At 50.4% G+C, this 141717-nt stretch overlaps 3 protein-coding genes across 10 annotated transcripts; 2 read left to right on the forward strand and 1 right to left on the reverse strand.

The window, feature by feature from the left end:
• Positions 1–21685: 21685 nt before the first annotated feature.
• Positions 21686–84450, reverse strand: DIDO1 (death inducer-obliterator 1). 7 transcript variants are annotated; one of them, XM_064276331.1, is made up of 18 exons: positions 70852–70869; positions 59867–59959; positions 58724–58922; positions 57434–57545; positions 55638–56472; positions 54567–54888; positions 51073–51285; positions 49494–49707; positions 39567–40056; positions 39313–39472; positions 38027–38143; positions 37780–37884; positions 37415–37550; positions 36670–37174; positions 36086–36239; positions 35435–35524; positions 34411–34606; positions 21686–26440 (listed from the first exon to the last, which is right to left on the reverse strand). In XM_064276331.1, exons 4-18 carry the CDS (start codon positions 57471–57473, stop codon positions 23265–23267), a joined length of 6753 nt encoding a protein of 2250 aa, XP_064132401.1. In that variant the 5' UTR covers positions 57474–57545; positions 58724–58922; positions 59867–59959; positions 70852–70869; the 3' UTR covers positions 21686–23264. The 7 variants fall into 7 exon arrangements, with proteins under 7 accessions (XP_064132401.1, XP_023396599.2, XP_064132402.1 ...); XM_023540831.2 differs by lacking the exons at positions 59867–59959; positions 70852–70869 and adding an exon at positions 84384–84450; XM_064276332.1 differs by lacking the exons at positions 59867–59959; positions 70852–70869 and adding an exon at positions 84304–84386.
• Positions 84451–84643: 193 nt separating this feature from the next.
• GID8 (GID complex subunit 8 homolog) lies at positions 84644–91648 on the forward strand. 2 transcript variants are annotated; one of them, XM_003421767.4, is made up of 5 exons: positions 84644–84771; positions 88465–88594; positions 89926–90122; positions 90390–90587; positions 90791–91648. In XM_003421767.4, exons 2-5 carry the CDS (start codon positions 88477–88479, stop codon positions 90962–90964), a joined length of 687 nt encoding a protein of 228 aa, XP_003421815.1. In that variant the 5' UTR covers positions 84644–84771; positions 88465–88476; the 3' UTR covers positions 90965–91648. The 2 variants fall into 2 exon arrangements, with proteins under 2 accessions (XP_003421815.1, XP_023396600.1); XM_023540832.2 differs by lacking the exon at positions 84644–84771 and adding an exon at positions 85108–85337.
• Positions 91649–99369: 7721 nt separating this feature from the next.
• SLC17A9 (solute carrier family 17 member 9) lies at positions 99370–118203 on the forward strand. The gene is made up of 13 exons (XM_064276336.1): positions 99370–99501; positions 105178–105375; positions 105774–105913; positions 109011–109110; positions 110008–110138; positions 111218–111314; positions 111677–111773; positions 112660–112747; positions 113712–113746; positions 115344–115459; positions 116063–116118; positions 116233–116262; positions 116895–118203. Exons 1-13 carry the CDS (start codon positions 99443–99445, stop codon positions 117056–117058), a joined length of 1311 nt encoding a protein of 436 aa, XP_064132406.1. The 5' UTR covers positions 99370–99442; the 3' UTR covers positions 117059–118203.
• Positions 118204–141717: the final 23514 nt, after the last annotated feature.

Below are 141717 nucleotides of genomic sequence, written 5' to 3' on the forward strand. Positions count from 1 at the left end.
GTGGGGAGGAGGCGGGGTGACTGCGCGAGACGGCCCTTCGCGGAGGGGCCTAGGACCCCGGCCACGCCCCGAGACGCCCCGGGTCCCCACCGCCGGGAAGGGCAGGCTTGTGCACGACGTCGGGGCTTTGCCATGTGAGGTGCACCCGCGTCGGAGACCAGCGGCCGTCGCCCGCACCGAGGAGACCAGCCCCGCGCTGAGGAGACCCGGGATGCCCACGGCGGCGTCGCCCGCGCTGAAGAGACCCGGGATGCCCACGGCGGCGCGCTGAGGAGACTCGGGATGCACACGGCGGTGTCGCCTGCACGGAGGAGACCCAGGATACACACGGCGACGTGCTGAGGAGACCCCGGATGCACACGCGGCGACCTGAGGAGACCCCGGAGGATGCACACGGCGGTGTCGCCCGTGTTGCCCGTGTCACCCGCGCGGAGGGGACCCGGGATCCACACCGCGGCGTCGCCCTCGCTGAGGAGACCCGGGATGCACACAGGCAAGTTGCCAGGAGTTGTGTATTTAAGTCTCTCTCGGGCCTCTCCGGCACCTTTTCTGGTGGCATTTTATAAATGGACGTTTCCAGCCCCTAGAGTTCCCAAAAAAAAAAGTACTGCAATAATAATAACGTCCCACTTACCAGAGCTTCTGGAGACAGGCTTTTCCCTCAATTCCATATGGACCTTAATAATATGCAAATAAAACAGCTACCCTTCCGTGTTTGTAACAAGGTAGGTTATACATAAGGTAAAAAATTCAAATAAAAAATATATATCGTGTAATTGTTGGCTCACCCCTGTACCCCCAGCACCTAGAACAGTGTCTGGCATATATAACTAAATGCACTCAAAATACTGGTGAATGAGTTAAAACATTTTTTAAAACAGTAATTCACATATCATACAACTTACCCGTTTAAACTGTACAATTCAGTAGTTGGTAGTGTATTCACAGAGTTGTGCAACTATCACCACAATCAATTTTAGAGCATTTTCGTGTCGCTATGAGTCGGAATCGACTCTACGGCACTGGCTTTGTTTTTTTGTTTTTTTTTTTTTTTTTGGCTAAATGAGATTTACACCCCAGAAAGTAACCCCATATTCATTAGGCAAAGTTAGTTTCAGGAAGTTAGTTAGTCAGGAAAAGTCATTTTCAGCAGCAGAATCTGTTAACTTGGAAAAAGTGAACTCCTGGCACTGCAATGACACATCTTCTTCACTTCTCTGGCTTCTAACAGTGCAGCATGGTTTTGCTCACCACTGACTCCCATGCACACTCCTAAAAGGAACCAGTACTCTGGGAAGGTGCCTGATTCCATGCCTTGGAGGAGGAAAAACCAGCATGAACCTGGAACATCCTGTTTGGCTGAAAGCAAAGTGGCTTTCAAGGATGCTGAGGGGGTGCTGAAGGGACAAAGAAGTCCCACTGGCCAGAAGTACAGCAATTTATTCATCAGAAAGGAAATAATTATGGTTAATTGGAGCAAGCTGTGCCTGTGAAGGAGTCTCTAGATGGTGCAAATGGTTAATGTGCTCAGCTGCTAAACTAAGGGTTAGAGACTCAGGTTCACCCAGAAGCACCGTGGAAGAAAGGCCTAGTGATCTACTTCTGAAAAACCAGCCATTGAAAACCCTATGGAGCACAGTTATACTCTGACATATATGGGGTCACCATGAGTCAGAGCTGATTTAATGGCAACTGGGACTGGACTGGTGCATATGAAAGACCAGGTGTCCATACTTATTTATAGGAGAGACAAATCATTATAAAGTAGTTGTAATATAAAGTAATAGTAAATATAATGGCATATTTAATTTTGTGTTAGTTTATTCTTTTAAGTGTATGTCTATAAAAACTTCAGAATCTCTATAAAGTGTAAATACAGATACTACCTTCTCACAGTGGGAACTGTAGCAACATGACCAAAAAAACAAAGGTAATGCATCGTAAGAGTACTGATGGTGAAAGAGAAGAACCAGTAAGAAGTCTAGCAGATGATCAGCACCCAGGGCCTGATGCACCAAGATCTGAAAAGAGGATCAACAGAGCACACAAAGAAGATGAATTAGCCAAATGACAGGAAAAGGAAACACAGTACCTCCAGGCTGATCCTTCATCTTTTAGGAGATAAACCTATTGTAAATTAGAATAAAATATCGATAAGTCACGTATGTTTCCAGTAGTACTACAACCAGGCCGGTATATCACAATGATTCAGCAATGGGTTATAAAATGTCAACCATGTGAAGTTAAAATATGTATACATTAAAATAATACATAATATGTTGGCAAAACATCAGGTTTTTAAAAGCCAATGAGGAAGGCATGGACTTAAAAGTGTCAGGGACATAGCAATAGAAGTTATCCAAGATGAAACACAGGAGAAGAAAGACTGAAATAGAATGAACAGGGAATCAGAAGGTGTGGGAAAACTTCAAGCAGTGTGATTAGGAGTTCCCCACAGGTGGTGGTGGTGGTGGTAATATTTTTAAGAAGGAATAATGAAAATATTTTACAATCTTGGTAAAAATTACAAACCCACAGACCCAAGAAGGTTAACAAACCTCAAGTGCAAGGAACATGAAGAAAATGATACCAAAGGTCATTACTATCAAATTGCATAAAATCAGTGATAAAGATAAATCTTAAAAGCAGTCAGAGAAAAAAGGCTCTATGTACAGAGGAACATAATGGTAAGAAGGACAGCAGGCATCTTATGAGGAACAACACAAGTCAGAAGACAGTGGAACAACCTCTATAAAGTGCTGAAAGAAAGCTGTCAACTTAGAATTCTATACCCAGCAAAAATATTTTTTAAAACAAAAGCAAAGTAGATTTTGTCAAATATACAAAAGCTAAAGCAGTTCATCACCAGCAGGCCTGCATTACAAGAAATGTTAACAAAGTCTTTCAGACAGAAGGAAAATGATACTAGGTGGAAATCTGGATTTACACAAAGGATTGAGGAGCAAAGGAAATGGTAATCACGTTGGTAAATATGAAAGATTCTGTGAAGTTAAAATAATAATGTATTGTACAATTTGTAATATAAATAGCAGTACAATGTATGACAAAAATAACAAGACTCTATAGGACACAGTCTGCACAAACCACGGCCTCATCTACCTGAGATCAGAAGAACTAGATGGTATCTGGCTGCCAATATTGACTATTCTAACAGGGCCACAATAGATGGACCCTGATAGAATGGTAGAAAAAACAAACAAACAAAAACCAGACCTACTGGACTGGTTGAGACTAGAGGACTCCCAGAAACTGTTGCCCTGTGATGCTCTTTAAACCTTGAACCAAAACTAACCCTGAGGTCACCTTGTAGCTAGATAACCAATTGACTTAAAAAATGATAAATATTACCTGTAAATACTGTGCTCCTTAAAAAAAAAACACCTATATGAGACTAAACAGTCAACAATTACTTTGAGAATGTCAGGGGGCAGGGAAACTAGATTCATGGAAACAGAAATACCAGAATGGAAATAATGAGAATGTTCATGCATTGTGAAGAATGTAACCAATGTCACTGAACAACTTGTGCAGAAATTGTTGAAAGGGAACCTAAACTTCTGTGTAAACTTCAGTGAAAACTCAATAAGATATTATTTAAAAAATAACAAAAAGCCCAAGAGAGGAGAAATGGAAGTATGCTATTTTAAGATTCTCATGCTATACATGAAGTAGTATAGTATCACTTGAATACAGACTGGAATAAGTTAATGTTGTGCAGTATAAGCCCTAAACCAACCACTAAAACAACACAACAAAGAGTAGTTGAAGGGGAAAATGGACTTTGAGAGGCCAAACATAGCTGCCCTCAATGTTTTCCATTTGTTCACTGATGTTTCTGTTAGTTCACTGCTGTTTTCCAAGCCTCTTTTGTCCGACCTTGCTGAGGCAGTCTTATGTAGCTCTGGCTTGGAGCCACCTTTGACCTTGACCACTATAAAACCCCTGTCCCCCACCTCCCCGCCCCCGCCGGCTGCTGGGTGTGGAGATCAGCTTTGGTTCTCTTGTCATTGGAGAGCACTGCCTCGGTGTATAAATCTCCCTAAACAAAGACTCCTTCATCGACACATTGGAGTTGCCCAACTCTTTCTTTGGTCTCTCGACACCCTCCAGTTTTGGAGGCAAATTTCAACTTACTGGGCCATGACTGGACAATTGTTAAGCCAGACAGGAGACTAAGGAAATGGTGAGTGGACATGAGGCATCCACAGGGGAGTCCCAGGTTGGCCAGCAACCTGCACATGGGGAGGTCTGGCCTGTAGGCTTGATGCATGCAGCCCAGTGCGTGAGTACAGGGGTACCTTGAAAATGCCAAGCAGCATATCACGAATGTGGGAAGATGCTCACCTTCATACGTGTGGAATGGAAGCTAGGAGAGCTGTAGCAGCCATGGGATGGCTACTACTCTGGGCTGTGTGGCTGGCCATTGAGGCCCAGCTAGCTGCTGGAGTGTACATAAGAGTCCTGGAGGAGGGGCTGCAGTTGGAAAGAGATGTTCACCAGTCTTGTGTGACAATGCCTGGTGTATTAATAGCTGTGTCCAAAAGCAGGATGAGCAATTAGAGCTGCTCGCCTTCAGGTTTTTGAAGCTGGGGGGAAGGAAAGTGCCAGAGGCAAGGATTAGGGTAGTGTTGATGAGAAGCAACTGGGATGCAAAAATGTGGAATCCATGGGAGAGTGGATGGAGTAGTGAATTGGATGTGGAAGTGATAGTGGAGGGGTCTGACAGTGCAGAGCCTCCCCCACCCCACAGCTCATTACTCATAAGATGAAAGTTACCTGGGAACCTAATGACCCCAGACATGAAATCCTGCCAGCCAGTTCGATGATAATGCAGGAGAGTACACCCCTACTGAGCTAATTTTGTGTGGAAAATCAGGGAGACGGTATCTCTTTAAATGGAGCCAAGGCTGAGAAAATGAGCGGTATAACCACCCACCCCGCCCTCTGGCAGCGTTTATTCATAGCTCAGAAAACAAAGGGCATCCATGCCCTCACAGATTGGATCATCTCATGTTGCAAAAGAGTGTGGCCAAATGAGGGGGATCTTTCCAGTGTGGTCAGAAAATGGTCCTCTGTAGAGAAGTTACAGCAGTTAATTCAGGAGTTAGGTATGTACTATGCCATTTATGCCAGGCACTTCCAGGGGACAGACAATGAGCTTTTTACTGCAGAAATGAAAGCAAGTATCCTGCAGGTGGCTCCTTCCCCCTGGTATGGCAGCTGGTGACTATTGTTAGTCCCTTAGTGGGCCAGACAGTGTATCAGGTGGGACAAGCTGCAGTTGATTTCAGTGAAGCCTAAAAGGATAGAGAGAAGGGGGTGCGAGCTATGGGAAAAGAGAAAAGAAAGACTGAAAAACCCGTGAATGACTGTTCAAGGGCCACTCAAAGTGACCCAAAGGCAGATGTGGGTGGACTTAGTAGCTGCTGGAATGGCAGTACACAAGACAGATAAGCAACCAAATTTGATTTTGGTTAGCCTTTGGAAGAATCTGAAGCTAGAGCAAAAGTATTGCCCTCTAGGTCCCACTGCCTTGTGTGAGGAAGTACCCTTTGCTGCCGGGTGAACCCCACCCACCCCTAGGGTCTAGGAGTGGGGCCCAGGTCACTTGCAGGTGAGGGCTCTGCAGGGGGAGTGGAGGCCCCATGTAGAGGTCACAATACATTGGTCAAGAACAAACAAGCAGTGGATGCTAGCTCTGGTTGATACCAGGGGCTGAGTGCACCTTTATCTTTGGAAACCCTAAGTGGTTTCAGGGACCCTCCTTGGCAACTGATGGATACCGTGGAAAGTCCATCTGAGTACACCAATGCATTCTTTAGCATCCTGCTAGCCCGGTCTGCCAAGGACTAGTTTGCCTTTACTTGGGAGGAACAACAATGGACATTCTAAGTGCTCCCCCCAAAATTTGTACAAAACAAAAACCAAAAACAAACCAGTTGCCATCGAGTCGATTCCAACTCATAGCGACCCTATATAGACAGAGTAGAATGGCCCCATAGAGTTTCCAAGGAGAGCCTGGTGAATTCAAACTGCTGACCTTTTGGTTAGTAACCATAGCACTTAACCACTATGCCACCAGGGTTTCCAGAATTTGTACATGGTCCCACTATTTGCCATGGTATGGTTGTTACAGATCTGACTGTTTTCCCCTTCCCCGCTGCTGTCCGTTGGTTTCATTAAACTGATGACATCGTGTTAACTGCTGAAGGTGTTTCTCTGTTACAGGAATGTCTAGACACCCTAATCATCCACCTACAGTGGAAAGGATGAGCCGTGAATCCCCACAGGGTGCAGGGACCGGGAATGTTAGTAAGGGCAAGACCCATGTGTTGCCTGAAGCTGTAGCTGATAAGATACAAACTTACCCCACCCCTAGGACCCCAAAGAAAGTGCAGGCCTTCGTGGGTCTTTTGGGGTATTGGAGAGTGTTTATTCCCCATTTGGCCCAGTATTTGAGATCACTCTATCAACCGGTTAAAAAAAAAGTGCCTCTTGGGAGCAAGCTTTTGAGAAAGCAAAGGTGTTGGTTGCACAAATGAGAGCCCTGGGCACAGTACAGGAAGGGTTACCCTTCTGGTTAGAAGTGAGCAGCACCAAGAACAGCTTTGGGTAGGCCTTGTGGTGAGACCAGGATGGAACTAAAGTCCCCCTAGAGTTTTGATCCCAACTGTGGAGAAAACCAGTACAGTCCCATGGACAAACAACTTTTAGCAGCCTACAATTCTCTCCACTAGGTAAAGCCATCATAAACAGGGGTGGGAGCTGTCACCCTTCCCACAGCTCTGCCTGTAAATAGGTGAGTCAACAGGCTATTTTCCAAGCTATCGTCAGCTGTTGCCCAGAATGCTGACCAAATGGCATGCATATCTGCAACAGCACAGTGCCCTCTCTGCCAGTCCGTTGTTCCAAGAGTCACAGGCCGTACTTGGTCCAGTGACATATCAAATGACCCCCCAGAACAGGCTAGCGCACCGCCGGAGCTGCCTTCCCTCTCCTCCAAGAGAGGGGAAGACCCACTACCAGCAGACGCCTGGTACACAGACGGCTGTAGCCAAGGTGCACCACCATGGTGGACAGTGGTGGCTGTGCAAGCCTCCACTGATAGCATTTGGTTTGAAACTGGCTCAGGGCAAAGCAGTCAACGGGCTGAATTGAGGGCCACGTGGATGGTCATCGCCTACGAACCCTGGCCCTTAACCCTGTGTACAGACAGGTGGGCAGTAGCCTGTGGGCTCACAAAGTGGATAGGCCAATAGCACAAAGAGTAATGGGTACAATCCTGTCAGGGAAAGCCTTGTGACAGGACATCTGGGATTGCCTCTAAACCCTAGGTGCTGACCTGTTTTTCATGTAGCAGTTCACTCATCCCTTTCCCTGCCACCTGGAAACCAAGAAGCAGAAGCTATAGCACAAGTTAGAATGGTGCATCCCGAGGGGGAAGCTGCCCATTGGATTCACCAGAAAAGCAGACCCTAAGGTGCCCGTGTTGGTTAGAAAATAGCCAAAGAAGCAGGCATAGCAGTAAAGTATAGTGATCTGCTGGCTGCTGTACAAAATTGCCTCGTGTGCTCACACCAATGCCCTAGGCGTCTGCCACACAATCCTGGGCAGATACATATGGGAAAACAGCCAGTGGGACTGGCAGGTAGGTTATATAGGGCCATTACCCCCCAGTGAAGGATCAAAGTGTGCTCTCGTTTGTGTGGACACTGTCACCCACTTGACACAGCTGTTCCCACGTAAACAAGCAAACCAGGCTGCTACAATAATGGGGTACATAAATTGAGTGTTAGGTATGGGATACCCCAAAGGAGTATCAGAGATGGTGACCAGAGGACACACTTTACAGGTCACAGTGTGTGCGAATGGGCAGCTGAGAACGAGGTACAATGGCATTACCGCTTGCCCTGAAAACCCCAGACCACGGGCCTGGTGGAAAGGAAGAGCCGTGTCCTTCAACAACAAATATGAACTCTTACAGGCAAAGCTTCCCTGGTAGGGTGGGTCAAGGTGCTACCTGAGGCTTTGAGGTTGATAAATTGAGCTCCCACTGGGGCATTAGCCCCGTGTGCAGATTAGGACTGGGTGACCCTCCAGCAATGATCCAAGTGATGTCACAAGCTCCAGAAACATATCCGCCAAGGTTGTTGCTGGAACAAAAGAGCATGGTTCTCCAGACACCTCAGGACCTGGTGCTGGGAAGTGGAGCTATCTATTGCCCTCTGTCTTGGGCCACTCCAGCGGGTAGATTGGTTACTTTGTCCCTCTGGAAGAACTGATCAACCTGAAGTGGGAGCCCACCATCCTACTGCACCAAGGGCCTCGATAGTCATGCTTCACTTGGAAAGGAACGACGGCTATACCATGAGGGGTGGAAGTGGGTCTCCTTTTCTGGCATACAGCAAAACCGGTAACTTTACTCCCAACCCCTCAGGTGACCTCCCAGGGGTAGCATGTATGGTGAACTCACCAGGGAAAATGCCTAAAGCAGCCGCTGTTCGCATCACCCGAGGGGAAGCCAGTAGTGGTGTGATTCTGATAGAAGCGGAAGATTTACCTGCCTTCCCAAGTATGGCCTAGTCTGCTTCCCTTTAGGGCTGTCAGTCTCTTTCAAGAGCGGGCTCACAGCTTTGCTGTAGTCCACAACAAAACCAGCTGCTGGGTCTATGCACAATTCTCCTTCTCAAGCACCGAAGGCATGCCTTGGAGCATGGAGCCCCTGACTGGAATCAATTGGGCAGTCCTGTAGTTGCCATGATGTTTCAATGAGTCTTGGTCTTTTCCTGAGTGTAGAAATTGTCTGCTGTGTTTGTCTGTGCCTCCAGCTATAGCAACGCTGTCTGTCCCTACAGTGACGTCTCCTATCGGGACCCTCAGGGACTTTGCAGAAGAGGGGGAATACATCAGATTGTAGGAGCTGGCCTCAGCGGGTGGACTGAAGGGAAAAACAGCCTTTGTAAGGCCAAACACGGATGCCCTCATGCTTTCTGATAGTTCACTGCTATTTTCCAAACCTCTGTTGTGTGACCTCGCTGAGGTAGTCTTATGTAACTCTCTGGCTGAGAGCCACTTTTGTCCTTGATGACTATAAAACCTCCACATCCCTGCTGCCGGGTACAGAGTTCTGCTTTGGTCTTCCTGCTGCCAGGGACTGCTGCCTTGGTATGAAATTCTCCCTAATAAAGACTCCTTCATATTATAAGAACTCACCAAAAGATTTAAACACAGAAGAAAACATTCTTTGATGGTTATGAGGGAAAGGAGGGAGGGACAGAGGGTATTCACTAACTAGATAGTAGACAAGAATTATCTTAGGTGAAGGGAAGGACAACCTACAATACAGGGGAAGTCAGTGGAACTGAACTAACTCAAAAGCTAAGAAGTTTCCTGAATACAACCAAACATTTTGAGAGACAGAGTAGCAGGGGTGGGGGCCTGGGGACCATGGTTTCAGGGGACATCTAGGTCGATTGGCATAACAAGGTTTATTAAGAAAATGTTCTGCATCCCACTTTGGTGAGTGGCGTCTGGGGTCTTAAAAGCTAGCAAGCGGCCATCTAAGATGTATCAACTGGTCCCAACCTACCTGGAGCAAAGGAGAATGAAGAACACCAAAGACTCAAGGAAAATATTAGCCCAAGAAACAAACAGGGTCACATAAACCAGAGACTCCATCAGCTTGAGACCAGAAGAACTAGATGGTGCCCAGCTACCACCAATGACTGCCCTGACAGGGAACAGAAAAGAGAGTCCCTGATGGAGCAGGAAAAATGTGGGGCGCAGAGCTCAAATTCTAGTAAAAAGACAAGACTTAATGGTCTGACTGAGACTGGAGAGACCGCAGAGGCTATGGCCCCCAGACTGTCTTTAGCCCAAAACCAAAACCATTGCCGAAGCCAGCTCTTCAGACAAAAGATTAGACTGCACTATAAGATACAAAATGATACTCACGAGGAGTGGGCTTCTTAGCTCAAGTAGACACATGAGACTAGATGGGCAACTCCTGTCTGGAGGCAAGATGAGAAGGCAGAAAAGGACAGGAGCTGGCTGAATGGACACAGGAAATCCGGGGTAGAAAGGATGAATGTGTTGTTACGTTGTAGGGAGAGCAACTAGGGTCACATAACAATGCGTGTGTAAATTTTTGTATGAGAAACTAAAGCTGTAAAGTTTCACTTAAAGCACAATTAAAACAAAAAAGACTCCTTCATCATGACACTGGACTTGCCTGGCTCTTTCTTTGGTCTCTCAGCACTCTCCAGTTTTGGAGGAAAATTTCAAGTTACTGGTCCATGCCTGACAGTAATATAAAAGCTAATAAGCCAAAACAAAGTAGGTAGACAGAATCATAATTCATCTAAAAGCAGAAAAACAGAACAAAGAATATATAGGAAAAGTAGAAAACAAACAGCAAGATGGTATATTTAAATCCAACAAAATCCAACAATGACATTAAATATAAATGGTCTCTTAAGAAAATGCAGAGATTACCAGAAAGGACAAAAAAAAGCAAGACCCTCGAATGCCTACAAGAAACTCACTTTAAAGAGACAAATAGGTTAAAAGTAAAAGAACAGAAAAAGACATACATTGCAAACGCTATCAAAAGAAAAGCTGGATGAAGGGAAAGACAACACACAATACAGGAGAGGTTAGCACAACTGGACTAAATCAAAAGCAAAGAAGTCTCCTGAATAAACTGAATGCTTCGAAGGCCAGTATAGCATGGTTTCAGGGGACATTTAAATCAACTGGCATAATAAAACCTATTAAGAAAATATTCTGCATCCCACTTTGGAGAGTGGCGTCTGGGTCTTAAATGCTAGCAAGCAGCCAAGAATGAAGAACACCAAAGACACAAGGTAATTTTGAGCCCAACAGACAGAAAAGGCCACATAAACCAGAGATTACATCAGCCTGAGATCAGAAGAACTAGATGGTGCCTGGCCACAACCAATGACTGCCCTGACAGGGAGTACAACAGAGAACCCCTGAGGGAGCAGGAGAGCAGTGGGATGCAGACCTCAAATTCTTGTAAAAAGATCAGACTTAATGGTCTGACTGAGACTAGAAGAACCCCAGAGGTCATGGTCCCCAGACCTTCTGTTAGCCCAAGACAGGAACCATTCCCAAAGCCAACTCTTCAGACAGGGATTGGACCGGACTATGGGATAGAAAATGATACTGGTGAAGAGTGAGCTTCTTGGATCAAGTAGACACATGAGACTACGTGGGCAGTTTCTGTCTGGAGAGGAGATGAGAGGGCAGAGGGGGTCAGAAGCTGGCTGAATGGACACAAAAATAGAGAGTGGAGGGAAGGAGTGTGCTGTCTCATTAGAGGGAGAGTAACAAAAAAAGAAAAAAAAAAACATTGCCGTCGAGTCAATTCCGACTCATAGCGACCCTGTAAGAGAGGGCGGAACTGCCCAGTAGAGTTTCCAAGGAATGCCTGGTGGATTCGAACTGCCGACCCTTTGGTTAGCAGTCGTAACTCTTAACCACTATGCCACCAGGGTTTCCAGGAGTATATAGCAAGGTGTATATAAGTTTTTGTATGATAGACTGACTTTGTTTGTAAACTTTCACTTAAAGCACAATTAAAAAAAAAAAAGAATTTCAACATTTTAGAATTAGTGATATTTTAAACAGCTATTATAATAATAATAAAAAAAAGAAAGTTGGAGTGGTAGTATCAGTATCAGACAAAGTAGATTTCAGAGCAAAGACTTTTACCAGAGATAAGGTCATTTTGTAATGAAACAGAGGTCAATTCATCAATAGGATGTAATATTCCTAATTAGAATGTTCCTAATTAGAGAGCTTCAAAATACATATAACAAAATCTGATAGGCTGCAATGAGGAATAGACAAATTCATAGTTACAGCTGGATATTTCAATATCCTCTGAATAATTGATAGAACAAGTAGAGAGAAAACTGGAAAGGATCAGAAGACCCAAGTAACACTATCAACCAGTTAACTTACCTGACATTTACAGAACCAACAACCTCAGAATACAGTCTTTTTCAGGTGCAAATGGAACAGTTACCAACATAAATTATAAAATTTGTTTATGCCATAAACATAAAACATAAAGCCATAAAATATGTTGTCTTAGTTATCCGTTGTTGTCAGGTAATGTTGAGTTGGTTCTGACTCATAGGGACCCTATAAACAACAGAACAAAACACTGCCTGGTCCTGCGCCATCCTCATGATTATTATTACACTTGAGCCCATTGTTGCACCCACTGTGTCAGTGCATGTTGTCAAGGGTCTTCCTCTTTTTTGCTGACCCTCTACCAAGCATGATGTCCTTCTCCAGGTACTGGTCCCTCCTGACAACATGTCCAAAGTACATCAGATGTAGTCTAGCCATTCTTGCTTCTAAGGAGCATTCTGGCTATACTTCTTCCAAGACAGATTTGTTTATTATCTAGTACTGCTAAAACAGAAATACCACAAATGGATGGCTTTAACAAACAGTAATTTATTTTCTCACAGTTTAGGAGGCCAGAAGTCTAAATTCAGGGTGCCACCTTTAGGGGAAGACCTTCTCTCTGTCGTCTCTGGAGGAAGGTCCTTGTCTTTTCTGAGCTTCTGCTCCTGAACGGTCTTCATGTGCCTTGGCATCTCTCTTCCCCATCTCTGCTTCTTTTCCTTGCCTGTTTAATCTCTTTTATATCTCAAAAGAAATTGATTTAAGATACAACCTACACTAGTCCTGTCTCATTAACATAACAAAGACAACCCATTCCCAAATGGGATTATAGCCACAGGTCTAGAGATTAGGATTTACGACACGTATTTTTGGGGGATGCAATTCAGTCCGTAACATATGTCTTAATAAATTTAATTCGTACAAAGTATATTCAGTGGCCACAGTAGAATTACGTTACAAATCATTAAAAATATTCGAAGACTCCCCAAACATCTGGAAACTAAATATGTAGTTCTAAATATCCCAGGGTTCAAAGAAGAAATTAAAAGAGAAATTAGAAAGTATGTTGAAATGAATAAGAATGAAAATACAACATATCGAAATTTGTAGAATGCAGCTAAAGAATTACTTAGAGGAAATGCATAACACTAAACACCTATATTACAAAATAAGAAAAGTCTCAAATCAATGACCTCATCTTCTTTAAGTAACTAGAAAAAGAAGAGCAAAGTAAGCAGAAGAAAGGTGGTAACTAATATCAGAGCAAGAATCAATGAAGTGGAAAACAGAAAACCAATAGAGAAAAATCGGTGAAACCACTAGGTGGGAAGATCGTTGAAATGACAAATGTGTTGTTATCTGTATGTTTACCACAAAAAAAGTGTCAATGAAATCAAAAGCTTGTTCTCTGAGAAGATCATAAAGTTGATAGACCTCTCTCCAGAATGAAAGAGAGAAGATACAAACTAACACCATCAGGGATGAGAGAGGTGACAGCACTAAAGATTCTATAGATATTAAGGTAATATTATAAACACCTTTATGCCAATAAATTTAACAGCATAGATGAACAGGACAAATTTTCTTAAAAGACACAACTTACCAAAGCTCACCCAAGAAGAAATAGATAACCTCTATTTAAAAAAAAAAAAAAAACAACTGTTGCCGTTGAGTCAATTCCGACTCATAGTGACCCTATAGGACAGAGGAGAACTGCCCCGTAGAGTTTCCAAGGAGCGCCTGGTGGATTCGAACTGCTAACCTTTTGGTTAGCAGCCACAGCACTTAACCACTACACCACCAGGGTTTCCATAACCTCGATTGCCCTGTATTTGTTAATAAAATTTAATTTGTAGTTAAGGACCTTCCCACAAAGAAAGCAGCTGGGCCGTATGTCTTCACTGGTGAACTCTACTGCACATTTAAGGAAGAAATAATGCCGAGTCTACATGAACCTAGGAAATCAAAGAGGAGGTAATACATCCAATGCATCTGTGAAACCAGAATGACTTTGATACCAAACCACACAGAGATATTATAGGAAGAGAAAATCGCAGACCAACATATGACATGAACAACGATGCAAAAAATTTTAGCAAAATCTTAGCAAATTGAATCCAAAAAGATTTTTAAAAAGAATAAACCTATCATGATCAAATGGAGTTTATTCTAGTAATGCAAGGTTTGTTTAACATTTGAAAATCAATGTAATTTACTATATTTAACAGATTAAAAAAAAGAAAAGCCATGTGATTTCTAAAAATACAGAAAAATGACTTTCACAAAATCTAGCATCCATTCCTTATAAATATTCTCCTCAAACCAGGAATGAAAGGGAACTTCCTCAATCTGATGGACGTGAAAACCCTACAGCGAACATCATCCTTAATGGGAAAAGACTGACCGTTGCCCCCTAAGATCAGGAACAAAGCAAGGATAGCCATTATCACTTCTATTCAGTGTTGTACTAGAGGTTTTACTCAGTGCAACAAGGCAAGAAAAACAAAAGGCGTTTGGATTAGGGAATAAAAGAAGTTCAACTGTCTTTACCTGCAGACAGCATGATCATCTGTAGAAAATTATATTGTTCTTGTTAGGTGCTGTCGAGTCTGTTCTGACTTATAGCAACCCCATGTACAACCGAACAAAACACTGCCCCGTCCTTCACCATCTTCACAATCGTTGCTATGCTTGAGCCCATCGTTCCAGTCACTGGGTCAATTCATCTCATTGAAGGCCTTCGTCTTTTTAGCTAAACCTCTACCAAGCGTGATGCCCTTTTTCAGGGACTAGTCCTTCCTGATAACATGTCCAAAGTATGTGAGACAAATTCTCGTCATCCTGGCTTCTAAGGAACATTCTGGCTGTACTTCTTTCAAGGCAATTTGTTTGTTCTTCTGGCAGTCCATGGTTTATTCAACACCATAATTCAAAGGCATCAATTCTTCTTCTGTCTTGCTTAGTCCTTGTCCAGCTTTCGCATGCGTATGAGGCAATTGAAAACACACACTTTAGTCCTCAAAGTGGCTTCTTTGCTTTATTAACACTTTAAATATCTTCTCTTTATCATGATGTTGCTTATTGGTCCAGTGTGAGGATTTTTGTTTTCTTTATATTGAGGTATAATCCACACTGAAAGCTGTAGTCTTTGACCTTCATCAGTAAGATGAAAATATTGAAGTTGTCAAGGATTTCATTTTACTTGGATCCACAATCAACACCCATGGAAGCAGCAGTCAAGAAATCAGATGACATATTGCAGTGGGAAAATCTGCTGCAAAAGACCTCTTTAAAGTGTCAAAAAGCAAAAATGTCACTTTGAGGACTCAGGTGGGCCTGACCCAAGCCATGGTATTTTCGATTGCCTCATATGTATGCGAAAGCTGGAGAATGAATAAGGAAGACTGAAGAACTGATGCCTTTGGATTATAGTGTTAGTGAAGAACATTGAATGAATCACGGACTGCCGCAGAATAAACAAATCTGCCTTGAAAGAAGTACAGCCAGAATGCTCCTTAGAAGAGAGGATGGAGAGACTTTGTCTTACATATTTTGGACATGTTATGAGGAGGGACCAGCCCCTGAAGAAGGACATCATGCTTGGTAGAGGTTCAGTGAAAAAGAGGAAGACTCTCAAAGAGATGGATTGACGGAGCGGCTACAACAATGGGCTGAAACACAGCAAGAATTGCGAGGATGGTAAAGGATTGGGCAGTGTCTCGTTCTGTTGTACATAGGGCTACTAGGAGTCGGAAGTGACTCAACACCTAACAGCAACAACAATAGCAGCTAACATTATTTCTCACTATATGTATATGTAATGGAAGTGTGAATTCGATAGGAGTTTATTCATCACCCAAAGTCAAAAAGGGACTTGTATCCTCATCGAGGGACAAATTCTATGTTTTTGGGGATAGTCATATCATGTCAGGAAGAAGCATGATCTTGTTACTATGTTTTTTAGAAAGCATGGCTGAAAGTGTGGTGTGTTCATTTGTTGCTTGGGTAATTACAAATATATGTGAGATTCTTATCTGAGGAGTCTGCCATTGCAGAATGAAAAGCTTCACCACACTCCACAACGGATGGTGACTCGCCACTCAGAGTGGAACTTACTTCCTTCTGCTCCTAATTCTTCATTTTTGTTTTTGGGAAGGACTAAACTCTGCTAGTTGCCAAGCCAATATTCAGTCTCCTTCTTTTTTTCAGTCTGGTTTGTTGGGGTATAATTTACATACAATAAAATTTACGTTTTTGGGGTGTAGTTCTATGAGTTTCAATGGGCACAGTCATGTAAACCAACACAAGAATCAAGATATAGAATAATCCCATTACCCCAAATAACTCCTCTTTCTCCCCTTGTAGCCCACCCTGCCCCCACCCTGGCCCCTGGTAACCTATGATCTGCTGTCTGTCTCTTGGGTTTCACCTTAGCCAGAATGCCATTAAATGGAATCATTCATTAGGCAGCGTTTCGTGTCTGGCTCCTTTCACTGCCTCTGAGATTCCTCCACGCTGTTGTATTGCAGCAGCCCATTCCTCACTGCCAGGTGGTCTCCCGTGGCATGGAGGGAGCAGTTTGTTTAGCCATTCGCCTGTTGAAGGATGTTCATGTTGCTTCCAGTTTGGGGTGTGTCTCAGTCACCTAGTGCCGCTATGACAGAAATACCACAAGTGGATAGCTTTAACAAGGGCAAATTTATTCTCTCATAGTCTAGTAGGCTAGAAGTCCGAATTCAGGGCGCTGGCACCAGGGGAAGGCTTTCTCTCTCTGTTGACTCTAGAGGAAGGTCCTTGTTATCAATTGTCCTTTGGTCTGGGAGCATCTCAGCACAGGAAACTCAGGTCCAAAGAGTGGACCCTGCTCCAGGCGCTGCTTTCTTGGTGGTATGAGGTCCCCATGTCTCTGCTCACTTCTCTCTTTTATATTTCAAAGAGATTGGGTTAAGACACTACCTAATCCTGTAGACCTCATCAATATAACTGCTGCTAATCCATTTTTTTTAATCCATTTTGTTACATCACAGTGATAGGATTTACAACACATAGGGAAATCACATCAGAGGACAAAATGGTAGACAATCATACAATACTAGGAATCATGACCTAGCCAAGTTGACAGGTATTTTTGGAGGGACACAATTCAATCCATGACAGGGTGATTACGATAAACTACTATAAACATGCACTCACAGGTTTCTGTATGAACCTAAGTTTTCGTTTCTCCAACCTTTCTCAAATTATTGCTTCCCTAAGAAGACCTTTTTTGGAAGCCCTGGTGGGGGAGTGGTTAAGAAGTCAGTTGCTAACCTAAAGGTCGGCAGTTTGAATCCATGGGCCACTCCTTAGAAATCCTATGGGGCAGTTCTACTCTGTCCTATAGGTTTGCTATGAATCATCTCTATGGCACTAGGTTTGGCTTTTGGTTTAAAGAAGACTTTTTAGACTTATTTTCCATGACATTTAACACCACAGATACACTGTGTATCTGTTTATGTACTGAGACCTTTAGAGGGCTACAAAGCATTTTTTTTACCTCCCCATCAGTAACCAATTTTCACCTGCATGGGGCGAAAATTATCCCCATTGATAATGCTTGCTCTAAGGCAGGTGTCTAGGAGTGGGATCACTGGGTTGCACTGTCATTTAACCTGTAAGTTAGTCACTAAGACACTGCCCGATGTTTCCTGACATGGCGCTCCCATCTGCCTCGCCACCAACAATGCATGAGCACCTGCTGCAGCAGCCTCGCCTTGCTCAGTGCTGTCAGTTTTTGGACGCACAGGGATGACACGCACTGTAGTGGTGTCTGTTGTCGTTTTAACTCCCTTCTTTTTTACTGACAGCCCTTGACCTGCATGAGGAGCAATGCACCCACGAGGGCTCCTCAGCCTCCAGCCTTTCTTGCAGCCAGGGGTGGCCTCAGAAGTTAAGAAGGGGACCAGAGGCAGTGGCACCCCCAGTCTTCTCTTGTGCTTGCTCTTGCCCAGAACAGGAAGTAATACCTGAGGCGCAAAAGCCAGCTTCAGCCATGAGAACAAAGGCCACCAGCTAAGGATGGCAGGGCAGGAAGTTATGTGGAGCCTAGGGTGCTTGGTGACATCAGGAGCCACACCACCAGTCCAGGGCTGCCCACCCCCACCCTTCTTATGTGAAGCCCACGTGTACAAATCCATCTTGTGCCTAAGTCCCTGTTTGTTGGTCTTTCCACTTCTAGTAGAGAAATGCATTTCTTCAGGGATATACCCCCAGACATTAGCAGCCTATGTGTAGAAGAAGGAGGTTAGACGATATTATTAGCAGTGGTTGTTTCTGGGTGGTAGCATTATGGGGGAATCTTGATTTTCTTTGTACTTTTCTGTCATTTCTCTTTTTCTCCACAGTGAATGCTTATTGTTGAGTTGCCAAGGAGTTAGTTCCAACTCATGGTGACCCCGTGTACAACAGATGGAAACGTTGCTCGGTTCTGCACCATCTTCATGATTGTTGGTATTCTTGAGTCCATTGCTATGGCTACTGTGTGTTTTGAGTGTCTTCCAGCCCAGGGGCCTCATCTTCCAGCACTATATCCAACAGTATTCTGTTGCGATTCATAGAGTTTTCATTGGCTAATTTCTGGAAATAAATCACCAGGCCTTTCTTCCTAGCCTGTCTTTGTTTGGAGGCTCCACTGAAACCTGTCCACCATGGGTGATCCTGCTGGTATTTGAAATACTGGTGGCCTAGCTTCCAGTGTCACAGCAACACACAAGCTCCTACAGCACCACAAACTTGGAGACGCTGTTGAAAGGCTCTGTGAGCTCGGAAGCTCACAAATCTCTACGGGGAGCATGTATCCCCTTTTTGTATATAATTTATTTTATTTTTGTTGTTGAGAATATACACAGCAGAACGTGCACCAATTTAACAGTTTCTGTATGTTTTGGGTATGTACAATTCAGTGACACTGATTACTTTCTTTGAGTTGTGCAACCGTTCTCATCCTCTTTCCAAGTTATTCCTCCCCTATTAACATAAACTCACTGCCCCCTGAATTTCCTATCTAATCTTTCAATTGCTCTTGTCAATTTAATCCCACATAGATCTTAAAGGAGCACAATGCTCAAGGCAGACATTCTTTACTAGGTAAACTAAACTATTGTTTGGTCTAAAGAAGACCTCAGGGGATATTTTTGGTTTAAGGTTTAAAGATTATCTCAGGGCAATAGTTTCAGGGGCTCAGGCAGCCTCCATGGCTCCGGAAAGTCTGAATTCCATGAGAATTTGAAATTCTGGTCTGCATCCTATCCCTTCTGATTGGGGTTCTTCTACAGAATCTTTCATCGAAATGTTCAGTAATGGTAGCAGGCCATCATCCAGCTCTTCCGGTCTCATGGCAATGGAGGCAGTTGTTCACTGAGGCAATTAGCCACACAACCCATATCCTCTTCCTATTCCTGACTCTCCTTTTTCTGTTGCTCCAGGCCCAAACCCACTGCCATTGAGTCAATTCTAACTTGTAGTGACCATAGAGGACAGAGTAGAACTACCCCATACGGTTTCCAAGGCTGTAATGTCTACAGGGAAACCCTGGTGGCGTAGTGGTTAAGTCCTACGGTTGCTAACCAAAGGGTTGGCAGTTCAGATCTGCTAGGTGCTTCTTGAAAACTCTATGGGGCAGTTCTACTCTGTCCTATAGGGTCTCTATGAGTCGAAATCAACTCGACGGCCGTAGGTTTGGTTTTTTTTTTTTTTTTTTTTAATGTTTACAGAAGCAGACTGCCACATCTTTCTCCTGTGGAGCAGCTTGTGGTTTTGATCCGCTGACATTTCAGTTAGCAGCTGAGCAATTAACAACTGCACCATCAGGGCTCCTTGATGCTCCAGGCAAGAGCATTTATTCTTTTAGAATAAAATACAAAACTTCCTGACAATGCAAAAATTGTAAATAATGCTTTCGATGAGCATTTGATGCCTTTGGGAATTACCAGGTTATGACAAGTGAAAAAAAGATACTAATGTGTATAAAACCCCACTTTTATTAAACAAAAAGTCAATAAAGGATGCACAGAGAAAAAAAAAAGACCGAAAAAGTTACATATACCAAAATGCTAACAGTACTTACTGCTGGGTATAAAATTATGAGTGGTTTTGGTTTTCCTCTTTATCTTTTCTTTTTTCCCTAAAGTTTCTACAGTATGCATGAACTACCGTCAGAAATATAACTATAGGAGCTGCATCTTTGTGCCCCTTGCCTCCCTGCCACTGAGCTGTCTGGGTTTGTTGTCTGAACTTGAAAACACTGGCACCTGCCTTTCCTTTCCTGGTCAGGCTCCCTTCAAGGGCACAACCACAGCCATGGTGCCCACTGCTGCTGCAGCATCGGCTGTCCCCACCCCTGGGGCACTGCCATGTCTGCTTGTCACTGGACTTGCCTATGCCATTGGGCTCAGCGTGGCGGAGGGCCCAGTGTTGTGTGAGGGACAGGGAGAGTGCCCCACCCCCCTTTGGGTCTTATCTTCCTCGTAGGCCCCAGCGTTTCCCAGTGAAACAGCCCCTTCCATTTTCCTTAGAGCTGCCTCTGCAGGACACAGATGAGAGACCGAGGTCCAGGAACTGGGAGACACATCTGCTGGCAGACACTGTGGCTCTCATGCCCCTGGGGCTTCTCTGACGTGGACACAGCTGCTGTGGGTCCTGGGCCATGAGCCCCAAGAGTAGGCTCAAGCTGGACTCTTGTTGCAGTCACGTTTCTGAACAGCCGAGTCCAGCACTTTGCACAATGGATTGTGGTAAGGAGTCGTGAGAGTTATTGGGGTGATGGGTCCACAGGCTTGTTGAAAAGCTAAATTATGACACAAGGTTACAAGGTTGGGATCAATCCCATGCAGCCTCATCAACTAGTCCAAGTTCAAGGGCAAGGACCACCCTTCCACTTGTGTCCTGTGCACTCTTTGCCTTGACCTGAGAGCCCCGAGTCTGCTGATCCTGCCCCACCACCGCATCCGGGCATCAACTCTGCCTTAATACCTACACCACTTCCTCACTAGCCCAGTCCCACCTCTACCCCTTTGGCTTAAGCTCCACTTGGGGGCCAACATGGTCCTCTCAGGGCCAGCCCTGCAAGAACCTCCAGGACCCGAGGTTTTGGATAACTCCAGACAAGGCCTTGGGTACCCTGTCCTCCCTCCTCACTGAGCTGGGGTCAGCCCTGACCACCCCTGCTGAGATGCAGGCCCTCCCCATGCCCTGACAGCTGGCTCTGAGTGCCACATTGCTCTCCCACAGACCAAGCTGTCCCTCTCCGCACTTGGTGGTCCTTGATGGCTAGGAATCCTGAGTGGGCTTTAGGCTTCCCATTCTGACAGCTCAACGACCTGCACGAGGCTGTAGGTATGGATCACCGCCTGGCCCAGGGTCAGTTGCCCGTGACCCCCTCTGTCTTGTTTACTGCCTCAAGGTGGGCTGTCAGGGCCAAGTGAGCGGGGGGATGCCCCAAGCTACCTCCACCGGCACTGTCCTCTATGCTGGGCGTGCCTGGCTGCCAGCCAACAAACAGGAACAAGGCTCATTCATGATTAGGGCTGGGCTGGTGGTCCAGGCCCTGAGGGCTCCCACAGGCACATGAGGTGACCAAGGAGGAGAAACGGCTGGGGAGGCGTCCAGGCCAAGCCCTGAACTTCCCAACATAAAAAAAAAAAAAAAAAAAAAAGGCTAAGTGATGACAGGCTGAGACAAAAACTTTCTGTAGATCTTTATTCTACTTCAAGTAACAAAATCTATCAAGTCCCATGTTTTAATGTACAGTGATATATGTTGCAATATAAAATACAATTACAGAAATTTCTACCAAGTAAACCTAAAGAAACACACTTGATTTTTACATTTGTGTATTTAAATTAGAAAATTTTAGTTTTATATGTAAAAAAAACCCTTCACATCATATTAGATGTTGGAACTTGACACCTATTTTAACGTAATTTAACCTACCAGCATTTGGTTTGTAATACGAATCATCCCGAATTTTAAATTCTCGATGTTTTCGTAACTTAAAAATTTGTGCTGTAAAGTGAAAAATCTGTAGTGATGTACAATGGAATAACAGACTCCAAAGAACAAGTAAAAGTCTCTAACTTTACATTTGCAAAAGTAAGTTTATGAAAATATAAAAAACTTATCAAAGTGTATTTGTACAGTCAAATAAATTAGCGAGGTTTTCCCTATTCACACTTCAGAAGAGCTTGAAAACCACACGGCAGAAGCAGAAGTTGTATTCCAGTTAAATAATTTCTACTTCGTTTGTAGTTCTTGAACTGGTATCACCAATTTCCATTTCAGAATTTATATAAAATACTGTTCCATTTTCAATGACAAACTTTACAATTTATCATCTGACAAATGTAACAGTGGAAAGATTAGTGCACTTTTCCTGGAATCGAGGAAGAACTGGTCAGACGGTAAAACTCTACAAACAAAACATTCCTGATTACTCAAAACAAAGAATCCTCCCAACCTTCTTTAAAAGCACACTTCATTGTTTATCTTCTTCCATTAGGGTGGTCACATTTCAACATCAATAAACTGCCATTAAAACACAATTTCTACTCAGATGTTGCTTTTAATGTTTTGGAAAAAACAAATTTGTAATACGATATTTAAAACCGAGCAAAACTAAGAAATGTGTTCTTGTTTCCTGGCCGAAAATTTTGAAAGTCAAACTTCTTTACGACAAAACAAAAATGCACTTGTAAGTTTTGTGTTTCTCAGCATTCCAGATACAAACTAGTAATACTGTTTTTCCACCGTCCTGCCACAAACACCTGTGGGCACCCCGTGACACCCGACTCCGACACCACCCCGCCCCTGTGGAAAGCACATTGAAGACGGATAAAAAGACAGAAATGCAGATGTTGGCAAAGTATGGCTTCAAGGTCTACCAAAATCCCCTTAAAATGGACAAGAATCAAGTTCTTAGAAAAGATAACTTTATAATCTGAAAAAGCAATGTGCTTCTGTAGACTTTCCCATTTCTGTCATTTTGAATGGAAACATTAAGGGTTCTTAGATGTTTTACAAAAGGATCAGAATTGAAAAGATGTGAAATTTTGTAAGAAACCATTATATACAAAATTACAGTAATTTTGAAGTCCAGAATATTCTGTTCTTCATTTAAGTTCATAGCCATTTCAAAAACTATTTGTTCAACACAGTTCATAACTTGGCTTTTAAAAGATTTCTGCCAGGCTGAGACTATCTACACAAGAATAATAGTACGGAGTGCCCCCTACGCAGCCAAGGCAGGTGCCGGCTGACTTAAACCTCTAGGATTGGGCAGAAGGGACTGGCCCTCCTGCCTCAGGGCCCCGAGGGGCCTCCGGCTTCGGCTCACGAGCCCGCTCTTTGCTCCGGCTCCGCTCTCTCCGCTCGCGGCCCTTCTCCCTGTCCTTGTCTCTGGCTTTGTCACGGTCACGGTCCCTGCTCCGAGACCTGTCCCGATCGCGCCTTCTGTCTCTGTCCCGGTTTCTGCTCCTCTCTCGGCTTCTGTCCCACTCCCTGCTCCGTTCCGCCTCTCTCTCCTTGTCCCTGTTGGCGCTCCTCTCTTTGCCCCTGTCCCACTCGCGGCTTGAGTCCTTATCCCTGTGTCTGTCCCAGTCCCGGTCCCGGGACCAGCTCTTGCCGCGGTCACGCTCCCAGGCCTTCCCATGCTCCCGCTCACGACGTCTGTCCTCCAATGCCCGGCCTTGCCGACCGTCCGGCAGCTGTGCCTCAGATCCGTCTAGGGCCTTCTCTTTGGGCCCAGCCTCAAACCGCTCCCTCGGCCGCCCCTCGAAGGCCTGGCTCCTGTACTCATGGCCTTTGCTATCTCGAAAGTCTGCTGGCGGCCACGGCACCTCAGGCTCGGGCCCTGGTGCGGGTGCGCTGGCAGCCAGGGTGGCAGCAGGGCCAGTGTCATCCCATCGGTCCTTCCTGAGCTGCGGGGGGTGGCTGGGGAGCTCCAGCAGGGGCCTGGGTGTTGGCTTCGTCCCCTGTGGGGTCGGGCCCTGGAAGTGAAAGCGTGACGGGGCGTGCTCGCTCTTCTCCGAGAAGGGCACAGAGCCCCTGGGCCCCCCAAACTGGAGGGGGCCCGGTGCCCTCTGATTGGCAAACCTTGGTGGCGAGTTCACCCTCTGCTCCTCAAATTGCTGTGGCGGAATCCCTCTGGGTCCTGGCATGAAGTTTGGGGCCTGGCTTCTTGGCCCTTCAAACTGATTGGGATGGGGTCCCCTTGGGCCCACAAAATGGCCAGGGGGTGGTCCTCGCTGGCCTCCAAACTGGGGGGGAGGGGGCCCTCCTCTGGGCCCTTTAAACTGTGACAGCAGCGGTCTCCTCTGGCCTCCAAACTGGAAAGGTGCGGCACCTCTAGGGCCCACAAACGGGGCTTGCTCCGGGCCTTCAAACTGGGCCGAGGGGCCGGCCATTTCAGCATATGGGGCGTCCTGGAACTCTCTCTTTTCCCCGTGCGGATCTCTGCGTTCCTCGAATTGGGGTGGCGCCACCCCTCTAGGCCCACTGAGATACGCGGGGGAGGAGCCTCTGGTGTCCCCGTGAGGAGGCGGTCCCTGTTGCCCAGAGAACAAGGAAGGGATAGGCCCCTTCTGGGCCCCGAACCGGGCAGGCAGAGGGCCCCGTGGTCCATCGTTACTGACACTCTCATCTGCAAATGGGGGGACTGGCCCCCTTGGTCCTGGAAAGCTGGGGCCATGGAGCCCTGACATCCCAAAGGTGCGTGGTGCAGGCTCTCCCTGTCCCTGGAACTGGGGTGGAGGGCCCCCTGCTTTCTGCACGGATGGCGGGAACGCAGTGGCCCCCTCAATGGGCTTGGGCTGTGGCTCTCTTTCTCCCTCCGATTCAGCTGTTGGGTTGTCATTTTTCTCACCAAACTGAGGGTTTCTTGGATCCTCACACTGGGACGAACTTAGAGATTTTTCCTGAGAAGCAAACACTGTGCTTGGGAGCGGGTCCCTTCCTCCAGGAGGGCTGAAGCTCTGCAGAGGAAAGCTGGGCTGGAAGGCTGTGCTGGGAGGCGTCGGCAGCAGGACTTTGCGTGCGGGCTTGGCTGTGGTGTCCGCAGCTCCTGGGGTCCTTGTGCCCTCCGGTTGGTGCCTGGCCGTGTTCTCGGGGGGTGCACTCTGTGGGCCATCTTGGCCGAGCATCACTGGGGCCTTTTCCTCAGAAGCGTCTCCTGGGGACAGGGTGCTGCAGACGGGGTTGGTTGGTGGCCTGAAGATTGCCTCGGTCTCCCCGCTCTCGGCAGCCAGCCTCCTCGCCTGCCGTGGGTCTCGGCTGGGCCTGGCCTCTGTGCTCTGGCCCGTGCCTTGGGCTACCTGGTTTGTGGCAGCAGGTAAAGCTGGCCTGTCTGGGGTCTGCTGCTCTGGCTGGAACAACTTGGCCTTGGTCAGCGCTGACTTGGGAGGCGGCGACATCAACGCGTCTGACACGGAGAAGTGGGCCATGGAGACCCCGACAGCAGCCCTCTGCTGCCGAAGAGCTTCTTCTTGCTCCTCTAGTTGTCTCTTCTGCTCCTCAATCTGCTTGTTCAGTTCTTCTAACATCTTCTGTTGTTCGACCAAAGATGGCGTGGGGGTACTGGCAGCATAATCGGCAGGCCTGTCTGTGGAGCTGCTTCTAACGTCGGTACACATCCTGTTGGGCAGGTCGTCGACAGTGACTTTGGCTTCTTCTAGGATCGTCTCATCCTCCGGGTCATATGCCACCTCCTCTCGCTCTGTGGGGTCAGCAGGCGTTTCTGCGTCATGACTTCTCCCTGGCTGGGGGAGCGGCGCCTGGAAGGCTCTCTCAGGATCATACTCTTCCTCAGGGTCATAGGGCCGATCATCCTCTTCCTCGTCCAGAGCTTTCTCTTTTGAGAACTGACCAAACTGCTGAACAATGGGGTCTAATAAGGGGGTTGCTGCCAGCCCATCGTCCACCTTGGTTTTGTGGTCCTGGAGGGATGCTGGCGTGGGCCCCACTGAATCCCTGGTGAGGGGATCGAATGATCTCTTCTTTCCAAAGAGAGTCTGGAGGATGTGCTCAAGGGGCGAGGCTGTCTGTGAAGTGGACGAGGTGGCCGTGGAAGCTGCGGCTGTAACGGCTGGGGACGCAGCTGACGTGGCAGCGTGTGAGGCTCCCGTTGGGAGGGACAGGATTTTTAACACAGAGGAGGAAACTGGAGCAACCGGTGGTTCTGGGGGCGGGGGCGGGGGCGGAGGTGGGGACCCAGGGGGCGGGGTGCTGGCGGCCGTGTCCGTGGGGTAGAGCTGATACTTGGAGGCCTTCTTGTCAGCCTGAGGAGCTGGAGTGATTTTGGGATAGACTGAGGCATCCGCATCGTCTTGTGTCTGAAGTCGGCTCCGCTTCTCCTCCATCTTGTCTAGCTCTCCAGTGTTGGAAGGACGCTTCATTTTTTGACAGATTACTAACCCAAGGATTATATTTGGACGTGGTGACTCCAGACCTGAAAAACAAAGTATTTGTGTGAATTATGGAATCTAAATCAGCGCTGATCCTTTAAAAGTAAGCTTAAGGGTTTCGGTGGGGGAATCCTTCCAGGCCCAGGAAAGAAACGGCAGCAAACACAGAACCACATGCTTAATGCAGAGCTCAGGGCAGCAGACTGAAGGCTCGGTGCCACCGGACACTCGCCTGCCTGGCCCTCACATCGGCCTCTGAGGGGCCACGAGCTGAGGCACAACCACGGAACCAAGGACCCAACTCGTGAGCAAAATGCATCCCAATTGTCAGAATTCATGCGATCCAGAACGCTGAAGTAGTAAGCGGTGGTGTGGGGATGCCAAGGACAGATGTTTGAAACTTCCCCTACAAGGGTTTGAAAGTATCTTTATGATGGATATTTGTAGAACAAAACCTTAGTGAGCAGTCAACAGTCCTTTTTGTCCTTAACATGAGTTGCAATACATAACAGATGAGTCTAAATATGCTAATGTCACATGTTCAGTTAGGGACCAATTCTTCAACTCAATTGTAATGATCAAGAAAGAACAAACCATCATGTAAATGCACTAGTCTGCTGTCAGAATTTTAACGGGGCTCCTAGGAGGGGGAATGATGCTTCTGACAGAAATGCTAAAGTGAGTGTTGTCTTGGTCTGCAGAGGCTGCTGAGCACTGAGCCTTCAGGAATCTCCCGCAGCTGCAGCCCGTGGGCGCAGGGCCTGCTGAGAGGAAGCCCCGAGGCTTGGGAGGGAGAGGCCACTGGGCAGAAACACACTGCTGTCTCCAGGCAGACAAGGCAGTTTTTAAAGTATTTCTTAAAAAGGATATTTCACAGTAGCCATGGAAACAGACACGTACACCAATGTTCACTGTAGCACTTTTCACAGCAGCCAGAAGGTGAAAACAACCCAAGTGCCCATCAACAGATGGATAAACAAAATGTGGGACACAGGTAAAATGGAACACAAGTCAGGCATAAACAGAAAAGTGAAATAAGCAAATATATACACCGAAAATGATTAGCAGTTACCAGGGGTGGGGGGTGGGGAAGCGGGTCTCTGCTAAGGAGGCTTTGAGCTTATGTTAGTGGCAATGGAATAATTTGGAAAAGGACAGCGAGAATGGTTGTACAACTTGAACGTAACCAATGCCGCTGAAGTATACGTGTGGAAACTGTTGATGTTTGCTGTGTATATTTTTACTGTACACACACACACACACACACACACAAGACTCCAAACGTTCCAGGTTGTGGTGGGTTATGTCAGGAATGGTCTGACTCCAGTACTGGCCCCCTCCTCCCGCCACAGAAAATCCAGAATGCCAAAGGGGGAAAAGCCAAGCCACAAACAGTAGTTTTGGAGCAATGGGGACAGCAAGGGCTGACACCGTCAGCAGCGCACATCACTTCAAATGAATCAAACTGTACAAAGTCGGTGCACGGACAACTGCAGAGCATACAAAGTACACATCGCCTAGCTTTTTACTTAAACTGAAGTCTGCATTAAGATCTTCTGTCTTTGCAGTTTAAAAATTTACAAGGGAAATTACTTGACAAAGTTGTTTTTGGACACACCTCGTAGTTCTAAGACAGGGTGCTAACCTTCCTGACTGTGCCCTGTGCCCACAACAGGAGAAAACCCTGGTGCACAGAGCTGGAAGACCCAGCGTCCCTCCTCAGTGGGGCTGACACATGTGGGGTCACCATGAGTGGAAACCACCTTGATGGCAACCGGTGCTGGTCCTGGTGTCCTAACAGTCTTTTTGCTTCACAAGCTGGTGTGTAAGAGCTGAGGTCCGAACGGAAGGGAGCAAGGCCCTAAGCTGTCGCTAATAGACCCCAGCATCCCACACACCTGTTCACAGGAAAGGGGCTTTCTAGCTGCCCTCGCTGCCCCTCTGGGACGGCAGTGTCACTGAGGAGAGCTGGGCAGGGAGGGGGAGCTGCGAAGTCAGGTAAACTACCCTGAGTGTCACATCCACTTTTTCTGCTCCACAAATGTGAAGGGCAATCTACCAAGTTCTTTCTAGCTAACAAGAATTAAAGAGACTTTAACTTAGAATAGTGCTTCTCTCAATGAAATACCTCTTTACTGAATACCTTGTGGCTTACTCAAGCCCAGAGTTTTGGGTATGGTCACCTACTCACCTGGCTGCCATGGCCTATCTGCAACTAATGTATTTGCTGACAGTGGTCCCCAAACTTGCAATATAGGTTTGCACACAGAGCCGCATGCTTGGGATCTACATGGGGCAGCTTCAGAAGAATCTGAGCAGAAATGAAAGGATGTGCTCGACCGTGGGTCGGGGAAGCAGCACCAGGCGGCCAGGGCTGGGAAGCTCTAAGCTAAGTCACCCTCGGCAGTCTGGGAATGACCTATCCTCACTGCAGAGGGCTCTGCCACCTCACAAGAGCAAAGCTCAACTTCTGAAGGGCTAACTGGAGAGCTCTGGGTTTGAATCAAGTTTCAGGCCACAAGCTGCTGAGGCAGGTAAACCGTGGTGTTAAGCCTGGGGAGACAGGTGTACCCACTGTTGCAAGTACAACTTTTAATGCTCTAATATGCTTATCAGAGAAAAAGAATCAGTACAGCCAGGCCCGGAAAACTCTTCAAAGGCTAGTCTTTGTTGTTGTGTGTCGGAGGCAGGGTCACTGTTTCGCACTGGTTTTTAAAACTGCGAGCTACCTAGAGGCCTACGTCCAAAGCAGCAGCCAGTGTTTTAAAGGGCTTTCCACTCCCAAGTACCTCATCTTACACACTGGCTAAGAGGTCTAATGGAACTCCAAAATCCGATCAGTGTCAGCTCTGAACTTCCCCACTAACCTTTCCCAAGATTTTAAACTGGGCTGTCCCAAAATGAACACATCTAGTCAAATCTCACCACCTGATTCGTTTATTTAAATGTTATGGTTGCATGAATATTTGAAATGTCACACGCACCTTGGTTGTTTTTATGACAAAGAATAAAATTCGCTAATCTGACTCGGATCTTAAAAGCGACCTCTATTGAACCAAAGGACACGTGCCAACTTAATCTCGTCCCACACCCGCCCCAGGTACTTGTCTAGCCACCGGACAAGTGAGGTCAAAGTCCTCTGAAACTCCCCTACCCGTGCTTCCATGTGGGGGCAGCGCGATGGGGCCAGGCTTCCTTCTGAATGCCCCATTCCCAGCCGGTCCAGGCTCGCCAGTTTTGGTGGCCGCCCTGCCACGCCAGGCACATTCGCCCTTGGAGAGTGATTGTGGGTTGAGGAGATGCCGAGGCCAGCCCAGGAGCAGCCTGGGACTGTGACCGGCCGGAGGCCCACGGCCAGGGCCAGACAGGCCAGGCTCAGCAAGGCAGCTCCGGTGTTGCAAAAACCTCCTCTCTTCGCCATCGAGGTGAGGACACCCATTTACCCACTGCCCCTTTGGGGTTGCTGTGAGGTTCACAGACCACAAAGATGAGGAAGAGAGCATTAGGCGGGCAGGACACTTAAGTGGCAGTGGCAGTTGAACGTGCCATCCCCGACTGCTAGACAAGGACGGCTTATCAGACAAGGGTTTTGTCCCCCCGCCCCGCTGAAACACAAACCAGTAACTGGTTTCCTTCAAAACGTGTCGTGTGTGGAGTGAGCCCTTTCAGCTCCGTGCACGTCACCCTTACATTTTCGTGGCCATAGGGTCCAGCCTCAGTCTCGGTGGTTACAGCAGACAGCTTGTACGGGAACAGAAAGAGAAACCCGAGGACAAGGGGCACAGAGAGATGTGTGCCAGTTAACCACTTGAGACGCCACCACCAGGGCCCGTGCTCAGACGTATCAGCGAGTGGGTGGAGGGGCAGGGGGTGACTGAGCAGGCAGACCACCCTGGTTCTGAGGACGCTGCCTTGTGGTCCCCTGTGAAGTCCCAGCACACGTATCAAACCTGATACATGGTGATGAGGCTGAGCTTTCCGAGGGAGCCCGTCTGAAAGCCAACTCTTCCTCTTTACCCCCAAAGCTATCAAGTGATGCTTTACCCCCAAGTCTACCCGGTGTGTTCCACCACTCGTGTTGTAAAATGAAAGCCCTCTGAGGCTCTGAATCCATCAAAACAGGATGTGCACACCTGCTGGCACAGAAACGGTGCGGGAATTAACAAGCAACAGTTAGGTTTGACTTGGAGAGAAAGAGAATTGGCAAATACAGTGGGAAACACTGGACCTCCCCACCGTACTGAGCACACACACACACACACACACACACACACACACACACACACACACACACAGACCCCTCCTGTGTCGGATCCCTGGACCCCCCACAAAGCCGCTGGCCTCCGTGCTCTCAGGCCAGGTAAGAGAGCTGTGCGTCTTCACCGACGCCCATGGGCAGTCTGCGGCTCCAGGGCTGGGTGCACAGCGGGGGTTGTGTCACAGTGGCTCCTGACACCAAAAGGTGGGTGGAGACCTATGGCAGGTTCACGTGTAAAGAAACATGACCAATGTCCACAATTCACTTTTATTGATTTTGAAGGAGAAAGCAGTACATGCCATTCAAAACTATTTTTGACTTTGATTACAATTTCTGTGCAAAGCTATCGGTACACACATGAAAACTGAAGAAATGCTGACCTGACTGACAGTATTTCAAGGCACGGATTTTTCAGCTAACTTAGGCTGCAGTTAAACACGGATGCAAAAACAAGACCCTATTTTATGGATCCAGGCCATCTAAGAAGTGCTTTCCAGTGTTCAAGATCCTCTCCATAAAGCACCTAACACAGGACAGTGGTGCCCCCTCACCTGGGAAAAAAGGTGTGTCCTGTACCCCTATGTCTTCTAACCCTAAAGTTACTCACCAGGCACTCCAAACAAAGACCCGAGCCCTAGCAGTACCTTCAGGAATGACCAGGGATCTGGTTGCTCAGGGAAAATTAGCGAGGCCCCCTTTACTTCAAGTCAACTCCTCTTACCCTCGCACACAGATCCCCGTGGGCCTGGCTTCAGCTGTGACTAGAATCTTCCTGCCACGGACAAGGCCACAGTCTCATGCACATGCAGGGTTATGGGCCAGCACGGGAAGAGGCTCCCAGCCACCCTCCAAAAAGACGCGGCCCCAGCACAGCACGAGGCTGCAGGACAGGAGAGGTGGCCTGGCACTTCCTGTCCCCAAGGAGCTGTGTATGGGAGCCGCTCCTCACGGTCACTGTCACCGAGTGCTGCTGTGGCGCTGAGGAAAGAACTCTGCCCAGGGGCTGGCAGCAGAGCTGCTCTGAGCTACAGTGTTGGGAAAAGCACGGCCTTGTCGCCCTCACTTGCTTCTTGAGTGCCTACAGTAAGGGGTCAGGGCAAGCACACCCGTCATTTTTTGTGGCTAAGGTAACTCTCTAAATGTCTGCAGTAACCTCTACCTGTGACAGCCTCCTCAATACCCCATGGGTGAGTGCAGGGCAGTGGGGGCTTCACTGGGTGTGAGCTCGTGCTAGAAGGTGGGGGCGCTCATGCTGTGGGGTGGGGCGTCCTGAAGAGACATGGCACTCTCCTCAGGCCCCCAATGATGCCCTCCCAAAGGGTTCTACACAGAAATAATTCAACAGACACACACACCCACCAGTGACTGCACACAGATGACTAAACCAGGACACACATGCACACATCTGTGTCTACAATACTCCAAGGCACGCACAACAAAGCTATGAACACGTGAAGCATGTTAAGAAAGTCACCTGGCCTGGGGTCAAGGTTGTTAGCTAATATGAAGTATATTAAATATTATACACATATTATTGTCAAATATGTTATCAGGAACATGAAACGAAAAACACTAGGCTAGGTTTAACAGGCTTAGATTTAGAAGAAATGCCTCTAAAGTATTTAAAAGCATACGGGCAAGACTTCGGTGATTACGGATTTTTTAAAATCTTTTTTTTTTTTTTCCTATTTTTAACAAGCCCAATCTGTTCTTTATTGTATAAGGAAACATGCAATCTTGGTGTGTCTCCCTCGCGTGTGTGACTGCACAGGGGAAGTGTGCTGAGGCAGGTGAGTGAGGTGCCCACGATGCCAGCAGGGCCCAGGGTACTGGGCAGGTGGGCGAGGGCGTCCCCTCCTGGTCCTTCCCCCTGCCAGTGACCCAGGCGGCTGCTCCTCCCCTGACCGCTGTCGTGGGGTCCCCTCACAGTGGATTCCCCACCTGCCTGGCCGGGCAGGGCTGTCACAGAGCCTTGCTGCATTGCATGCCAGCCTGGCAGACACACCAGGTGTCTTTCAGTACCCGCCTCCCAGTTCCCAGATTGACAGAGAGTGTGCTTTCACAGCTAAACCTGGGGTGGAGCAGGGAGGAGGTTACATTTCGCTTTGTTTTTAAAAAGGAAGGCTCTGTGTCTGCTAAGCAGCATCACTATAAACAAAAAGTGCTCTTTTCACTTTGAGGAGCATGCTTCAGGGTTTCACCATGTGTAGCTCCCAGGACGGCACACGCACACTCCCATCCTACACACAAGCTTTTACATGTGGGACTGACCAGAGGCTCTTGGCAGACGGCTAGGTCAGCTTCTTGCTCTTCACCTTCAGGAAAATGGGACGTTTCCTTCCAACAGTCATTGTAGAAACTGGCCAGCTCTCTTCATACGGCTGGCCACCAAGAGCCTTCTGTGAGGCTCTCTCTGGCCACGAGTGAGGTGGCGTTTCTTTACCCCGAGAGTGTGAGAGACGTTTTGAAGCACTTCGCTTTTCAAATGTATATGGCATTAAAGTAATGTATCATGCCGGCCAATATTTAGTCCTGGAATTGCTGATACCAACCAATACTTCTACGGGCACAATTCAGAAAAGCAAGGACCAGCCAACCCCACACCACCAGGTGCTAGAAGGAGCTCTAGTTGGGGTCTGGAGGCCAGGCTTGTGCATGGGGGACTCTGGCCCCGCACAGGGACCCTGATTATTTGTGTGCAGTGAGTGGCACCCTGGCCCCCCTTCACCCTCCTCCGCCCCCGTAGGTCCAAGCTCTGTGCGGCTGTGGGCTGAGCACTTGCCAAGGACTGTGACGGGACGAAGGACACTGAGAAGCCAGCGATCTATGCCAGCACCCGCCTTCAGTACTCAGAGTGTCAGCCACCGCTTCTAGAACAAAGCACTTTGAAGACACGTTTAAAATGCATTAAGAACGTCACCTTTGAGGTAGTATTCACCCTCTGTGGACCTTATGGCCAAGGAGACACTTGAATCTGGGCAGCTTTTCCCAGTTCCCTGACCTAAGTCACAGGAACATCTACTCAGGGCTTAGCAGAGTGGATGCCAACTCAGCCACTCACCTCTCTCAGACCACATCCCCAGAGAACCTCAGCTCCTTGACAGACCTTGTTATTTTTTAGATTAATTTATAACCAATTCTTTAAAAGCAGCACTTTCTAAGGAATGAGCAAATACAACGCAGTTTGCCAAATATAAAAGAACTTACTAAATTTAAGCAAAAGATGCTGAAAATAATTATTTTAATCTACTCCACGACTATTTTATATGTATTTCCTGGAAATCAATGCGCCTGTTGAAGAAGTGACCCCAGAGGGCAAAAATCTACTTCCTGATACGGGCTCTTTCCTGAGCTGGATATTGAGTCGATAAAGGTTCCAGTTAGAGTGAAGACCGGGACCCAGCGCCTTTATGAAGGGTGACCTTTCCTCATCAGCTCATCCCTGGCTGTCTGCATCTGAACGCCCCTCCACCTGGATGCCAGGACAGGCGGCTGGAGGCTGTGGATTCTCCTCTCCTCAGAAAGCTCCCTACACAGCTTAGGCTAAGAAGGGGTCCATCTTCTGCACGGTTCCTAGGCCCCACAAGTGGCGTTTATAGCTAACACTTCTTCACTTGTGCTCCCAACCCGTTCCTAGAAAGCCAGGCAGGGACAACAGCCTGGTCTGCCTTCTGACAAGCTGAGGCTTGGTGTCCGGGGTGAGGGACATCTGGTGACCAGTGGTGCCTAATTACTACTCAGAAAGTTGGCGCTTACCTGGTCCCTCAAAGGGCAAAAGCTTGGATGGGATAGGGTCCTTAGCGCTCAGCGGGATCAGGTAGAGGTCCTTGATGTGCCTGTTGTTATTAGCGACCACCCCGAAACGGCCACGGCTGCTAAAATATGAGTACAGAGAAATGTAGGCAACCTCCTCCTCCTCTGTGGCTGGATGAAAGCGGATCAGACACAGCTCCTACGATGCAAACACAGGACACGGGAAACACGCTGACTGCGCCTACTCCAGAGAAGCACCCCTCAAAATGGCTGCCTGACACTGAAAATTAGTCTGAAACGGAAAACATCAGCAATTCTTGGGCTTTGGTTTTCAAAGTCCTGCTGCTCAACACGTAAAAAGAGCCAGAGAGAAGGCTCTGCCGGCGCGGCCTCAGCCTCTATCTCCTCCCACCGACAGCACCTACCTTGTAGAGTCATCGCCTCTACGAGACAACCCAGGTGGCACGTGAGCTTGGCACAGCGACTGGTACAAGGCGTGCTTCCCAGAAAGTCACCCTGGCCGAATCACCATGAGTGGTCATGGGCACCAAACAGACTGCTAAACTACAAAGGCTGTGTGCACCTCTAAACTGGGAGGATTAAAGGAACTTGGAGGGTCCAAACCCTCATGCTAACTATGGGCCTTTCCAAAGAAAACTGCACTCAGATGCAGACACGGGGACGCACAGAAAGCAGATCCCACCCAAGGCCCCAGGTCTAGGTGGCTGCGCCAGCCCACGGCCGAGCTCTCACTCTCCATTTCTTCAATCCCAACAATAAAACACAGCTCATACGTTCTTAGTACAACCCAGCTGTGTAATAAAATGAAAAATATAATAGAACATCCATCACTTTATTACTTAATGCACTCTCAGATAAGCTATCATTTTCTTCCATTAAACACTCGAACATTTAAACATTCATCTGGAAATACCTACTAAGCTGTAGCTCGACACTATAACTGTTCAAAACAAAAGGTGTGTTTAAATAAAAACACTGTTCCACAAGTTATATTATAAACAAATACCTTAGAGACAGAAGATCTGAGTTTGCCAACATAATCCCAAACCGTCTTCGGTGAGATCCTCCCACCAATGTGAATCGTGTCTGGCAAATCCTAAACGAAAAGCACCTTGAGTAAGTAACTGGTGAAAGTAGAGCATTTACAAAGAAACAAACAGTAATCTCAAAGCACCAAATGACCTGAGAGTCAAGAAAGTCAGGGCTATTCCAAAGAAAACGGTCACAATGGTACTAACTGCTGGCTGGGGTACTGCTCACTGTCCATGATTAGCACTTCCCAGCTCAAGGCGGGTACGGTGACAAACTTCTGGCACAGTGTCTCACTCAGAAGCCGCTGCCTGGTGTGCGCTGCCTTTCATCAACACACACACGGCAAGCATTCAGACGCTAAGCAGACAGGACTGGCTGGCCACTCCTTGCTGAGGCCATAACTACTATCGCTGTTGTCGAGAATCCTGAAGGCCGGGCACCCCCTGAGCTGGACAGGATGGAGGGCAGGGAGTATCGGCCGCTTTCTCAGAATCATCAGGATGACCTGTGACCCGCACAGCAGCCTGCTCTGCCCTCTGAAGGCCTCAACACCTAGACTCTAGGTGCTTGACTCTGGTGTTATCAAACTCCTATGTGACAGACACACACACACAGAGGTTCTGACCTCACTGAGATAATCAAAACACCCAGATACAGGATACGCCTTCGTGACGAATTTTGCCACACTCTGCATGTTGATGAATCCTTTCCAGATGGTGCCAAGCCGAGACAAAAAAAGTGTCGTGTCTCCTTCTGGAGGGGACCGTGACTCTGAGGTGCTGTAAAACAACCACAGGCAGTGAGTCGACCTCCCGTGCTCTGCACAGTGGCAACTCTGAAAATGCCACGGCCCCAGAGGTTTCAGGCAACAAGAGCTCCTACAAGTTTTGGCAGAGGCTAGTTCCAATGAACTACTTCAATCTTAGTGACATAAACGGATATTTTTGCCACAGGAAAACCAACTGAGTAAGCAACCAAACCTGACAGACATCAACTGAGCTTTCTGCTTTCAAGGTCTATCCCTCTAAAATGGAGATCATGCATCCTAAGGCCAGGCCTTTTAAAATTAAAGAATAAATCTGCATTTACAGGTGAGCTGCAGAGTTATTTAATCACCAATTACTTTTCTCTCTGTTCATCTCAGAAATGACTAGCTCTTGGCTTATCCGCCTCTGCCTGACGCTCGGTGACGGTGAAACTGACAAGTACCTTGGTTCAGGTGACGAGGATGGCTTGGCCAGGATGGACTTGGGCATCACCACAGAGGTCAGAGCAGGCTTCGGAGAGTCCTGTCTGGTTTCTGCCACGTGTGCACTGTCCGGGAGAAGGCTACTGGTGGGACGGGAAGCTGTGGAGGCTGAGACAGTGCCACTTGGTGCAGTCCTGGGGTCTCTGCCAGATACTGTAACCGTGGTGGCCACTGGGCCCCCACAGGAGGCCGGGAAGGGGGCGAAGTCCTGCAGAGGAGATGGCTCTGGATGGCTGAGTCCTGGAGGGACAGGGGGATGGCTTCTCTCCACATCTGGAAGAGGCGTGCACTCCGGCTCGGGCTCAGCAGCGCCCTCAGGTGGACTTTCTGTCATCCCCTCCTCAGCATAAGGAGCAGACTCCGAGAGTATGCTGTCGTGCCTGGACCTGGCGTCTTCTCTCTTAGCCGACGTCGACAGCTTTGGTTTTTTCAAAGCTGGCTCATCTTCTGATGACAGAACCTGGCCTGAAGAACATGAGGAAAGATTTCTCCAGATATCTTACCCGTGAATAGCCAGTAATCTCTCAAAAGATTAAAAAACCAACACTATAAAGGTAGGGGCTAGCTTTTTCAAACCAGAAAACCATTATGTGAGCCCCTCCCCCAAATGTGAGTCCAATACAGTTGCCATCAGAGGGCTTCCTGACTTAAACAAAATCAAGTTTTGTCTCACTTCTAAGGTTTCGTCCCCCGAGTCATGCTCACCTGTGCAGATTCGACAGTTGAGATCAAACAGGTGTGCCCGGTGCTGGCTGGTGGTGTCCTTCAGCATGCTGCTGAAGACGTCCAGAGGGGGCGTGCTGCTCTTTTCAGGTACAGCTCGTACCAACTCTTGCTGTTCCTAAGAGCAAAAGAAGAAAAACACCGAGTGGGTCATTTCTTTTCCAAATCCACCTGCAGGTTAACATCACACATTTAAAGAAAACCTCACATGATTAAGAACCGCTGCATACAATTACATACGCCCGTTACAAGCACAGTAACTCTACCCAGTGATTTAGGCACCTACGGCGATTCGGAGAAGGTCGATTTTATTCTATGCTCTTGAGTACGTAAATCCCAATGCTCACCTCCGAATCTGACACTGGGGGAGAGTCTTCCATATCAGGAATGGTTTCCTGTTTAATGGCAGTCTTCTTGCTTTCATTATGCAATTTAGTTCTGGCCTCCATCACCTAAAAGAAAAAGACAAAAACGAAACCTTAAACGCTGTTTTCTAGGAGGACACCATGCCCTCAGAGAATAGCCCACTGAGTTATTGCTAGAAAAGTCAGGGGCCCAGTGCCTGAAGAAGGCAGGCTTCCTGTCAGCACTCACAGGTTTTGCTGGTCGCTCTTTCCACGTGGACAGCTCTTTAGACGCGAGCTCTTCTGGCTTCATTCTCACAAGTTTTGCCAAAGAGATTTCCTCACGCAGAACTCTATGGAAGAGTCCCTGGAAACAGACACCTTTCAGTCATGTACTCACAAACATCTGCAAACTGGTGTTTAAGGTGCCAGAGAGGATCTGGAGAGAACTACTGTGTATTTTTTCGCAAATAACGTTCCCACATAAGCACACCACACACATAACACGCCTAAGAAAATAATGTACAGGGAGGCTGCACAGCTGGCCAAAAAAAATAACACACACGTAACACGCACGTTACTTGAGTAAAAACTTGGTAAGCAGCACAGCCTGAGCCACTTCCTCCAGGGGCACCTGAGCAGGGTCAGCGCCAGCCTACAGCAGTTGTACAGCAAGTAGGGGTTAGAAAAGCTAAGGACTGAGGCTATGCAGCTGATCCTGAGGCCCATGCTGCTCTGTTCTGCTAAAAAAAATGCCTCCTTGGAAAACCAAAGCCATGAAGACGATTTGGAAGACAAGTCAAACGGGTACAGTGGTAGGAATACAGGCAGAGACAGACCAGCTTTGTTGGGGCTTGTCAACTACGGAGCAGCAGACCAGGCGAGCATCTGACACTACTCTCAACCATGGGCAAGCGGTCAAGAGGTGGTCAGAGACCACCAAGCCGACTGTCAGCCTGGGGGCCTGAGGCTGGGTCCCAGCAGGTGCTGCCTTTTACTGGCTGTGACACTGAATATCTGGTCACCTTCTCACCCCCACTGTCTTTACCCAGTGGGAATGGCAGCATCTGCCCCCCAACCACTGTTGAGTCCCCACGTCCAGTGCTGTGGAACAGTCCCTGCTGTGCTGCCCAGACGGGGAGACAACAGCGTCTGCTGTTACCACGGTTACCAGTAGGCCAGTAAGGCAGAAAAAGCTGTGTGAAGTCACTCTCTAGGATAAAGAACTGGAAGTTTATTCTGGAGACAGCAGGGAACCGCCCAAGTGACTGGCATATAATTTACAGAAGTATTTAGAAGCATTTCCCAGGCTTGGTGCAGTGGGTGACGCGTTTAAGGACTCTACTAACACAGGGAACATTCTCGTTACCAGGGGTGGGGGGCACCTGACACGCAGCACCCCACCTTTCAGGAAAGGGACAGAAATGTTTCCAGGTGCTACGTTTAGACGATTCCTGTGGAACCCAGCTGACAGAACGTGACAGGTCACGAGCAGGCTCGTCTGTAGGGGTCCGTTCCGCTCCAGCGCTCACACACCTGATTTTTAGGATCCTTAAGGTTGAACATGATGCTGCGGTATTTGCTCTTGTAGCGATTGTCTGTAACTTGAAACAAGCTGAACATCTCCTTCTCGATACGGAGGGCAACTCTGCCCACTTCGTTTTCTGTCATGATCAGGTCGTCGCTGTCGCTGACTCTATGGAGTAGGAAGGACCCTGTAAACCACTGCACTGACGTATACAGAAAAAAATCCCGCATTAACAGGTAGGAAATAAAATAAAACAGCCCACCTTTTCCACAAAATCTCTTTTAGAGAGCGTCTTATATTCTGTCGGATCTGTGAATTGGGCTGTGACGGGGCGGGACTCGCAGCTCCGAGCCGTCCTGGTCCTGGAGAGGTCCCAGGAGCAGATACAGCCCCCGGCTTCCTCATCGCTCCGGCCACAGCAGAAGGACCCACAGCAGAAGAGCCAGGTAACTTCTTAGGGGTGGCCGCTGCCGCTGTAGGCGCCAGCCCCAGCTGCTTGGCAGCAGAGGCATTGGCCATGGGCGTGGATGATAACCAGGGTCTCTTGGGTACCGTACCCTTGAAACCTGAGGGTGACTTCTTAATGGCCTGCTTGGCGGCTGACACATGAACGAAAGCGGGCGACTTCTTCGGGAGGTTGCCAGGCAGGGAAGAAGGCTGCTTGCTGAGCACAGGGCCTGAAGGAGCCATTTTCTTGGGCACGGTGACAGCGGCTGCCACCTTCTCCCTAGTCCTCTTGTCATCCTTCACAGCTGCAAAGGAACAAGATGCAGGCTCCTCAGAGACCAACCCACGTGCGTTCTGTCATCTGGATCTTAATATCAACTAGCCAAAGTTTATCTGGTGTTATTGTACGAGAGAAATTTAGAGAAAAGGACTTTTAAAACAATAAACTATTAAATTCAGGAAGGAGTGAAAGAAATCAGAGCTGCCAGTATTATGATAGTGACTACATTTTAACTAATCCAGGGGAAAAGAAAAAAAAATTTATTACATTAAATCAAATGTTTTACTTCACCCAGTAAACTCTACTAGTATCAAAAGCCCAATTTAAATCATCAGCTAAGTTTTAAAAAGGGAACAAACATCACGTTATCAAAAAAGCTAGATTTAGAATAACGCTTTCATTATTAAAGATTCCAATACAGTATTTCTATACAAGTTTCAAGAGTGTTTTCGAGAAAGGGTAAAAGGGACACATTCTCCCTAAACGCCCGTGCAGAACCCCAGTCGGCCCGCGGCCAGCAGAGTCCCAGCCCTAGTGAGCGTGAAGCCACAGGGGCTCCTGCTGTTCCTCTGGACAAAAGCCAGCTGGAGACGACATTAGTAAAAATATGGAAACATTGATGGAAATTTACGAAATGGGGAAAACTAACCATTTTTATATGAAGAATTAGATGCAAGAATCAAGTGGCTCTATTACATAACTGTTCCCATTTACAACGCTTGAGTTGCACTCAGCAGAGTAAAGCAAGTGAGAAAGGGCACTTCTAATCCAAAGGAGGGACAGTCAGGGCTGAGACAGGCAGAACACCTCTCTCTAACGCCAGGACCGTTTCTTTAAAAGACAAAGGGTCTGCTAAACAACCGGTTACATTACAACCCTCCCACAGACCAGAACTCAGGTCTTTGATAACCGTTGGACACAAAGCAGAGATAAGCAGTCTCAGAGAGCCACTGACCACAGAGCCACACAGGGCACAGGGGCATGAAGTGGCAGCCATCAGGTCAGTGGGACTGGAAGTGGGCTCCTGGGGAGCCAGGGCTGCAAGCTGCCTCAGTGCTGTGCAGGTATCTGCAGGGCGGTCAAAGGGTCAGTGCCCAGTGAGCCAGAAGGTACCTCCGAGCTGCCTTGGCAGGTGATCAAATCATGCAAGGAACCTGAGAAGAGGCCTCCCTCCATGCATCCTCTCCCATCACTGCCCATGAAGCAGCAGATCTCCGCAGACTCCGGCCATCTAACTGGGGAAGTCCTCCAGAGACCCCTGCCATTTTACCCAGGGATTAAACAGACACGCGGAAATCACTGCTCCTCCCACTGCTGCTGCTTTTGTTTCCAACAAACCAGGGGGAAGGCACGACACTCGGGGGACAGGAGACCTTTATCTAGACAAAGCCTGGTCAGCCCACAAGTCCCCCCCGCCCCCATGTGCCCCAGATGGGGAACTATCCCCCTGCAGGCTGGCTCCTTCTCTGGCAGTGAAGGACATGGCTTTTGTCAAATTCACACTGATTGTCAGAGACTGGAGGCAAAAGCTCAGGCTTCGGGTTCTATTTTATAAAGTTCCTTAGTTTTACAAAACATGCAACAGTACGACGCAGACCCAAACTGAGGGCAATGTCAGAAACAAGTTTTCTCAGGCATTGATTTTTTACTTTGCTGAGGCTCTCAGTCCTTAACAGAAATCATTTGAATGGGAATAATTCACTGAAGCAGAAACCCCACAAGCGCCTGCCCCTTGCCTAAGGTGGCTACCCCGGCCTGGGGGTCAGTGCATTCAGGCTCCTCGGCGGCCCTGCCGTCACCTGTGACAAGGCTGTCCCACCCCTGCCTCCCTCCTGTAGGAGCACAAACCAGGGACATGTTAGAAATAAAGACAAATACCGATTTTTACTGTCTAGTATACTGTTTCTGCATTTCTCCACGTATTATTTCATCACACTGAGTACCTTAGGAGTTACCTACCATTCCTCAGCACCTGGAAATTGCTCTTTAATGAGCCACTCAGATCTTGGCAGCAAGGTCCACAGCACCTAACTTGAAGTGCTGTTTGTTGCCACTTGGGGTTAAACCACCAAGGATACTTTCCTGGGGGGGGGGGAGGGTAGGGGGCTGGGGGAAGGGGCAGGTGTGGAGCTTAGGGCCCAGGAAGGATAAAGTGCTAGATGACAACACCCAGCACACTGACGTAGCGCACACGTGGAATGAAGCCCTGGTCTGCACAGATGATGCAGGGACTCGGGAGCCTGCCGGGAAGCCAGCTCAGCCACTGCCCTTTACAAACTTCGCTGAGTGTTTTAACAGGGTGCTTTTAACCAATCCTGAAAAGCCGGCCTAACGCATTTCCAGAGACAATAGAACACCTCCATTGTAACACAGGCATCTGTGTGATGTGACCTGAGAACAAGCTTCAGTGACTAACGTTTTAGGATACAAGTGTGTTTGCTTCAAAAGCGTCAAGACTTCAGGTCTCCAAATTGTAATCTTTCAACATGGAGGGAGGGGGCCCACCTTAGAGTAATAACATTGGTGAAGTTTCTCCAGGTTAATCCGCGTATCTACCCCCAAACTCGAGATTTTTCAGGACACTCCCAACACGTGATTAAAAGAACTGTTACCAAGAGTGGAAACAGCTAAAGAATGGAGCCTACTGCAGAGGGGGAGGGGCTTCACTGGTCCTCACCTGTGCCTCAGTCTATAAACTAGCATGGTTAGAAAATACACACGTTATTGGCAAAATGCTTGTAAAGCGGGGATTCTGATGGCAAGCGGGGTGTACTGTAATGAAGGGAAACGTTAAAAACTCGCAGTACGTCCCACCCTTGCCCTCCTGCACGTTGTGCCTGACGGGGTGAATTGCTGCTAGGATGACAAGTGAGAATGGTGGAACGTCAAAGAGCTGACAAGGTATAAACTGAGCTAAAATTCAATTTGCAAATTCACTTCTGTTACATTGTATATAAGTGTACAGAAGAGCAAGGAGTCACTCTGTAAGCAATCAGAAAAAAAATCCGATCCTGGAAAAACAGAAGCACCAACCCACACCAAATGACAGGTTGGCTTGGCTTGCCCTCTGGCATGACAGACCCCATGCTGGTTACCATCTCTGGCCAGCCAGCAGTAGGACTGCACTGGCCACATTAGGCAAAGCAGCACCTCGCCACAGAATCCCCCCCAGCGTGTCTACCCGCCATCCTGGACAGAGATGACCGTGGGGTGTGCACCAGGGCTGTCCCACCTTGTTCGTAAGGCCCCCTGGTGCTGCCACAGGGCATCCTTGGGAGAGATGTCACCTGAACCCCAGGCACAGGTGCTGACCCGAGGTAGCCAAGCTGAGCCTTAGGAGCTACAGGAGGAAACACTGCCCCATGGGCAGCTGTCCAAATTAGTTTCTGCCAAGTCTGGCCATTTGATTGTAATGGAGACAAGTTGCTCGGGGCTAAGCCTCCGACAGAGCAAGCTTATGCAGGCTGTTATGCAAACGGGCCAGCAGCAAGCTCCAATTGGCTCATTTCCAAATAAGTGTGAACCCAAGTATCTGGTTACAGCTGAGCTACGCCGTGGCGCCGCAGCATCACTGGGTGGCGCCAGCGGGACTTTAGGGGAAAAGCGAGACCTGTGCTGAAGGAATCCCGGGAGGGGAGTCCTTTGGGTAAAAGCTGTGCCGCTGCCTGCCTGCTCCCAAATCAAAGTGTGACAATACAGGGCAAAGTCACAATCTGCTCCTGGACACCTAGATCTTGGTGACCCCTCTCTTGGCATGGGCAAACTGGTGCAAACCACTCAGGGCCACTGCAAATACCTTTTCCCTTTGGGTCCCTTGAGGCTATGCACATCTTAAAACCCACTGAGGAAGCTTTCAGTCAGTGATGCCTAGAAGGTTGGGTCCACTTCTTACGGAGTTTGCAACAACTCTCAAGAAAACTGAGAATTTTGAAAAATAGCAATGATTGACTGCAAAAGCCCAAACCAAGGAATAAGAAAGCTTCTGGACTGGGATCCTGGTGGTGCGTGGTTAAGAGCTTGGCTGCTAACCAAGACTGGCACTTCACACCCACCAGCCGCTCCTCGGAAACCCTATGGGGCAGTTCTGCTCTGACTATAGGGTCACTATGAGGCGGAACTGACTTGATGGCAATGGATTTGGCTTTAGTATGGGCTAATGAATCCAAGACTTCTCTTTTAAGGGTGTGCCAAACCGTTAGGGTTGAGGCAATCCACAAATGCGTCAGGCTGACTGCACAGCCTTCGGTACAGGTGTCTCCACGAGATGGCCCTTCTGCCTATGCTAACTTAATTGGCCACTCTGGCATCTCAGCCCCCAGTGTTTGGACTCCAGCATCAACTGCTGTTTCTGTAACGTGAACCTGCCAAGCAGGCCTGAGACCCGTGGAGGAACGGGGGCAGGGGCGGGGTGGGGGGAGCGGGCACTTGTCTTTACTGTGACTCAGCTCTCAGTATGACACGTGTACAACCAAGTTTCCCACTCAATTTCGCTTCTTCGTGATCAAGGCCTTTTCCTAGTGTGAAAAGTCAAGAGAAAAAATGCTTTGCTCTTGCGCCTCTCAAAATATCTGAATACTTCCAAATGACTCTTTCAGAAGTATAATAAATCACGCACTTTCTTTAAATCAAAAACCATGGATTATCCTCAAATAACACTCTAGGTGGCACTGGTGCTCCTCAGTGCAGATGATTTCAGTGTTTTATAGAAGGCCACAGTCAAACTACCAGTAAATTTGTGATACATAATTTGGGATGTTAATTTTTTCCTTACCGATCCCTACTAACTGAGCTACTTACAACATAATGGTAAGATGCACGTTTAACTCTCCAAAAGAAACAGAAAACTTAACTGTGCACCTGGAGGCAGGCTACCCTTCCTGGGTTTAACAGTCTCACATACAGTGTTCTGAAATTAAACCTGATTCATGCTGGGCTGGCATTCATATCATGATCTATGAAGAACTGGTCAAATTATACTTCAGGACAAACCACAGGAGTGAAATTATCAGGCCGCGTGTGGGGACAGGTATTTCGCAACCCACGTTCACAGTCCATAAATGGAATCGCTCGTCTGGCCCAGAGGTGCAGTTGTCCCGCGTGGCTGCCAACCCCAAGGCTCAATTAGGGGGCTGCTGCTTTTTCAGCATCTTCCAAGCCAATGACAAGCACCCCCAATACTTTAACAAGGTCACATTTTAACCAACGTCCTGTCTGCACCTAAACTGTTCACTACTTAGCCCAGATAGGGGCATGCTAAACTAACAGTCTCTCTGCCTGCCCTCACACCCTCCCAGCCCCAATGGTCACACTCTGTAAAAGCCCCACACTGAGCTGCACACACGGGAGGGAGGGAGTAGGCAGCAATTACCTTCCTTTCTTCACGCTGAACTCCGCCAGGCTTGTGGCAAATGAAAGCTGCCCTACCTTCGTTTAAATCAATGCAAGGGCAAAAATCCTTATCTGTTAGGTTTGTTTCTCTAATCCTCAGAACCTAAGAATATAACTGTGTGCGTTGACGTTACAGAAAAAGGGAAAAAAAAATCAAGAATGTCAAGTATTTTGCAATATACAAGTCTCTCTGGGCCTTGTTTCTGGGCTGGGGGAACTAGCAGGATTCCTGGGGGTGGTCCTGGACATTATATAAACTGGTAAGCCACCAAACAGACCATCCTCAGCATTTGTCACTAAACATTAGCAGAGACCCCGACAGCCAAAAGGCTCTATGTCGCTCACCAGAGAGGTCAACTCAGTGGAACCAATCCTGCTGGAAATGTGGGGCCCTCTCCCACCCCACTTCTCCCCGCACCTGAAGCCCAAGAGGGGAGCGGTTCTGAGACAGCTGGAGGTCAGCCGAAGAGCCGTGCTCAGGATACTGCATCCTGCTCAGGAGCTCTATGTATGTAGATGGAACGCCTTACTGGGACCCGATTTTCTGGACAGTAGGCTTTTTTCTTTAAGCCCGTAACAGGTGAACACTTCAAAGCATCAAAAGAATGCCATTACTGACAATCAAGAAAAGTCTCAACTATTTGGATAACATTAAAAACAGCTGTCAGTCTAAACTCTTTTGGTATGGTTACTAAACATACACTAAGTTTTGGTCTTCCCTCTAGGAAGGGGAGGAGATTGGCTCAGATGTACAGAATCTGACACTCGATTTGCCCCAACCTCATTTTCACTGCCACGGGCAAATCTGGAAGAGAGATACCAGAGGCTCGTGCACTTTAAATGGCGACACTGTCTTCCAGGAGCCTAGTCCCCCAGGTCTTTTATTTCAGAGAATCTGTCCATCTTACAATTCCACGGGGAATGTGCGTGCAGAGACCATGCTCGGGCTGTTGGCCCTGACATCTGCCCCCTCCTCTATCCTGCTCCTTGTCACTCAGACCACATGGCTGGGGGGCAAGATGCACAGCCAGTGACCTGCTTGGTTCACAGGCTCTGCTGGGGCTTTTCATTTTAATGCCTAAAGCCCGGTGAGACGAGCTGCAGACATCTCACTTTCCAGCCAAAATCTGTCCACATCCCTAGTGTTCTAAATTATCACATGAGCCGTGTAAGGAGCCCAAGTCCCAGGAAAAGGGCTGTGCCTGTGAACATGAACACCTGCATTCCATCTCAAATCCTAGTCAACCAGGGACCTGTTAGGAAAAATGGCGGCCTTGACAAGAATGGGAGGTGAACTCAGTGGAAATGAAGAAACAGGGAAGCAGAGAGATCCAAAACCACAAATCATCATATTGGGAGGATATAAAATGTTAATGGTCCCTATAACCTAAACTAACCGTACGGGACAGCCTCAAGCATTTTTTTTAGAAATGAGCTGAAGGAACAGTTTTGAGTATGTTTAATTACATCACCCTGGGGACGGCCTGATGAAACTTTAACAGACACTTGTCCTTAAAGGGGCAGCAGGACAAAGCTGCTGTCAGAGAAAGGTCTTCCCCATTATCAACAGGAGATCTCACCCACATCCGTCTGCTGAGAACGTGTACCTGTACCATCCACACCCAGGGTTGGCACTAACGACCTGGGAAGGAGAAAGGAAATCCAGGGCACTTCCACAGGCTGCAGCGTCTCGGCTCTCTGAACTGCTGGGCATTTTCAGGGTGCACACTGAGAGTGAACCAGCTCACAAGAAAGAAAACAGGCCTGAATGTAGCAGGCCAACGTGGCAAGCTGCCTCCTCACGGAGCTGCCCCAGCAGCTGCCTCCCACTGCTTCTCTCCCCAAAATCCCCTTTGCAGCCAGCCAGGGAGGCAGGCCCAGGCCCCTCATGGGGATGCAGGGTTCTGACGAGTTGTGTGCAGTCCCCTCTCACTGCACCTGCTGGGGCGCAGGGGACACCCCTGCTACCGCCAAGTGAAGAGATGGTTTAGGGAGAGTGGACACATGGGAACCGCTACTCACCAGCATTGAACTCAGATCACTCGCCAATAACCCTACTCTTCTCCCAGTCATCTTCCGGGAGATGACAGTTCTGGGACAACAAAGATTTATCAGCAGCAACTAGCTCAGAAGTACTTCCCTCACGCATGCGAGGAATTTCGGATAGTTCAGTTTTAATTTAGAGATGCGGATGGACATACTGGGAAGACTAATTACAGTCATTCATCTGTCCCCAATTTTCTGCCCCTGAACCTTCAGTGATGAGCGGGTGTGTGGTAAGTGTAGAAAGAGAGTGGAAAAGGTCAAAGAAAAAAATCCAGGAGCAGAGAAATGGAGATTCCTCACTGACGACTCCACTCTTCCCCCCAGAAAACTGAGCCAGGAAGGAATGGGCATTGGAGGAGTGGGCCCTGCCATTCTGTCCCACACTCCCCCACATACATGGTCTTCTAAAATGCCATGCTCGGAGTCTCAGGGACAGCCCCTCCCTTCTGACTGACACAGACGGTGATGAGTTGAGAGTAGCCCCTAATTGTCTGTACTGTGGTGTGGTCCCCGGGTCCCATTCCTTTGTTCTGCAGGTGCCTATGACCAACTGAAAGCACCTGAGCACAGCAGTAACAAGGGCCCACCCATCCATGAATGGGCTGTGCTCACTTTGAAGCATGCTCGTTACTTCTCTAAAGTGCTGTATCGTAGAGGTGCTTTGTAATTCGATGGGAATTTGAGGCTTGTTTTGTTAGCATGAAATGCTGCTCAAACACACTACAGTGCATTAAGACTCATTATGATTTGGCAGTCGGTTAATTCCAGCATTTAATATTTCACACCTACAATCTGACACCCTGAACACATTTCAGCATTGCTCTGCAATTTACTTGACTCCACTTCTTAACTCATGGCATTGCTTACATTCTGAAAACCAGCATATAGGACAGTCATGCATACTTCTAACCATGCTAGATCTAGAACCTCCCATCACGAGCACCCTCCCTTAGATAACTGGTTAAAAGGCTGGCGGGAAATTGCAGCACTGTCCAGGGAGTTTAGGGCTACCTAACCCAGTGCTTTTAATTTAGGGCACAGAATGCATGATAGTAGCATAAATAAAAACGCAACTGAAAATGCTCTGTGTCATAGCACGCAATGTGCCCTACGGGTCTGTCTATGTTAGGTTTCCAAAAACGCAGCTCTGCAGCAAGAGGCTGAGAAAGAGAAGCACACACCGGTGATTCAAGCTGCGTTATCTAAGCTGGGGGTTAAACGGTACCAAACACCTTAATTTAAAACTGGGGGGCAGGGTAAAGCACTGGGACAGTGCAAACATGCGAGAGAGGAGGTCAGGAAGCCAGTCACAGCTAAGGTGTCAAGCCTACGGTAACTTACCTTTAGCAAGGACAGAAAGCACATCACACTCGCTCACCATGGTGCATGTTAAACAGCATTAAACGGGCCTTCAAATCTCAGATGTGTGTTTGTGAAGGTGTGTAGTATGTGAACTGGACATGAAAAAAATTTCTGCCTGTCCACTCAAAAATAAATTTAACTCCTGAGAATCATGGGTAAACTGAAAGCCGGAGGCAGCACCCATCTGCAGAGCTCTCCACAGCACAGAGACTGATGATCACGTGCTGGACGGAGAGAAGGTGGGGACTGTGGCGCCGGAGGGCTGCACGGGCCGCCAGGGGACCGTGGCTGCTGTCCGGACAGTGAAGGCGTGTGGTGATACGTAGTGTATCTAGACATCATGTTTTGTTGATGACAACACAAATACTTACCAGAATCTGGTAATAAAAACAGAGAGATTACAGAGATCAAGTGCCAAAGTGAAAACACTGGCAGCGAGGTTTGTACAGCTTTTTGGGCAACAGTGGTGAGAAGTAAGGCAGCCTCAGATGCACACGACCCCCACAGGCCTCTCGGACGTGGGCATCTGCCTCAATCTTTGGAGGTGCAGCAAGTGTTTATGATCAGAATACAAACAGGGCTACAGCTCCTACGGTCAGACAGCCACGTGGACGGCTATCCAGAGAAGGGAAGGGCCTGTGAGGCTAACCCCTAGGAGATACATACATTTATACAACAGTGACGCCGAAATAGCAGCAGTCTTTTCTGGCTTTACTGCATTGTAATTGTGATCGCTTGCCCAGGACGGCGTGCTGCTTTCAGGGGTTGTTTCCTTAACGAGCGCTTCATTCCTAGAAGGCGCCACCACAGTCTTCTTCACAATGTTTTCTTTTCTGTCTGGAGCTGGTCTCTTGTGCATGGAAGAAATTTTAATGCCAGCCTGGATAATCAGTAAAATCGCAATCATTGGGTGGTCAAAAATTACACCTTCACTTCACAACAAAGGCAGGGACACTATCTACCCACCCCCCAGGCCATTTACAGGACCCCTCACCCACCCGGCTTTCCACACTGTGTTTTGCTCGGGGTTGACCACGTGTACACACTGAGCAGACCCCACACCCAGTATCTCGGTCAGGATTCAGCTCTTCCAGGGAGGGGAAGGCCCCTGACACACGGCACTCTGCTGCTGTCCAGGAATGAGGCTGCAGGGTGATAAACGGTCAGCCTCCTGAGCCCAACAAAGGAACATGGCCAAGTGGAAGTGGTGTGAGCACAAAGTCGTGCACAGAGCCTGAGCTATGCTGTTTTTTGCGGGGGGGAGGGGAGAAGGGGGATGGTGGTAAAATTTGGAAAGAAGATCAGAGTACAAATGGTATGAAAATTGAGAAATGCAGGGACCATGGAAAGGGCTCTCAGCACCTTCCCTCTCTCTGCAGCAGCCCCTGCTGCTCTGGTCCTGGGATTCAAAATTACGAGCCTCAAAAGACTGAGCCGCGTAAGGGCTAATTGTTGTCAGGTACCATCGAGATGATTCCAACTCACAGCGACCCCATGTGACAGGAGAACCGCTCCACAGGGTTTCCTAGGCTGTAATTCTTTATGGAGCAGATCACCAGGCCTTTTTCCTGCTGAGGGGCTGGGTGGGTTCAAGTCACCAACCTTTTGGTGAGCAGCTGAGCATTTAACCACTGCACCACCAGGGGCTCCTTAGCATTTAAAAATAAAGGACGAGAGATTCCCGCACAGCATGAGGTATGCTTTGTTGTCAATATTTTAACAGGGGCTGGGACACGACCAACTCAACCCAAACTAAAACCCCAGGACTGGTCTTAAAGAGTAAGTCCCTGGATTCTTCCCAAACCACGCGTGGCATAAAAATTACACAACTGTGACAGCTAGGTCTGAAACTGAAGCACAGTTCTGTGCCAGAACCTACTTGCCACCTGCCTGCCCCTCTACGTACACCTTCCAGACAAACCACAGGTGCTTGGCGGCTCTTCTTGGCAAGCCTGCCTGGCCTGCTCACAGCCTTAGGTTTTATACGCAGAGCCAGCGCCTGACTGTGCTTCTCTGCGTCTGTGACTTAATCCCTCGGCTAGAGGGCAGAGACAACATGAAAACAACGTTACGATATTTATATTCTGAAAAGAAAATGGGTGGAAAGCAAAAGTAATACGATGCTATCTGCATTACATTTATGCCTGCTGTTCCCTGCATACTACAAATAAATAAAACAAATCTAATAAAAATAAAACTCTCACACATGCTTTGTTTAAACTGTTCAAATGGCCGGTCAACTTACCTGAATGCTACATTTTTGAAGACTGAGCTTTTCTGGTTTCGTCTTGGGCTTTTCTTTCAGTTTTGGTTTTGGTTCTTTACCTGAACTTAGGGATTTCATAGTAGCTGCAGCGTGTTTAAGAATGCAGTCACTGCTGCAGTAAACAGAGTCAGGCTGCGCCACGTTAGAACACCCAGGGCCAATGCACCTGGAGGCACCGGGAGCCTCGATAACCTGCAGGACAAAACACATGACTTCAAACAAGGTACTTACCAAGCTTAGCAGTTCAAACACTTTGCAAGATCACTGCTCATAGCACTGAGGCCCCTCTGCCTTTAAATGTACTCAGAGACATTAACAGTATTTTTAATGCATGTAAAATTTTATCTTTGTTTAATCAAATGACATAGATCTATTTCCCACATGTACGACATGCACAAGCTTAACTGTTCCTTATGCCACCCGTGCTGGGCAGAATTCTGAGAAGACCCCAATATTCCCAATCCTGGTGCCCACCCTGTACAACCCTGCCCTGAGTGTGAGCAGGGACTGGGAATACGATATGTTTTCACACCCATTATCCATTGCCCTTGAGTTGATTCTGGCTCATAGGGACCCTTCAAGGACAGAGAACTGCTCCACAGGGTTTCCAAGGAGCAGCTGATAGATTCAAACTGCCAACCTTTTGGTTAGCAGCTGAACTCTTAACCACTGAGCCACCAGGACTCCTCACACCGTTAGGGTCCCTCATATGTCAAACATGCAGGGATTTACAGACGTAATTAAGGTTCCACACGAGCCGAGTCTGTGCTCACAGAGGGGCCTGACTTAACCAAGTAAAGAGGGCCTGGGTCTTCAGAAGAAACAAGGTGCCCTTACTGCTTTGTCTTGAGCTGCCATGTTGTGAGACGGCCACATGTCAAGGATCTGAGGACAAGGTTACCAAATAAAATACAGGGCACCCAATTAAAATTAATTTCAAATAAACAACAAATAATATTCTGGTGCAGAAACATGCCACAGAAATTGCACGGGGCGGGGGGGGGGGGTCCTTATACCAAACAGCCCGAGAGTCCGAAGTGGCGCTTCCCCAGCTAAGCCTCCGATGAGACGGCAGTCTCCTGAGACCCTGGGCAGAAGCGCCGGATGAGCCTCGGTCCTGACCCACTGGCTCTGTGAGGTGACAACGCACCTGCGTCACTGTGAGCCACTAGGCCTGTTATGCACTAGGTCTAAACGTGGTTGCTTCTCTTACAGTTACTAACGTATGTTTTCGTGGTCAAGGTGAAAGACACACGAACGTCTTCCTCCAAACGTGCTAGAGCAAAACCTTATTTAAATATTTAGAATAACTGTTTTTCCTCCACAGAATCTAAGTTTCACTTACAATAAAGTTTAGCCTAAGTCTCTAACACGCAATGTCGTTTTCAGGTGCCGTCGGGTCGCTTCTGACTCACAGTGACCCTGTGTACAACAGAATGGAACACTAGCCGGTCTTGCACCATCCTCGCAATTGTTGTTATGCTTGAGCCCACTGTTGCAGGCGCTGTGTCAACCCATCTCCTTGAGGCTGTTCCTTTTTGCTGACCAGAGGGATGTCCTTCTCCAGTGACTGGTCCCTCCTAATAACATGTCCCAAGTTTGTAAGACGAAGTCACACCATTCTCTAAGGCTCTAAGGAGCGTTCTGGCTGCACTTCTTCCGAGGCAGATTTGTTCACTCTTCCGTAGTCCATGGTATATTCAATATTCTTCACCAACACCATAATTTAAGGGTGTCAATTCTTCTTGGGTCTTCCTTACTCGCTGTCCAGCTTTCACATGCATATGGGGCGAATGAAAACACCATGGCTTGGATCAGGCGCACCTTAGTCCTCGAGGTGACATCTTTCCTTTTTAACACCTTAAAGAGGTCTTTTGCAGCAAATTTGTCCAATGCAGTGTGTCATTTGATTTCCTGACTGCTGTTTCCACGGGTGTTGATTGTGGATCCAAGCAAAACAAAACCCTTCACAAACAACTTCGATCTTTTCTCCGTTTATCACGATGTTGCTTATTGGTCCAGTTTTGAGGATTTTTGTTTTATGTTGAGGTGTAATCCATACTGAAGGCTATCATCTTTGATCTTCATTAGTAAGTGCTTCAAGTCCTCTTCACTTTCAGCAAGCAAGGTTGTGTCATCTGCATAACACAGGTTGTTAATGAGTCTTCCTCCAATCCTAATGCCCCATTCTTCTTCATATAGTCCAGCTTCTCAGATTATTTGCTCAGCATACAGATTGAATAGGTATGGTGAAAGAATACAACCCTGACGCACATCTTCCCTGATTTTAAACCATACGTTATCCTCTTGTTTTATCCAAATGACTGCCTGCTGGTCTATGCACAGGTTCCTCATGAGCACAATGAAGTGTTGTAGAACTCCCATTCTCAGCACATAAAATCAAGAGAACTTTTCCTATCCAGTTTACATCTCCATTACTTCATCTTCTGGTGACTGCATGGCACACCTCCAGGTAACACCTCCTCAGCAAACACATTAAACAGCCCTGTCCTTGCAGCTCTCAACATGCTCTGTGTGAACCCAGAGTGTGTGGCCAGGATGCTTCTAGGGAGCAATCCCCAAGCCTTCTGCACTCCCAGCAGCTGCCAGGGGACAGGCCACGGGGTGAGTGGGGGCAGGCCAACTCCCTCAACCCAGCAGGCAGGACGAAGGGCAGGCCTCCGGTCCGTGGCTGGCCAGGGGTCCAGGACGGCCTATAGAGAAAACACGCTGAGTTATGTCCCCTCCTGTGGGACACAGGAGAATTTTGAGTGGAGACAGCTCTCTGCAGCAAAAGGAAAAGGTACGTGGAAAACACAGCAAAGGATTCTGGCCATGGGACGCATAAAGACTTGTTATGAGAAAGGCATACACCAAAGCCAGGGAAGCAGAAAGACACTGAACACGAGCATCCGTGAATGCAAGAGCACCGCGGGATCAAGGCAGCAGGAGCCAGCCCGAGTGGCACTTCCTCGCTGAGTTGATTCACCCTCCACATACATCCACGCGGGAGCTACTCCCAGCCCCTCAGGCCTCCTCAAAGGGAGACACGAGTTGTCTCAAGATGCTATTAAGTGGCCCAGAGACAGACAATTACTTTAATCATTAAAATAGAAATTTTGCTAAAATGAAAATACATAACTACATCAAGCTCAAGATTTCATTAATCTGAATGATTGAAGAGAGACTAATATTGAAAAGTAGCAAATGTTTAAAAAGCGAGTCCACTTAAAAACGCAAGATAAGTAACAGTACGGGAGGAGGCAGTGGCAAGCCTGTCACTGACAGTTTCGGCAAGCAATGTGATGTGGAGGCTGCTTGGAAGCCACGGAGTGGAGGCCATGCCTGAGCTCCTGCATGGCAGTGTTGTGAAAACACAGCTTATTCCAGACCAAAGACACCTTCTGGGTCTGCAAGTCTGAAAACCGTAAGGTCAACCCCTTAACGTTTACCTCTGTGGAGAAAATACTCACAGGTTGAAATATCTTGAGCTTTTTCTTGCCGCTTGGATTTGCAGCTTTCTCAATTCTACCCTTTATTCCTTGGTCTTCACTAGATTTTTGTTCTACTATTCCTATGCTCGTAAACTCTGTGCCATCGGCGTCTCCATGTCTAAATTTAGTTTCCTGCTGATCTGTGGTTTCTGAATTAGCCTCGTCCTGCACTTGCAGAATGGTGCAATTTGGGCAGATATAATCTTCCCCATTCCTTTCCAGAAGCCTCCCTCGAGCCTCAGAGATGCCCACACAGTCGCCGTGAAACCACTCTTCACACCGATCACAGCAGATCATAAACCTGAAATTAGACAGCAGCCAAAGTAAGAGTGGGAAACAAGCACCAAACAGCAAACAATCTCAGAAATATGCCTAAGTCATACCGGTTTTAATTTTCTATTATATATATTTTAAAAAATACAGAAAAAAAGAGAACAGTAAAAAGAACACCCATATACCCTTCTCCCTTTGACTGCAGCATCTGAAGAGTAGACCATAGGTTTCAAGGCCCCCATCTCTACAACATAGCAGTACCACCGAATAAACCAGAGAGCGATTCTCTAACACCTCTTGGCACCCAATCGTGGTCAAAGACCCTGAGTCGTCCCACGTGTCCAAACTGGGCCCGGCCGAGGCCTGCACACAGCACCCTGCTGGGTCTCGCATGCGTTACTCTAGAAGAATCTAGACCAGCGTGCCCAGTAGAGACCTGTGGGGTGGTGAGAATGTTCTAGTCTGCACTGCCTGGTAGAGCGGCCACTGGCCACGTGGGAGCTTGCACTTCATTCAGGCCCACCTCTGTGGCTGCGAGGAGCCACGTGTGTCCAGTGTTGACTGCAGTGGGCAGCGCAGCTCTCAGTATTCCCTGTCCACGCCTTCCGTTTCTTTCTGGAGACTGAGTCATCTTTTTCAACTGAACAAACTGTTCACCCAGCCCAGCCTTTGAACTCTTTAATAAAATCAAATGAATGCAAAATTCTCTCTTGCTCTTCTCATCACCTGGCTTTCTATGAAAGCCAGGCAGCCCGCACCCTCCTCTCCCGGACCCACCTGTTGTTATGAGGCTGTCGGCACAGGCAGTATAGGGCGTTGGGGTCATAAACCTCACACTCGGGTTTGTGCTTGACCAACTCTCCGGGCTCTTCCTCTTTAAGTCCCTGAGCCACTCTCCCTTCCGGCTTACTCTCCTTGTCATCTCCTGCCACGTGGGACACAGTCACCTGGCCAGCCTCAGGCCCACTAGGCAGTGCACTCTCCACAGCGCTGCCTGCCTCGACGCCCACAGTCTCGGCGGGGTCCTCCTGGCGCCGCTTCTTCCTCAGGCGATTCTGTATGCCTTTCAGGGGCCTGCCGGTCGGCTCTTGCTCTCGCTTTCTTCGAAGGCGATTCTGAAGTTCTTTCAAAGTTAGCCCATCACTGTCGCTATCGGAGGTGTCGTCATCCTCGTCACCTCCCTTTGCCTTTTCAGAAGAGGTTGGTCGTTCCTTAACACCTGTGGCGCCAGACTTTGGGCCACCTTTGATTTCAGGGGTGCTTTCTACACTGCCTTCAGAGGCAGTTTCGACATCGGTGACTGGACAAGACGTTGGCTCGCTTGAGTCTTCCAGGGAGACAGGAGCGCTCTTTCTTCCTCTGCGTCTGACAGTCGTAAGGAACTCCTCTACTCTCTCAGTGCGCTTTGGCTGCCTCCCACTGCGTCGCAAGGAAAGGCTCTGCTGCGGCGGCTGTGGTGCCTGCTCCAAAGAGTCCGCTTCAGCATCTCCTGCGCCCTCACGCTTGGCTATCGTGGTTCTCCGGAAGCCCCAGGTTTTCCTGAACTCTTTACTTGTGGGTTTGATGGCCTTGGGTGTTTCATCACTTGTTGGGTCTCCTTTATCATCCATGCCTGATGATAAAACCAATGTAATGAGTTCACATTTCTTGGTGACTGACCAATAAAACCACTGAGCTAAAAGACGACCACCTTTAGTCCTCCAAAGGAGGAGCACTGGCCACATTGTCTAAGTCTATGAACTCCGATGAGACACAAAAGCATTCTATTAAAAGAGTGAGCTTCACTTTACAGCAAGTCACTGTGGCCAGTGTTTCTCTACGTGTGGTACGTGAGATGAGTTGAGTGACTTATGAAGAAAATTTTAATAGTTCCATATTTAATGTTTATTAGAAAAAATGCAGCTAGCAGATTAGATCTACCCTGTCACCATTTCACTGCTGAGGACAAGGCTTCACAGGCCATGGAGGGGGAGGGGGCAAGGACATGACTCAAACCACCAAGGTCAACAGGCTGCTGGCTGCTGTTCTCCAGCACTCCTGTGTAGAGAGATGGGGTCCACCTCCCTCCCTGGGGACCAGCTGTGCCAGCTCTGGGTCAAGCCTTTAGGAGGACTGTCACGTCCACCCTGGGCTCTTGAGGTCCTACTGCTCCACTGGAGAGGCACGTGGAGACAGAGTGCCCACCAGAGTCCAGCCTAATAGCAACCCCACCCAGCGCCAGACACAGGAGTAACGCTGTCTCAGACCCGTCACACCGGCTCTGCTGCCAGCTGAGTGCCAGCGAGGCTAGTTGACACCAAAGTAGAGACAAGAACTGCCCAGCTGAGTCCTGCCAGGTCCTTAACCTACAGTCAGTGAGATATAAGATGGCTGCTTTTTAAGCTGCTGGGCTTTGGGGTAATTGCGTAGCAACAGCTCACTGGAACGCTTAGAAAATACTGACTGAGGCAATTACTTGTAAAAAGTACTTCTACCTTTCTTCTGCACTTTCTAACAGATTATTGAAGGATCCGGCTTGTAAAACCTTTATGCTCTTGTTTAAAATGACGAGACCTGAAAAGGGCAGTATATACCTGAGGATTCCTTTCCGGGCTGTCCAGGCTTCAACCGCATTTAAACGCTAATGACACTTCAGATTTTATGCCATGTTCCATCCTAAGGGAATGACTGGCATAAACTGAAAACCTTAAAAACATAAAATGTAAAAATTTAAGTTTGCTTGCAACCTAAGTTTTTGTGTGTTTTTGTTGTTGTTTTTGCTTTCATTTTCCTACCCAGCTGTCAGTGCTGTAGATAGTGACCTCCACTGTCCTGTAAACTTGTCCCACACTCCCAGGCCACTCAGAAGCTCAAGGGAGAGGATGTGACAACCTCAGGGGACCCACATGTAAAAGAACACAGCTGAACTAAATCCGGATGGTTGATTCAGAGGGAATGCTCCTGAAGGTGCCTGGAGCAGAGGCGAGAGCACCCAGGAGCACGTGACCACAGCGAGCAGCACTAACTGCCCTAAAAGGTGGGCTCCTGCAGGTGATCCTGAGCAAGTCACACCACACTGCTCTCAAAGGCAGCTCATCCCTAATGGTGTGGGCTTTAAATGTGATAAATGACACAAAATCCCTCTGGAAAACGGACATGCTTCTTACAAAGGTACAGGCTACACTGTTCATTCTCTAGAAATTCTACCCTTGGGAACAACAGTGTTTCTACTTGTGCAAACCAACCTGCAGCAAATCTGACTGCCGTCTCAGAGAAGCGGCCAACGCTGGTTTTCACGTTACAGTCTCAGTTTCTACTGAAGATGCAGTTTGAGGGGCCGCAGCACCAGCCTCCCCAACAAGCGTATGGGATGCGTTCCTGCACCCCAGAGGGCCCTTATGAGACCCGTGAAGCTCAAGCAGGCCCGGAAAACCCATCCCATCTAGTAGGGTGGCCTCCAGCAGGAAGAACTCCTCTACAAGTACACTTTTCGCCAGAGAGAGAACATGCGAGGCCAACATACACGCATTAGTCAAGTAACCAATGCACAATAAAGGAACACTCCCGACAAATTCTCAACCGATCAAACCTTCCAAGGACGCTAGGGTAAAGGTAGAACAAACACAAATACTACATCACATTAGTTTCTTCACAAATAAAACCACTTTAAAAAAAAAAACCAAACCCAGTGCCGTCGAGCCAATTCCGACTCACAGCGACCCTGTAAGACAGAGTAGAACTGCCGCAGAGAGCTTCCAAGGAGGGCCTGGTGGATTCCAACTGCAGACCCTTTGGTTAGCAGCCCTTGCAAAAAAACCCACTTTAGAAACAGGAAATATTATGAAGTTAAATTTTGCTCTTGTTCAACACTACTAACACTTTACCTGCCCCCAACGCTGAAAGCGTGGACACTCTTTCCTGAAGTTCGAGATACAATGGAAAATCTGGCCGATGAAATCACTTGGTCCAAGTCATCAACAGCTGGTCTCAAAAAAGGCTGTCGTCAGTCACTGTTCACAAAAAACAGGATCTGTGGTCTCAACAACTCAAATTATCTACCAACTGCTCCTGTGCAGTGAGCTCCTAGGAAAAGAAAGAAAACATTACAGATCTAAGTTAATTATAACTAAAATCACATACTCCCCCCACCCTGCCCAAGAGAAAGGGGCACCAAACTTTCCATTTAACATATTATTTGAATATATACTGCGTGTCCTACAAAGACAGAGAGTCAAAAAACAAGTGCAATATACACCTCCTTCTTTAAAGACAAGGAACGGAAGACAGCATTAATACACCCTAAACGGAGAAGGCTGGTCTTGGTGGCGCCCTGGCCGAAGGCATGCCACCAGTGGAGAGGAGAGTTCTAGAAATCTGTAATCAGGTATCAGCCTCTTTCCAATTACCATCCTACTTCTGAGACAGACACAGCTCAACAAGACCCTCCACAGAACAGAGAAACATGAACAAAAAGTGAAAAAGCTGAACAACAGAACAGTACATATTGTCTATGAACGGACTCAGATGGCTACCACAAGTAGGCAGAAACAGTATTGACACAGAGAGCAATATTAACACAGAAGAGAAAAACAGAAAATGGTCGTTAGAATTCCTGGCGTTTTCTTTCAAATATTCTTAATACTGTAGCCATGTTAACAACTTAAATTAAGATAAATTTTAGAAGACTAACCATCCATGCGGCTTCTTTTCATCGGTGTGATTTAAAACCCGTTTCTCCTTCCACGCCCTCTCTTAAACAACCATACCTACTTTAAACACTTGCTAAAGATGCCTTGGTTTCCGTTTTGACTCACAGCGACCCTACAGAACACAGCAGAACTGCTCCATAGGGTTTCTAAGGAGCGCCTGGTAGATTTAAACCTCCAACCTTTTGGTTAGCTGCCGAACTCTCAACCACTACTATGCCACCAGGGTTTCCAGACTGTTCCTGGAGGTTTATCTTTTTTAACACAAGTACCATTCCTCCCCAGAGCCCCACACTCCTGGAACTGAAACCCACATCTTACCTCTCCCTCAGCCTCACTCCAACTGCCTTCCCTGTAACTGTGGTTGCCCTGGTGACTTCAGAACAAAGGAGTGCAAACACTCCGCCTGGTCTCCTTTTAAAGAGACAACAAACACAGCATTTAACAGTGTCTTCTACTTGTTCCAGGGTCCCCTGGTTAGCCAAGTGACACTACCATGATCACAATTTCTTTAGCGTGTTAAACCCAGCCCCAAACTGATGATGCTTCAAGAGTTCAGAAACTTTACTTTCCAGAAGAAACTGGAGATAAATCTTACCTTTGTATTTCACAACACCAAGTACTTACAGAAAAAAAAGAGGCAAAGAAATTAAGATGTTCTCAGGGGGAAAAAAAAAAAAAAAAACCTCAATTTCAAAGTTAATCTGAAAAATAAACTTGTTTCTAGGTTTGACTGGCATTCTGAATAATTAATGAGAAGGAAACGTAGTTATTTCTACTAAGTGGGATGACATAAAGTACATATTCAGAACAAGTCAGATAATTTTAAATAATTTGGTTCAACTATCTCGACTTTTTAGAGCCCTGGTGGTGCACTGGTTAAGAGCTCACCCGCTAACCAAAAGGTCAGCAGTTCAAATCCACCAGCTGCTCCTTGGAGACTCTACGGGGCAGCTCCCCTCTGTCCTATAGGGGTCGCTATGAGTTAGAATCGCCTTGACAGCAACAGGTTTTTTTTTTTTTTAAATCTGAACTTTAGATTTGCAATATTGGTTTCTCTCCACAATTTCTTCAACACAAATTCTAAAAATTCCGGACAACGTGTGAAAATAAAAACATACACGTCAAGGCAAAAAAAAAAAAAAAAAAAAGTGTTGCGATCCTAGCACGACTTAAAATTTGTGTGTAACTCTACAAACTACAGCAAACAAATTGCAACTGCATCGTGTTAACAACAAGCTTCCCCAGAAGGGACAGGGAAGGCGGCATCTCCAACACCAGGAAAGGGAAACTGTAGGTTAACACTGTACCGAAAAACTTCAACATTTCTACATTGCAAGTGCGAGGCGGGGGTAATGCTATGAAATCTCAGCCTCACAAAACTCCTAGTGGCCAGTGCTTCTCAATACTCTGTTAACGTGGGGTCCAGATGGTAACGAATGGTGAAAAGCGACCTTCAGACCTTGAACTGGTGGCTCTCAAACTTTTTGGTCTCAGGGTCCCTTAACACAGTTAAAAATTGAGTGCCCTCAAAAGTTTATGTGGTATTGATTAATTGGTGTTTCCAAAATTAAAAATATTTGTTAAAAAAAAAATCCATTACACATTAACACTTTTTAAAATGAAAAGTAAATATTTTCCACAACAACACAGTGGTAAGAGTAACATTGTCTTATATTTTTGTTTAAAAATATATATATTTAAACATATATACGTTTACTATACTAAAAAACTAGAAACATTTTTCTCTAGCTTAATAGATGACAGGAGAACTTCCATACCCGCTTCTGCATTCAATCTGTTGCCATGAACTGTTTGGGTTGAAATCTATAAAAACCTGGCCTCACACAGATCTATCATTAGAAGAGGGAGGGGCGTTGTAGGTGTTTTCAGATAACTGTGGATGTTCTTCTTTGGTAGTACGCCAAAACTCCACAAGTGATGGTTTGTGGAATCTGAAGCCGCAACAACGAACTTCCCATGCTTGTTGCATTCAAGTGCACTGTGTGTGGGCCATTTGGAAAACACTGGTTCACTGAGTTATGCAGCGGTTCCAGATGCTGACACGTTTTATTAGACAATATCAATCAGGTTTGTTAGTATCAGCAATGCTCTCATCAGAAGTCTAAGTATTGAGAAGCTGTCAAGCTCATGATGGCAGATAAAAGTTTTCCAAAATTCTAAATTTTGCTTGAAAGTCTGAGTTTTTATCACGAGCAATAAATACCGTCAGCTGCTTTCCTTGACTCGCGCATTGCTCGTTCTCCAGAAACAACTGCCAGACACCCAGGTCTGAGTCAGGTGGTGTGCCTCTCAGCAAGAACGGTGAGCCGGGAAGAGTGGTTGGCATAGCATACAGCTCAGACCACCATTCCAGGAGACAACACCCCATTTACAGGTATTGCCATGCCATCACACAGAACGTAAAAAGAGGAGTACTGAAGGTTCAGACTTAATAAAATTAATAATTCTGACTGCTCCATCAACCACATTCTGGAGGGAAACTAAGTTTTAAAACAATGAGCATGCGTGGTGAACAGTAGACAGCAGGGTGGCCTTACCGCCGGAGGGGCTTTTGCACCGCGGGTCCAAAGTCAGCGCAGGAGCCAGGCTGATGGTGTCTAACGCTGGGAACACAGCCGGGCTGGAAGGGGCCCCCTGTCTGTATTAGTTTAGCAGCACGTCGGCTAAGTGCAATTCCAGCACACCCATCTGGGCTTTGGGCACAAGCTGTTCTAAAGTAGCCTATCAACTTTCCCTCCAGATTCCCCAACTTATCAAAATGCTAAGCTTCCTGAACAGAATTTCTTAAAAAACAAACCAAAAAACCGTCTCCCAAAATGTATCAGTCTTACATGTTATTAAATAAAACTTTACAAGTCCACAAACATTAGTTATACATGATTTTACAACCACTGTAAAACTGAAGACTCAGCTTTTACTATTAAAATATGCTTAAAGTGAACAGTAGAAGCATACCCTAAAATTTTTAGTTCACAGACTTCAGAGAGTAGTTTCTTAGTAATTAGTTCTAAGACACTTAAAGATAATGATCTACAACCACAATAAAGTTCCTATTCTCAAGCAGGCAACCCCTGGAAAAAAGCTAGGGCTTCCTACCAAAAGATAACAGGTAAGTGCTTATTTTGCCCCACCTGGTGGCAAAACAGTGTATTTCTTCACACCTTAATTATTTTCCCCTGAAACAGTATTCAAAAGCAGCAGTAGGGGAAAAGAAAAAAATAGTTCTTGGCCTCAAATTTTCATCTCAAAACAATTCTAACCTGCCAGTCAGAAATTATATTTGATGCTAAAACAAAACCTCATTATTCTGGACTCAGAATTTTTGTTAGTTCTTACAGGCTAGGCCAAAATTTAAACTTATTTTTGGAGTCCCTGGATTGTGCAAACAGTTACGCGCTCAGCTGCTAACCAAAAGGTTGAAGATTCAAGTCCACCCAGAGGCGCCCTTGGGAAAAAGGCCTGGCGATCTACTTCCATAAATATCAGCCACTGAAAGCCCTATGGAGAACACATGGGGTCACCAAGAGTCCAAATTGACACCATGGCAACTTTTTTTTTTTTTTTTTAATATTTTCTAAAAGTCCTTCTCTATCAGAAACTAATCCTTTGTTGTAGGTGAGGGAAGGCTGAGAATACTATGGCTAAAAGTTAAACTACTAAAAAAGAAAGAAAACTTTCAAAAAAAAGATTTTAGGGTCATTAGGGGGAACACATCTAGGCTTCTCGGACAGCTCGACTTATCCCAGAAGTCGCAGTGTTGGAGTTCCATCGGCAGGCAACACCCATGCTCCCCCCCATGCTCACTCAGTCTCAAATCTGCACCAAAGCGTGCCACGATTGTACGCAGAGCAGGGAACAGCGGCGGGCGCACTGAGTAAGCGAGGGGAGTCAGCTTCCACTGATTTTAATTTCTACAGAATGACGGAGCGCGTGAATTACATTTACACTTAAATCCTTCGGAAGATCACAACTAATCCAAAGTTTTTTATCTTACCAAACTAAACCAAACCAAACCCATTGCTGTCAAGTCGATTCCGACTCATAGCGACCCTATAGGACAGAGTAGAAGTGCCCCACAGAGTTTCCAAGGAGCGCCTGGTAGATTCAAACTGCTGACCTTTAGCTTAGCAGCTATAGCACTTGACCACTACACCACCAGTGTTTCCAAACTGTCACTAACAAAATGATGGAGCCAGGGTGCCTACAACACAATAATTAAGTCCTTGAGAGATAAATACAGAGAAAAATCCAGAAACAATTCTACTGAACCAAAAATTTTGTAGGTATTTTTGCTTTCCAAACTAATGGAAACAAAACGTGTAACTTGTAGCTTGGAACGCAGACCAGCTCTGTGCACACGCTGTGCTTCGCACACCCCCGCAACCCTCTCAAGCATGTAAAGGGTCCTGCCGGTTCTCTCTACCCAGTTTCTGATGCAAAGCACAGAACTGGGACCATGGTGGGCAACTCATGGGAATTTCAACTCTCCAAACAAGCATCAGGAACCAGAGCAGCCTCACAGTAAATACACTTATCAAGGTCAAGTAAGAGGGGAAAAATTAGGTTTTCACTGTTCTATGCTAAAGTTCTTCAAATTCTACCTTTGACAGGTTTCCTCTCCCCTCTCAGTGAGTAAGAAAATCTGGCTTCACACACTGTCCAAATCCCATGCTCCGGGGGCTGTGCTGCTCCTGGTGAAGGGCCTTGCTTAGGTCTTAGGATGATTTCAACTGTACAGCTCCTTGTCCTCATCAGGACACGTGCCACGTGTGACAGGACTGGCTGCTAATCCCCAAGGACAACAGTGGGGATGACCTCCCGGACTGGGAGAAGGGGTGGGGTGCTCAGAGGGTCCTGGGTGCACTGCAGGTCATTGCACAGGACAGACACTTACTTGCACTGAAAGTAATAGGCCATTCCTACAGCACACCTGGGCTGCGTCCCCTCGGAGCCACTAAGTCTTTAACTCTTAATTCATAGCCCTGATGCTCCATAAGTCCCCTCCCCAGCTGGCACCCCACTGCTTTTATGGCCACTTTTGTCTGGCTCCAGGTCTATCTTTTTGGGTTACTGGTTGGCTAAGAGCACCAACAGCATGGTACCACGCCCTGCACCCACACTGGTCCCTGTGCTGACATTCTGCCTCTGTTCACACTGGTTATCCTTTTGGCTATTTCTCATAAGGGTACTGGTTTTAGAACTTCCTAATTCCAAACCGCAAATACAGGCTATTCTCACTACCTCTTCATTACTGCAGCAGCGTGGTTGTTAGGGAGCCAGTGAGAGGCTGTGCTATCTTACGATAAATGCAAACTGCCATTTGGCGCACACAAGTACTGTGCCTCTCCTGTTCAACACCTCACTCAGAAGTCCTAACTCTGTAACACTCCCACCCAGCAGGCACCCTGCTCACACTCTGGGCTTCTGGTTTTATGTGGAGCCGATGCAGCATCACCGAGCTGCGTAACCCAACGCCACCCTCACCTGTGACAGCACAGTGGACTTACTCCACACTTTCCCCAAAAAGCAAGGACATCACTGAGCCAATGAAAAATAGCTCAAGGGCGCTGCCAGGTGTTAAGTTTAGCATCAACTCATTTTTTAAACTCTTCATTTCTCACCAATAAGGGAATTTCTAATTGCCATTCAGAGCAGCAGCTCTCAAAGTGTGTATGGTCCAGGGGCCCTTTCAGAAGGTCTGCAAGGCCAAAACCTCTTGCACAACACCACTAAGTCACTTGCTTTTTTCTCACTCGCTTTCTCAGGAGTATACAGTTCTCCATAAACTAAGGGATGTGTGATACTGCAAAAGACCGAGTGCAGACGCAGATGTTAGAATCCAGCTGCGGTCTGTTAGGCCAGACATTAACAAGCTTTGTAAATATGTAAAACAATGCCACCGTTCTTGCTAAATTGTTTTTGTCTTGGAAAATATACTTCATTTTCATTAAACGTTATTTATGTCAACATGCAAGGATTTATCATCATTTTAAGATGAATAACAATTTTAAAAGTTAATTATGGTAAATAGATAAAACCTGCATAAAGGAAAGCTCCTCAGGGTCCTTAATTTTTAGGACTGTAAAGAGGGCTTGAGTTCAAAAGATTTGCAATCAGGTGACATAAAGCCCAGGTTTACACCCCAAGCGACCTGAGAAGGCTGGTACTCCACATGCCAAAAGAAATCTTGGAGGCCTTTTCACATTCAGAGAGGACTGTGAAGACAGGAGTAAGAACTGCTTTAGTGTTTGGTTTTTCTGACTTTTCTTATTCACAGTTTTGTGATTACGTTTTAAGTAAGACGGTGCCGATTTTCCAATTATGAAAATGTAGCATTCGGAGCAAGACTGTCAGTAAGTTCAGTGAGTAAGTTCAGTGAAAGAGAACGTGGTTGAAAATGAAAGGAGAAAAGAAAGGCCTTCTCTCAAAACACTTCCTTCCAGAGGGGAGCTGTCCCTCACAAAGGCAGCGGGATATGCCACAGCCTGAGGGGCAAAAGCACTTAGTCCAATTACTGTTGAAAAGCACCAGGACTTTGGAAACTCATTAACTCTATATTTCAGCTAGATTCTTCCTTTCCTTCCCTGGGACACCAGTTTTGTTTGTTTCTGGTGATGGTGGAGGAGGTTCAAGCTCAAGAAAAAGAGTTATGGAATTAAATAGCAGGCTTTTCTGTATCCACTTGCATGGATTCACGTATGTCTGAATTTGAAAGTCAAGTAACGTGTATGATGTAACTTCACAGTACTCATGTTGTTACTGCATGGGTGGGCAGAAGTGAAAAGAAAGGATATCTTACTGCCAACAATACACTATTGAATGTAAAAACACTGTTTAAATTACAATCCATCAAACCCGAGTGCGAGTGCCTAGCTTCCACAGAGCCCAGTGCATCTCCAGGGGGCACTGCTCCTCTCTGGGCAGGTTCTGCTTCCCTGGTCCTGACCTCTTCAGCCAGTGGCACCCAGCCCCACGACTGCGGCAAGACTACCTCAGACATTTCCAAGTGGGGAACGTACCCAGTTAAGTAAATCTGGAAGTGGGAGCCCTCAAGGAGAAGCCCAGGTTAAGAGCAGAGTATTAACCTCAGGATGTCCCTGGGCTTAAAGCCCAGTCGCGCATGTAACGGCTAGGTATACTGGCAAAGTGTGCTTCCCTCTGGACCCTACTTTCCCACCTGTAAAATGGAGTAACACTGACCTCACAAGGCTTCTTAAGAGTATTTCTGAAATTACATAGTGTCAAGAGTCAAGTTAGCACGTTTCTGCACACAGCAAGCATGCAACAAACGGCCACTATCACCTATGAAAATGTCAACGCTATGCTGTGAGGGTTTGGGCAAAGGTGAGTCCATTCACTTGACAAATATTTACCGAGAGCCCATTACAAGCCCAGCACAGGGAACAGAGCAGGAGACAGCCCTTTTCCCAGGAGAGGGAGAGTGTGCTTCACTTTGACCTAGCAGAAATAACTGGTACATATGGATGTGTTTATAGGGGTGCTCACAGCCACACTCTGAACAACAGTGACAAACATGCCCATCATCAAGAGACTAGTTTGAAAAAGCAAGAAACGGCTATGCAACAGAATCCTTTAAGATCACAATTAAAAAGGTGAGGTCCGTTCAGGGACTCGGAAAGGGCAGGTTACAAACCAGCTGTGCACAGTGGTGCCTTCTCTAAACACACCCACATAGCCATGTTCACGGCTACGTGAACAGCTATCACAGGGACTTCTGGATGGTGGTACTCTGGTCTGTTTTACTTCAGTCTTTATACTTTTCCACAATGTCTTAATTTTCAATATATGTATTATCTTTGTAACCAAAAATACAGTAAAATCTGCATTTTAGAAACAAATTTTCCTCTATCTTTTCATAAAGGCAGATTAGATGCCTGTATGAGCATATGAAAAACAAAACCAAAGCAAACAAACCTGACACTAAGAGAAACATCTGCTTTACAAATTACATGACAGTTACCACTTTAAAGGTGTTACAGTTGTGGCTCCAAGAATTCTCATTAACATATGTGCGATTACACATCCAACTTCTTGTGACAACCTACTCGCAATATTACTACTCAAAATTAAAATGAGGCTTATGTAAAACAGGGGATCCTAGACGTAGGGGTCTGCATTCAGATGACTAGGTGGGTAAAACCCAGGCTTTGGTTCTGACCTCCTTTCCTCAATGGGTATGTTTCCACTAACCGTTAATCACTGAACCTCTGCAACGGAATGAACACACATCATTTGATACTAACCACAAAAAAAAAAAGCTAATGTTAAATATCCACTGTTTAAACAAAAGGAAATGCAAAATAGAGACTCCATCTAGGGAAAACTTGCTCAGTGGGATTCCTGCGTCCGCCAGGCGCATTAGATCGGGGCCACACATGCAGGGGCTCAACGGCAATCGTGAGCTGGCCTGTAAATACTTTCAATCTTTGCTCCTCTATGAGCCCAAAGAAGTCACTTGGTATCATCAGTGCTAACCACAGTTTAAAACAATCAGGACCTTGAACAGATGACAAATACCTACAGAGAACTACTCCCTTGTGCTGGACAGGAATCGACTGTGAGTTAGGTGCTGAATGGCATTGGAAAGACAAGTGTCAACAGCAGGACCTGCAAACTTGACCACCAAAGGAAAATGGGAGCCAAAGTCCTCACTCTAATCGCTACTTAGCTCACATGAAGACAAAGCCCATTTGCCCTTCGAGGCCACATCAAACTGCACTGAGAGCCCCCTTCTCCAAGCCCCAGTGACACAACTTCTCAACAAGCCATTGTGATGCTCACACATACAAACTCTGAGCTTCACTGTTTGCAGGAAGAAAATCAGTAACCACAGATATCAGTAGAGGGGAAGGTGGCAGCCAATCACACAAGTTTATATTTTAATTGTGCTTTTTTTTTTTTAAAACAAAACTCACTTTGCTTGAAACAGCCCGAATTTAACCAAATGCTAATAAGGGGCAACTTTTGGCAAAAAACTAGAAGAAAATTAAAGATACATATTATTCCAAAAACCAGGTAGGAGGTGTCTCATTCCTGAAGCTCACTGTTGATTCCGCGTGAGCAGACGCCCGCTCTCCATGTAGCACACAGGCAAGCAGAGAAGGAGTGCTCCACAAAGCGAAGCAGGCAAGAAGTTTCACAACAGGTTCACTGACTGAGATGTCTATGCTGTGTTTAAAATGAGAAAACAAGGAGTAACTAGCCAGAGAGAGAGGACGCTCCGACCAGAAGTGGCACTAAGAGGTTGACTGGTTGGTAACACTTAAAAGGAAATAGTTGGAACAACCTACCTCAAGTTTCCCACTAAAGCCGTTTTCAGGAGAACCAGTCAGTCACTGCGGCACGCAGCAATGCTGCGTGCAGTAAGTATCCGCTGAATAAATAAAGTCACATGGGCTTTATTTCCTTAAAATGTATGGCTAACGCACCTTTCTTGGAAGTTTATTTCAGCCAGAGCACGTGTGCTTCTGGGGAAACCACAAAATATTTATGTCTCGTGTACTGGTTTAGAGTTCAAGCCAGACAGCCTAGTTTCGATTCTCAGCTCCGAGACGCTGGGCAAGTTACTGCCCTGTGCTTCAGCTTCCCGGAGGTGAGAATGGGTATACTAGCACCCTGCTCGACAAATGAGCTGACACACAAACCACTGGGAACAGGGCTCCACATACTCTCAAGGGTAGCTGTTACTGCGCACTAAACCGAGGCTCTGTTGCGCACTTGGTAATGTTTTATGGGTACGACGAGGTCATGTGGAATACCGTAAGGATCTTAAAAGTTGCCTTTTCCTCCTGTAAAACGTTCCTTAGGGTATTTTTGGCCAAAATGGAATTCCATGATGCAAATCTATAGCCAAGACATAAAGTCTAATTTAATTCACCAAACTGCCGTCACCTAAGGCTCAGACTCGAAGCTTATAGACTGAGAGGCCATATTCAAAGCAGAACACCCAGCTCTGACCTCCAGTCCCACCACCTAGTTGGGGAGCACAGCAGACACCACAACAGAGAAGGGAGGGTGCCACGAAGCTGGGTGTCAGAGCTGGGTGAGAGATGGAGAAAGGGGGCAACCAAGAGGTTCCCTCTCCACCAAATGCAAAAGCAGCCCTTTCTACTTTCAAAATTGGGGGTGAGGGGGCAAAATATGATGCAAATATGGCTAGTATACATTAACAAAACAAATCATACAACAGAAAACTGTAAGTCAATAATTTAAGTTTAGGTATATAAGAAAACGAAACCGATTTTCTGAAAGCCTTTTACTTCTTAAAGCGCCAAACACTCCCTAAATACTGTAATGTTATCTTTTACCAGAGCAGCAAACTAGGAGTCAAAACCGCCACGTTAAATGAAAGCAGCAGAAGAAACCACGTTTTTAAAAGATCTACAACAAAATCTCCCTCCAAGCCTGTCTACAGGGACAGTATTGGTTTAAAAAAAGCGGGGGGGGGGGGCCTCAACCCAGCTAACGTGACTTGAAATATATTCGTCCACATATATAAACCCAGCTAGTCTTGGACCTTCTAAGAAAGGGCATTTCCCCCTCAGTACCTTTGGCATTACTCTGCCTCCCGCACTGCTGATCTGGGTCAACGGATAATATTACTATTATCCTTACTCTCTTTTGGTCCGAATAACGACAAGGACACAGCCACTCGGCACTCAGCAATAAGCAACTGCTTTTCACCTTCAGTCCGACTCACAAAGCGGAGCCCGACTCGGACCCGCGCCCGCCCGCCCCCCACTGCGCCCCGTCCGCAGCAGAGCGTCACGAGGGGGCCGCCCCGACCCAGTCCGTTCGCGTCGCTCACCGAGTGCGGCCGGAGGCTCTCTCGCCGCGCCCTGAGGCCGGGCGCCAGGCCCACGAGTCTGCAGGGCGCCCGAGGGACCCCAGTCCCGATCCCCACCGCCCCCGGTCTCCACGGTCCCCACCGCCCCCGGCCCCACGGCCCCCGGTCCCCACCGCCCCTGGTCCCCGGTCCCCACAGCCCCCGGTCTCCCCGGCCCTCGGCCCCCCCCGCCCCCGGTCCCCCTGGTCCCCAGTCCCCACCGCCCCGGGTCCCCCCGATGCCCCCGGTCCCCCCCGCCCCTGGCCGCGCTCCCTCCTCCCCTCCCCCCTGGGCGGCGGCCGCCATTTTCTCGGCGGGGGCGCCGCGGGCATCCCGGGACCAGCGGCCGGGCTGAGGCACGGCCCTCGGCACCACCAGCTCCGCTCCCGGGCGGCCCGCGCGCCAGCCCTCCGCTCGCACCCCGCACACGACTTACCGCAGGCCGCACGGCCTCCAGGGTCTCGCAGCCATTTCCTCCTGAGCGCTGCGGAAGGGCGGGCGGGAGTCGGCGCGGCGCCGGCCACTGAAATGACGCCGCGGCGGCCAGAGCGCCCGACCTGAGCGGCGCCCCCGCGCGGCCGGAGGACCGCGCCCGGCTGCCCGCCCAGTGCGCACGCGCTGGCCGCCGCCTGACGCGCGCGCCTCCGGCGGGAAGTCTTCGGGTCTGCACGGTCCGGACGGCCGAAATTATAGCCGGGGCAGAGTCCGCGTCCAGGATTCTTCCGAACCGCCCCGGGCAGGGCAAAGGGCAAAGCACTTGTTCGCCCACGGCCCCCCAAGCCCTTCCGCCCGCCGTCACAGCCGACCTCCCCCCGGTGCGCGCTGACGCCGGCCAGGCAGGGGACTCGCTCCTCTCGTCAATCTGCCAGCCCTCGATGGAGAACACACATTAACGTTCAAAGTTTGCGGAAGCTCCGGATGAGCGATACTGGGACTCGGGACACGTGAGGCAACAGGATAAAGTAAAGGCCCGTTTTTCTTTTCCCGATTACACTTCTCAGCTCCTTCCCGGTCCTGCCCCGCGACGCTCTGCAGAACCAGCAATGGTTCGTTCACACTTTAAAGGGGCCCAATCGTTCAAGTCCTACAGCGATGGGCAGGCCGGGCAGAAGGCGCGTGGAGAGCCCAAGGCACAGGCTTCTCCAGGGCTTTCAGTTCCGACCCCATCCTACCCCCATCCCCAAGAGGCGGGCAGGGAGGGAGAGAGTAAGGGGCGGTTCAGCAACAACGTGCAATTCACCAGGGTTCCAAACCCAATGCTGCCCAAACCCCTGCCTCCAGGCAACGAGGTCAAGCTCGCACTCATAACTATTGAGGCACTAGAGCTCCAACAACTCGCGGGCAGATTTGCCCATAGGGGTTGAAGAAAAGGAAAAACGACCATCTACCCGGGTTTTCTCCAGTTCACTCGGCGCTCTCAAGAGCGGTACCCCATCACCGGCCTGTCCCTAAATATCTTGGGGAACAGGCCTAGGAGGGGGTAGGATGGCTGCTGCCCTGGGGCACTGTGGACACTGGCCACTTGAACTTGCCTCTACAATCCTCTGCTTCTACGAACGGTGACAATGTCCTTGGAAGCAGGACTTTGGTTTCAGTCCCTGGACAAAACAGAAAGATGTCCTGTGCACAGTAAAGCCTCATCACTGACCTCATCTGTGGGCTCTGAGGCCCTGCAGGGGCGTTTCCATTGAATGAACCGGGATTTGTGGACAGGTGGGTGTTTAACAGGTCCCTAGGCAGCACAAACGGCTTGTGTTTAACTGCTAACCTAAAGGTTGGAGGCCGAAACCCACCCAGCACCACCTTGGAAGAAAGGCCAGGCTTTCTGTAATCATAAAGATTATAGCCCAGAAAACAACGTGGACATGGAGTAGCTCTACTCTTTAACACACGGGTTTCCATGAGTTGGAATTGACAACGACAATGGGCTTGGGGTTTTTGTTGTTGTTTTTGTTTAACAAACACCTCTAAAGATTCTAAGGCCTGATAGTTTCTCAGACAGATTGTCATTCTTCTTCAAAGGAATACAAAGACGCTTGTTTCTAAACAAATTGAGGGCTATGTTGGTATGATTCACTTAGAAATGCCTTAATGCAATCTTGCAGGGAGGGTCTCAACACTTTTCTGTCTAGATTCTACCTTGAGGTTGAGAAGGGAGGTCTGATGGCTTTTGCCCTCGGGTATGGCGTGGTGCAAAGTTTAAAGATCAGATCAGGCTGAAGCCCTAAGGGACAAGCAGTGTGATCTCAGCCGAGTTGTCTGCAAAATGGGGACACAGCATGCACCTGCTGGGGCCATGGTGTAGGTCAAAGGGGTCTCAACCTGAGCTGTTACTAGAGCTGTTACTGTCGGGGAATTGACACCTATCCTTTTTGAGGAGGATGTTTAAATGAAGCAAAACCAGCAGCAATTTCTTTCCACAAGAAGGTGAGAGGTGTCAACTCTCAGGTGGTAGTTTCAAGCAGGGTATTCAAGGTGATGAAAGGGGCACCGAGGACAAGGCTGAGGGTGGAGAAGGAGCATGAGAAATCTCAAGAGCCTAAACCACGCAGACGGATGGGAAAAAGCAGAGAGAAACATACGGAAAGGAACAGCAGACATACCCCACCTGTCACTATAGGCCTCAGTGATCCTTAGGGGGCCTCTTCAGACACACAGGAGTCTGTTCTCAGGGCTCACTGGTGTGTGGGGAGTGACAAAACCCAAAACCCACCTACTGCCAGAGGAGGAGAAAGGGTCCACACCACTTTGATCTGAGACTGGGATGGTCTACAAACAGCATTTACCTCCCCACCCCCCAACCTGTCCAGGTAAATTCAGGGAGCCTACAGCCAGTTTACCGGATGCCACTCCTCAGGTGGTGTCCCTCCTTGGTGAAAAGGGCATTTTCAGAATAAACAGTTGGGCATTGTTTAGTTAAATTCTACCAGCTAAGGAAGACTTCTTCTTAGTGAAACTTATTTTAAAAGCTAAGCCCAGATGTTTTATAAAATGACAAGTCTCCAGTTGTCTTAAGAAATTCTTCCTCAAGTACTCCCAAACCCATAATCAAAAACCCAGAGTAGTTCCGCGTCCTACAACGCGCGGGGCCAGGAGGCTGCAGGGGGCAGCGCAAAGCCTAGGAAGAAGCCTTAGGGGCGGGAGGGGACGGAGTTCTGAGAAAAAAAAAACTTGACTGTGTGTATCACAAATATGTGTAAACAGTACTTAGGCGTCATGTGTAGACACAAGTTTCTGCCACTTCCAGCCCAGAGAGAGTTTAGATGAAGTTCATAAAATCAGAAAAGCACAATAATCCTTTTTTAAAAAGTGCTTCCAGGTGCTTGCCCTCTGACACCTGAATTAACAGCCCTTTGGAACCCAGTGTCATGAGCTGAAGACTCCAACCCCAGAGCAAAAATATGCCCGCAGAAATGCCGTCCCAAGCAGAGCGCGCGTTCTATTCGGTAGAACACGATGTTCTTTCTGATCGTTTCGTGATTCTGCTTAATTTCTTTAACTGGGATGTCCCGCCCTTAAAAAAAATTTTACTATCAGGCCAAACACCAGCAAGTTCGGTTTTATTATGATTTTCAGCTGGAATGCAGAGAGGCCGCGCAGCTAGGACGAGGAACGGGTGAGCGAGCACTGACCGCTCGGCTGCCCTCAGCAGCGGGCCCCACGCCGGCCCGGCCGAGTCCGAGGCTGGCCCTCCCGCCCCCGGGCAGGCGGCCGGGAGCAGCCCCGCGGCGTCCTCTCCGCCCACCCTCGCCTTCCAGTCAGTCCGCGGCCCGTCCCCGGGGCACCTCCTCCTCCGCGGCTGTTCACCTGGCCACGTCCCCGGCACCGCTGCTCCGCGGCCGCTGGGCCAGGACTCAGCCTTCAGGGCTGGGGGCGGGCCCGAGCTGCGCCCCGCCCCATAGCCCCACCCCGCGCCGCGGACCCTGGGCAACGCGGCTTCGGTCTACTCTGCTCCTCCCCCTGGGCTCCGTCGTCCGTTTGAGCAGAAAACCCAACGGACTAGCCCCCGGAGTCGTCGCCGGGGCGGCACGTTTCGGCCGACTGGACCTCGCATCCAGGGCACTAGGCCTTCACCTCTGACCCAAAACCCACAGACCTTTGCAAATGCAGAGGCGCCCCCACGCCCCCAGCCCGCGCGCCTCCCGGCCTTGGTCCAGGTCCCCAGGAGGCCGTCCGCCCTCCCAAACCCAGCCAGACCAGGCCGGAGGAGCCACCTCCCGTGACAGGGGCTAGCCCTCCCACGACACCGCTCCCGAGCCTTTGGCCTGGCACCACATCGCCAGGGCCCCAAGGTGCCCGGCACCCAGGCCGGCTGGGCTCTTTAACAATTGTTGATTTAAATAGGTGAATGAAAAGGTAATTATAAAACGCCCCTCCCCATCCCAGGGATAGAATATACATTCACAGGGAAAGGTAAATCGAGTATTTTTTATTGCAAACAAAAGCTTCAACTACTGCATTTTTTTTTTTAAGAAACATGGATTTTCACTACTTTCACAGCCAGCTAGCTTTAACAGTTAACTTTAGATAAGTCTACTTGCATAGTACCATATTCAAAAATGCTAAAAGTTTTAAAATCAACATGCTTAATAAACAACATGCTTACTGCCTGCTAAAGCTGACAGGATACAGCACCAGTCTTCAGCAGTCACCAAGCTTCACCGGAACTTTGCTCCTGGCCAGCAGGGCACACAGCACATGTGCCTAAAGCCATTAGCGGCAATGTCCCAGAATTCTTTGTCCAGGTGAGTTCTCTGGAATGCTCTCTTTTGAGGCAGCAAACGGTCACAGCTGAAGAGTGGGAGGGGGCGGGTAAGAGGAACTGGCAGGATAGAAAAGGGCTAGAAAACAAAACCAAACCAAACCTTCAAGGAAATCCTATCACACAGCATCACAGAGATGTATGTGGTGGTATGGATGCAGCTACAGTTTTTGTCCAGGTCAAAATTAAAAAAAATTTTTTTTTCCAAATGAAAATACCTAAAAAGTGAAAAAGACTGTTTTAAGTCAGGTCTAAACAGTGTTTTTTTGTGTGTGTGTGTTTTTTTTTAAGCAGTAATTGCATAAATTAACTCCTGCTCCTGCCAAAAAAAACTGCGCAAGTGAGAAAGCGTATACAGGAAAGACCAATGATAAGAGAGGCTGAGCAATTAGGGGTTTCAGTAGGATCAATAGGATATCCAAAAGGGAACTTTACTTTTATTCTGAACTTCAACAAAATCAATACCCATAAGCGCCAGAAGTAATCCAAACTGCTTCAATTGCTTCTAAAATTTAGGAATTATCTTACCTGTTCAAAGGAGAAATAAGATCTGCCTAAATCTGCCTGAGGAAAGCTGGAGGCCAAGAAGGCTGCCTTTTATGGTTGTGCTGAGAGAATCTTTGAACCCAGTCTGTTTCTCTCCTCTCAATAAAAAATAAGCCTTTGAAGAGTGAGTGTAAGAGGCTGTTAATCAAAAGTTAAAAAAGCAGAAATGTTCAAGTGTGTAAAGTGAAGTAAAGTGTGGACATGGCTTTAGGAAGGCCCCGTCTTCCTTCAGGACTCTCTCACACACACTCACTTCCCCTCCCCGCTCAGACACTGATAGAATAGCTGCTCGTGTGAAGAAACTCCTACGTACACATACTTTGTACACATGTATGTACACATACACGTATATATGTACACACACGTATATATGTACACACACATTTTAATTTAATTAAAGCTCCAATTCCAAGCCAATGTGAAGTAGAGAAAATACATTTTCTGTAGTGTTTTAGTATTAAGAGAATATATTTTCTAGTTTAAGCTGTATAAGCTGTGATTAAAATCTTTAGTCTTTAAAAACGTCGATTATTTGCTCTGGAATCTGTCTCACGATTGTTCCATTGTAGAAAAACAAAGTAATCAAGATTTTTGTTGTTCATTAAACCATGTTTCTCTCCGAGGTGACAAAAACAATGGGCGATACCATCAGCACCCGAGATAACTGAGCAAAACCCGGACCCATCCAGTGACCGAAACCAGGATGGCGTAAAGAGGCCTGCAAGATGTTAACAATAAGTCACTTTGTCATTATGTCCCCCTCAAAGAAGAATCAACATTCCTGGGAATTTCTAAACCCTGACCCTCTCCCTACAAAACCCTTTTGTAGCCCTCTTGGGGCAGACAGAATCTGGGGGAAACTTTGCCCCCTCTGTCTCTTAAACACGGTGTTCAATAAAGCCCTCTTGCTGCTTACCTCCTCCTGTCTCACTATTGGCTTGTGGCAGGCTGCTCAAATCCACAATTTGCAGTAACAAATGTATCAAATCCTTGACCAGCCACATCTGGAGGGCATAATTAAATTCAAAATCCAACAGTATATAAACATGGTACCCTGACTGGGCAAATGATATAACTGCTACTCAAGAGTGTTCTGTTGGACTCTCCTGCTGGGGGGCAATGTGTGTGTACATATACACACGTGTGGGCATATACATATACGTATATACACATAGTATACACCCACAGCTATAGCTCTACGTTTTAGGAGTTTCTTCCCAAGAGCAGCTAGTGCATCAGTGCCTGTTCCACGTAAGAGTATGATGGGCCCAGAGTTTCAGCTGAGGCTGCTCTGACTTCAGCAGGTGTTAAGGGTTAACGAAAAAAATCAAGGAAAATATAAACTCTTGCTTTGACCCAACCCAAGCAATGTAGTCACTTATTACATAACCTGTGCTGCCTGATTTAGTAGTCTCAGCCAGAACAGGAAATCCCATCAGGCAGATGGGAGTGGGGGGGGGCATATACGAGCAGTCCCCACCCAGCACGTTGTCGTCGTTCCCTGCTGTCGCTCAATCCCACCCAGCGCGTTGTCCTCGTTCCCTGCTGTCGCTCAATCCCACCCAGCGCGTTGTCGTCGTTCCCTGCTGTCGCTCAATCCCCACCCAGCGCGTTGTCGTCGTTCCCTGCTGTCGGTCAATCCCCACCCAGCGCGTTGTCGTCGTTCCCTGCTGTCAATCCCCACCCAGCGCGTTGTCGTCGTTCCCTGCTGTCGGTCAATCCCACCCAGCACGTCGTCGTCGTCGTCGTTCCCTGCTGTCGCTCACTTCTGACTCACGGCAACCCCCATCTGCAGAGACCTGCTCCACAGGGTTTTCAAGGCCGTGACCTTTCGGAAGCAGATCACCAAGCCTTCTTCTGGGGCACCTCTGGGTGGGGTTGAACCGTCAACCTTTCAGTTAGGAGTCTAGCACTTAACCATCTGTGCCACCTAATGTCTTAGTTCAGCACAGACACGTGACCCAGGATATGTGCTAAATAAAAACATTTCTTCAAACATTCTCACGGAGAAACCTTTATAAATAACATCGTGACGAGTTAACTGGAGGAAAACTGGCTTCTAGGTATTTACCGCTTATATGCGATAATGATCCTGAACAGCCACAAATGATCAATTCATGCATTACCCTAAGCAACCAGTTTTTGTCAGACCTCTTTGAAAGCCTAGGGCTTCAGTACATAGGGATTTACACTTTTGGGTTTTGAGAATAAAACAGAAACATCTCCCAAATCTGTAAAACGGCTGATTTTCTGTTTATGAGTTGGAATCAACTCAACGATGACGGTGTTTTTTTATTTTTAATGATCTCAGTAAAGGAAACATTGTGTATTTTATTCTCAAGATGCTTTTCCTTTTTAAAAACCTTATCAGTGTTCTTCTAAAACTAATATGCCTTCAACGCTTTTTACTGAACTTCTAATCTCTAAGAAGGTCTGGTGGTGTAGTAGTTAAGTGCTCAGCTGCTAATTGAAAGGTCAGCCATTCAAACCCCCCAGTGGCTCTGCGGTTACAGCCTAGAAAACCCTATGGGGCAGTTTTACTCAGTCACATGGGGTCACAATGGGTCAAAAATTGACTTGAGGGCAGCCAACCACCATCACTTCACTTAAAAAGAAACAACTTTTCAAGTTCAAAGACACCACCTTAGCTGGGAAACAGTGGAGGCCCTACGGCTTCCCTCTCCCAGCCACCCACCTTTCTCATCAGGCTGAAATCTTGGTCAACTTGGTCACTGGCCATGCAGCCTTCCTTGTTCCTGAACCCATCTACCTCTCTCCAAGTCTGTGGTCCCACCTCTCTGCCCATCATCTCACTGAGCAGGCCCACCACATGTTGGTGTTCTTCGGGACATAGCCCTGCCCTCTGTCCTTGCCCTACCCCTCACTGATCTCATTCACTCTTGGACCCGTCCCTCCATCTACTGCCTCCCTGGCTTCTCTCTCAGATGCCTCAAATACCTCTCAAAATCTAAGCAGGCAGAAAGGAGCCTCCCACCCACCCAGGTCTCCTCTGTGCTCCCCACCAGGCACTTGAGTACACAAGCAGAAGCCAAAGACTGTCCTGGCAGGCCTGCCCTGCTCCTCAGCCACCTACCCTGCTGCCGCAGTCCCACCTGCTCACCTGGTGTGCAGCCTGAACCACTCCTAAAGGGTCTTCACCTCGCCCCATCACCTCAACTTACTGCAGTCGAACTTCCCACCGGTCACTGGACTTTGCTCCAGTCACCAACAACCATCAGGGCCAGCTTCCATTGAGCATCACATCAGGCCTCTGCTGGATTTGCCACCACTGATCCAAACTCTCTTTGCTTGAAGGCTTCTGGGGCAGCCCTCCAAACTCCCTCGTCCTTGTCAGTGGTCTCTGGCCATTCTTCTGTTGCCTTAAGGGGCAATTTTTCCCTCAGTTGTGTTCTCCTGGATTCTAGGCTTAATCCACTCTCTATGCATTAATCTCCCTGAATACTTAACCACTTCACTCTCACACAAACATCTTCAGTCCAGGCCTGTTCTCTCCCTTAGCTTCAGATGCGTCCTGCAGACATCTCCAACTCAACACAGCCCAAGCTCACCCTTTCCTCCCCTATTCCAGCTCCCTCCTGTGTTCTCCCTCAGCTGGTGCTGCCACCACTGAGCTAAAAGACCAAGCTACCCATCTGGGTACCACTTGTGACTCTCTCCCCAGCTCCCACAAACGATCTATCACCAAGGATGGCTGGCTCTCCCATCTCATCGAGGGTTGCCCCTTTCCACTTTGACTTCCACTGCCTCCAGTTAAGGTCCTCTTGTCAATCCCTCATGTGTTCCTTCATCTACTCAGCAAACGTCCACTGAACTACCACGTACTAAGGGCTTCAGCTAGAACTAGATATGTCCCTGCTCCGAGAAGCTTATGCGCCCGAGGAGATTCATTACACACTCTCAGGTATCAATGAGTCTGGACACAGATGAGCATCATGGAGGAACTAAATCCAGCTTGGTTAGGGAAGGTCTGCACAAGAAAGCCACATCTCAGTTGGATGAGTAGGTCATGGGAGTTGGCCTAGGAAAGTGCTCTACCCACAGGGCTCAGGTTGCAAGAGCACAGATTTATGAGCTTGGTGAATGAAGAGAACCTCAGACAGGTGAGTCTGGGGGGAGCAGAGGGCAAGGGCCATGAGACTGGAGGGTTGAGACTCCAAAGCCGGCTTAACTTGCTTGGGCAATAGGGGGTTCCTAGGGTGTGCCGGGGTGGACAGAAACAATGAGGGATCACCTTGTCTGCTGTGTGGGGATCAGAGAGGAGCAGGCAGGACTTCTGGGAGGGGCACCAGTTAGGAGGCGGCTGTGGCAATCCAAAGAGCAAAGACAATGGTCTCAATGTTATGGGGGTGTAAGGAAAAATACAAATTAAAAATAAGAGGCTTTAATTCTCTGTTAAAAATAAGGAAAGAGGCTCCCCTCCCACCCTGTCCTTTCAGAATTCACTTTAGATAACTTGTAAATTCTTTCTCTCTCTCTGAAAAGTCCGTAAACCTAAGAGGTCTTCTCAAGATCTGGCAGCCACCACCTTGAAATGTAATTTCGGAAGAACTTTTCTCACTTTCCCATTTCCTGAAAAGATTAACAAGACCTCAGGAAACTGCAAGTCTACCTCCTGCGTAAAGACACTAACCCTATCGTGGCAACATGAGTGTAACGGGCTGTATCCCCTCAGCTACACGCTAATTAAGATTCCTTTCCATCTCTGCAATGTTTTCAGCAGATGCCTGTGGTGCACCACAGTTAAGCTTAAAAAAAACAGTAATAAAACTTTTCTTTCTCTTCTGTTTTTGTAGAGAGGTTTTCAGGGCTGAGAGTAGATTCTGTTTTTAGTAACTTTTCCTAAGGTTTTCACTGGAAATGACAGCTCGTCAAAAACAACATTTCAAGATCTATCCTGAAGTACAATGCTGTTAGTGATAGGATAATAATCATACACCTACAAGGAAGACCAGTTAATATGAGTATTATTCAAATTTATGCACTAACCACTAAGGCCAAAGATGAAGAAACTGAAGATTTTTCCCAGTTTTTGCAGTCTGAAATGGATCGAACATGCAATCAGGATGCATTGCTAATCACTAGTGATTGGAACGCGAAAGCTGGAAACAAAGGAGGAGGACCGTGATTGGAAAATACGGCCTTGGTGACAGAATGATCCTGGAGATCCCATGATAAATTTTGCAAGACCAACGACTTCTTCCTCTCAAATACCTTTTTTCACCAACATAAACAGTGACTATACACATGGACCTCACCAGATGGAATACACAGGAATCAAATCAACTACATCTGTGAAAAAGACGATGGAAAAGCTCAATATCATCGGTCAGAACAAGGCCAGGGGCCAACTGTAGAACAGGCCATCAACTGCTCCTATGCACATTCAAGTTGAAACTGAAGAAAATTAGAACAAGCAGATGAGAGCCAAAGTATGACCATGAATATATCCCACCTGAATTTAGAGACCACCTCAAGAATAGATGCCACACGTTGAACAGTAATGACTGAAGACCAGAAGAGTTGTGGAATGACATCAAGGACATCATACATGAAGAAAGCAAAAGGGCATTGAAAAGACAGGAGAGAAAGAAAAGACCTAAATGGACGTGAGAAGAGACTCTAAAACGTGCTCCTGAACGTTGAGCAGTTAAAGCAAAAGGAAGAAATGATGAAGAACTGAACAGATTTCAAAGGGCAGCTTGAGAAGACAGTCAAGTATTATGATGACATGCACAAAAAGCTGGGAATAGAAAACCAAAAGAGAAGAACACGCTTGGCATTTCTCAAGCTGAAAGAACTGAAGAAAAAGTTCAAGCCTCGAGTTACAATAGTGAAGGATTCTATGAGGTAAATATTAAACGACACAAGAAACATCAAAAGAAAACGGAAGGAATACAGAGTCATTATACCAAAAAGAACTGGTCAATGTTCAACCATTTCGAGAGGTAGCATATGAGCAGAAATTGATGGTACTGAAGAAGTCCAAGCTACACTGAAGGCACCTGCGAAAAACAAGGCTCCAGGAGCTGACAGAGTATCAATTGAGATGTTTCAACAAACAGGTGCAGTGCTGGAAGTGCTCGCTAGTCTATGCCAAGAAATTTGGATAACAGCTACCTGGCCAACCAACTGGAAGAGATCCATATTTGCAACCACTCCAAAGAAAGGTGATCCAACAGAATGCAGCAATAATTGAATAATATAATTAATATCACATACAAGTAAAGTTTTGCTGAAAATAATTTAAAAAACGCTTGCAGCAATACATCGACAGGGAACTGCCAGAAACTCAAGCCAGATTCAAAAGTGGATGTGGAATGAGGGATATCATTGCTGATGTTAGACAAATCTTGGCTAAAAGCAGAGAATACCAGAAATATGTTTACCTGTGTTTTACTGACTACGCAAAGGCATTCAACTGTGCGGATCATCACAAATTATGGATAACGCTGTGAAGAATGGGAGTTCCAGACCACTTAACTGTACTCATAAGAACCTGTACAGAGATCAAGAGGCAGCTGTTTGAACAGAACAAGGGGAATACCGCGCGATTTAAAGTCAGGAAAGGTGTGCATCAGGGTTGTATCCTTTTACCATACTTATTCAATCTGTATGCTGAGCAAATAATCCAAGAAACTGGACTACAGAAGAAGAACGGGGCATCAGGACTGGAGGAAGACTCTCTGATAACCTGCGTTATGCAGATGACACAACCTTGCTTGCTGAAAGTGAAGAGGACTGGAAGCACTTACTGATGATGAAGATCAAGACCACAGCCTCCAGTATGGATTACACCTCAACATAAAGAAAACAAAAGTCCTCACAACTGGACCAACAAGCAACATCATGATAAATGGAGTAAATATTGACGTTCTCAAAGATTTCATTTTACTTGGATCCAAAATCAACATCCATGGAAGCAGCAGTCAAGAAATCAGAAGACTCACTACATTGGGCAAATCTCCTGCAAAGGATCTCTTTAAAGTGTTAAACAGCTGTCACCTTGAGGACTAAGGTGTGCCTTGCCCAATCCATGGTGTTTTCAATCACCCGATACGTATGCGAAAGCTGGACAATGAATAAGGAGGACCAAAGAATTGATGCCTCTTAATTATGGTGTTGGCAAAGAATACTGAGTATACCATAGACTGCCAGAACAAACAAATCTGTCTTGGAAGTACAGTCAGAATGCTCCTTAGAAAGGAGGATGGCAACACTTGGTCTTATGTACTTTGGACATGTTATCAGGAGGGATCAGTCCCTGGAGAAAGACATCATGCTTGGTAGAGGATCAAAGAAAATAAGAAAGACCCTCAAGGAGATGGATTGACACAGTGACTGCAACAATGGGCTCAAACACAGCAACAATTATGAGGATGGTGCAGGACCGGGCAGTGTTTCGTACACGGTGGGGTCGCTATGAGTCAGAAGTGACTCGATGGCACTTGACAACAAAATTTTTCCTCAATAGGGGAAAAGTTGGAAAACAATAAAAAGCAGCTGCTTTCTAGATGCGATGAAGGAGGTGAAATCAGTAGGACTTGACAACTACTTGGCTGGAGGGGGAGAGGAGGGACTATTAACTGTATTAAAAAAAAAAAAAATTATTACCCACAGGGAAAGCACAGCTGACAGGTGAGCACTGCTAAAGCCTCTTTAGTCAGGAATAGTCTATCTCCCTAGGACGCTGGGCCTTCAAGCTTTTTGCTTGTATAATCCTGAAAGAATTTTAAAACTCTATAACCCCCGGCACGTTTTTAAGTTGATCTCTAAAGTTATTTATTATAGGTATAAACAGCTGCAAAGGATGCAAAATGGCCATAACCATTCTTCATGGCCAAACTGCCAATTGGACGTGCTTTCTGTCTGAAAAAGTTTGATATCACTTTGGTGGTTATTCAGATCTCATAAAACTGAACAAGCAATCACACGAAACCATCTCACTCCTGACTTCTAAAGACTTGCCGTGAGATTCTCACCGGACCATGTAAAGGGCTGCCCCCTCAACATTTCTAACATTTTTTCCCGAAGCGCACTTAAATCTTTTAATTTGAATCTCCAGCAATGGGAAATCAAGACCCTGCCCTGGAGGAGTCAGCATTCTTCTTCAGAAAACAGACTGAAATAAGGAAATAAACCCGCGAACATGCGCTACGGCCTCGTCCGGCGGATCGAGCGGCAGCCGGGGAAAATGGCGCGCCGCCTTCTCAAGGTGGTCTTCCGCAAGCCCCCGACCCTTCCCTCGGCGCAGGCGGCCCAAGCGGCCGCTCGTGAGACGACGTGACGAGTCTGGACGGGAGGCTCCCTGCGGGCACGATGGTCCGGCCTATCTGGCCTCGAGGGAGCACGCGCTCAATGACACTCGTGGAATCAACAAGGAATTCACCCCAACAGCCTTCGAGAGCGCCCACTCCCGGCCCGACCTAATGGCTCCGCCCCTGGGCCGTGGGAAGGCAAGCGCCTGGGAAGCAGGCCGTCGGGAGGCGACTCCGTCTGCGGGGCGGCCTAGGAGCACCAGGCATCTTTTCCCCCGCCCCTGCCCCATTCCCCCGGCCTCACACAAACGACGGGAAAGGACGCTGGGGCCTTCGTTTCTGACTCAGTCTAGGCGTCGCCATCCCCGCGCGAAGTATCCGCACCTCGACGCTGCGGGGTCTGCCATCTTTCTTGGAAGCGATCGATGCGATTTGACTCTCGCGCCAACCCGTAGAGCGAAGGCTCCGCGCGAGGGAGTTCTGCGCAAGGACGGAAGCTGGTGTTTGCACTTCCGGGTGACTGTCGCGCTCCGCCCCTTCGCAGGAAACCTCCATTGGTTGCCGCCCGGGATCTCGCGATAGTAGGCTGAGGGGGCGGCCGCCCGTGTGTCACCTCCTCTTCTCCGCCCCCGCCTGGCTGTGGCCACCGCCTCTCTCTCTTCCGGCGCCGCCGCCGCCGCCGCCCCTTCCCCAGCCCGGCCCCAGCCCCCTGGAGCGGCCACGGAGCCGCCGCTGCTGCCGAGACCGTGCAGCGCGGGAGGTGGGTCACACGGTAAGATGGCTGCGGCGGCCGGCCGAGCGTCACCGGGAGCGCGGGGCGGGCGGGCGGGCGGGCAGGCTGGGGCCGGGGCCGGTGGGGAGGCCGGGGCCGGTGGGCAAGCCAAGGTCGGGGCCGGGGCCGGTGGGGAGGCCGGGGCCGGTGGGCAAGCCAAGGTCGGGGCCGGGGCTGGTGGGCAGGTCGGGGCCGGGAGGGACGGTCCCAAAAAGAGTCCCGCGTGGAAGTCTTGCGGGGCGGAGGCCTGAGAACGGGGCGCGTTCTCCGCAGCTGGACGTTTACCCTCTCGACCTGTGATGCTGGAAGGTGGTGGACGTATTATTTCGTTTGCCTCGTTTTCGGTCTTTTTCTTCCCTCCCGAAGTAGACACCTAACCTTGGTTGTACCTCGGAGCTGTCACCCTGTTTCTCTTCCTAAAGAGAACGTCTTTGAAGTGAAGGTGCTGACGTTCAGGAAGAACCGTCAACTAGAATAGCAATAGTTACTCAGACTTCTTATATCTGACTTCGCCAAGCGAACGATTTTTATAACGAATCTGCTTTTTAAAAGCAGAAACTGAGCTGGTAAGCACGGATGTCATGGCGTGGAAAGCAAGTGGTTCTGGCTCTCGGTGTCTAGGGAATGTATCTTGGCAGAAAGGATTTTTGATGCTGGCTTGTTTCTGTGGAATATGTAACTGTTGGAGGTTGAGGCTGGCAGTTCTTCCTGCAAAGAACAGGGTCAGCTCTGCACGGTGCTGCTTTTTAAGATCACCCTCACCTCCCCCAGGTAGTCCTCTGTGATTGCTGATTGCCAAATGGAAACTGAAAGGGGGCCTTTAGTAAAGGGCTTTTCATATTGGTCCTTAAAACCCATTGCCATTGAGTTGCTTCTGACTCATAACGACCCTATAGGACAGGTAGAACGGCCTCATATGGTTTACAAAGAAAGGCTGGTGAATTCAAACTGCTGACTTTTTTGATTAGCATTCAGACTCTTAACCACTGGGCCAATAGGTCCTTACCCATACCCATTGGCGTTAAGTCGATTCCAACTCAAAGCAACCCTATAGGACAGAGTAGAACTGCTCTATAGGGTTTCCAAGGAGCACCTGGTGGAGTCAAACAACAGGTCCTTAAGTCACCTTTAGTTGTTGTCTCTGGATATACACTTCATCTTAGTGATGCAGTTGGCCTAGTGCTACAAGAGATAAGTCTTGTGTGTGTGTGTGACAACACGTGTTGGTTTTAGTGATTTTTGTTCATACTCTGCTGCTGGCACCTCCGTCTCTGCATGGCCTCTACGTTTTGGTATCCTCCAAGGACCTGAGGGCTTTGTCTGGTTCCCCCTGCCTCCCCATGTACGCTTTTTCCCTAGGCGATCTTTGCCAAACCTTCTTTAAATATCATTTGTTCGTGGATGTTTCCGTAATTAACATTTCCAGCACTGAGCTCAGGACCTGTGATCAGGTGCCTGCTTGACTTCTCCACCTGCTTGTCTCATAGTCTCCCCAAACTTGCCCCACTCCTCAAACCTGTTCCACTCCCTGTCTGTCCTTGTTATCCATGGCCTCACGTTTCAAGGTCTCAAACTTGGCACCTCATCTTCCTGGATCCTTCCTTTCCATCACCCCACCTTCAGGCCATCGGCAAGTCGCATTGGCTCAGTGTCCAGAGAATCTGGATCTGGCCCGTCTTTCTGCCCTCTTCTACCATCTTAGTCCACATGGCCATCCTCTCAGCCTGCATGTCTCCTCCTGGTCTTCATGCTCAGCTCTTGCCATACTGCCTACCTTCCATCTTCTGCCAGAAAACCAGAGCCATCCTTCAATTCTCTTATTGAAACAGTTTATCGTGTGCTTCGCTGTGCATAAAGTAATAGCCATAGTTTGTAGGTAAGTTACAAAGCTTGTATGTAAGTTACAAAACCGAAAAATGAACCAGACACTTGTGTGCTCACCATACATCCTAGAAGTCACGCTCCAGCACTCCAGCTCCCGAAGCTGTCAGAGCTGCCAGCCCGCCCCCACCTGTAACCATCCCCCTGAGTTTTATATTTCATGCCCTTACTTAAAAAAATGGGTCTGCCACATACGCATTTATTTCTAAAACACGTATTATTTAGTTTGCCTTGTTTTTTGGTTTTCACAAAACTATGATGCCACCCCTAGGTCTCTGCAACTAGCTTTTTCATTTGCCGTCGTTCCTAAGAGACATCTCTGTAACTGCGTGAGCTCCTTGTAGCTGCTCTGTTAAATTCTGTTGTGTGAACAGCTGCAGTTCCTTCTCAGCAATTCTGAAATCCAGACAGCTCTGAAAACCAAAAACTTTGTTTTTAACCCATTTGGGAGTAAAACCTTATCTGGGTAAGGGTATTCAATAGCTTTTATTCCATTAAAGTTGAATATTTGTGCATTTCACTGAAGAAATAATGTTTGATTATGGGGTGCTGTCTCAGACACCAATGAGGATGTTACGTAACGTGTGGTAAATTGTGCCATGTAATTGTTCTATAATATGAAGAATTCTGAATTCCAGATCATGTTGACCGGATGGCTTTAGACATGGGATTGTGGCTGTGTATCCTACAGTCCATTTGTCCATCCCGCTGTTGATTGGACATTGAGTGCCTTCCACATGTTAGCCATTGTCGATGGTGCTTCTGCAAGCAGGCTTGTGTGTCCCCTGGCACACTTTTGTAACTTTTTCTAGAGTATGTACATCTAGCAGGGGTAGAATTGTTGGGCTGTAAGGAGAACACCCACCCACTACCTGTCTGTCAGTTTGTTGTACTGTGGTAGCTTGTGTGTTGCTGTGATGCTGGAAGCTATGTCTCTGGTATTTCAGATACCAGCTATGTCTCTGGTATGTCTGCCACCCATGGCAGACAGATTTCAGGGGAGCTTCCAGGCTAAGACAGACTAGAAAGAAGGGCCTGATGATCTGCTTCTGAAAATTAGCTAGTGAAAACACTATGAATCACAACAGAACATTGTCCAGTATAGTGCTGGAAGATGAGCCTCCGAAATCGGAAGGCACTACACAATAGCTTCAACAATGGCCTCAAACATACAAATGATTATGATGATGGCACAAGACTGGGCAGTGTTTTGTTCTGTTGTACATAAGGTGGCCATGAGTTGGAGCCAACCCCATGGCAGCTAATAATGACAAGGAGTACCCACGTTCACCGTTACAAGAGCGTGCCACGTTGTTTCCGCAGGACCAGTCTATTCTAACAACAGTATGAAAGTGTTCAAGAGAACTCCATGTCTTTGCCTACACTTGGTATTGTCAGACTTCTTAATTTTTGTCAGCCTAGTTAGTACAGATTGTAGCCTTTTTCGAACATACATCCTAGTGTATAATTTTGGAGCTTATAACTCTGCAGTGGCTGTCCTTTGCACTTAGAGCAGAATCTCAGCTCTTCCCTCCACCTATAGGGCCTTACTTGACCTGACCCCGACCGACCTCTCGACCTTTTAGTTCTAAGACATCTCGGTGCACTCTCAGATTTATCCTGCCTTATAAACACCCTGGCTTCTTCCTGGTCTCGGGATATACATTTGGGAGGCCTCAGGCCTGGTTTCCAGATTTGAAGTCTCTCGACTTTCTCCTTTTCATTTCTGTGATGTGGCTGTGTGTTTATTTCAGAAATGGTCATGATTGTCAGAATTCTTCACCACTTAAGATATAATTTTTTTTCTTGTAGAAATTGACCAGAATGAGTTATGCAGAAAAACCTGATGAAATTACAAAAGATGAGTGGATGGAAAAACTCAATAACTTACATATTCAGCGAGCAGACATGAATCGGCTCATCATGAACTACCTCGTCACAGGTAATGGTTTGCAATAAGGACCCTAATTCTTGGACACAAATTTCCCTTTTTGTACACACAGATAGAGCTTTACTACTGAAGTCAAGAGTAAAGTTATGTTGTGTTGCAAAAGATGATATAAAGATGGTGAAAACTTAATAAATATACAAATTATCCTGTTTAAAGTAGCTTCTTCGGGAAATCAGCTATTCAGTCTCTGAGACCTAAGAAAAAAAAGTTTCTTGACCTTTGTTGTTTTTAAAGCTACATAATCAAGATAATTAAGAATTTTCTGAAGTATGTTAAAATTCCAAATAGTTGATCTCTCCTGGCCAGAAGCATATAAAAGTGGTCTGTTGTCCTAAGGCTCAGACAGTTTTCACTGATATTTGGGAGGAAAAGGGGTAATTATATATATGTGGTAAGAAAATTCAGCTGTTTTCAAAAGGTATAAAATGAAAAGTTAGTCTCCCTCCCTTTGGTCCCCAGTTCTTTTCCCCCAAATTAATGTCCGTTTAAAAGCATTTTGGAAAGTGGTCAGGAAATGCAGGCCTTTAGCTGCATGTGAGAGAGGTGCGCACACTCTGGTTTGATGTTGTAAAGAATTGTGGACTTACTGGAGGTGGAACTCACTGAGTCAGTGCTCACTAAGCTGGCACACAGGCCCACAGGCACTTTGGTGTCTCAGCTGGTCTGTCTTGAGTCACCTGGAATCAGCTCTGTGGCCTCTGAGCACCTATACGGTCTTGATCTCTTAGAGGCATCCTCACCAAAACACTGAGCTTTGAGTCATTGTCCCAAGCCTCTGGCTGAGATGCCAGAGAGTGTGTGGATGAGATGAACCCCATTGCCCGTTGCTGTTGTGTCGATTCTGACTCATAGCGACCCTATAGGACAGAGTAGAACTGCCCCGTAGAGTTTTCAGGGAGTGCCTGGTAGATTCAAACCGTCGACCTTTTGGTTAGTAGCCTTAACTCTTAACTACTGCACCACCAGCGTTTCCATGGACGAGATGGGAGGGAATGAATTTAAAACAGCCTTTTCGTTTTCTGTATCAGGTAAAAAAAATCTGTTGCCGTTGAGTCAATTCCAGCTCATAGTGACCTTATAGGACAGAGTACAACTGCCCTACAGGGTTTCCAAGGAGCAGCTGGTAGATTTGAACTGCCGACCTTCGGTTAGCAGCCAAGCTCTTAACCACTGTGTCACCAGGACTCCAAAACTGTAAAAGTAGTAAATTACAAAGATGTTAATAGCAAATCCCAAGACAGCGCTTTTTATGTCAGAGGTTATTTAATGGAAGCAAGTGGGCTTCCTGGAATAAAAAGTCTTTGTGTTTGTTTCATTTTCAGAGGGTTTTAAGGAAGCAGCGGAAAAGTTTCGAATGGAGTCTGGGATTGAACCTAGCGTGGATCTCGAGACACTTGACGAACGAATCAAAATCCGAGAGATGATCCTGAAAGGCCAGATCCAGGAGGCAATCGCGCTGATCAACAGCCTCCACCCGGAGCTCCTAGACACAAACCGGTACCTGTACTTTCACCTGCAGGTGAGATTCATCTGGTTTGGGGTGTTCGCTAAGTAAGGATTATTTGTAAGAATTCAGAAAATAACCAGGCCAGTTTGTACTAACAAGGTATCGTTTCAGTTTATGTGGAGAGGGGTTGGAGTTAGCTGTTGGTCATGTATTTCAGAAATAATTTCTTGTGTGAAAATGCACGTCATCGCTCAGAGGTGCTGGGACTAGAAACAAGCCCGCACTGCCGGGCCAGCCTGGGCGCGTGCCGCCTCAGCCGCTGTCTTTGCCCCTGAGCAGCAGCAGCATCTGATTGAGCTGATTCGGCAGCGGGAGACGGAGGCAGCACTGGAGTTTGCCCAGACACAGCTGGCGGAGCAGGGCGAGGAGAGCCGGGAGTGCCTGACGGAGATGGAACGCACCCTGGCCCTGCTGGCCTTTGACAGCCCCGAGGAGTCGCCCTTTGGGGACCTCCTCAACATGATGCAGCGGCAGAAGGTGAGGGGCCTGGCCGCCTCAGTGGAGCCCAGGACTGTGCCAGGTGTCCCGAGTACCTTGTAGCTACAGGCTTAGCCTTTAGAAAGCACGCTCATGCAGAATGGGTCCCAGAGGGTGTTAAAATGAGTTCATTAATAGATCCTTGCTCTATTTCTGGTGCTTTATATATGCAATTGTTTTTATTGGGTATACTTATTTCCTAGGTGTGGAGTGAAGTTAACCAAGCTGTCCTAGATTATGAGAATCGTGAGTCGACACCCAAGCTGGCAAAATTACTGAAACTACTACTTTGGGCTCAGAATGAACTGGACCAGAAGAAAGTGAAATACCCTAAAATGACCGACCTCAGCAAGGGCGTGATCGAGGAGCCCAAGTAGACCCTGTGCCGGGGACCCGCGCACGGCCACCACCCAGGACATGTCACAGCTGCTGGTGGCCACGGGATCTTTACTGCAGTAGAGAACTCCTTTTCCCCCTTTTCCCTTTTTTTTGAATCGGCATTTTTTCTGAAGAGGAAAATGGCTCTTTTAAGTGCTGGAAAACCATGCAGCAAAAGCCTCTGTGTCTGCCGTGCATTCTTCCTGCTCTCAGGCTCTGGCTGCTGGAGGACTCGTTTACGTCGAGTGCTGTGTCCTGTGGGACATCAGTCCCACGAGCCTCCTGCTCAGGATGTGGAAAGCACCGGTCTGCCGCTCTCTGTTAGGTTGGAGGCAGATAGTGTGCTTTCTCTATTCTAAGGCTTGTCCAACTTTCGTCTAAAACTTTTTCTTACCGCTTGGTTTTTTGTTTGTTTTTTCATAGGACAGAATATATAAATTTGTAAATTCTAATTCAAAGACTCATGTGTGAGGGTATGGAGTTTGATTTTCTCCTCTTTTGTTTTTGGGTTGTGTGGCTTCTGGGGAGATACGTATGTGAGGAACAGGCTGCGTGATTTTTATTTTTTTAACGTATATTTTGGTGCTGTGTGTGAGAGACACGCTCACAGTGGGTCCACAGCCATCTTTTTAAGGCAGTCTTGCTTGAAATAAAGGCTTCTCTGATTTTAAGAATTACCAAAATGGCCTCTAAGGAGGTTTTTCTCAGCTGAAACAGGTTTTTTATGCCCTGGGGTTGGCTTTCCCCTGTGGTGATGGCGGTAGCATGTCTTAGGACCCGACCCATGGGCAGGGGAGTGGCCCCTCACAAGGCAAGGCTGCCCAGTGCTGATGGTGACAGTTGTCTGAGCGCAGGGCACCAGGACTGATGGTGAGAGGCTGCTGGGAGAGGCCTTGGTCCATCAGAGCCTCTTCGGAGCCAGCATGGGCAGCCTAGGCCAGGCTGCACTGCAGCATCTCAGAGCGGCCGTCCATCTCACTATCGCGTCCTCATGTCACCCATACACCTGCCCTGCTTGGAGGCGAGCTGTGAGAGGCCTGTGCATGGTGTTGTGCATGCCCCTGTGACCATAGCTCAGACACACAGGGCTCACTGCAGGGGACTGGGCAGGGGGCTCACTGCAGGGAGCTGCAGGGTCTCACTGTGGAGAGCTGCTGGGCAGGGGGCTCACGGGGGGGGCCACTGGGCGGGGGCTCACTACGGGGAGCCACAGGGGCTCACTGGGGAGCTGCTGGGCAGGGGGCTCTCTGCAGGGAGCCTCTGGGCAGGGAGTTTACTGTGAGGAGCTCCTGGGCACTGATGGCCTTTCCAGGACAGTGCTGGAAGCTCCATTAAGAATTCTAGAACTAATGAGCATTCAGAGTGATCTTGGAGGACGTGGTGAGTGGGCCCTCACGCACCTGGGCACTTCTGCTGTGGGTGCCATGACTCATCGCCCTGGCTGCTAACGCTCAAACGTGTCCTGGCACCAAGGCTTGGGAGAGAACGCTGCTACCGCTGACTGTGGGAGTCTTTGCCTTGTCTTGAGAAGCAAGAGGTACCTTGGTGACCAAGCTCATGTGGGGTGTGGGATTGCAGCTTCTCAGTGCTGGAGTGGGCGAGTGGACGTTGGCATCTGCCGTTGGTGGGTCTGCGCATCTGACATGGTAGCACACTCCACTGGGCGTCTGTGATGCACCCTGGTGCCTTTGCTGCCCGGCTTGTTTTACCTGGAGTTTGGTGACGTTTTTCCAAGTTCTCTGCTTCTGTTTGCAGTGGGTGGGGCTTTGACAGTGTTAATTTTACGTGTATAGTTTATGAATTTAGTAGCAGGTGTGAAGATGAAACTATTGAGGCCACTATAGGACGTTCTAGCCTCCAGACTGACTGATGTATCTAGGTTTTGTGAGACTAAGTGAAGAGAGGTGTGTCCTGATCTTAGACCTAGAAACAATGTGTTTTACCTGTCTCAGCTGCCATCCTCGGAAGTGACTTCCTGTGGGTTATTTTCTCTGAGGTTTGAGGATAAAGAGACGCTAGAGGAGAAGGGAGTTTTACTCTCAAGTGATTAATGGGTTAAATATGGCAGAAGTTAGAAGACAAATATTAGGAGGGAAGTAGAGGCAAAAGTGTCCATTTCTGGAAACGCACAGGCACTCAGTATATTCCCAACTGTCCTTATGGTTACTGTATACAAGATTGTTTATATAATATATAATCAACTGTATGGTGATGGGAAGTCCTCGGTACATGGGGTGATCCACAAACTAGCAGGGCACAAATGGCGTTTGCCACGGGCATGAAATGTTACCAGGTGCTTGTAAGACAAATGGCAGTGTTTTGTTTACTAGTTCAGTCCTTGAACAGCTTGATAAGCAATGCTAAAAACCAGTGAGAGAGTGCAGTTGGTGAAACCAGGGAGTCTACCTGTTACTGTGTAGTGTTTTTTGGAGAATGGAGTTAACTTCCGTCTGATCTGTGAGTGGCCTGGAACCTCCTTCCAGGGTCATGGCTCCGCGGACTTTTTCCCTCTGCTGCCTTTTTATAGTCTTTTTTTTCTTTTTCAGCAAGCAAATGAAATTAAGCCATTTTGAGGTGATGAACGTTACAGTACAGTTAGATTTCCCTGGTTTGTCTCAGATTTGGCTCTCACTGTTACGTTTATTAAAATCTAGTTATGTTTTACAGAGGCAGTGTTTTTTTATTTATGCTTTATTGGGAAAGTGCCTTAAAATAAATACAATTTAAGAGTATTCTGGTACTCTATGATCCTGATACCATGAACTCATGTGAGGAATAGCCCCTAGTGTGGAATCTTTCTGAAACGGGGATTTTTGCAAAGCAAATGAGAACTAATGTATTTTGTCACTTGAATTAAGGTTTCTGGGTTTTAGAAAAGGTAAGCATTTATTGGGACTAGTATTTGAGACAAAAACTAGCATGTGGCTGTGCAATGATGGCACCGTGGACATTTGCTATAAACTAGAGGTTGGAAGTCACATGGCCCCTGAGTGAACATCCATCTCTTCATCCAACCATCCCCTCACCCATGTGTGAGCACAAGAGTAACCTGGAAACTTGCAGACGGCATGTTTTGAGGACAGTTTTTCTAAAGCAACGTGACGTCTTTATTTTCTTATTTCTATACACTGTTCATCTTGGATAGTGACGGAACCAGGGGTATCAGAAGGAGCTTTAGGTATTTTACGTTAAAGACAGTGAAGTCTTTGTGCAAATTGGACCAGAGTCCTTTCCAGGTTGTCCGATCCAGCCTTGGTGTGGACAAAAGACCAAGTTAGGTGTGTCAGGGGCACCGCGGGCTTGGTCTGCTCTCGTGCCTGCTGACGATGGCCACCTGCGCACAGGGGGGCACCATGTGGTATGGGATCCTAGATGGCAGACCCCAGGTGGTGGACCTCATCATCCCCTTCAGCCCCTGGCGACTGCCGCTTTGTTGACAGGCTCTATTCTGACACTGCGGGCCTGTGTTGTTTTCACAGCGGCAGTTTTTGTTTCAGACCATTTCAGATTTACAATAAACTATACTGGCTGTTTTTGTCATTTTAAATCCTTGATAAAAATATAATTTGCTGTCTTGCTTTTGTCCAAATCAATCCTGTAGTTCTGCTTCATTCCAGTGAGGTGTCTTTGCCCCACCCCCGCCACCCCATATCTTTTGGAAAATATGCAGCAGGTTGCTGCTTTTGCTGCCTATTCTTAATTTGATAGTAAAAGTTTTCACAGAATGGACATCTGAAAGTGCCTTTTCTTTTTTTTTTTTTTGCTTCTGTAAAGATATTTTGATAACCAAGTATTAGATGCTCTACTACCACAGTTGTATTGAGAGTTGGTCTGTTAGAGTCAGAGGGGACGAAGGAAGCTTTGATTTTGTGCAGTTTCTTCTTCGGCTTTGCTCTCTCTCCACTCTGAACACGCCCTCTTCTGTAGTGGGGCTGGAAATCTGTAATCAGTTCACAGCGTGGCCCTTAAGTGTCATGAACTAGCCTCCTTTCTGTGAAGGAAATAGGTCAGAACTATCCGAGCTACCCACTGCATGGTTTTAAGCTGAATTGGAATAACCTAAGTAGTTTTTTTTTCCTTCAGTGAAAATTTCCAAACATATCACAGTAGGGGGACGACCATGACGCCCCCATGTGTCTATCACCAGGCTTCACCAACCACTCGTCTGTGAGCCCTGCTGGAGAATGTGTGGGTATCCAACCTTGGGGTACTTCCCGTGTTGTTGGGGAAAACGTGGGGTCCTCAGCAGACTTCTTCATTGGCCTACACATTGCTGGTGAGGCGTCGGGCTGGAGTGAAGCAGGGCCTTGTGGGGTGTAGATGACACGAACATGCCTGCTTTGTACTAGAGAAAGGAGAGCCCTTGCCTCACTGCCCCCGCCACTCCCAGTGCCTGCATCTGCTCAGCCCACAGCTTCCACACGGCCATCCAGAGGCCGGCAGGAGCCGTGTGGTTCTTTCATGTCGGGCCTGCCTGTCTTGGATGCTGTGCCTTAATTTTGGAATGCTGCCTCAGTTTCTTTCCTCCCCTGCAGTGTTTTACTTGTACAAGGCAGGACACCAGCTTGAATGGGCTGTCGGTATAGCTAGCGCTGGCAGAGTCTATAAGCCTGTGCTCACGTGGGGGAGCAGCCTGAGCCATTTGACCTTTTCAGCATCCAGAGGAGTGGCCTGGAGGTAAATAGGCCAGTGCCAGAGAGCCCAGGGTAGAAGCGCTGGGTAGAACCCAGTCATGTGAGGAGGGAGCATGGGAAAGGTGTTTGTGGCTAATGCCGGTTGGTAACAACAGTATCCCCGCATCTGCAGGGTGGGGTGTTCTTCGTTTCCGAGTGCATGTGTGAGTGATGTGTAACAGGAACGTGGTGCTCTGACTCGGCTGGTGTCTCGTGTGTGTGTGTGTGTGTGTGTGTGTGTGTGTGTGAGAGAGAGAGAGAGAGAGAGAATGTGAGTGATGTATAACAGGAACATGGTGCTCTGACTCGGCTGGTGTGTGTGTGTGTGTGTGTGTGTGTGTGTGTGTGTGTGTAATGCAAACAGGTACGTGGTGCTCTGGCTGCTGTGGCATCTTGCGTGTGTGCGCTGCATAACAGGTATGTGGTTCTCTGATTGGCTGCAGCGTTTTGAACTCTCCTTACTGGGCAGCCAGGCTCTCAGTCCAGGTGGAGCCTCTCACCCAAATAAGCGACAAGCGAAGACAAGTGGACTTTGTCTCAGACCGTCTTTTGGAATCCATGTGTTTTCTAAACACCCTCCTGTCCATCTGCCGTTACTGAGTCGTGCTTACAACACAAGCTTGCAAAGACCGGACACCCATCTGCAGCTTTGGAGGAAGACAACAGGATACAGTTGTTACATGCTGTGCGTGTGACTGTGTGCAGGGTAGTCGCTGTGTTTTGGGGTGGACTGTATGAGTTCAGTACCAGGGAGAGGAATGGAGGTGCTACGGCCTCCAGCTGCTGCCCGCCAGGAAACACTCTCCACCTGGCTGAAGTGCTCATTTTCCAGAGGCAGCAGTGGGCTTCTCTACAAACTGAGGTCTCCTCTTCCTGCCACATCACCACGCCTCACAGTAGTGATGCTTTTCCCAACTGGCTTTTGAAAGCAAAGCAGGCATACCTCACCCAAGGATTCCACACACAGCTGGAGGGTCTCCCAGGTCAGGGAGGGACAGCACCGGCCAAGGGAGGATACAGCGCTGCTCCTAGCTCAGCCCCCTCTACACATCTGTGCACGTCAGCCTGCCCCAGTAACCTACACACTTGTGCACATCGGCCCTCCCAGCATCCTGCAGACCCGTGCATGTCGAACCCCCTCAGCATCCAGCACACCTGTACACGTTAGCCCCCCTTCTCTGCCTCCTACACACCTGTGCACATCGGCTCCCCTCAGCATCCTACGCACTGTGCACGTTGGCCCCTCTTGGCCTCCTACACACCTGTGCATACATGTTAGCCCCTGCCCTTGGCTTCCTACACACCTGTGCACATCAGCTCTACCCTCCTACACACCTGTGCACGTTGGCCTCCCCTGCCTCCTACACACCTGTGCATGTCGGCCGCCCTCAGTCTCCTACACACCTGTGCATGTCAGCGCCCCTCCTGCACTACTACACACCTGTGCACTTCAGGGCACTTCCCACTGTCCCTTTGCCCTGTCCTGCCCTGGAAGAGCCCCCTTGCCTCTGGAACCTGGCTTAAGTGCAGTGGTCTGTCCTCCCTGTCCCCATACCGTGGTCCACACTGCGGCCAGGTGGTCCTGTAAAAGAGGAGCTTCCTGACTTGAAGCCTAGCTGGTCTTCACCTGCCCTTAGGCCGTGGGACCAGCCCTCCCCGATGCTCTGACTCACCTCCCACCTCTGCCCATCTTCAGCCTGGGCACACAAGGTCCCCTGCGCTGACCTTGACAATACCTTCAGGCCTTTGCCCTTGAAGCTGCTGCCCCCTCCAAAACACACACCCACCTGCACACCACCCAAATATCTCCTCATCATGGAAACCTTCCCAGCCTGCCTGCCTCTTCTTCCCTTTGTTCTCTGTCCACCCTCAGTGCATCGGTTCCTGTGGAAAGAGCTGCCGAAACGCCCACACAGTGTGATGCCAGGTCTTCCACAGAGTTGCTACCAGGGCAACAGGTGAACCGCCACGAAGAGAACAGAGCTTTGCTGGGCTGGTATTATTGCATTTCGTGACAGTTCTTGAATGGTGGCTGTCATTCCTGCAGACACTATCACTTGGACATTGGCTAGGTGGATGGCTCCACCCAGAGCAGGGCAGCACCAGCAGGTGCTCAGGACTACTGAGTGGGTGGACTCAGGGACCTGGGAGCTGCCTTTGACTCCTCCAGCAGCACTCTGCTAAGTGACCACTGCCGCCACCACCCCTCCCCCCCGGCTTTCTTCCAGGCCCGTTATGGGTCTCAGAGGTGGGCAGGCTTGGAAGGATGGGGAGAAACAGTCTTCAGACTTGGTTAAGGTGTCCTCCCTAATGTTCATGTGATCTGCACAGCCCTGCAAGATGCAGACTGCTGCCGCTGGCCCCCATTTTATAGGTGGGGGCCGAGGCCCAGCGAGGTGCAGACTGCCCCCAATTTTATAGGTGGGGGCCAAGGCCCTGTGAGTTGTAGACTGCTGCCGCCAGGCCCCCCCCTATTTTACACGTGGGGGCCAAGGCCCTGCAAAGTGGGAACAGCCTCCTCATTTCATAGGTGGACCAAGGCCCTGGTAGTTGGGACTGCCCCTCCCATGCTATAGGTGGGGGTCAAGACTCTGTGAGGTGGGAACTGCCCCTCCCAGTTTATATAGGTGGGGGCAGAGGCCCTGGTGAGGTGGAGACTGCCCCCCCATTTAATAGGTGGGGGCTGAGGCCCTGTGAGGTGCAGACTGCTGCCCCTGCCCTCCCCCGCATTTTACAGGTGGGGGGCTGAGGACTTGCGAGGTGGGGACTGACCCCCCTTTTATAGGTGGAGGCCAAGGCCCTGGTAGTTGGGACTGCCCCTTCCATTTTACAGGTTGGGGGCCAAAACCCTGTGAGGTGGGACTACCCCTCCCATTTCATAGGTGGGGCCCAAGGCCCTGTGAGGTGGGAACTGCCCCTCCCAGTTTATATAGGTGGGGGCAGAGGCCCTGCGAGGTGGAGACCACCCTCCCCATTTAATAGGTGGGGGCTGAGGCTCCGCCAGGTGGGACTCCCCCCAATTTTATAGGTGGAGGCCAAGGCCCTGTGAGGTGCAGACTGCTGTCGCTGCCCTCCACCCTCTCCCCGTTTTACAGGTGGGGACTGACCCGTTTTATAGGTTGGAGCCAAGGCCCTGCGAGGTGGAGACCGCCCCCCCATTTAATAGGTGGGGGTCGAGGGCCTGCGAGGTGGGACTGGCTCCCCATTTTATAGGTGGGGTGCTGAGGTTACAGGTGAGGGCCGGGGCCCTACGAGGTGGGGACTGCCCCTCCCATTTTATAGGTGGGGGCCGCCTATCCCTTGTTTTCTAGGTGGGGGCCGAAGCCCTGCCAGGCGGAGACCGCATCCCCCCGTTTTGTAGGTGGGGGGCCGGCGCATAGTCACTGCCCGGAGTGTGCCGGCTGGTCGTGGCCAAGGTTCCCTCCGCGGGCCCGGCCGTCCGCCCCAAAGCTCCGCACCCTGCGGCTGCAGGAGGAAGCGCTACGCCCACCGAGGCTGGCGCCTGAGGCCACTTCCTGGGTCGGGCGGGTGGGCGCCCTGGGCGCTGCGCCGGCTGGCCCCGGGGAGCGCGGGAGGTGTGGCCAGGGCCGCGGGCGCGCGGGACCGACCCCAGACTTCCGCGGCGCGGGCGGGGCGGGGACCCGAGGTGGCGCGCCCCGCCCTCGCCGGGTGGCCGTCCGGGGGCGACACGTCCTGGGAGCGCCGGACGGAAGCACCGCGGGACTGACACGTGGCCCTGGGCGGGGGCGCTGCCGCGTGGGCTTCGCTGAGCCCCGTCGCCAGATCGGTACCCGCCCGCCGCCGATGCAGCCGGCCCCGGACGAGGCCCGCAGGGACGAGGCCCAGGACGCCCTGTGGTCCAGGTGGGCGGCGGCTCGGGGCGTTGGGTTGCGGGGTCTGGGCAGGCTCAGCGGCTATGGGGCAGGAGGGAGAGGGGGAAAGGAAAGGGTGGCTGCTGGGACCCTCCACCTCCCACAGTGGGGCCACCTGCACTCAGCCTGGGGCTGCCCTGCCAGGGGAGAGGGAGGAGGAGACAGGACCCCTGCCTGTGGGCCCTGCCTCCCCTCCATGACCTGACAGCCTTTGAGCCCTCCCCAGGCAGGGACCCTGGAGGTGGTGGGCATCCTCCAGGCCTGACATTGCCCTGGGAGGCAAGGCAGGGTGCAGGCACAGGCACACACCCCCTTGTGTCCCCGACCTGACACCACCAGGCAGGTCCACCCCTGGGCGTGGGTATGGGCCCACCAGTGACTCCCTCCCAGGGCAGTCACCAGCAGCTCCCCCGTGGGTCATGGTGGAGGCTGGTGAGGTGTTGGCCCTGGTGCCTGGCCTTCTCACCGCCTCTCACACCGCTTGTGCCCAGAGGCTCCCAGGGGACTCACAGTGACATCTCCTCCAACCGCATCCAGGGCAGGACACCCTTCTGTCAGAGCCCTGTTCCCACGGCCACCCCCTCCAAAAAAAAAAAAAAGAGGGCATCAAGTCAGGGACTGTGCTCACAGCTGGGGGTGAGACACACTCAGACACCAGGAAGCCAATGCTGGTGCCCCGTTGCTGAACCATCCAGTGAGAGGGCCTGGTGGGCACCCTGAGAGAGGTCCCCAGCCCCAGAAAAGCCCCCACGCCATGGCTCATCCTTGCTCTCCTGTGGGAACAGGCCCTCGGCCAGGCCGGATCTTGAGCCTAAGATCAGGCCCCCCGGGGACTCCTGGCCTGTCTGCCACCGGCCCAGGGATCCTGCCCTCAGCCTCTGCCCAGCAAAAGGAGGGTAATTGCACCTTTCCCAGCTGCCTTCTCCTGGCCCAGCCAGGGCCTAGGGCTCTCAGCTGCTGGGAGGGGCTGCAGGTGGGGCCTCGTTAGGAGGGCAACAAGTGACAGGACATCTGATGCTGGGGCCACCTGGAGGCAAAGCTGGCGGGGAGGAGGGGAGAGGTCCGGGTGGGAGATGCAGTCAAAGGCCAAAAAGCCCATAGGAAGAGCAGCATGGTGCACCCTGCAGGGACCCAGAAATGGTATCTGAAATCCCAGCCTCATGAGCCTCCCCACAAGGTGCCAATTAGAGGGAAGTGGCTGCCCTGGAGCACCCTGATGGGGGGGCACCGGCCCCTCCGCTCACTTCCTCCCCCACCCTGCAGCTCACCAGGTGGGTCTGCCTGGCCTGTGTTCACCCAGCAGGTCAGTCTGGCTCCTTGCTCACCGGAAGCTGCCCAGGGGGCTGCCCTAGGGCCTGCAGAACGATCCATAAACTTTGCTGCTTTGTTCACTCCTTTCCCGAGGTGTTTCTGAAAGAGGCACAACCTAGACTTGGAGAAGGGCCCCCAGGTCTCCCAGCCCTGCTGGGGTCCCGAGTAGATGGGGCTCGGCTGAGGGGGTGGGGAAAGCCTTCCACCACCTGTGTGTGGGTGATGATGACAATTGCATGGGAGCCTCTTGACCTGTAGCCTCTGAGGAGGCCCCTCCTGGTCAGAAAAGTGGCCCCAGTTCCATTCCAACAGGCTGGAGGGAGGGTCCATCTTGGCTACTTCTAACTGCACCTCTCACCCAGAGAGCAGCCGGGGCCAGGCCAGCCAGGGCTGCTTGGAGGGAAGCCTGAGGGGGAGCTGGGTTGCTCTGGGGTAGACCTGAACCGCAGCTGACACTGTCGTTTCCGTGTAAGGAACACAGCTTCTCTTAACCCTTTCGTGCCCAGTGGCGCAAATGGTGACCATGAACTTTCAGCCTGTGAAGGTTTATTGGGGAAGCTGGTGTACTGCTGATGTACGTGCTGCCGCAAGGCCGTGGGGGCCGTTATGACTGAAACCAAAGGAACGGGCATACGCTAGCAGTTACCGTTTCTGCAGGGCACTCTGTGAAGTGTCTGAATTTTTGGTACAAAAATACAAAAAACAAATTTTTATTTGTTGTGTATGTGTAGAGCCCGGTGGGGGCTATGGGGCAGAATTAATAGTACATCAGATGTACCAAAGGACACTAAGGGTAGGCTTGTAGGAGGGGGTAAGAAAAAAAAAAATCCATACAACCTTCCAAAAATTTAGACACGCTCAGTGATTCAGCACACTTCCATTAACGAAAACGCATGGTATCAACAAAAAATTCAAAGGTGAAAGGAACTGGGTCACTAAAGGGCTGAGGACACATTTGGACTTTGGAGTTTTGTGGGACATTTGAAATCTTGGTCCCACACCCTGTCACTACCTTTCTGCAATCAGCCAGTTAAAAAGCAAATCTGTGCAAACACCGTGTCCAGAGGTTTGTGGCAGGGCCACTGGGCACAGACCCTGAGGGCAGAGGGCCTGTCACGGCGGGCCTGCGTGGCCTCCCAGGACAGGCCTGCCAGACGCTGAGCTCTGCTTCCCACAGGGTGGACACTGAGCTGGGTGGACCTGTTTTGACTGGATGGTGCGAACTGTGTCTGCTACGTTTCCCTGGTGGCCTTAGGGGACGTGTTTGCTCAGGAGCCGCATCCTGGACAGGCCTGAGGAAGTCCTAGCAATGGCCTTGGAGAGAAGCTGGGGCATCCACCCTATGGAGAGGCCGCTGCTGCCTCAGGCCCCCAGAGGGCGGCCCTCTCTCTCAGGTTTGGGCTGGGGTCCCATGATACAGACCCAGACTGGAGCGGGAGGGCGAAGACCCTGGTTCCTGGAGTGCTGCTAACTGCTAGAGTTCAAGACTGGTCAAGTGAAGCCTCTCTCCGCTCCCCGCTGCAGATTCTCACTGCAGGTCTCGGCTGTCTAGGTGTGGAGTGGGAACTCCCTGCGTGGGAGGGTCCCTTCTGCGGGGCCTGGCCTCCCCAGGTCTTGCCAGCCCTGGGCCCCTTCCTGCCTGACCACTGTCCAGGTGCGAAGTGAGGGCCTTGTTGGCTGCCTGAGTGCCCCTGAGGGCTGGCTAGCCTCCAAAGTGCAACCTGCCCCCCCTGCCCCGACAACTGCCTCAGAGGCTTTGATTCTGTAAAGAAAACAAGCGTTTGGGCCATAGGCCCGGAGGGGGCTGAGAGCTGCCTCCAGGAATTTTGCCCAGGGTCCAAATCAGAACCGGCCCTCCAGGGTACAGCCAGAGCTGGCCCTCCTGGAGCAAGAAATGAGGCCTGGATGGACCACAGCTCCACCATGCTGCTGACCCCCGTTTTCTGGGCATCGAATCATTTCATTGAGATTTTAATAACCAGGACGTCAGTAGGATGGTGGCCGGGGCCCTCCCTGACAGTCACTGATGGGTCACTGGGATGTTTACAAGAGGAGCACCTTCCCCTGGCCCCAGCAACGTGGTCAGGAGGCTGGGCCCCTGGCATTGCAGAATTTGGGGCTGGCCTTTATTCCCCACGGAACCCTCTTCCACTGGACTCTCACTTGATATTCCCATGCATGGCAGAGGTGGCGACAGAAGGGCCCTCCCCCATCCCTATTCCACCCCTGAGTGTTTAAGAGACCCAGTGTGAATCCTGGCCTGGTCTACCCTGGTCACTGCAGATGGGGGAATTCAGGCCCAGGGAAGGGAAGGGCTTCCCCAAGTCCTGCCAGGGCCCAAAATGGGTCCTGGGTCTCTCAGCTCCCGGACACGTGCTTCAGAGCATAAAACACTTGGCTGCTCACTGAAAGGTTGGAAGTTCAAGTTCACCCAGAGGCACCTTGAGAGAAAGGCCTGGTGATTTACTTCTGAAAAATTTTCCCTTGCAAATGCTGTGGAGCGTAGCTCTGCTCTGACACTCATGGGGTTGCCGTGAGCTGAGTTGACTCCACAGTAGCTGGTTTAGTCTCCGAAGCCGACAGCAGTTGGGCATCTGTGATTCCAACCCCCAAATGGGGGCCCTGGCCTAACAAGTGTGGGGGACATCAGGCAGGCTGTTTGGAACCAGAACATTCACCCATGTGATAATTCCCTGAAGGTTCACCCTCTAGGCTGTTACGTTCTTTGGAGGAGCACCCACTCTGGGAGATTCCAGACCCCAGTCCTCTGGAAGGGAGTGCTTGGGGGCAGAAGGCCTGTGTGCCGAAGGGGGGCCTATTCCCTGGAATGAGTGCAGTGTGGGCATTGGGCGCAGCCTGGGGGCCTTCTTGGTGGTGTGGCCGTGCACAGGGAGGACAGAACCCCCTCAGGACATTGCCTTCGAAGGCCTGAGCCTGGGGCTGGGCCTGGCTCACCCAGCTGTGGAAAAGTACAGCTTTGGTTTGCAAAGTGGGCACGGGCCTGGGTGGGCATGCTGGCCAGAGGAGGTGGACAGTGCCCTGTTGCCAGGCCTCCCTCCAAGCCAGTCACAATGGCTCCTTGTTACCTGCCTGGCATGGGGTCACGGGCACTGTCCTCCAGGCGCTCGCAGACTAACCTGGCCCTTAGAGGGCACTGTGGGATGAGCCAACTCTCAGAGGAGGAAACAGAGGTCCAGAGAGGACTAGGGACCTACCACATGTCACACCAGGTGGCCCCAGGAAGCCTCGGGGACCTGCAGTTGTCCCAGAGTGAGAACAGCCCTGAGCAACGCTATGGAACCCGAGTCCTGCACAGCCAGCACGTTCTCTGCAGTGCTTTCACGAACTCTGGGTCAATCACCAGCCACGGTGGGTGGCAGTGGGCATGAGGTCGTCAGAGGCTTGAGCTCTTGGTCTGGGGGTGGGGCGCCCCCTCCCTGTCTCTCTTCTGTCCCCTCCTCTCGCATTCTTACCTCTTCCTTCCATCCCCCTCTCTCCCTCCTCTTCCTCCCCCCCACCCTCCTGTGGACCGCGGCTGCACCCCACTGCCTGGACCCCCCCCAGCCACCTGAGGCTGGAGGAGGCCTTGTGGGGACCCTCCCCAGGTCACCCCCAGGTGCAGAGGGATTTGAACCCAGCGCCACTGACAACTTAGCTAAAGGGCCTTCCCATTACCACTGTTCAGCAATGAAGGATGTCTCCCGTGTCTCATTGATTGTGAAACAGCTTCCCCTTACAGAGATTCTGAGTTCAGTGTACAGCCCTGGAGCCCCTCACCAGGTCCCCCACTCTCCCATGCCTGCCTGGGTTCCTGAAGGACCAGCAGAGCCCGTGGAAGTGACCTTCCAGCTCCACCTTCCAGGCCCTCTGCTGGGCCGGCTCTCATGGGGGCCTTGGGTGGGCTCTGAGGGAACATTCCACCTGCCTTCGCCCTGCCTCCTCTGGTCTCTGGGCCCACTTGCCCAGCAGGCTGCCCTCATGGGTTACACTGTCAGCCCACCTGGACCCTTGGTCGGAGTGCTGGAGAATGTGAGTATCAGATGCCCTCAGTCTGCAGCTTTGGCCCCGACCGATTCTGGCAGTGAGCAGTGTCCACTGTCTGCAGGCTGCCCTAAGGACGACCGCTGGGCTGGGCTGCCTCTGCTGTGAGGAGGCAGTATCCGCAGTGTCTGCGCCTCCTCACCTGCTAGGAGTCACCAGAGGTGCTTGGGGCGTTTGGGAGGCTGCCCCACTGGTGTCCAGGGAGGCCACCCGTTTGCTCTCCTCCTGACAGTGTGGCCACATCACATGCACCATGGGCAGGCTCAGGGAATGATGGAGAAGGGACCAGCCCTGACTGCCACCCTGTGCCCGCAGGCCCGAGTGCCAGGCGTGGACGAGGACACTGCTGCTGGGCACATGCCTGCTGTACTGTGCCCGAGTGAGCATGCCCGTGTGCGCCGTGTCCATGAGCCAGGACTTCGGCTGGAGCAAGAAGGAGGCTGGTGTTGTGCTGAGCAGCTTCTTCTGGGGCTACTGCCTGACGCAGGTGGTGGGCGGCCACCTCGGGGACCGGTAACGCCTTGCCCCATCCCTCTCCTCCCCCACACCCACCAGGCAGGGAGAGGATGGGCTGGCTGGGAGTAGGAGGTGGCCTTTAGGGAAGGGCCATTGGTGACTAAATTTGGGGAGAGGCCCCCACCAGAGGAAGAAGTGAGGGGAAGGAAAGGGCCCATATGGTCAGGAGGAAGTGGCCAGCTGGGGAGGGACCGAGGGGTCTACACACGTGGCAGCCCTAGGGAGCACCCAGTGTCCTAGCCAAGTGGCTCTGTGGCAGAGTGGACATGCAGAGACGGATGGATAGACAGGCCCCACTTCCCACTGTCCCCCTCCCCCTCCTGGCTCCCCACACCCCACGCCACCCCCCATGGCCCCCGCTTCACCTCTCACCTGCTCCGCTTGCCTCTCCCCAGGATCGGAGGTGAGAAGGTCATCCTGCTGTCTGCCTCCGCCTGGGGCTTCATCACAGCTGCCACACCCCTGCTTGCCCACTTCGGCAGTGCCCACCTGGCCTTCATGACCTGCTCACGCATCCTCACGGGTCTGCTCCAAGGTGAGGACGTGGCCAGCCCAACACTGCTGCCTTGGGCTCTCTGGTGCCAGAGCTGATAGAGCAGGGGAGTGTGTGTGCATGTGTGAATATGTGTGCGCATGCATGTGTGTTTCATCCGAGTGTTCATATGTGCATGTGTGTGCACGTGTGCATTGTGTTACGTTCATGTATGTTCCTTGTGTGTGCAAGTGTGTTGTGCTCACATGTGTGTACGTGTTTGCATGTGCGTGTGTTGTGTGTGTGCGTGCATGTCATGTATTGTGTTCACCTGTGTGCCTGTTGTCCACGTTTGCACGTGCATGCTCGTACGTGTGGCTGGGCACTCTCAGACCCTCTCAGGAACAACACAGTGAGGACCAGTGAAGCACATGCAGCGAATGCCCCGCCGGCTCCCAGCTTTGTCATCAAACATGTTAGCCCTGCAAATGACAGATTCCAGCCAACAGGACCCACTTCAGATTCCGATTTTCACACTTCCGTGTTGGTCAAACACTGAGGATCCCTCCATCCCCATGACATGGAGTTGCATGATTGTCAGGGGCTGGGGACTCCCTGCTAGCTGGAGCCCAGGCCTCTGTCTTCTGAACGTCCGGCAGTCCGGCGGCCTCCTCCCAGGCCTCTTCCCCCCGCTTCTCCCCTCCTAGCTCACTGAGTTTCCGACCTTGACAGTGTCACCCCTGAACCTCTGTGTCTCCAGAGAGAGGCCACACTTGTGGTTAAGGGTGTCGTGTCCAGCAGCACCAGGACTGCTGGGCCCACATGTAGCCAGTCGTGTGAGCATGGCCACTCTGGGTGAGTAGGAGCATAGCCCATGGGCAGGGGCCTGGCCCCAGGGGTAGGCGGGGTCCCCTCTGTTTCAGCCCCTTGGGCTCAGGCTCAGAGGTGTAGTGAGGGGGGCAGAGGGGGGCGCTTGCCCCTGGGCACAAGTCCAGGGAGTGCGAGATTAGGCACAGAATGACATTCCAAGGTGCCACAAATACGAAAGGTGCCTGACTGAGGCAGTCGGACAAGAGGGGGAAGGTGTTTCTGCTGAATTCCTGCTATCCACGTCTGTTGACCTTGAAATGGGGGGAGGCAATTTGGATTGCCCCTGGGCGCTCCTTGTCCTTGACACCCCCTGCTCAGGCTCCCTCCAGGCAAGTGGGGGCGCTCACCGCTCCCTATGCTCGCTGAGAGGGTACCCTTCAGACCTCAGACGCACAGAACTGGAGGAGCTGCAGCTTTATTTCACCCTCTGCTTTGCGACAACTAGGTTCACAGGAAGCTGTGGAGAGGTCCATCCCTGTGGTCACCACACAGACCACGATGTGGCCTGAATCCAGGAACTGACTCTGGTGCCCCCCACAGGCCAATTCGGATTCTGCCAGCTGTACATGCATGTATGAGTGTGAGCTTGTGAGTGTGACTATATGTATGTAGTGAGTGTATGAGCATGTGTGCAAATGTGTGTATGTGTGAGAGTGCGTGCATGTGAGTGTGTCATGTGTGTAAGAGTGTATATCCTGTGTACAGCTGAGTGTGAGTGTGTGTGCACAGCTCTAGGCATTTCTATCACGTGTGCGAGTTTGTCTAGCCACCACCACAATCAGCATGCAGAACTCAATGCAGGTGTTTAAAAATCTACAAAACGTACTTGCTCAGGCTTCTTTGCAAAAGCACTGCCCACACACTTTAAAAGCACAAATGCTGGAGCAAAAAATAAACAAATACACAAAAGCTCACCTTCTTCCCCCCAGCAGCCTACCTCTGGGTGGAGAGGCAGACAGCAACAAAGGAGCTTTGTGTGGCTGTGTTAAAAGCAGACAGTCGACACTTCTATTGTTTGTTTATTATGAAAGACACCTAGCGTGACTGTAGAAAAGTAGAAACACACATAATCAGAAAGGAGGAAGTGGTGCAACTCCCATCACCAGCTCTCTGAGCTCCCACTGTCAGCGTTTGGGGTTTCCGCTCCCATCCACTCCCTTCGGCCCTGCTCTGTTGCTGCGTAGACACCCATGGTCAATATTGACTGTGCCCTTTACGTTGGCCACCCCTGTGCTCTCTCCTCAGCAGGTGCCCGAGGGCCTCTGCTTGTCTGCACCTCATTCCAAGAGAGGTTTCTTACTGTCTCACTATCTCCTTCTCGTGCCCCTGACGCTGGTTGTCTCAGGCTCCGGGGCAGCAAGGTTAGCCTGAACAGGGACATAACCATATCAGTAAATAGTTTGTGATAAAAACGCCCGGGAGTTAACCAGGCAAACACCCCCCAAGTGTGCTAAGATGGTCAGTGATAAGGTAAGGCGTAGAACTGACAGCTGGGGACAGCAGCCCTTGGATCACACTGGACGAGGCTGCATTGCCAGTAGCCCGAGGAAGCTGCAGGCCCAGGTGAACCCCTCACAGAGCCTCTCCCAGCCCAGGGATTTCTTCTTCCCTCTTGAACAGAGGAGACATGGACTGTGGTTTTCAAAGTTTTTAAAGTTGCTGCAGAACCCTTTTTCCAAACAAAATCCCGGGAGGAAGCTCAATACCTACAACATGTAAAGACAGAGCTGCCCCGTGTATCTCTGTGTGCACGTGTGTATGTATGTGCATGCAGCTACGTGTCCCCATGTGTGAGCACATGTACACGAAGCACAGCAGGGAGCCTGTATGTGTGGCAGGAGTGTTTGTGTGTGTGTGTATGTATGTGTGTGCATGTACATGTGTTACATCAGTGAATGTGTGCACCTGTGCAAGGGTTCTGTGAAGCACACTTGGAAGTGGGTGTGATGGCGGCGGTAGGAGTGTGTGTGTATGTGCACGTGTTATATGTGTGCATACACACGTGTTATATGTATGTGCATATACACGTGTGTGTACGTGTGTGTGAGCACGCACGTCAGTGCAAGGGCTCCGTGGAGCACAGCTGGAAGCGGGCATTGGTGGTAAAGCCCCTGCAGCCTTCTGGTCATAGGATGTGAACCCGGTTCCTTAGCCTGGTGGCGCCCGAATTCACTGTCCAAATTCAAGCTGTCTACCTTCTCGTCATCATCACTGGGTGGGGACCCATGAGGTCCTCTCCAGAGCCCCGAGTGACCGCTCCCGGCCATGGCCTCTGTACCTACTGTTGCAGGTGTCTACTTCCCAGCCCTGACCAGCCTGCTGTCGCAGAAGGTGCGGGACAGCGAGCGGGCCTTCACCTATAGCACCGTGGGCACTGGCTCCCAGGTTGGGTGAGTAGGACCACCAGGCGGGATGGGCAAGGGGAGGTTCCACCCTCCAAGGTGCTGGCCCTAAGCACTGCTGCTGCCCTGGGCTAAGAGTGGCATTTTTTTACACATGTCCGGCCTTGGGGATCGGTTGGCAGTGACACGGGGAGTTTGGATGCTTGGGTTGGGGGAGCGGACCCTTCATTCCGCTCCCCTGTGCTGGTGGATGAGATGAGGGGCTGCAGGCTGAGAGCTGGCGGGCTGACTATCTACCACAGAGAAGCCACTCTCCTCTGCCCGCTTCCCAGCACCCACCCCTCAGACAGCTCTGGGCCTCCGTGATGTGGGCATGTCTCTGTTTGAGGCCTTGCTCGGGGTGGGGTAGCATGTCCACCCACCCCTTGGCGACTTCACAGTGTGGACACATGCTCAGGCTGATGGATACCTTATGCCCCACCCCCATGCCCAGAGCTCAGGACCCTTGTGAGGTCAGGGAGGAGAGAGCTCAGGGGGGCATAGGGGCATGGAGTGTGGCTGGAGCAGCCTGGACAGGCAGGGGTGGCCAGATTTAGCCAATAATAATAATGCAGGTTAAATGTGAATTCCAGGTGAACAACAGGACGTACCTGCATTAAAAAGACACCTGTTGACGGGAAGTTGGGGTTTCACCGGGCCTCCTGCAGTTAGCCCCCCCAGGCAGGGGCACAGAGGGGTGCCAAGAGACCCCTGAATATGCCCACCCCACGTGGCCCTGCCCAAGCACACCCGTAGGGGCTGTGCCTGGGAAGGTCATTTGTCGAATGCCTGAAATCCTCCTCAAATCTGCAAGACGGGGGCTTCCAGCAGCTGCCCTTGGGCCCCAGGCTGGGGACTCCAGGGCGTCTCCTGAGTGAGGTGTGGCCTACGGCTCTGTCCTTACAGAACGCTGGTGACCGGGGGTGTGGGCTCCCTGCTCCTGGACCGGTACAGCTGGCCAAGTGTCTTCTACTTCTCCGGTGGGCTCACCTTGCTGTGGGTGTATTACGTGTACAGGTACCTGCTGAACGAAAAAGGTAACAGCAGGTGGGTGGGCGGGGCGGCGGGCTGCCCTGGGAGGGCTAGGGCCTGGCTGACCCTCCCCTGTAGGGGCCAATGGGCATCGGAAGAGCAGGGCCTGGGGCTGCCGGCTCTGTAACCTTTCAGAAAGAATCCTCTAGTCTAGCTGGGCTGTTGTTGGCTGTTGTCAGATGAGCCCGCTCTCATAGGGACCACATGAACAATGGAACAAAACCCTGCCTGGTCCTGAGCCATGTCCATGATCAGTTACAGATCAGACCACTGTGGTCCATAGGGTTTCTATTAGCATAGATCACCAGGTTTTTCTTGCTAGCCTGTCTTAGTCTGGAAGCCCTGCTGAAACCCGTTCAGCATCACAGCAACACGCAAAGCCTCCACTAACAGAGGGGTGGGTAGTGGCTGCGTACGAGGTGCGTTGGCTTGGAATCGAACCCAGGTCTCCCACATGGAAGGCCAGGATTCCATCCTGGACCACCACTGCTCCCAAACTAGCTACCCTATTGGCCCATTGCTGTCAAGTCGATTCCAATTCATAGCGACCTCACAGGACAGAGTAGAACTGCCCCATAGAGTTTCCAAAGAGCACCTGGTGGATTCGAACTGCCAACCTCTTGGTTAGCAGCTGTAGCACTTAACCACTATGCCACTGGGGTTTCCCAGACTAGCTCCAGAGCTTTAGAAAAAAATGCCTGAGTGCCAAGCTCTGAGCCCTGTTCACAGTCACCACATTCGGTCCAGAATATTCCCTTTGGAGATAAAGTAGCCGCGCAGGAAAGAGGGCAGCCTCCAGGCAGAGGCAGCTGAGCAGGGGACTGAGGGACTACAAGATAGGCCTTCGGGGTCCAGGAAGGATGCTGGGGTGCTCGCTAGGTCTCGCTTCTGACAGCTGACACCCCTGGTCTGCCCACGGGGTGGAGGCTGCTTGGTCAGGAGGAGGTGGGCCCAGGGGGCTGAGCAGATTGAGGGCGAGTGTGGCTCAGCGAGCCAGCAGGGCCTGGGCCGCTCCATCCTGGTCTGCTAGAGTGCCTGCTGCCCAGGCCAGAGTGGATGCCACTCTGACATGACTTGTCCTTAGATCTTGTGATGACCCTGGGTGCATTGGCAAAAGGCCCGCCCATGTCCAGACACACCAAAGCCCGCTGGAGACAGCTCTTCCAGAAGCCTGCTGTCTGGTGAGTCAGGCCAGCCAGTCCCACATTGGGGCAGGGGCAGCACAGGGGATTTGGCCCCAGTGGAGCCAGCGTGGGCCCCAGTGCTGACTGACCAGAGCTGGCATGCACTGTTCTCTGACTGGGCCACACCTTGCTGGAGGAGGGGGGAGAGGTCCATGCCCATGGCCAGGCCAACTCACAGAGGGTCTGGCCCACCTCCTGGCATGGCCACCCTGGTTGTGGGTAGGGGGCACAGTGCCTAAGCCCACTGGTCCCTGGCCCTGAGTCACCGCCCACCTGCCCCAGGGCGGCCATCTTATCCCAGCCATGGCGGATTGCTGTGGCTGAGCCTCCAGCCCTAATCTGCTGCCTGGCTGCCCCAGGGCGGCCATCCTCTCTCAGCTATCCTCGGCCTGCGCCTTCTTCATCCTGCTCTCCTGGCTGCCGACCTTCTTCAGAGAGACCTTCCCCAGCTCCAAGGTGGGTCTGCTGGCCCCACGGTGCACACAGGCTGGGCTGGGGCTGGAGACAGGTTTCGAGGTGCCTGGCCTGGTGTGGAGTGCATGGGGACCCTGTGGTGGTTGGCACCTGCACGGGCTCGTGGCCGGAGATGCCTCATCCACCTTGGGCATGTCTCTGTTCTTAAGCAGGTTGGGGATTCTTGGGCCGCTGCATGGCTCCCATTGTGGCTGTGGCTTCGTTGAGTGGGATGGGGCCTCTCCCAAGGCAAGGGACGTGGTTGGGGGCAGGCATGGGTGGTGGATGTGGGCGGCAGTGCCATAGGTGTTGGCAGGTGTGCATGGCAGTGGCCATGGGTGTCAGCAGGCATGGGACCTCCCCCAGGGCAGTGGGCATGGGTGGGGGCAGGCATGGGCAGGGGCAGACATAGGCAGCTGTGGCTGTGGGTGTCAGCAGGCATGGGACCTCTCCAAGGGCAGAAGGAATAGGTGGGGTCAGGCATGGGTGGAGGTGGGCACAGGCAGCAGTGGCCATGGGTGTCAGCAGGCATGGGGCCTCTCCCAGGGCAGCGGGCATGGGCAGGGGCAGGCCCAGGCAGCTGTGGCTATGGGTGTCAGGAGGCATGGGGCCTCTCCCAGGGCAGCAGGCATGGGTAGAGGCAGGCATGGGCAGGGGCAGGTATGGGCGGGGGCAGGCATGAGTGGGGGCAGGCACAGGCAGCCGGGGCCATGGGTGTCAGCAGGCATGGGGCCTCTCCCAGGGCAGTGGGCATGGGGGGGGCAGGCATGGGCGGGGGCAGGCATGGATGGGGGCAGACACAGGCAGCCGTGGCCATGGGTGTCATTGGGCGTGGGGCCTCTCCCAGGGTGCTGGGCCTGACTGACCCTTCTGAGCTGCCTCCACACAGGGCTGGGTCTTCAATGTGGTGCCCTGGCTGGTGGCGATCCCTGCCAGTCTGTTCAGCGGGTTTCTCTCGGATCACCTCATCAGTCACGGTGAGCCCCCAGGGAGAGGGGGTGGGAAGTGAGAGGAATCAGGGCCAGGGGAATGGGGACAGGCTGGGCCATGAGCCAAGCCCTTGGTTTGCCTCCTTTCGGTGCCCAGGGTGGCTCCCTCCTAGGAATGCAGCTACAACACCGGGAAGAGGTCCACACCCCCGGAGGCCCCCGCTGAGACAGAGTGGGACCCCCTCCCTTCAGAGGCGGCCCAGGCCTCAGGCATGGACATAGCAGGGGGCAGTGCCTGCCTCGGAGTGCTGCTCCAGCCTCAGTTTCCCCGTTTGTTAAAGGGCAGGGGGTTGTCAAGCAGTGAGAAGACCCCAGCCCAGCTGTGGCTGTGCTGCTGTCCCAGAGGACAGACCCCTGGGGGTCAGCAGTCAGGTCACCCACACTGCTGATGGGGCCAGGTTGGGGGCATCCTGTCCCTGAACGCAACCACCCACCCTGGGGTCCAGCCTCTCCCCCACAATAGCAACGTCCTCTCAAACACAGATGTGCAGATCCACATGCATGCTCACACCCCACTCTCACAGGGTGGGTGAGTGCTTTCTCCTAACCGTGAACCGACAGGTGCTCACGTAGAGAACCAGACAATCGGGAGAAACAGAAAGTGTGGGTTGCGGTGTGACTGTTGAGTGTCCGTTCATGTGGCCTTCCCATGCCTGCTGCTTGGATCGCAGCCTCAGGAATTTCCCAGGGCACACGTGTGGCATGCTGCATAGATGTGCGTGACACATATGCACACACGTACATACACGTGTGCGTGCATGCATTTTCGCCAAGGCACAGGACACCCCTGTTCTGAGCACCGAGGCCCCGTCATCCCCGACCCCGGCTTTGAAGCTTGGCGGAGTGTGGCCTCCCTCCCTGCAGCTGTGCTGGCCAGACCATGCCCCAGGTGCAGTCCATGGGCCAGCCAGTAACAGGCTAACGGGAGCCCCTTCCTTCACCCCACCCCTAGGTTACAGGACTATCATGGTGCGGAAGTTCATGCAGGTAGGAAACTGTTCACCTGCTTCTTTCTGAACCTGAGAACTGTGCCTCCAAATCCCGCAGTTTCTAGGACCAAGGCGCTCTGAGGGGCCAGCACCAAGACCCAGAGGCGGCTGGCTCAGCATTGAGCGGAAGGACTCTGTGGGGCTGGTGTTGGGGACAGTCTGGCTGACTGGAGACTCTTCTCTGGGCTCCCCACATGGACCCTGTGCGCCTTTCTGGGCCTGAGCTCATGTCCAGTGGCCTCCCCTAGCTCTGACCAGGGGCTGGGCTTCCTCGTGGAGCACCACATCCCAATGCCTTCCAGGAGGACTCTGCCCAGGAGGGACAGGGGTCGGATCTGACCAGCAAAGTCTGGGGCATCGTCCCCACAAGACACCTTCACTTCAGACACTAGCTGCAAATTCCAGGGTCCCCAGGTGGATAATGTGCTAGGATGACTCACAGAAGCCAGGACAGCGCTATACTCAGTAATCAGAACCCTTAGAGAAATAGGACCAGTAGCGCATTGCCATTGAGTTGATTCTGACTCACAGAGACCTCATAGGACTGAGTAGAACTGCCCGCTAGGGTTTCCATGGAGCAGCTGGTAGATTTGAACTGCTGACCTTTTGGTTAGCAGCTGAGCTCTTAGCACTGCGCCACCAGGGTCCCAGGACCAGCAGGACACATGCACACACACATATATAAAGAGAGATTTATTTTGAGGTATTGGCTCACATAATAGTGGGGGCTGGCAAATCCAAAATCTGCAGGTCAGGCAAGAGGCCAGGAATTCCAGCAGTCTAGGGTTCCAGGCCAGTCAGTGGTCAGGCTGTCGGGGAGAGAGGCATTCTGTCAGGATGTCTCTTTATAGCCTGGGCAGAATCCTTCCTCAGGAAGTCTCTCTTTTGCACTTAAGGCCTTCAGCTGATGGAGGGTGGTCTGCTTTACTTAAGGCCAGCTGACTTAATCACATGTAACCACTTCGTAGAAACATCTAGACTAGTGTTTGACCTGCAGCTGAGCACCACAGCCGAGCCATGGCGACACAAGACGAACCATCACACTTGCAATGACAGATTTGTTATAGCAGGACACAGACAAACCAGCCAAAGGAAGAGACATGCTGGGTGGGATCTAGGAGGGGTCCAGATGAAATGAGGAGGGGTCCTGGACCACGCCACCTCCCCCTGGCCACAATGTGTGACACACACAGAGTATTGCCAAGCCAGGAAACTCGCCAAGCCTCGGTGTCCAGATTTTAATTGGAGCTTCACCACGTGGACATGACTGATTAATCGCCCACGTGGTTGAGTGCAGTCTCCAGCCCCTCACTTCCCCAGGAGGTGAGGCTGATGGCTCGAGGGGCCAACCCAATCCCCTCGTTAGCATAAACTATCAGATGGGGTCCAAAGAGCCCAACATAAGTGACAAAGACACTCCTACCACTCGGGAAATCCTAAGGGTTTAGGTCACTCCCAGAACGGAGGACAAAGGCCAGCCCTCTCTGTGGTCAGACCACTGGACACACAGGCCCTTGTTCAAGGCGCCCAGACAGCTGAGAGGCAGGGTGGGGTGGCCAGAGAGTGTCCCTGTCTCCACACCCTCTCTCCCACAGGCCATGGGCCTCGGTCTGTCCAGCGTTTTTGCCCTGTGTCTGGGTCACACCTCCAGCTTCTGTAAGTCCATGGTCTTTGCATCAGCCGCCATTGGCCTCCAGACCTTCAACCACAGGTGAGGGCCCCCTGCCCTAGGCCTCCCTCCTCCTCCCTGGCCTGGGACAGGGATGTGAGTAGCAGCTCCCACAAGGGAGTGAGTCCAGGAGGGAAAGGTGGGCCCAGCTGCTTGGGAGAACTTGCTCACCACAGGAGGGGCGGGAATCGGGGGAGGAGGTACTAATCTCTGCACTCCAGTGCCACGTGGCCTCTTTGGTCCCCAGGGGGTGTCCTGCCCTCTGAGTCTTTGCACCTTGCTATACCCTGCCTGGTCTGCTCTGCAGCACTTCACGGAAGCCCCGCGGGGAGCTGTTTGGGGAATCTGCAGTTGGTGTCCCTTTTCTCATGAACTAAACAGTGAAAGGGTGTTTACCATGCTTCCCCCGCTGCCCACCGTCTGTGTGTTCCTGGCAGTGGAGGTGGGGAGCTCCTGCTGCAGTCCTCTAGGGGAGATGAGGAAGCCAAGGCCCCACGTAAGGCAGTGGGTGGGGTGCTTTCCTGAGACGCCCAGCCCTCCTTCCACCACCGGCCTCTTGGCTGCCATGTCCGAGGCTGAAGGTCAGCCCGTGAAGGTGGGGGCAGCAGCCTGCGGCATGCTCCGCATCTCTCCATCTTTCTGCAGTGGCATCTCTGTAAACATCCAGGACCTGGCCCCATCATGTGCCGGCTTTCTGTTTGGTGAGGACACCCAGCCCCCAGCCCCACCCTGGACACCCCTGAAGGTGGCACGGAGGGTCCCAGCAGCCTTCTTTGACTGACCAGCCCCTGTTCCTGCTCTCTGCCCCTTCACAGGTGTGGCCAACACAGCAGGGGCCTTGGCAGGTAAGGGGGCTCCACACCTGTCCCCCGCAGGGTCAGGCTTACCCAAGATGAGCCCAGAGGTGGGGTGCCCGCTGCTATACCCCACCCCATTGCATTCTTTCACTCCTCTGGCTCATCCAGCCTGACTGGGGTGGGAGGGGTGTGCCCTTAAGATGGCGGTCCACGATGTCAGATCAGGGGCACAAAGGAGATCACTAGGGTTTGCTCGCGCCTACCAACGGTGGATGTGGCCCAGACTGGGATGTGGGGAAGGGACCCAGGCTGACCCATCACATTCTCACAGCCAGGGTCCCAGTGCCCCAGCCCCACAGTGCCCTGCACCCTGGCTTCTCTTTGCAGGGGCTCGTGGGGGCTCAGGCACAGGGACCCCACCAGGGGGACCATTCCTGGGTCAGTGTGGGCTTCTACCCCCCGAGACCCTCTGAGTCTGAGGCTACCCGCCTTTGTCCTGGTCCCTCGGACACAGGAATTCTGCTCTCTGAACCGTGGGGCTGCTTTACATTGGGCCCCACCCAGCTGCACTCCCCAGAACAGCCCACATGGGGCCTTTCTGGGGTGGCCTGCAGCCAGGAGGCTGTTGGATGCCCTGAGTTCCACTGGCCCACATGGCCCTCTTCCTCTCTTGGGTCCAGGTGTGGTGGGCGTGTACCTGGGAGGCTACCTGATCGAGACCACAGGCTCCTGGACCTCTCTCTTCAACCTGGTGGCTGTCGTCAGCAACCTGGGGCTTTGTACTTTCCTGGTGTTTGGAAAGGCCCAGCGGGTGGACCTGAGCCCCGCCCATGAAGACCTCTAGTTCCTCCCACTGCCCAGGGCAAGCCAATGTGGGAGCACAGGGGTGCAGTGGTGCGGGACAAGGGGATGCTGGATGCGGGAGCACGGGGGTGCAGGCAAGAAGGCGTGGGTCACAGGTGTGTGGGCCTCGAGTCCAGCAGGACTGGGTCAGGACCAGGCCTGGCCTCGCTCTGAGCCTGTTTCCCCACCAGCAATGGAGCAATCCTGCCCTTGCACGAGGTTGGGATTCGGGGTGCAATCACTCTAGCAGCGGCAGCTTCACTGCAGACACGGCCCCGTTTCAGTAGATAGAACCAAGCCTCGTTGGAGGGGGTCCCACCTGGGAGATGAGTGCTGCTTGGATCATATGCTTATTACCTCAAGGACCGGGCCAGGCGAGGCTGCCCCTGCACCCCAGGCGACTCTGCTGTTCCCCTGGACCAGACTCTCCCCATGGTGGCATGCTGACAGGAGGATCCTTCTCTGGCTTGAACCATCCTGTGCACTGTGGGGTGCTGAGCAGCATCCCTGATGTCTGCCCACTCGATGCCAGTAGCCCCCACTCCAAGTCCTGAAAACCACAAATGTCTTCAGCTGTGAGGGAAACTGCCCCGGCCGAGACCCACAGCCCTAGACAAAGGCCCATCCGTGGAGGGGCCTCGTGTTTCTGCTCCTTCCAGGAGCAGGTTGCCCTCCCCCCAGTGAAAGGGCCCCGGCCCATCTCTGGGTACCCCTGGCTGCCTCCACCCGTGTGGGTTCTTGGTACTGACTATGCATTCTGAGAATGCAGCGAAGGCCTCAGAGAAGCCGCTTTCAGGACCTGTGGGCCCATCCTCCCCGCCACCCCCGTCATGAGCCCAGGGCTCCCAGACACCCCAAGATGTGCACTCTCGGGGGCACGCTGTATGGGGATACTGCTTTGCCCGCTGTCCAGTGGGCGGGTGTCTGGACGTCCTCGGCAGCCCTGCCAGACCTGACCGCTGCCCCTACCCTCTGCTGGACCCAATGGTGGGTGGGGCCCCCCAGATCGACCCCTGTTACTATAACCCGAGGAGCAGGCCAGATCATGAATGAGCAAGTGGTGGACTTTGTAAGATGAGTTTGTAAAGAACCTATAAAAGTCCGCAAAGCCTTATTTAAATGTTGACTATTAAAAAAACTATTTAAATGAAAGCCTTTAGAAACATCTTTGTTTTTTAACCCACGGCCAACTATAAAGTGAAAGAGGAGCCACCCCTTTCCATGGGAGCCCACGGTCTACTGGGGTCTCCACTGCTTTGAGCCCCCAAGATGGGGGTGTGGCAGGGGCTCTGCAGGCCACCTGAGGTGGGCGGGTCCTTCCTACCACAGTAGGGGCCTGGAGCGGGGTAACCCGCTCAGTCATGGCAAAGCTGTGTTCACAGGCTTCCTGGGGTCCACATCTTGTCACTGTTCTATGTCATAGCTGAATGGAGGCTGAATGTACAGCAGACAGGGGTCCATGTGGGATGTCTGGGAGGTCACTGTCAGAGTTGAGCTTTCTGGGACAGGCCCATGCTGGGGCTGGGGTGGCTTGTGTGGCGTGGGGGAGAGGGGGAGAGTGTGTAAGGGTCCTGGGGGCAGAAGGGGGTGGCTCGCGGGTGGAGATTGGTGAGTAGTGAGCCCTTACTAGGCACAGCCAGACTGAGAGGAACGTCCCTTACCTGGTTTACACAGGCAACTCCACACTGTCCGTGCACCATCATACAGGTTCTCTGCCCCTGCTTGACCTGACCAGGGATAAAACAAGGTCACCATGAGGGAATGGCCCCAGTCCAGCAAGAGCTGGGAGAGGGTCTGCTCACCCACTCACTCATTCAAACACTTGTTCACTCTGTTTCACTCACTCCCTTACTAACTCATTCACTCACTAACTCACCCACTCAGTCTCTCATGCACTTGCTCTCATTCACTCACGCTCTCACTCTCACTTTCTCACTCAGTCACTCACTTGCTTCCTCTCTTATTCATCACTCACTCACTTGCTCACTGTCTTACTCATTCACTCATTTGCTCCCTTATTCATCTCTCACTCACACTCACTCATTCACTCACTCACTCTCTTACTTGTCACTTGCTCTCACTGTCTCGCTCAGTCACTCACTCTCAATCATTTGTTCATTACTCTCTCACTCACTTATTCATCACTCACTCCCTCACTCACTCCCTCACTTATTCATCACTCACTCACTCCCTCACTTATTCATCACTCACTCACACTCACTCTCATTTGCTCACTCACTCCCTCACTTGCTCACTCTCTTACTTAAGCGTCACTTGCTCTCACTGTCTTGCTCAGTCACTCACTCTCAATCATTTATTCATCACTCACTCTCTCACTCACTCACTCACTTATTCATCACTCACTTCCTCACTTATTCATCACTCACTCCCTCACTTATTCATCACTCACTCACTCTCACTCACTCACTTTCTTACTCACTCACTCACTCATTCATTCTCTCACTCACTGGTTCACTCTTTTGCTGTCTCCCGCACTGTTCAGCTATAGCTCCTGACCCGCCCCTGCTTGACTGGGTTCTGGCTCTGGAAGTTGGCTAAGGGGCCCACACCCACCTCAAGCAGCCTGTTTACTTTCCAAAAGAAGAGGGTGTGGTGGGCTGAAGCCATGTGTGTGATAGAGAATGTGTGAACGTGTGTGTGTGCAAGGGTTGGCAATTGTGCGCATGTGAGTATATGGTGTGGGTGTGAGAAGGTGTGCATATTAGTGTGTGAGTTTGTGTATGTGAGTGTGTTTACGTGTGTGTGTGCCACATAGGAGGAACGGTGGGTGTGTGTATGCATGACAGTGTGTATGTATGAGTGTGAGAATGTGTACGAGAAGCAGTGTGCGAGTGTGTGTGCATGAATACGTAAGCCTGTGTGTGTGTGTGCACGTGTTCTTGCCCACATGGGGGTGGAGGGGCATCGCAGGAGGACGAGGCCATTGTTTCTCCCCTACTGACCTACAGAGGGCACTGTAAGACAGGGCTGTGTCTACTTCCTGGAGACGGGCGTGAGGCCACCTGGCTGCCTGTTCCTTGTCTGGATCTCGACCTTGCCTCCCTCCCGTGTGGCAAAGCCCTTTCAGTGTCCACACTGAAAGAGCATTCACACGCTTCTAGATCACCTTGGAAGGACGTTCAGGGAGTAGGGACAGCAAGGGCACTGGCCAGGGGAGAGGAAAGTCACCGCAGCTCCTGGCAGGGTGTAGGGTGGGTGTAAGGGGGACATCTGCGTGGAGGGGTGCCAGTACGGGCGAGGGGACCTCTCAGGAGCTGTGCATGTGTGTGCATGTGTGTGGGCGGCACCTCGGGCCCATTCCAATTTTGGGGCTCTTGGCCACAGGAACCCCTTCTCCAACCCCTGTTTCCTGGGCTGAGTCACCATAGTGAGAAGGAGGAAGAGGAGAAAGAAGGGGAGGAGGAGGAGGAGGAGCTGGTCTTGGGGCTGGGCCCAGACAGCAGGACGAGAGACCCCAGGGGGCACAGAGGCCTGTACGGTTTCCCAGGGACAGTGAGAGGGGAAACCCCAAAGGAGGCGGTTCAACAAACAGCTGACTTGATGGAGCCAAAGTGTATAGGCAGGGAGGGGAGGAGGGGGGAGGAGGGAAAGAGAGAGGAGAGGGGAGAAGAAGGCTGGGTTGCTGCAGGCTTTGCAGAGTTAGGTTTTACATAATTGCTGTTATCACATTCATTTTTGAAACGCTGGAAAATAGGGGAAAATGTAGAGAGAATGACAAGTCTCCCCTGAAAAGGTGCCTTCGGCCATTCCCCTGGCATGTTCCCCTGAGCACACACCATCTGCCCTGGAGTCCTGCCTGCTATCCCTGCTGCCATATCCCTCCATCCCCGGTGGGCCCGGCCCTGCTCCCCCTCCAACCACCAGACCCCACAGCCCCTCCTAGTCATCTGGATACTTCTCTGTCCTTTTAAAGTAGGCTCTTTAACAGCTACTTAGCATTCGTTTTAGTGTGTTAAAGGCACCTCCATCCCTTAGGGCTGCTTCCCCCTGTCCTTCAGTCTTTCAGCTGAACACTAACACCTTGGGGGTCCCTGCCTGTCTGCCTCAGGGCCTCTGTGCCTTAGTCTTCTTGGTGGGTCATCCCCACAGCCAGGTGGGTCTCCAGGGGCCGCCCTAGGACGGACACAATGCTCGGCGGTGCCCCTAGTTGGGGTGCCTCTGGGGACTACACTCCGGCAGGAAAGGCCTGTCCAGCCCCTTCACCTGTGGGCTTATCTCCGCCCAGAGGGGCAGGAAGGAGGAGGCCACATGTTGGAAACACACATTGACTTTACTTTGTGTAATGGAGAAGCGTGAGTCTCGGCATGAATATTCACACAGTAGTTGATTCAGGGACTTGCCCCAGCAAGGGGCCCCTCAGCGGGGGAGCGCGCTGGGAAGCTTTTTTTTTTTTTTTTTAATAACTTTTTATTGAGCTTTAAGTGAACGTTTACAAATCAAGTCAGTCTGTCACATATAAGCTTATATACACCTTACTCCATACTCCCACTTTCTCTCCCCCTAATGAGTCCAGTCTCTCCTTTCGTGACCGTTTTGCCAGTTTCTAACCCTCTCTACCCTCCCATCTCCCCTCCAGACAGGAGATGCCAACACAGTCTCAAGTGTCCACCTGGTACAAGTAGCTCACTCCTCGTCAGCATCTCTCTCCTACCCATTGTCCAGCCCCTTCCGTGTCTGATGAGTTGTCTTCGGGAATGGTTCCTGTCCTGGGCCAACAGAAGGTTTGGGGACCATGGCCGCCGGGATTCTTCTAGTCTCAGTCAGACCATTAAGTTTGGTCCTTTTATGAGAACTCGGGGTCTGCATCCAACTGATCTCCTGCTCCCTCAGGGGTCCTGGGAAGCTATTAATTGAAATAGCTTCATTAATTAGTAATTAACAGCAGGGTAATGACTATATCACCCATCGTATTTCAGTGAATGTCCTTCAGGTGTTACAGGTCTTTAATTAAAGGATGTGAGTTTTAATTAAAGGCAAGCTTGGGCCAGCCTCAGGAATACAAAAGATACCCCCACTTTCAGAGAAGTTGGGGGTGCTGTGTGGCAGCCTCACCCTGGGAGACTTGGCCCCTTGCAGCCCCTGTCACAGATACCGAGGGAGGTCCACTCACCCCTCACGCTGGCCCTTGCCGAGCTCCCCAGAGACGACCTGGTCTCTAGGCCCACCAGCACCCCCAGCCCCCCCGAGGGTGGGGACCTCAGCAGCCAGGCTGCCACCACTCAGGGCTCAGCTCTGGGCTCCTGTCACGTGGTATGGTCGGGGCAGAAGTCTCCCCTGGTCTGGAGGCTCCCACAGAGCAAGACTTACCCCAAGGAGTATTGGTACCTCAGCCCTGCCCATCCAGCCCAGGGGCTAGTCAGTGATGTCACTGACTAAACGCAGCCCAGAGATCCCACCAGGGTACTGCACTTTTCTGTGTTCTCCCCACTTTTCTACCTGGCAGAAGCCCCTAGCATCAAGAGGAACCTGGGGACAGGTCCCCAAGATTGGGCTGCAGAGCTTCTGGGGTCCATCAGTCCCAGCACTGACTGGGCATCTCTGTATGCTGTATTGGGGGGATTTGGGGACAGAGGAAGGGAGGGACCAGCCCTGCTTTGAACACCAAGATGGCTTTAAAACTGGGCCCCAAATCTTTTCCCTGGAATCTGGATGGGCTGTGACTGCTTCTGGGATTGGGGACTCCCAAGGCCTGCCCGCTAGAAGGAGCCACCAGCTTCCACATGGCCCTCCTGGACACTCGCCCTGGGGGCTCAGCACCTGTGCATGCTGTGACACAGGAGGAGAGGGTGGGCAGGGACCTGAGACGGAGCAGCCAGGCCCTCCCAAATTCCCACCCACAGACTTTGGCAGAGAGGATGATGTGACTGAGCGAAGTCAAATCAGCTTTGGGAAGATTCGTTTCTCAGCAATAGCAACTGGATCAGAGCTGGAGAAGATTCCAGAATGATCGACCAGAGGCTCCATCCTAGAATTGTCTCCCACTCTCACCCCTCGGGACAGGAGTTTAGGACAGGTGGGTTCAAGCCCGTCAGACAAGCCTGGGGGGGAGGGAAGGGAGGCTGTTCTACCAGCAGAGAGCACCCCAAGGGAGGGCCAAGGGGGGAGTCTCAGTGGGCTGGAGGGCTGGCACAGTGGGACGGCGGGAAGCTGGGGAGCTCCTAGCACCACTCCATCAGTGGCCACCCTACCCACAACCAGCTATCGCAGCTCCGCAGAGGTGGCAGCCTGACCCAAGAGTCACTCTTGTTGCCAAGGACAAACGGATTGAGACGCCACTAAAAATGCCAGGGACCAGGGACATAAAATACAACTCCAATTAAATTATTCAGCGCATTTAGCATTAATTACATCCTCCAAGCGTCTGTGGGTCACATTTTCTCTCCTTTCTCGGGCTTGGAAACTTTTCACCGTAAGTCAGGCTGAAAATGCACTTCAACCGTTTCTCCTGCCCCACCCCCATGAAGAGGAGGTGGCACCCCACCCCCCACCCCCGTGTGTGTGTGTGTGTGTGTGTGTGTGTGTGTGTGTCAGGACTCTTCCCCTGCAGGTAGCACCCCCTACGGCGTCACCCCAGGCACACTTCACACCCAGAACCACCCAGCGCACTTGCCACGTCTCTGCTGTCCCCCCTCACCTGCTTGATACCCGGTTGACCAGTGGTTTCTATGACAGAGTGTGTGTGAGACGCTGTGGGACATCAGGCACTTCCCTGGCTTCTCCTCGGGAAGGCCCAGGCTGGACTGTGCCCACCCACCCCTGCCCCCACGGTCTTTAGGACCTCGTGACTGGTGGACGAGGAGGTTTGAGGACAGCATCCCAGGGGGCCTCCTACTTTTGAAGGTGGGGGGTATGGAGGAGCCTGACAAGGAGACCAGGAAGTGGGGCACATGGAGGGTGAGGATGGTGCTTCCAGGTGGGAACGGCAGATGGTGTCACCAGCAGAGAGTCTGAGCAGACGTGGAGACTTGACCTCTGAACTCAGCAGTGGGAGCTCACACCCCTGGAGTGGTCATGAGCACTTAGGGATAAGGACATGGAGGGGCAGGTGGGTGGGCGCTGTTCTATGTCTCTTTTGGGACCAGGGGTGCTGCCTGCTGAGGGCTGGCAACTGAGTCCCCAGGGTCAGCTTGCACCAGTGATGGGGGATAAAGGCGCTGCCCCAGCCCCCATTGCTACGACCCCCATCATGGTCCAAAGCTCTTGTGGGGTCAGCGTGTGGCTGCACCTCACCCCCAATTTCCTCTCCTGGGCTGGTGCTGGGACTCTTCCTAGTGAACCTCCTGTAGGCAGTGCCCAGGTCTCCAAGACCTCAAATCAGGATCTGTTTTCAGAGACCTGTGGGAGGCCCTCCCACCATCCTCTCAAAGCTGCAGTCACCTGGGCACCTTCTATTGCCAGGTTAGAAAGGAAAGAAATGCCAAGACAGAGCTCAGAAAACCAGTCTAGGTGAAATGCTGGCAGTCACCAAGGAACGGCCTCTGAGGCCTTCAGAGCTGCCCGGCTGAGCTGCTGAGGGTGAGCTCCAGTGGAAGCGTGAGCCGGGCAGGGTAGGTGTAGGGCCCAGCCAGCCGCTATGCACTGGGGATCTTGTCTTCTGCCTCACAGCACCTGATGGGTAGCTGGCTGGGCAGTGGAGGTGTGTGCTGGGAGACGCCTCCACATCACCAGTGGGGCCTAGAGGTGGATGGTGGCAAGCAGGAACCTAGCATGGTCAACCTTGCTCAGGGCAGAAGGACCCAGGCTTCAGAGACTCAAAGGAGCCCATCCAGGCTGGAGGGTGGCTGGAGCTCCTCGGGCAGTGGGAAAAGAAGGGAAGGGCTGGCAAGTGAGGCCTCTCGCCCACTGCCCTGTCCTCACGCCTCTGCCAGGACTCTGGGCTCTGTTGGAGGCCTGAGGAAGGCTCCGGGCAGTTTGGTCAGCTTGCCTCAAGTCACCTTATCTTGCACGGCAGAGAGGTGCTCACCATCAGTCTTCCCTCCAGGCTGGGCACTTGCCTTTGCTCTCTGCTTTAAGATGTTACCTTGATAAACCAAACACAGACTGTATACTCCATCTAAAAGGTACTACACACGAAAAGTGAGGAGAAATGGCTTGGGAGAACTGCCACATCTGGGTTGCTGGACCTTCTTCCAGCCGTTGTCCGTGTGCACGTGTGTCCACCCAGCATGGGTCACCCTGGGCCCTCTGCTCGGTTCTCCCAACAGGGTGGCACACTCATCCGCTCTTGGCAGTGACTGCCTCCACCTGCTGAGCCCATCTCCCTGGCCTTCAGCTAGTGGGTACTCACCCAGGGGCTGCTCCAAGCCCGTCTGAGCCTGAGGTCCAGGTTAACTGCTCCCTCCTTCCAGCCAAGGGGCCCCCCTTTCCTGTCTCAGGTGATTGACAGTGGGGCCATCAATTCCTTTGGGGACCTCCCCCCCCACACACACACTTATGCCCCCAGGACAATGGTCCCGTCTTAAGTACAAGGATTAGGGGATTTTTCCATACATGTAGGCCCTGATTTACAATGGAGTTCCATCGACTCGGTTCTGATGTAAGTTGAATACCTCATTTTATTTTATTTATTTTTTAGTTTTCATTATCATTACCTTTTATTATCAGTATCTTTATAAAGCCAATGTTTCTTTGTCTTTGGGGGCTGAAACATTACATGTAAACTTACAGATATATTTTAGTACATACAGAGTAGAAGACCAAACGAGTTGTGGAATGACATCAAGGACATTATACATGAAGAAAGCAAGGAGTCATTGAAAAGGCCAAAACCAAAACCAAACCCACTGCCATCCAGTTGATTCCAACTCATAGCAAACCTATAGGACAGAGTAGAACTGCCCGATTGAGTTTCCAAGGAGCACCTGGCGGATTCAAACTGCTCACCTCTTGGTTAGCAGCTGTAGCACTTAACCACTATGCCACCAGGGTTTTCACTGAAAAGACAGGAAAGAAAGAAAGGATCAAGACGGATGTCAGAGGAGACTCTGAAACTTGCTCTCGAACGTCGAGCAGCTAAAGCAAAAGGAAGAATTGATGAAGTAAAAGAACTGAACAGAAGATTTCAAAGGGCAGCTTGAGAAGACAAAGTATTATAATGACACGTGCAAAGAGCTGGAGGTGGAAAACCAAAAGGGAAGAACAGGCTTGGCGTTTCTCAAGCTAAAAGAACTGAAGAAAAAATTCAAGCCTCAAGTTGCAATAGGGAAGGATTCTATGCAGAAAATATTAAATGATGCAGGAAGCATCAAAAGAAGATGGAAGGAATACACAGAGTCATTATATCAAAAAGAATTAGTCGATGTTCAACCATTTCAAGAGGTAGCATATGATCAGGAACCGATGGTACTGAAGGAAGAAGTCCAATCTGCTCTGAAGGCACTGGGGAAAAACAAGGCTCCAGGAATTGATGGAATATCGATTGACATGTTTCAACAAACAGATGCAGCGCTGGAGGTGCTCACTCGTCTATGCCAAGAAATATGAAAGACAGCTTCCTGGCCAACTGACTGGAAGAGAGCCGTATATATGCCTATTCCCAAGAAAGGTGATCCAACTGAATGTGGAAATTATAGAACAATATCATTAATATCACACACAAGCAAAATTTTGCTGAAGATCATTCAAAAACGGCTGCAGCAGCATATTGACAGGAAACTGCCAGAAATTCAGGCTGGTTTCAGAAGAGGATGTGGAACCAGGGATATCATTGCTGATGTCAGATGGATCCTGGCTGAAAGCAGAGAATACCAGAAAGATGTTTACCTGTGTTTTACTGACTACACAAAGGCATTCAACTGTGTGGGCCATAACAAATTACGGGTAACATTGCAAAGAATGGGAATTCCAGAACACTTAATTGTGCTCATGAGGAACCTTTACATAGATCAAGAGGCAGTTATTCAGGCAGAACAAGGGCATACTGATTGGTTTAAAGTCAGGAAAGGTGTGCATCAGGGTTGTATCCTTTCACCATACCTATTCAATCTGTATGTTGAGCAAATAATCCGAGAAGCAGGACTATAAGAAGAACGGGGCATCAGGATTGGAGGAAGACTCATTAACTACCTCCATTATGCAGATGACACAACCTTGCTTGCTGAAAGTGAAGAGGACTTGAAGCACTTACTAATGAAGATCAAAGACCACAGCCTTCATTATGGATTGCACCTCAACATAAAGAAAACAAAAGTCCTCACAACTGGACCAGTGACCAACATCATGATAAACAGAGAAAAGATTGAAGTTGTCAAGGATTTCATTTTACTTGGACTCACAATCAACAGCCATGGAAGCAGCAGTCAAGAAATCAAGAGATGCATTGCATTGGGTAAATCTGCTGCAAAAGACCTCTTTAAAGTGTTGAAGAGCAAAGATGTCACCTTGAAGACTAAGGTGGACCTGACCCCAGCCATGGTATTTTCAATCACATCATATGCATGTGAAAGCTGGACAAGGAATAAAGAAGACCAAAGAAGAATTGACACCTTTGAATTGTGGTGTTGGCAAAGAATACTGAATATACCATGGACTGCCAAAAGAACGAACAAACCTGTCTTAGAAGAAGTACAGCCAGAATGCTCCTCAGAAGCAAGGCTGGCGAGAGTGTGCCTTACATACTTTGGACACTTTCTTAGGAGGGTTCAGTCCCTGGAGAAGGACATCATGCTTGGCAAAGTACAGGGTCAGCGGAAAACAGGAAGACCCTGAATGAGGTGGATTGACACAGTGGCTGCAACAATCAGCTCAAGCATAGCAACGATTGTAAGGATGGCGCAGGACCAGGGAGTGTTTCGCTCTGTTGTGTATAGGGTCGCTATGAGTCGGAACCAACTCGATGGCACCTAAGAACAATAACAGCAACAACAGAACTGCCCCATAAGGTTTTCAAGGAGCGGGTGGTGGATTTGAACTGCCTAATTTTTCGTTAGTAGCTAAACTCTTAACCAGGGCTCCAATGAGCTTACAGATATATTTTAATACATGCATACATACAAAATTCACAAATTATAAAAATTTATTCTGATGATGAAGAAGAGTTGGATGAGGTTGGTATTTTGTCACTTGTGGTAATAACTTCACTTGTGGAAGGTTCTGGATCATCTGGCTTATCCCTGGGAATGGGGATGGTGTTTCAAGTCAGAAAATTAGCCAGGGTTGTCTTTATGGTCCTTTTCTTTTTTCTTTGCATATTTTTCGGTAACACCTTACTGCTTCCTGAATCTCCTATGGACTTTAGCAAAGCGATCAGTGTTTGGGTCCATGTTTTAAAACTGAAGCCCCTGATTTAGTTTAGAAAAAACCTGAGGTAATCCTTTCACTGTAAAAAAAACTTTCGACTTCTCTCCTTCCTATTCGTCATTACTTCTTTCTTCTTCAGGATGTCTTTCCTCTTTGAAATCCATAAAGTCCTGATCTGTCAATCCCCCTTCTTTGTGTGTGATCTATGAGCTGTTGTTCCACATTGGCGTATGAAGTTCTAAATTCAGCGCTCTTGCCGTATGGATGATTTTTCCACCGATCTCTTCCGTCACGTTACCCTGATCAAATGCCTGAAGCGTGTTCACATAGCTCAGCAATTTTTTTCCATATCCCCGGCATGTATTTTCCCATAACTTCCTCCCAGGAACATGCAATGTTTCAGATACACTGAAGAACGTTACAATTCTTCCAGATATCACGTGATGTTACGGTATCTCCATCTGTTGCAGCTGTTGCTTGAGCAAACGTAGTCAGCAGGTAGTGTGCCTTGAAGCTGCTCCACAGACTGAGTCACAGATGTTGCACTGGGAGGTTGATACACCACTTTCACATCTTGATTTGGATCACCTACTTGAGGACGTGTCCTGGGAAAGGCTGTTGGGGTGTGTGAAGTTCAACTGTCCTATGTCTTTAGAGTTGAACTATGCCCAACTTTCTATTTGTTGTGTCTCCCGACAGACACTGACTTCACTGTAGACCAGGCCACAGCCCGCTCTACGGCCAATGCAAGTAAATCATAAGATTGAACATCCGCGAGTGACAACAACAGCAGATTAGGCGTCACGGCATTGTCTGTAGTACGTGTTACTAAGGATGAGATGTACAAAGAAAAAAGGGCGGTCGTAAGAGCGGTTTGTCAACGTTAAGTTTGGAACTACCTGGACTATAAAGGTCCAAAGCCACTCTTGAAGGGAATTTGGGCAATTTAGGGGCTAGGGTAACCACTCCCCTCATGCCGCTGCTGAGGGTCAGAGGGACGGGTGACAACTCTGCTGCGCTCACCTCCCCACTTGTCCCTGTATCTCCACTCCAAACCCCATGGCAGGAGGGCCTCCCACCAGCCTCTCTGCACCCTCACGCATGGGCTCTCATACCCATTCCAGGGCATGAAATGTGGCCACCTTACTGGGTACAGACCTGGCCCTTCCATTTCTCCAGCATCTCTGGGTCCCAGTGAAGGCCCAAGCTCTGGCAAGAGGGTGGTGGGGACAAGCCCTGAGGTGGCCGGAGCATCTCTTCTGCCTCCTGCTGGCCTGTGGGGGATGAGCTTGGTGGGCGGGGAGACAGGGCAGGGGTTGGGAACTGGAGAAGTCACTCCTGGTCAGGACTAGACCGTCAGGGGCTGGAGTGTTTTCTAGGTTCAGCACCATGGTTTCATGAGATTTTTTCTTTCTAGTCCTGATGAATTTTCTTGGAAGGGGAACCATACCTGCCTTTTGGCTATTTTTCTGTCCCCCACTTTCGTCCCAAGTAGATGATCTGAACGTGTGGTGTCTCAAGGCAGATCCAAAGGTGCCGGCTGAGGTGGGCCCCCACTGTGTAACCCCAAGGACAGGCTGTCTCCATGTTTATGGCAGAATTCCATCAAGTTGATGGATTTTTGTGGGGAAACTTTCTTGGGTTGACTTCATTAAGTCAGCTGAGTTCCTTCACCAAGATTCTCTACAGCCAGGACGGCTCTGCTCTGTATTTTCCATTCCTACCTTGATTTTACTGAAACAACTTTCACAGGATTAAGTCTTGTATGTGGACAGTTGACAACAAGGGTTAGCTATTTGTTCCACATCAAAATGTGCCAGTTAGAATTCCTGACATCTCCTGGGGGGTCTCTGTTTCTCCCAAGTCCATTTTTCTGAGTCAGAGGTTCAGGATCTGCTTGTCAACCAGATTTGTCCTCCTGTCAACCTTCAAGTGACCACACGCACAGCCATAGACCTAAGTTTGACAGACGCACACGCTTGGGTGTGACAGCAGCTGAGAGTCTGGGTCAAGAACAATATTCATGGGGCCAAAGCCTGTGCCTGACACAAGTCTGCTGCTCAGCTGGTCCTCCCCTCAATGCACTGATGGTCAGCCAGGTCCCGTCCACCCTGGCTCGTCCTCCCCTCCATTGAGTGGTGGTGAGTGAGGTCCCCTCCACCCTGGCTCATCCTCCACTCCACCCAGTGATGGTCAGTGAGGTCCCCTCCACCCTGGCTCGTCCTCCCCTCCATCGAGTGGTGGTCAGCGAGGCCCCCTCTGCCGCAGCTCATCCTTCCTCCCGCTCTGTCCCATGGCCTGAGGTGAAAGGTGGGCTTTGTCCACACTGGAACTTCCTGCTCCACCTGCAGTGCAAAACCCTCGCTGGTCTTTCTACACTTGGCCTGAACTGTGCAGGAGTGTGGAGGCAGCAGGCAGCCTCAGGCCAGTCTCTCCGTCCATCCTGGGACCATCCGTCATTTGGAAGCAGCAGGAATTGTGGAGACAGCAGCCCGTCATCTTGGCCATCCATCATGGGGACACCCCCAAGCCTGCTCCAGTTTCTTAATTAGCCCAACCTGCCTGCCACTCTGACCCCATCCTGGGTGAGCCGTGGGTTTCCCGTCACAGAGCCGTCTCCACAATTGGCCCTAATTGGCAGCTTTGTGGCAGTTCCTGGTAGAGAGAGAGAGAGACAGAGAGGCAGGGAAAGAGAGAGAGAGAGAGAGAGAGAGACAGAGAGGGAGAGAGGGGCCAGGAGCTGCCTCTGCATGGCTGGGGTGATGACGCTGTGGGGGGCAGCTGGCTGATCTCTGCCCACTCTTTGAGGCGGGGTGCTCTCCAGACTCAGAGAGAGGCTGGAGCTCTTTGCAGGACTCCAGGAGAGGAAGAAAAGCCCTGGGCGGGGATTCCACAGAGGCTGTAGAGGTCTTGTGGCCCCAGGGGCAGGACAGACCACCCACCTGCGTCCTCCCTCCCCATCTGTTCCTGGTGGCTACTGAGACGATGTCTCCTGATTACAAACCTCCAGTCTTGGGCCACGCAGAACCAGGCTGCCCCTCTCCCCAGCCAGATTCAGGGGGATTTGAAGAATAAGTGTTTTCCTAAGTTTTAGCTGACATTCAAATTTAATGATTTTCTAAACAAAGTGACGATTAAACGTGCCGTTTTATGCTTTCCTGATGTTTGACAGGTGTTTTGGCCCAAGTGGGAAGCAGATGCTAATTGCATTCTCCCTAATAGCTCATAAATAACCAGCACCTAGTGTTCTTTTTTTTTTAGCGTTCCCTTTGTTCAAAGGCCGCCAATGGCCCGTTTGCTCTTCAGAAGTGGGCACGTGTGCCTGCCAATTAGCTCTTGCCGAAGGCGATTTTTGGTGATTAGAAGCCCCTTGGAGGGTGAGAACTCCAAATTAGATTTAAATAAAAAATGAGACTACTTATGCTGTTGAACATCTAAAGGTAAAAGAACAACAGATTCCGAGCTGCTAGCGGAGGGGATCCTTCGGGACAGCGTCTGAGATGAGGTGACAGGTGTGCCAGAGAAGGGGGAGAGAATTCGAGCGTCATCTTGAAAGGCTGCCGCGCATCTGCCCCTGTCACAGGGAACACCAGCGGGCCGACGTGGGAGCGTTTCAGGTTTGCTCGGCACAGCACCAGGGCACAAAAACACAGAGGGACAACAGACGCCTATCTGCACGAGAGGACACCCGTGTCCCTTTGAAGAAGTTCTGGAGAGTGGGGTCAGGAGCAGAAGAAAACTGCGTCTGGGTGGCCTATGACCCCTGAGCCTCCTTGACCTCAGCCCTTCCCCTCCTCCTGGTGCTGGGCACCTCTCTGTGTCCACCCTCTGGGCCAGGCCAAGCTGTGCCAAGTCCTGGCCTCACCTTCCTGCTGAGGTAAGGCACGTGGTCTCGCTGCACCGTGCTCTGCGGGGTCACGTCCTCTCCATGGGTCCTCCCGGCACCAGGCCCTATGTTAGGTGCTGGATATCACAGCGTCAGCATGAAGCGACTCCTGTCTCAGTTCACAGCACCTGAGTGGGTGCAAATCAGAAGACAGTGTGTGCCACGAGGGTGACAGAGACCAGGGGTGATGGAGATTGGAGGTGACGGGGTCGGGGGTGACAGGAACGGGGCAGGCCCGGCCTGAGTCCATCTCTGCCACCCAAGGGTGTGGCCACCCACCTGTCCAGCTGTAACTCATCCTCTTGGCTTCCTGGCCAATGTGTGTTAACAGGCAACCATAAATCCCATTTACACCTCTTCCTTCTGAGTTAGCTCCTCTGCTCTGCCTCCCTTCCCAGGGCTCTGGGCCCAGCAGAGCCCAGCTAGGCAAGAGACATGGCCAAGGCTCTGGGTTGTCCCTGGAAGGGCGGGGAGCCTGTGAGGTACAGCATCCTCACGTGGTCTCCCCGAGGACAGCTGGGCATCACGGCCCTCGGTCTCCTTGATGGCGGCCTGGCTGGCCAAGGGCCCTCGGAGCCCATCTCTTGGCACTAGCCAACTTGGCGCTTTGGTGTGGACTCTGGCCACTGTGTCCTACCCTGTTCTCATGGGGGCTAGAACTTGGAACAAGATGCAGATTTTTTGTTTTTGTATTTTTTTTTATTTTACTGTGGTGAACATTTGCCATTTCAACTATTTTTACATGTATAATTTAGGGACATTAATTACATCCACCATGTTGTGCACAGAGTTGCTGGGCGGTGGTGCAAACAGCTACTTCCTGGTTCAAGGCCACCCAGAGGCTCCTCAGAAGAAAGGCCTGGCGATCTGCTTTCCAAAATATCAGCCACTGAAAACCCCAGGGAGCACAGTTCTGCTCTGGTGCACGTGTGGCCTCCGGGAGCCAGAATCCACTCGTCGACGGCTGGTCGACTTCACGTTGTGCGACCGTCACTGCTGCTTGTTTCCAAGTTGTTTTCAGCATCCTTCACAGGAACGCTGCACCCCTCAGGCGACCCCCTCGTTTCCTCCTCCCACTCAGCTCTGGTGGCCACTGATATGCTTTGGTCTTGATGGATTTGCCTACTTTGGACGCTTCTCGTGAATGGAATCACACGACAGGTGACTCTGTGCGTCCGGCTCCTTTCACTCGGCGTGATGTTTTCGAGGCCTGTCCGTGCTGCGTCAGAGCTTTGCTCAGTCTTGTGGCCGAGTGATACTCTGTCGTGTGGCTGGAACGCGGTTTTCCTTGTTTGCCCACCTGTTGACGGACGCCTGGGTTGTTCCTGCTTTGGCCTTGTGAAGAGCGCTGCACCGCATGTCCGCCTACAGATTTTCGCTGAAGCTCTGTTGTCAGTGGTGACTGTCTCCTGAGTTCGCAAGTCCTCCCTCGGCCTGGGCCGGTTGGTGGTTTGGTTACAGCGGAAGGTCCCCGCCGGGCCCAGGGTGGCAACTGTCAGTTGCTGTGGATTTGGCCCCCACTCATGGCGACCCCAGGTGTGCAGAGTAGAACTGCTCCACAGGGTTTTCAAGGCTGTGACCTTGTGGAGGCCGATCACCAGGCCTGTCTCCCGAGGTGCCTCTGGGTGGGTTCCAACTGCCAACCTTTCCTTTAGTATTCGAGCTGAACCTGTAGCACCTGGACCAGGTATGCCTAGCCCCTGAGGCGAGAAGATTCTAATTTCCCATCCAAGGAAGGGCGGCTGGAGCAGGACAGCACCTGACCATCGGCTTCCTCCTTTCTTATGCCACCGCGTCATCAGGGCCCCCAGCTCATGTGGGGCCCGTGGGGTCCCGGCTGGAGCATCGGTGTCAGCATATGCTGGGGAGGGCCAGTCTCCAGTTGAGCCCCCTGCCTCACTACTAAATATTTTAGCAAATGAACTTCCTAAACGTGTGGCCAGATGTCCATGTTGACAAACTGCTTAAGGCGTTTCACTGATAAAACGCTGGAGCCCTGGGTGAACAGGGATTTAAACCTGCCCTGAGGCCAGTGCATCACATTAAAAACGTCCCGGGTGTGCAGAGGTTTGACAGCGCATCCATCTGTCATGGTGCTCTGTCCGCCAGACAACAAAGGCGCACGGTCTTGGGAGCAGACTGCACTGCACAGCTCCCACAAAGAAAGCACCGTCAATATTCACGAGCAGGCACTGGTGGCTGCGGGGGCCTGGCCAGGAAGGGCGGGTGACGGACGAGGAGACAGCCACAGGCAGGCTCTCTCCGTGACGCTGGCATTTTGCTAGGATTTTTGGAGAGAAACTGCTTCCCAGCAAACTCTGCCCTGTCTTTAAAAGTGTTAAAGGGACAGACGGGGACCACACAGACACCACAGGCCTCTCCCTGCAGAAGACAGAGGTGCCTGAGGAAGCCAGACCGCTCCCCAAACGGTTGGGGAGCTGATGTTGCCTGGGGAGAGGCCCCGTGCCTTCCCAGGAAGAAAGGGAGAGGGAAGACCCCAGGAGGGAGGGGGAGGAAGGGAAGGCTTAGGAGGGAGGGGAGGCCCAGGAGTGAGGGGACCCCGAGTGGTCCAGGGTGGGGTGCCGAGCCCCTCAGCCCTCATCCATGGGGAAGAGCATCTTCTGTGGGCACCTTCTGGCCACACCTGTGGTGGGTGAGTGGGAGTGTGGCTTCTTTCTCTCGACTTTAGAATGTGACACTGACAATTCTCTGACCCCAGAGCCCCTGTTTATAGGCACCGCATGCCGTCTCCTCACCGGAGCTGGTGCTGCAGGCCACGGTTCTGCACAGAGACTAGGTTTGATAAAGGATCTGGGGTTACTGCTCAGGTGGGGCACATAGTACAGGTGATGGATGCGGTACAGGTGGAGCACACAGTGCAGGTGGGGCACACTGTGCAGGTGGAGTGCGAGGTACAGGTGATGGATGCTGCGCAGGTGGGGCTTGAGATGGCAGATGACATGTGCAGCGCAGGTATCGCCTGGTAGGCTGGCCTGGCCGGCACACAGCCGCTTGGAGGAGGGCGGACCTGTGCGGGGTGTTCTCCAGCTCTGATTATATTCAAATGCAGGTCTTCAGGCCCTGCGGCTTCAGAGCCAAGGAGCTGGGAAACTGATCTGAGAAGGACGAGATGTGTTCACGGCCTCAGGACAGGATTCTTTTTCCAAAGTGGCCTGCGACTGACTTGTGCACCTGGTCAGGTACTTTCTCAAGGAACCCCATGCGAGACATCTGGGGAGGGTGCATCTGCTCTGGCCCAAGGGTGGCGTGTCTGTGCCCCACCTAGGTAGGAGACGAGTGTTCACGCTTGTTTCACAGACTTGGGGTCAAGCCCAGGGTGCCCGAGGAAGTCAGGGCTAAGGGTGGCCCCAGTCTGAATCCCTGGCCCCTGCCTGTCAGGGCCGCCCCTCCTGTGTCTCCCGTTCAGAGTCTGTGGCCCCCTGCAGGCCAGAAGAGCTCAGGGAGACACCCTTACTGTGTCGGGGAGAGCTAGCCAGGAGTACCCCTGGACCCCAAAGTTGATTGATAGTTGTTTTCCAACAAGAAGCAGCAGGTGGAGGCCCCAGCATTCTCTCCCGAATGTTCTAGAAGAACCTCGGCTTAGTTTCAGAACAATGGAAGCTGTTGAAAATACACAGAGGACATTTTATTACTGCAGTTTTTATATGGGGCCCAGGATGGCCACTTCTGTGACACAAAGTCATCACTTTAGTTAAACCCATCATGTTAATTAACACAGCTGTTTATCATCCTCAGTGAAAGATACTACCAGGGACTGGGAAAGACAATGAAGCCTCCTGCTCTCTCTCCTGAGCATTTGCTCAGGACGGGAGCATCGGGGCGGGGGGCCAGAGGGGCCAGTGGGACTCAGAGGGACGCCTCAGGGACCCCTGTCAGGGCTCAGGCCTGAGCATCCTGCCAAAAGCTGGGGGTTCAGCCCACAGTGCAGCCTACATCCCTGTTGGTGCCCCTACATGCCAGCCCTGGCAAGGGCTGAGGACCCAGGAGGAGTGAGAGGGTTGCCTGCTCCTGGGGTGTGCCCGACAAGCACTGGGAGAGCCAGGCCTGCAGCCCAACAACCTCCCCAGGGAAGGCAGCACCAAACAAAGAGGATGCTGAGGGGAGGAAGAGGAGGCCAAGGGGAAGAAGAGGGGGCTGAGGGAGGAAGAGGAGGCTAAGGGGACAACCATTTCCAGAGGGTGGGAGGTCACTGCCTGGGAGGACAGCCAGCAAAGATCCCATGGAGAGCGTAGCAATTTGGTCTGGATAAAAGATGGACAGAGATGTTTCCTTATTACATGATCCAGTTGGGAGATTTACATTTGACTACAGAGCTTGGAGACTCAGTGCTTCACATGAAAAAATGAACATCTAAACGTTGAATTCAGACCCTGGGGATGTCTGTGGGGAGTTCTTTTATGCACAAGAAGGGTGTCTTTGGGTCATCTTCTTTCAGTCCATTCCAGTGAGCTGCCCTAGTGTGGTGTTTTCACATATGTCCACAGACTCTTAGACACACCTGCCCTCCAAAGGGGAAGCCGAGTTCACTCCTTTTGAGTGTGGGCTGGATTTCATGACAGAATGTGGCAGAAGGGATGTGTCTGAGTCTCCTTGGGCTTCCGTGACAAAACACCAAAAAGTGGGTGGCTTTGAAGAACATTTATTTTCTCGCAGTCCTGGAGGCTGGGAGTCAGAACCCAGAGCATCAGCAGAGCTGTGCTCTCTCTCTGTCGGCTCTAGGGAAACGTCCTTCCTCATCTCTTCCAGCTCTGGCAGTCCCGGGTGTCTCTTGGCATTCCTTGACTTGTAGGTGGACCCTCACATGCTGTTGTCCCCTGTGTGTGACTCTGGTTCTATGTCTGTTACCCCCTTTATAAGACACAACTCAGAAGGAATTAGGATCAGAACTCACTCTACCTTGGAAGGACCTCATTAATTTAGCTGATAACATCTTCAGGGACCCTATCTCACAGTTCCTGGGGGTCAGGAATTGGGGAGCGGCTGAGCTGAGTCAAGGTCTCTCATGAGGTTATAGTCAAGATGTTGGCAGAGGCGCCGGTCATCTGAAGGCTGGACTGGAGCTGGAGGATTCACCTCCAAAATGGCTCACTCCCATGGCGTTTGGCTGGAGGCCTCACTTCCTCACCACGTGGACTTCTTCATAGGGCTGCTTGAGCGCACTCACAACATGGCCACCAGCTTCTCCCAGAAAGTAATCCAAGAGAGAACAGGAGGAAGCCCAAGGCCCACTGTTCTTGTCGCTGCAGCGCTTGTCCTCAAGAGCACCCGGTCCATCTCTCAGCACAAACATCCACATCTCTCACTTGTCCATCAGCTTTTTGCCCCATACTCCTTGATGGCAGGTGCGTGCTGTCCTGTCCTCACCACACTCTTCCCAGCTTGGCTTAGAGGAGGGATTTGAGAAAGATTTGCTTTGGACAGGTGAGAACAGGTAAGGGCAGGTGAGAGGCTCTGGGAACACACAGGTTTCTGAGTGTGCGTTAGTGTGCGTGTTGGTGTGTGTGAGTGGATGTGACGCTGGGGTACCAGAATGAGGGGGGCCCTGTGGATGGAGGAGGAGGAGTAAGATGAGAGGAGGGCTCTGTCCTGGGTGGGCCTGGTATCCAGCCTGGTTAGGTTGCAGGGCCCTCCCCCTACTCCCTGGGCAGAGCTGCCTTCACAGCTGGGTGACCCATGTGGTCACACAGGCCCTGCACTTAGAGATCCCATGCTTGGAGGCCCAAGCTTGGCTCAATGCTCAGTTGTCGCTGTCTGGATGCCCATCATCACTTCTGAATGAGGGGCCCGCATTTCATTTTGCATGTGACCCGAGAATTCTGCAGCTGATCCTGGTTCCAGAAACCCCACTGGGTCGGCATTCATGTGACCTCCAGAGGAAGGGACACCAAAGTGGGGCTTCAGCTGAGTTAACTTAGGGAGGCCCAGGGCGAACCTTGCAGGGGCAGGGACGGGCCCAGGCTTAGCAAATAAGATTACAGAACAGCTAGTTACATTTGACTATGGTGGCTTGAGTGTTGCTGTGACACAGGAAGCTATATCATTGATGTTTCAAATACCGGCAGGGTCACCCATGGTGGACAGGTTTCAGCAGACCTTTCAGATGATGACAGACCAGGAAGAAGGACCTGGCAATCTACTTCCCAAAATTAGCCAGTGACAACCCTATGGATCACAATAGGATATGGTCGGACGCAGTGCTGGGAGATGACCCTATGTTAAGCAGTACTCCACGGACTCAAGTGCACCGGTGACTGTGCAGCGGCGCGGGACACGGCAACGTTTCCTTCTGTTGTACGTGGGGTCGCCACGAGCCGGAGCTGACTCGACGGCAGCTAACAACAACAGTTACATCTGAGCCCCAGATAAGCAACAAATACGTTTTTAGTATAAATATGTCCCGTGCGATGCTCGGGCCACAGTCACACTAAGGATGCTCGGGCCACAGTCACACTAAGGATGCTCGGGCCACAGTCACACTAAGGATGCTCGGGCCACAGTCACACTAAGGATGCTCGGGCCACAGTCACACTAAGGAATTACTCTGCTTTTTATCTGCCAACCCCAGCTGGGCTGTCTGGCCACAGGGGAGCTGGGGATCCCAGTAGCTTCCATTTGTCACCCCAAAGGGCCCGCTGGCTTTGCCTCTGTGCCAAGCAGACTGCCTGCAGTTGGCAGGGCCGGGCCGCCTCCTCCGCCCAGAGCCAGGCCAGGTGTGGGAGCCCCGGGAGGCGGCTCTGGGGGCCTTACTGTCTCCAGAACATTGGCTGCCGTTTCATTCGCCCGACACCAGGAGCAAGAGTCTGGTTCCAGCCCGGCACCTATCACACGATGAGGCAGCTGCTTGGATCTACCTGGAGGTCCTGACTTCGTCCAGTGCCTGGCTCAGCCCGTGGCATCGCCCGGTCAGTCGTCAGCCTGTCTCCACTGAATGAGCATTTCAGACTAAAATGGAGCCAAGCAACAGGGCAACCATCTACATCAAATCCCAGCCAAACAAAAAGGGTCATTTCCCGGTAAAATTTAACCACAGCCTCGTCCATAACGTCCCGCCACCCCAAAGCATCATTGAGCTGCCGTGTGGGGATTATGAATGCCTCCTGTTTGTGGAGATGGCTTCTGGATGCTGCAGGCCCGTGGGTAACGCACATGACCCCATCTGGGGCTGGGTTTGGGATCACTCGCTCACCCCCACACGTGGACGCAGGCCATCCCACTAGAACATCAGGGACTCACTCTGGTGACAGTTCTTTATATTTGCTCTGCCTCTGGCAGACCTTTCCACGGTTTTCTCTATCAAAAAAAAAAAAAAATACAACTTGGTCACCAATGTTCACCTGAGCACTATACACAGTAGCCAAAAGGTGGAAACAGCCCCTCAGATGAATGGATGAACAAACTGTGGAACGTACATTGTTGTTGTTAAGTGCCGTCAAGTGGATTCCGACTCATGGCAACCCCATGTGACAGAGTAGGGCCGTCCCTTAGAGTTTTCTAGGTTGTAATCCATGGAAGCAGATCATCGGGTCTTTTCTCCCGTGGAGCTGCTGGGTGAATTTGAATCGCCAACTTTTTTGTTAGCAGCTGAGCACTTAACCTTTTGTTCCACCAGGGCTCTTTGGTAGTTACATATAATAAAAAAAAAAAAATAGAACATTTAAAAACCCAAAAAACCAAACCCACTGCTGTTGAGTTGATTCCAACTCATAATGACTGTATAGGACAGAGTAGAACTGCCCCATAGGGTTTCCAAGGAGCGCCTGGTGGATTCAAACTGCCGACTTTTGATTAGCCCGCAGGGTTACTCAGCCATAAAGAGAGATGAAGTTCTGATACATGTCACCACACAGATGAAACCTAAAAACATTATTCTGAGTGTAATTTGTTGTTGCAGCTGCTGTGGGGTAAGCCCCCCAACTCATGGAGACCGGTCCTGCACCATTCCCATGATCGGTTGTGGATCAGACTGTTGTGACCCACAGGGTTTTCACAGGCTGATTTTCTGTAGATCTGTCTTAGTCTGGAAGTTTCGCTGAAACCTATTCAACATCATAGCACTGACAAACAGGTGGTGGCTGCGCACGAGGTGAGTTGGCTGGAAATCGAGCCCGGGTCTCTGGCTCAGAAGGCGAGAGTCCTACCCCTGAGCCACCACTGCCCCTGAGTTAAGTTGTCATTGTTGTTAGGTGCTGTCGAGTTGGTTCCGACTCATAGTGACCCTGTGCACAACAGAACGAAACACTGCCTGGTCCTGCGCCATCCTCACAATTGTTGTTCTGCTTGAGCTCATTGTTGCAGCCACTATGTCAGTCCACCTTGTTGAGGGTCTTCTCTTTTTCACTGATCCTCTACTTTACCAAGCATGATGCCCTTCTCCAGGGACTGGTCTCTTCTGATAACATATCTGAAGTATGTGAGATGAAGTCTCACCGTCTTTGCTTCTAAGGAGCATTCTGGCTGTATTTCTTCCAAGACAGATTTGTCCTTTCTTTTGGCAGTCCATGGTATACTCATTATTCTTCACCAACTCCGTAATCCAAAGGCGTCAATTCTTCGGTCGTCCTTATTCAATGTCCAGCTTTCAGATGCACGAGATGATTCAAGACCCCGTGACTTGGGTCAGGCACCACAGCACCAAACTGACAGAGGAGAGGGGTCATCGAAATCAGTCAGAAGCAAAGTGAAAATTTGTATGATCCCACTTACATGAAACCTCGAGAGTGAGCAAATTCACAGAGAGAGACCAAAGTGATTGTGGTTATCAGGCCCTGAGGGGAGGGAGGGATGGGAAGTTACTGCTTAAAAAAAAGAAAGGAGAACTGAGAGAAAAAAGATCTTGGTTGTCTGCTACTGTAGTGCTCTCGATGGAAGTTAATGAAAATTTACCAACCTCATGATGAGTAAATTAAATATTTCTCAGTAGGCAGTTCCTTTGTGCTTCCGTCAGGGATTTCTAATCAGTCGGTTGGGCAATCGACAGTAGAGCAGAAGGCTGAGAGGAGATTATTGTACAAAGACCCTCGCAGGTTTCTGTTGCCCAGGCACGATGACCAGTGGAGGGGTCTCACTTGCCCCATTTTATCGCTGGGCCATAACTCTATCACACTGACTACGTGGAATCCATTCTCTTTGCTACAAGCTACTCTCCCAGTCACAACAAGAGTCTCGTGACATTTCACGGCCGGTTTATATTCCATGGTTGCTGACCTAAGTTTCCAGCGAGGGATGATGTCCCTAGGTTGATGCCACAAGCATATGGCTCAGCGGCAGCACTCAGGTGCTGATGGTCTCACTGAGGGTGCCCCCCATCCCTCCCTGACTGCCTGCCAACCCAGTCGTGAGCCTCCCCCGATGGCCACCACCCTTAGCCTGTCCACCTCCTGCCGTCTGCAATTGTGGCGCCCAATATAGAAGCCATCAGCTAACCGGCCAGTTGATGGACTGGCCTCGGCTGTTTCAGGAGGTGGGTTGTGCCTGCGCGCTTGGCTGGAGTTGAG

Source organism: Loxodonta africana, chromosome 24 (genome assembly GCF_030014295.1).
Source record: "Loxodonta africana isolate mLoxAfr1 chromosome 24, mLoxAfr1.hap2, whole genome shotgun sequence".
Lineage (NCBI taxonomy): Eukaryota > Metazoa > Chordata > Mammalia > Proboscidea > Elephantidae > Loxodonta > Loxodonta africana.

What these genes read in the sequence shown, in the direction of transcription:
- DIDO1 (XM_023540831.2), bottom strand. Translation starts at nt 57,473, where the DNA reads ATGCGGTTGAAGCCTGGACAGCCCGGAAAGGAATCCTCAG. An exon ending in GGCGTCACTGTTGTATAAAT is followed by an intron (nt 40,057 to 49,493) that starts GTATGTATCTCC and finishes GTTCCTTTGCAG; the next exon opens with CTGTGAAGGATGACAAGAGG. An exon ending in TTAAGGATCCTAAAAATCAG is followed by an intron (nt 38,144 to 39,312) that starts GTGTGTGAGCGC and finishes GTCTGTTTCCAG; the next exon opens with GGACTCTTCCATAGAGTTCT.
- SLC17A9 (XM_064276336.1), top strand. Translation starts at nt 99,443, where the DNA reads ATGCAGCCGGCCCCGGACGAGGCCCGCAGGGACGAGGCCCAGGACGCC. An exon ending in TGGTGCGGAAGTTCATGCAG is followed by an intron (nt 113,747 to 115,343) that starts GTAGGAAACTGT and finishes TCTCTCCCACAG; the next exon opens with GCCATGGGCCTCGGTCTGTC. An exon ending in ATGTGCCGGCTTTCTGTTTG is followed by an intron (nt 116,119 to 116,232) that starts GTGAGGACACCC and finishes GCCCCTTCACAG; the next exon opens with GTGTGGCCAACACAGCAGGG.
- GID8 (XM_003421767.4), top strand. Translation starts at nt 88,477, where the DNA reads ATGAGTTATGCAGAAAAACCTGATGAAATTACAAAAGATGAGTGGATG. An exon ending in ACCTGTACTTTCACCTGCAG is followed by an intron (nt 90,123 to 90,389) that starts GTGAGATTCATC and finishes GCCCCTGAGCAG; the next exon opens with CAGCAGCATCTGATTGAGCT. An exon ending in ACATGATGCAGCGGCAGAAG is followed by an intron (nt 90,588 to 90,790) that starts GTGAGGGGCCTG and finishes CTTATTTCCTAG; the next exon opens with GTGTGGAGTGAAGTTAACCA.